Raw genomic sequence first — 135,498 nt, forward strand, 5'->3', positions numbered from 1 at the left:
TACCGTTAGCTTTTATTTCTTGGTTAGAAAATTGTCATCCATGATTTGTAGAAATTCCAGAGGAGTTACTACTGCCAGCAGGAGATTTTGATATATATCATCCTGAGTCAATTTTCCCATGACAGTCCTGCACCCATGGTAGATAAATGGCTTTGGAGCTGCCCCACCTAATTTTGAGGGTGGTTTAGCATTGAGGCAGGCAGCTATTATAACCTCATTTTGTGCTTTACTCATCTGGACGTGATCAACAAGCAGTCAAAATCATTTGCTCCTGAGCTATCACTGCTACAGAAGAAATTAATGCCAGCCGTGGTCTCTTTTGCACACCTGATGCTGCTCTGGAAGGCTGCAGTCACTGCCTCCACCTCACTCAAAAAAGTAGATAATTTCACTGGCTCTCATTAGCAGGAATTAAAAACAACAGTTTGACAAAGAATTTTGAGAAATAAATCATAAATGTTGATGATCATTTTCAATTGTTCTTCCAAGGTTATACTTTTGCACATGAAACCTGTGCTTCCCTACCCTCTCACTAACTTTAGCTATAACACCTATAAAATGCTTTAACTTTTAATAAAAGTTGTGTTTGAGAAGCTGTGAATGAGGGAGATACAAGCCAATTGCTTTCACAAGGCTTCTTTCTGAACTGTGCCATTAAAACATGGTAAGGATGGGAGCAGTGACAACTTCAGAGGCTGAGCTCCAGTTGGTGTGATGATTGTGTTCATCAGCAAAGGCAAGAAGAAACTCTGTAATCAGAAAAAACCGAAGGAATTAAAGTGATCCAGAGCAGGACCCTTTGCACTCAGTGCCTGCCTATTGCTAAGGCCAGGCTCTCAGCACCTGTGGGTCAGCAGACCACACGTGGGAGAATTCACAGCATTCAGTGTCAGCTTTCAGCATTTGGAGCCGCTGGTCCAGGAGGGCGGCACAGGACAGGGCTGGCACCTCTGGAGCAGGAGCGCCCAGGGGGACACTGCTGTCCCAGGCCCAGGGGCTGCATGTCACTGAAAGGCAAATATTGACTTCTGACAGAGTTTGGAGAAATTCATGCGGGTATTTCCAGGAGTTTATGAATTAACCAGAAATGGAGATAAGTCCTAGGCTATCTATTTCATCAGCTAAGAAACTGTTGACTGAAGCCTAGCATGAGCCAAGTACCTACATGCACTGTGTTTCAAAGAATTAATCATATCTTCAGATGTGGAGCTTGCTAGTTAGTTTAATTACTGTCCTTTTTTTTTTCCTTTCCTTCTTTAGCTAAATGGATCTGATGACAATTCATTTTTTTTTAATAGATGAAAGAGAAGCAGGCTTCAAAACAGATAATGAATTTCTTCTAACTCGTCTGGAGACTGAAGAGCCATAATTCTGATTGATCAGATATGGTCTGCTTCAGAGAGGCACCAGATGTGGTCCAGATTTTAAATAGATGCTGCTACTGTCAAAATGCATTCGCTCCCTCCTGGTGTAACAAAGTGAAGTCCATCTGTCTGGAGTTGTGCACTTTTTTTAGTGGTAATAACAGTTAACATCAACAATAAGCTTTGTCTCATTAGTATCACATAATCCCCACTACCAAGTCCCCAGTTTGTGGTCTCCATATTATCTGCCGTGGAAAAAATAAAGACCACAGCAGGAGCTAAGAAGGTCAGTGCATTCTCAGGGTAATCAGCTGTAGTAAATTCAATTCTGACAAGACAAGGCTTGCAAATGTCTGGGGAATTAAGGGATCATCTATAATTTCATATGTTGAGTGGGAAAGTGTCCTTCCAAACATTTATTAATTACAGATGAGGGTGCAGTATGGTGACCATCCTTGGAGAAATTTCTACTGAAGCAAAGCAAGAAAAATAGATTTAGCTGTTTGCTGCTATTTCTAAAGAATAAATACAGATCTTCTCACTTGGCCTTGCAATGGTTTCAGCCAGTGTTCTTTCTCTCCCAGTGTTCATTGCTCTGTTTTAACAACAGGTGCTTGCCACCCCTTATGAAGCCTTTTGCACAAAGGGTTCCCCTGCAGTCAACGGAGGAACCTCCTTGGCTTTAGCCTGGCTCAGTGCCCTCACTGCAGGGCTTGCACTGCTTCGGCGGTAACACGTGAAGAACAGCACACCAAAGAGCTTCACATGCAAACTGAACTTTTCACTTGAAGGTCTTGGAGCACTCTGGAAAACTTAGTCACTCCCCTTTGAGGTCTGTGTTGTTCTTTCTGTTTTACAGGTGAGGAAATTAAAGCACAGGGAGGTCAGAAGCTAACATTTTCCAACTTGGGCAGCTGAAGGTAAGTGCTTACATCCACACCTTCCTTCCCTGAGAGGAAGTCCTCAACGCTTTCACACTCTTTTTGCATCTGTTTTTTGAAAGTGTGGGCTGTATCTTAGCCAAGAGCTCTCTGAAAGCCACCAGAATTGCTGAAAAGGCCATTAAATTGTATTAAAAATAAGAGATGTAAAGTGTGTAGCTCATTTCCCTTAGTGCAAACAAGACTGAGGAGGAGCAATGTAAACAAAATACATTGGGGACTAAATATCCAGGGAGGAAAAGAACTTTTTAAGTAAAAAATAAACTTGCCATGAGAACAGATTGATCCCAGCCAAACACAAAGCATGTGTTTAAGCACAGATTGAAAATTAGGAGATTTTAATAATCAGAGGAGTGAGGTCTGAGGACAAATGGGGCCCTTGGAGGAGAATAATGTCACTCAGGTTGAGATGAAGTTGGATCAGAATGTAAAAGGGAAGAAAGGATGCTGTACCAGCATTTCCAAGGGACTGGACTTGATGGTCCAGCATGTGGTTCCATGCTGTGCTCACAGTATTGCAAACCAGGCTCTTAACCCACACCTCAACCCCAGGGCAAACCAGTCTTCCTCCCTGCAGGGGCCCCTGGGTGCTTCTCCTTTAGGACTGAGGTCCTTTGGGTAGGAAAATGCTATTGGTGCCACAGGAAAAAAATGGGTACCTGGTGACATCCAACACTGCTCTCCCTTCAGACCTGCCGTGCCTCGTATGCCAGATTGCAGCTATTGTATGAAGAATTTTCAGTTCCTTTTTGTGCCTGGCAGCTGATTGAAAGTTCATATTATTTATGGCAGAAACCAGCAGTGTACTTTTGAGCCTGAGGAAGCTGGGAAAGTGCAGTGGGTGTCAATCAATTAAGCTATTCAACTTATTTATGAAACAGGACAAAACAATGTCTAGGATATGAATTCCCATCTCAATGGGATCCCCCCTGATATAAAATGTCAGAGCTGAAAAAGGGTCAGCTCATGACCCCTGAATATTCTTTTAAACTATTTGCAAATCAATACCTCTTCTCTGGGTTTGTGCAGGGACCATCATTCCCTTTTATTTTAAGTCACAGGGCATAGACTGCTTATCGGGGAGTATGGAGACAGATCACTGCGCTAAAGCAGCAGCTGGCTTTGGAGACTGGGCCTGACTCTCATTTCTGGGGGGGGGGCTCCATTCACTCTACTCTGCTAGAGCAAAAGATTTTAAAGTGAGCATAATTATGGGTTTTGCTGACTCTCAGACTCTTTAATATCTGCTGGAAGAGCAAAGAAGTTCTTTGCCATGCATGCAGCGGGGCTTGCGTCCCTCTTTCTAGTGCCTATATCAGACAGGAGCATCATCTGCCGTTTTCTCTTCCAAGTTTTTGTGTCAGGAGGATGCTGTGTCCCTGGGTTTTGGGGCTGCAGTCCCAAATTGTCACCCTCCCTCTCTCAGCAATAACCTGCTGCACAGGTAGGGCTGGAACGGACAGATGGCCTGATCCTCAGCTGAGCATCTGGCCTATTAAGCTCTCTAAAAAGGCGTCATCTTTACAAATCCCAGTCCTAATCTCCTTGGCCACTGTGTGACCCACGGGGGTTTCAGAGCAGTGCCAGAGAGGGGAAGAGGAGGAGGAGGAGGAGCTGCAGGGTCTGTGGCTCGGGGCAGGGAGGTGCCTGCAGGGCAGGGCTCTGGGCTGGTGCTGGGATGTGACCATTCCCGCCATGAGGAGCTGGACAAGGTCAGCAGTGCTGGCTGCCTCGAGCTCTCCTGCAAGGAGAACGTGCACAAAATGAATCCTTGAATAGTGCCCCTGGCATTTGGACAGGTTTGTCTAAGGGGCCTCCCACTGCATCTTCTCATGGCATCTTCTTTTTCCATGCAAAACCATGGCACCGTCCCAGTGCCTTCCAGCAGCCCTGGGCCAGCTCAGGCTGACACAGGTGAGCTGAGGATAGCGCAGAGGGAATGCCCAGGTGCCTGCTGAGGTTTACCAATGAGAGCTTTTTGCCAAAGAGATGTGAAGAAGACAGCAATTTGCAGGGAAGTTCGTGCCGATGATCCCATCTCCCACCAGCATGCCATTCCTCATGGGTGATCAGTGTACTCAGCTCTCGTCTAGAAGGAGCAGTGGGGCATATCCTCTGAAAAAGGGGCTCTTCTTTCACTTTGCCTGTTAAAGAACAAACCTTGAGGTAAAGATTTGATAGTGTTAATAGCACGTGAAAAAGGGAAGAATTTCCAAATTGAACCTGCATAGCACTGAGTGACCTGAAAACGGTCAGCTATGGACTGCTTTCGAGGTAGATCAGGTCCAAATAGAAAATAATTTAGAGCAGACTTGGATTACATTCTATTAGAATTAAAGACATTAAATTTACCATTTGAGTTCCCTGAGATTTTCCCCTCAAAAAAATCAGAATGAATTCCTTAAGAAATGAATAGCCATAGATGCATTAAGTGCTTTATGGTAACTAAGCATAGACATGGTCCCCTTCTGTTTTTCAAATCTAAAATAATTTAATGTATTTTTGAAAGACCAATGTAGCAATCTTTTTTTTAAATTCAACCCACTTTAATACCTGAAAAAGTGAATAATTCTGATATTTTGAGTTTGTGCTGCTGGAAAAAATGTATCAGTGAAAGTCTCCCCTACATCTGTAAAAGAAAATTTGGACACTACTCCATCTGCAGCTTTGTTTGCAGTAACTCTGGTGCAGGCCTGTAATGATGGATGGTAGGAAATGTTAAACAAAAACCCCCAAAGAATCTGAATCTCTCGTTGTTTGGATTTTTTTAAACAGGATTTTCCTTTAATTAGTGAATCCTGGAGAAATCACTATTCACTTGGGTCTAAGACATGCAGTGAAATCCTACATCAACCCAAAAGGAAAATGAACCTCTAGGCATGAGCAGGAATGTAATACAAGTTTTTTCCATTTATTGCACACAGCCACTCTTCAAATTTAAGTCAATCATTCTAAATCTTTGTTTCAGACTTTGATCTAGACACGTTATTTTTGGGCAATCTTAACTTTAAATGCATATAGAGTTTTCTAAAATACTATTCAAAAGGACAATTCACAGATACAACTTAACTCTGATATGCCTAGGAAGGAGATACAAGCATATTTCCCCCAAAAAATCCATCAAAACTGTTCATTATCAAAATAAGAAACAAGGAGTTCATTAGCTATTAATTCCCAATTAAGAGAAAGAAAGCAAGTCCAAGAATAAGAAAGAAATATCTATGTTCTATTTATAGGCATGTAAGCAATGTCTTTAATATGACATTCACTGGAAAAGTTTCTGGATAGTTCTTTCACTGAAAAGTGAAACAAAATTGGGTGAAAACGTCTCAGAAACTGGAATATGAATAGAAAAAAGGAAATTTCCAGTCAGCCCAAGGTTTGTTATTAATAGACACTTGCCACACAATACTCCTTAGAAATAGATCAGGAGTTGAAAGTTCACCATGATGTAGCTATAATTTAAAAAAAAGCAAAAGCTGATGAATCGCAGTTGTTTCCATCTAAATAAAGAGTAACTAACCAAGGAACCATCTGTCAGTGTATGATTCCCAACTTTCTTTTTGTCTTTCAAAGCAGCCTGAGCAATGAAGGGCGCTGGGAGTGGAGGGGAGCACACACAGGCTGCAGCCTGCCAGCAGCCAGCCCAGAGGGTCTGAGCTGGTCCTGGCCTTTTTCTCCGGGTGCACTGGTGATTTCACACTGCTGGTTTTCATCTGGCACGCCTCTATATTTCAAATACATGCTACGCACACTGACAGCGCTATTCTGCACTAAATGTGGGTAATTTTGGTGCAGTTGAGAGCTGAAAAGTAAAACTTTTCTAAGAGAGGAAAACCTCAAAGTTCCTTCTCTCAGTTTGTGAATCCAAGAGAATAATATTAATTCATTTTTTCCCTGTTATTGAACAGCAAAAAGCCTCAGATACCCTGAGAAAGCATGTCCTTAATGGGTTTCTTAAGCCTGAATGCCCTACTAGCAGTAAGAAAGACAAAGCAAGAAGATCTAAGGCCTTTTAGTCTCTAAAAACTGTGTAGGTTTTCATGCTGGAAAAATGAGGGATTTATTCCTTTTTTTTTGAGTCACATGAATTCAGGGTCAATGTACAATTTCTCTTTTTGTTTCTATTCCAATGACCACCTCTTTTGGGGTGCTTTATTCCCCCACACCCCATCTGACTCTGATCAAACTCGCTGCATCTGGCTCTTTGTTGCTTTGCAGCGCCTGCAGCCACAGCCTGCACAAAACCCAGCACCCACAAACCACTCTTCCTTTGTGAAGGAGGAGAGATGGACACCCAGAGATTTGCCAATGAAAGCCTGCTTCCATCCTACCCCAAATGAAATTTTTTATGTATGTTTTTACCAATCCCCTGCCCATGGCTCCATGCCTTGCCCTCCCTCAACTGCTCCAGCCGTTCTCACGCCCCAGGCACCCTTTCCTCAACTCAGCCCCCTCAGCTTCTCTCCCTGCTGCATCTCCCCTCGTCCCCAGCCCTAATCCATGCCTCCCACCTCTGACCCAGTGGCTGGGAGCAGGTGGAAAGGCAGGTGATTATATAAATATTTATGTCAGGGAGTCTGCACTTGGAAATGTTTCCTGGTGGAGTCGTCACACTTAGAAAAAAAATATAGGAAAAATAAATCCAGTCCCAAAATACATGTACAAATGCACAAAGAGGGCACATTTCCTTTGCATGGCCACCAAAACAAAGAGTCCCTCTGAATAATCAATAGTAAAGCTCAGGAGCATGAAATCCAACAGACCTGAAGTTGCCAGGATCAGCTACTCAGTGAATTTCTACAATAGGAAGCCAGACAGCAATTACTATCCTACAACTACACAAGCAAAGCAGCTATTTACATGCACATCTTGTCAGTTCAATATGTTGGTTTCTGACTCTTGTCAAGTGGAAATGGAAACAGCCCTACCAAAATCTCTATTTCTTTACATAGTACACTAATTTGCATGTTTGTATTGCACCAGCCAGTCCAGCATCTAGGTGCCAATGAATATCCCATGACCACAGATTTAAGCAAGTAAAACAATTTGCAAGCAGCTCTAATAAGCACCATCCCACTGCCTGCCTGGAAAATCTTTCAGACTCATTAAGCAGTCAGCAAATAAGACACATTTGTCTCCCATTAAAGAGTAAATTGGAAATACTGAAAGGAAACCTATGCATGGCTGTGATTTGTTAGAGAGTGTATCAGCAGGAGAAGCCACAGTATGTTTAGCAGTGGGGTATGAGTTAAAGCGGGAATTGGAGTGAGAGGAACTATTTTAAATAGTCTCTATTAATAATCTGAAAGTACATTTAAAACCAGCAGCAGTCACAGCCATCTTTGACTCTTCCAAGAGGAAGTTGCCATTTGTTGCAGAGCCGCTGTTGCTTTTATTCGACACTCAATATGTGTTTTCCCCACAGTATTAGATATCTTGGGCTCTATCCAGGACACATTTGGAAAGGAACTGATCCCTGTAGTTCCTATGCAACCATGAGATTTACTACTTAGGTCGATGCGTATCTTCGGTGAGTCAAATAAACACAAGGAACATTCATTAGGGCTGCTTGCTGAATTTAGATTGCATTCACACAACCCGATAGGGTGGCTGGTGGGGCCAGGCTGGTTCAACCAAGGTCTCGCTGGGTGAGACAGGCAGCAGCCAGGGCCTGGATCAGCTGTGGGCTGAAAAATAACCAGCCCTGTTGATCCTCCCCCAGGCTCACGGCTGACTTTGGGAAACTCCTTGGAGTTACCTGAATTTAAGGAATTAAGGCACCAAACCCCAACCTTTTCTGGATAAATGAGATCATTTAGGGACATGTCAGTAGTAGAGTGGTGCTGTGATATTAAAACTGATGCTTCAACACACCACTGTACTCAGACATATATGTGATAAGTGAGTGTTATAAAAACTCATCTTCAAAATATTTTACAATCAGGTTTTCATCTAGAAAGGCTGGAAAAGGGGTCCATGAGTGTTGTTGATTTCTGTTCTCAGCCCTGCATTAACTGCGGTCTCTAATGACAGAGACAGGGCTCTCTGGAGCTATTTGCCTCTGGGTGCCCTGAAATAGAACACCCTGTTCCAGAAATCACAACAGCTTTCCTTTCCCTTCCCTTCTGAGTCCTGAGTCCCTGCAGTCTCAGAGAGGAAAAGTTTTGAGGAAGCACTTCCCAAAGAAAGGCACGGCCAGTACAGCCAGCATGTATCAATGCAATCACAAACATTTTGCAAATCATTTGACACCTTATATTGTGGAGGAAAACTACATAGAGAGACTAAGTCTTAGCAGAACCACTGTGGTTTTCACCAAGCCCAGACTGGACAGAGCAAGTCTTTGGTGTCCTACCTAGAGGGCTGTAATTGTAAATGTAAAGGGTTTTTTTGTGTCCTGCTTGTACTGGGGCTGCGATCAGTTCTTTATCTGCTTGTTTTTAATTTTTTTTAATTATTCCCTTACCAGTGTTTCTAAGGGCCGCCCCCGCTGAGGTTGCAGGAAATACCCTAAGGCATTTCAGCTGCTGCTGGGTAAAGCAGAGCACTGCAGGGACTCCAGCGTGAGAGCTGCTGAGCCCTGGGAGGGAACAGGTAAGGCTACAACCCCCTCATGTCTTCAGCAAGTCAAATATGGGGGAGACTCCCTTGCCCCAGCATCCCCCTCCTGCAGCACACACTGACCGGACACACTGTTTGAGTCATTGTACCACGGGGCTTTCTATGTCAGATGATGTTGCCAGAGGAAATATCTATTTTAACATTTTAAACATTGTTTTTTACAGCCTCACTTCTGCCAGTGCCGTGTTAACTCGCTGCAGGCTTTACAGAGGTGGCTTTGGGAAGCGTTGGTTCCTGTGTGAGTGGGGAGGAGGAGTGGAGCAAGGCAGATCTGCATCCCTTTAACTTTGCTGCAGAGCATCTGCACAGGCAAACGCTCATCTCGGCTGCAGAACAGAACCAAGTATTTAGCTGACATTAAAGTATCCATCAGACATGACAACTGGAGGGCAAATGAGGCTTTTCCTCACTGATCGGGGGCAGAGACTTTTTTGTAATGCCCTGATCACCTCTCTCTGGATGCTCCCTTGTCCTTTGCTGGTGGCATTGAGGTCCACCATTCCCCACCCTTGGCTGTCACAACATGTCAGCAGCATGGGATACCGAGGATCTCCTTTGGAATGTGCCTGATATATAGAATCATAGAAACATTAGGGTTGGAAAAGACCTTAAGTTCACTGAGTCCAGCTGTTAACCCAACACCACCATGATCACCACTAAACCATGTCCCCAGCTGCCCCATCCACACACATCTGAGTACTTCCAGGAATGGTGATTTCACCACTGCCCTAGGCAGCCTATTCCAATGCCTGACCACCCTTGCAGTAAAGAAATTTTTACTAATATTCCATCTAAACTTCCCCTGGTGCAACCTGAGGACATTTGCTTTTGTCCTGTCACTTGTTATGTGGCAGGAGAGCCTGAGCCCCACCTCACTACAACCTCCTTTCAGGGAGTTGTAGAGAGTGAGAAGTTCCTGAGCCTCCTTTTGCCCATGCCAAACCTCCAGTCCACTCAGCTCCTTCTTGTAAAATCTGTGCTCCACACCATCCCCAGCTCATTTCCCTTCTCTGGACTTACTCCAGCACCTCAATACCCTTTTTGTTGTTAGGGGCTCAAAACTGAATCCAGGATTCAAGGTGTGACCTGCCAGCACTGAGTGCAGGGGACAATCATTGCTCTCATCCTCTGTCTGGGGCACATCCCCTTCCTGAGGGTGCTGGGAGGATTTGGAACAACCTAAGTGCTGGATAAAGCCTTGCTGTTTGAGTGAGATCCCACATCTTCACAAGGGTTTCTCAGCAGGGCCAGGGGCGAGGAGCTGTCCTCACAGGCAGCAAGCATCTGAGCCAGGGGACATTGTTCACTGTAGGGGGATAGAATATCAGTAAATGAAGGTGGTATAGAATGTAATCTTATCCCCTAAAGAGTTGCAGCTGGGTTAATCACTAAAGACTAGGAGCAGGCCTGATTTGAACAGGCCACACCTGCAGCCAACAAGAAGAGTGTTATAAAAGAGTGGATTGGTTGGCTGAGGGGAACTGGGGTCAGTTGGCTGCTGTGAGGACAAGGAAGAGTCAGTGCCTGGAGGAGCTGCCTACAAGAAACATCAAGGAGGTACAAAACTCCAGCAATATGGAACTTTTACAATACAGTGATATAGAACTCTTGCAATATAATGACAACAGCTCACCAATCCACCTCTACCCACTGTGGATAGCCAGAGGGTAGGGTAAGGATAGGAGAGTCCCAGAAGAATCATTTTAAAAAGAAGAATGAGGTCACATTACTGAGGATGAGATCAAGGAATAAAATAAGCATGTAGGGCACAAAGGTTTCAGTGCTAAATGAATTACAACCAGTGTGGAGTGTTAGGATACAAGGAGAAAGGTGCTATAAATATAGTAAAGTAAGAGAAGGACAGCAGCAGGCATCAGCCCATTACCTAATGAGGAACAGGAGTGGCACAGATGACCTAGAGAAGTAAAACATATTTAATGTTGTTTGCTTCACTTTTCTCCAACAAAAACCCCCAAATGTTCACAGTGATATAAAACTGGCAAGACATGAGACAGAAGAGAAAAAGAGCAGAAAGGGACACTGTGATTAAACTGAATACATTCACCAGAGGGTACAAAGGAGAGATACCAGATGAGGGAGGGGGTTCTGCTCCTCTTCTCTGGTGAAACCCCACCTGCAGAGCTGCATCCAGCTCTGGGATCCCCAGCATAAGAAGGACATGGACCGGCTGAAGTGAGTCCAGAAGAGGCCACGAGAATGCTCACAGGGCTGTAGCACCTCTGCAGTGAAAATAGGCTGAAGGAGTTGGAGAAGAGAAGAGAGAAGGCTTCAGGGAGACCTTAGAGCAGCCTGCCAGTACCTAAAGGGCCACAAGAGAACTGAAGAGAGACTTTACAAGTGTTTGTGTGGATAGGACAAGGGAGAATGGCTTTAAATTGAAGGATGGTAGACACAGATTTAGTTTAGCTGTTAGAAAGAAATTCTTTAATGTTAATGTGGTGAGGCACAGACTGCCCTGAGATGTCTTGGATGCTTCTTCCCTGAAGATACTCAGGGCCGGGTTGGGTGGGGCTTTTAACAACCTGGTGCAGTGAAAGGTGCTCCTGCTCAAAGCAGGGAGGTTGGAATAATATTTAATGTCCCTTCCACCCCCAAAAATGTAGAGTAATTTGCATCCCATACTACATGGGAGAACAATAAAATTTTGTTTGCTCTGACCATAAACTGTTTGGGTTTGCAAACAGGACCATCACAGGATATTTAAATGCCCCCAAGGGTATTTAAATGCAATTAATAGGGATGGGGAGGCCCCACACATGAGCTGCTGGATGCTGCACTGATGTGGAGGGTGTTATGGGATGCCTCCAGTCTGACACTGTGAGCTGTACAGGGAAGGAGAGGAGGACGAGCCAGATAGATTTACCTTGCTTTTATGCATGGTAGGTGTTTCAAAACAACAAATCAGTGTGTAATTAATTAAAGTAATACATAACAACATTAAAGAACTTGTTCGTTTTGCCATGGTCAGTTATGACCTTACATGGGACCTGTGACCAAACTGCCAGGACTTTCTTGTGTCTGGTCCCAAGGTGCTGGGATTTGGTTTTTATTAAATAACTCTGCTCAGTGTGCATGTGCTCTCCACACAAAACCAAGGCTGTGAGCACTCAGTGCCACTGAGCACATTCCCCCTGATGTGCCCAACAGCTCCCAAACACACACCTGGCCCAATCCCTTCCCCAGAGATGACATGAGGACTCATCAGTTTTAGGTAGTTACATTTAAAAATAAAGAGGATACTTGTTTTTCATAACTTCCTTTTAGAGTACACATAGTCTCATAAACAACAATGGTGGGCTCTGGGAAGATTTTAAAAAATCTCCTCCTGCTTTGGAAGTCAGAAGTGAGACTCTGACACTACACAGGCAGGTGTGCAGAGAATCACTCTGATAGCTGGACCCAACCTCTTCTGCATTTCTACTTAGCTGAAAATAATCAGCTAAATAATTACTGATTAATGCTGGTTAATGCTGAACCACTCTGTGTCAACGTACAAATGATCTACAGGAGCTACACAAGACACATGACCAAAGCCTTCACCCTGGAATAATCTGGAAGAGGGCTCATATTTCTCATTCAATATCTGTTTTTGCCACAGAGGATAAATTATTTCTGCAATACAGACTTGGAGACAGCTCTGCTGATGATAACTTGTCAACAGGGCAGCAGAAAGGCAAAGGCATTAGCCTTTCAGTCCCTGTGTATGGAAATTTGGATGGATTTCTGGGCTGCTGCTCAAGCCCAAATACCAGCTCTGCACTGTGTTTGGAGCAGCAGATAAATAAAGCCACCTACATCACTTATGAATAGCCAGAAATGGTGGAGAGCAGGGAGCGCCTCCTCAGGCCTTCAGGCAATGGCCACAGCTGAGCTGAGGGCAGGGGCTGCTCCCTGACGCGTGGCTGAGAGCACTGCCACAGCACTGAGTCATGCCAGGACAGGGAATCCACCCTGGTGCCTCCAGCATGGCAGGTGGCCCGGGGGAGCATCCCCTGGCCCATCCCTGCGCAGCACTCGGCACCCCAGAGCAGCAGGGCCGAGACCCCAGCCCTGTCTGAGCTGGAGCCCAGAGCAGGCCCCGGCCGTGCCCTGCAGGGCCAGGCCTGCCCACCAAGGACACCTCACACACGTTTATTTCAAATACAGGGAGGTGATGCTCTCCGCCGTGCAGCTCAGTGATGCTCAGCCAGTTAGATTGATCCGAGAGTCCTCAGTGGGATAGAGTCAGCATTTAAGTAGATCATTGACAGAAATAGAAAATCAGGAGGACCTAGGAGCTATTTTGGTCTAGCCTTTGACTGTAAATGGTGTGGCTGATAGCTGAGATGACTGGCTCCATTACAAGTAAAAGACCCATCTAGAGTAAACAGATGAACTGACTCAAACAGACCAGCTTCTGTTTTTACATTTCTAAAAGCCTTTTCCTATGAGAAGTACTCTTAACAAGGTCTGCAGTGCCTTATCCCAAGGTCCCTTACAAGTGAAACAATTAACCCCTGCTCTCACCAAATACCTTCTCTTTTTCAAGTGTATGCAGTTATTGATGTACACAACCATTTTTAGATGACCCCTTTTCATGCAGAACAACAATATCCATATATGAAAATATAGCTCATATCTCCTAGTGCTATCAGAGAATTTAGTTTCTAGTAGATAAGATTGCTGCACTAAACCATGTTTGGGAATGCAATATCCAGCCTCTGATCTTTGACTGCTTTAATATTGGCTTCCCTCTGTAGCATTTGAGAAATGTTAATGGTCTCTTTTTTTGAACAGCCAACACCTGTGAGAGGGAGGGAAGTGGAATTATCTGTTTTACAGAGGATCACCATTAGCAGAAACAAGCAAAGGTCAAGGTTATCTGCAATGTCTACAGCCCAGGCACAAATAGTTCTTCTGGATTCTATGGAGGGTATTAGAAAGGTGAGAAAGTTAGTCAAAATATTTCTTGGAAACCAAACTTACCCTGGCAATAGAAGAATGCTTAATCCAGAAAGAAATAAAACAAAACAAAACCCAGCAAATGAAAACAAGCCCCCAACACAAACCTAGAGGGTGGAAGCCCAATTAAAGCACTGAAATAGAGAGTATTTTTCCCAGCTGTGAGGATCTCCCAGAAATTAGGTCCTTCAGTCCTTCATTTAAGAGTTTTAACACAAATTCATTTGGAATACCTGAGCTTGATAGAAAATGATGTGTGGTTGAACATGGGGGAGGTCAGACTGAAAGAACATCACAGTCCCTTGCAGCCTGAAAGTCTGTGACAGATCAGTGTCTTTCATATGGACAGCTCTTGCTCCAAGCAGATGTTGAATTATTTCAGCATTTCAGTGTTTTGCTGCTGGCTCTGATAGGATTCTGTGCTCCTCCATGCTGCTTCCCAGCTCTTTATCTCCAGGAGAATGCCCTGCTGGTAAGGGCTGACATGAGCCTTGTCTTCCAGACACTATGTTATTATAAAAAGTACCAGATCCAGAAATGGAGTGGCAATCCAAGATAAGAGAGTGGCAAAATATCAATTTACAGCTTCTTGCTCAAGACAGGCACGTCCCAGAAACACGGACAGCACACATGGACGGGCTGCCTGTTTGCATTGCTCCACCATGCCAAGGATCCTCAAGGCTACGTGCCTGGAAGATTTCCAACAGTACCTGGGATGCCAGAACTGTGCTTCAGAAGATGACACCTCCCAGTATGTCACCTTGGACTGATGTCTCTTGTGGAGGAACCTATTAGAGTTCAGCCTAATTGCAAAATCATGAAATAATTTAGGATGCAAGGCACCTCTGGAGACTCCTATGCCAACCCTTGTTTGAAATAGTGTCACCTTCAGAGCTGCCTGCTCCACTTTTAAGTCTCTTCAAGGATGGAAAATCCAAAAACTGAAACTACTGAAAGAAAAGCCATAAGTAATGGAAACAAACTCTTCTTGCCAGTGGAAGAGGGTAGAGCAAGAGGCAGCAATAAAGGGGAGCACAGCAGGTTCCAGCTGCAGCTCAAGGCTCAGCCTGGCAGCTTTGGAACCTGCAGCTGGAGATGGGGTGTGAACTCCACCCCTGGAGGTTTTCCAGAGCAGGTGGCACAAAGGCTGTGCTGACCTCACCTCTTGTGGCCAGCTTTGGATGGAGGCTGGATTAGGGATCACCAGAGGTCCCTCCCAACCAGTGTGTCTGTGATTCTGTCAACAAATTGTTCAATGGATCAATCAATCAATGGAAACAAACATAGTTTTTGCAAAGTTGTACCTCAAAATTCTATCAGATATTTTGGAATGATTGCCAACCATCAGAGACAGAGCAGCTGGGTTGATTCACTGCACCTGGGTTTTGAAAAACACTGATTATTGGTAAAATCTCCAAATAATTTATTGTCATGGGCTATAAAAAACTCTTACCTTAAAACATAGGAAGTTAAAAGAAGAATGGTATGAATGCACACATACACATATGGCTCCATATTTTTGCATCTATTTGTACATTCTGACACATATAACAGAAGAAGAGTTCTTGGAAAGTCCCCCAACACCTTGTAACCTGTGCTGGAATTTCAGGTGATTAGTGCAATCACAGTCATCTGGAAAGAGAATGAGTGAGGGGGGAAATGACCAATGATCAATTATTTAAAGTTATTCAAGATTTTCTGATCTAAGCCTAAATGTGAGTTATGGTGGAAAGATGACAATGAATAGCCAGGCAATGAAGCCACAGTTAAAAGTCAGTATCAATAAACACAGATTAATGTATGTGGGAGAAATCATCCTAGCCATACACAGAAAAAGAACTGAATAATTGTGAATAATTGTCTGGAAATTGTAGGCCAGAGGCTTTGAAACAAAGAGTGATAGCATTTATCAGGAGAGGGCAGAGAACAAAATTAAAAGTCCATTGCACACCCTCAAATTGTGCGGAGAGAAATGCTGATCAGAGACCTGGAGTGGCATTTGTGTGCCAAGTGACTGCATGAGCTCTGCAGCCTGCAAAGAGCTGATGGTGGGGTGTGTCCCCACATGCAGTGACACCAGAAGCTGGCTGCTCCATCCGTGGGTTGGCTTTCCCCTGACCCTGGCACGGGTTACTTGCAAAAAGCATAACTATGCACAATTCATACCCAGGTGCACCCAGGTGCCACCCATAACATGTGCAGGAGACAGGACAACTAGCAGCCTGACACCACTTAAATATTTCATTCTGCATGGCCAAATTTCAAACATGACAAGTCCACCCAAAAACCCCCCAATTTCAGCCTGCAGAGGGAGAGTGAGAGAAGGGAAGAAAGCAAGAGACAGACCTCTGACTCACAAGTGCTCAAGTGTGATAAGAATAAAAGAGAAATGGCTCAACAAAAGTGGCTCAACATCTTTCACACCCACAGGCTCCATGACAGGACTGTAACAACCATGTAGTCTTCCAGTGGCATCAGGAACAGCAGGGATTCCAGTTCAAGGCCACTACTGTCTACTTATTAATAGTATCAGTGGGTGGAAACTCCTATTTCCAGTTTTGTAAGAGAGCTAATTGCTCTACAAATCTCTGCTCTGTGCAGGAAAAATAGTGTCAGGGGCTGTGGCAGGTTCAACAGCCTGGAGGACAAGGCCTGGGCACACTGCATTCCATGGGCCAAATCAGGCCTGGGGCACAAAATCTGACTCACCTGTAACTGTTCCCAGGTAATGAGTCCAGTGAAAGAAAAGCTGTGAAGCTGTCTGCCTCTTGGATCATGAAGAACTTTCTCCATCTCTGGGCAACATGTTGCCCTAAGAGGCAGAGACCTGAACTGCCAAGTGTTTTTCTGAAGAAATTTATGTCTGATGGACAACCCTTTCTAGAAAGATTTTCATACAAAGTGCTTAAATATACTGGAAGTTTTACAATGTAGGTTATTAAGAGCTAGGATGTCAAAATGACATCCTAGAGCTCCCACCCATTCTCAAATCTGGATTTCCAGACACTTTGTACAGACCCTTGAGCTCTTGGTATGACAACCATCTTCCAGATGGATTTGGGCTTCTGCTCCTAGTATAACCAGTGTGTAATCATGGATGCAGTACTATTTTTGGCAGTGGTATTTCGACTTGTACTTCTTACAGAATGTTGTTACAGAGTCCTGCAAACCCAAGCAATGCCACTTCTGCGTTTTAGTTGTGCCTGACAGGTTTCAGAAACCAAAACTCAACCCCACAAAGTTTTGCAAGCAGAGAGTGTGATAGGAAAGTTGGCTGGCACCCAAGCCCATCCTGACAGGGGAAACTGGCTCAGCTGTTTCTGAAAACACCTACTCAGGTTCACCCATGCAGCGAGCGGTTTTACAAGTTAGTCATTAACCACCTCACCCCCACTGAGTAAAACAGCCTTGGCTCTCTGCAGCCAAGTGTCTTGCAGATGTGTAATGGATCCAAACCCTCACACACTCTTTTGGAGTCTTGGGCAGGAGGAAAAGGGGTCTGGGAAGGAAGCTCCCTTTGTGGTTTCAGTGGGACTCCAGCTGACAAAGGGGAGTCAGGAGTCTCTGTGGGTGCAGAGCCAAGTGCTGGAGGTGACTTACAGAAAGGCAGCTGAAGCCTTAGAGAACCTGAGGAGCTGGAATCTGCATTGTGTGGCACTGCTTGCTGGCAGGAGCTTACCTAGGCCATGAGAAAAGAGCTCTTCTTCCCCCTGGAAAAGGCTCAAAGCCCCATGGGTGCCTGAAGATGTCTCAGACACAGGGGATCAGGGCATGTACCCTCACAGGAAGGAGTTGTGGGGATAGAAGAGGCCAGGTGGAGAGAAATGAGACCTGGTAATTCAGGCATGCAGCAGAGCTCTCACTCCCACTTCTTGTTCACAACTTAGGGATACACGAGTTGGGTGTCCTTATGACTGTACCATGCCTCCAGTCTCCAGGACAAATTCTGTATCACTGAATTTTCTCATACATTCATATTTTCAGAGGCCAGTTAAATCTGAAAGGAATGGAATAGCTCACACAGAAGAGGACCAGCCCTTTTTGCTCAACTTTGAAGAGATCTACTTTGAGAGAGCTGATTCCTGCCATGGCTCTTTGTCCCCTCAGAGCAGGACAAGCCTTATTAGCACAGGGGAAGATTTCCTGACCACTTTCTGGTGCTCTGGGAGACTGCAGTGAAATGCTGGAGAGAACATTTCATTATAAAAGCCTTCCCTCCCCTTCACATCAGCAACATTACGGAAGGAAACGAAACAAAAAGTGACAGTGGGCTGAGATAAGGCCCCGCACCCTTGTACCCCAAAACCCCACAATGGCTGTGGGGTACTGGCAGTCTGTCCTCCTCTGAGTGTGCCATGGGTGTGGCTGCAGGAGGCATGTCCTGTGTCCCCAGATGGAAATGGGGCCCAGCTCAGCCATGCAGGGAGCTGAGCCCCCCAATCCTCCCTGCTCACCTCAGGCCTTGCTGCGCCCCACCACAGGCCCTGAAGGAAGGAGGAGTTCCACTTCCATCACTTCCATCTGGCAGCTCTCGGAGCAACAAATCAAGCGACACCTTGTTAGTTTGGAGACAAAAGGGGAGGGGAAGAACAAAAGGTAAGAGCAGGCTCAATTTCCATCTTGTGGGCCCTGAGGGTCTTTCCTGTCTACTATTTATTTCTGAGGGCTGTGGGTGAGCCTCCAGTGCAACCTCTGCTCCAGAGAGCCTCGAGCACTCGGGAGAAGAAAATGGCTCCGAACTTGGCAGCACAAGGCCCAGGTTTGCTGCAGTGTCCTGCCCCTCTCTGGGGCACAGAAAGGCAAACGCCTCAGAGGATGCTTTCAGGGCACAGCTTTTTGCCACAGGCCTCCAAGCAAAGGCAAACACCCACTGAAACTGTGGCTCTTAAAAGGATGCAGGCGGCTCCTGCGTCCAGCAGAGTCATGGCTGTCAAGGAGCCAAAGGCACGTTTAGAAATGAGACCCTGCTGCCATGGGATCACACAGGGTTTCTCATGAAAGTGACTCAAAGGGAATGAAGATCTCACCCCTCAAGGCTGCTGAGTTTGCTTGTCATGCTCATCTGTGAACACTTTTAGCCTACAAACCTCAGGCATGTGGCCAAATAGTTATGGAAAGACATTGCCCTGTCCAGATTGCATTGGCAAGGAGAGGCAGCATTTGTTGTGGCACTTGCAGAGCCCTTGTTCCTGCACTAACGCTTGCATGGCTCTTGTTTAGGATTATTTCTTTTTAAATAGGAGCCAAACCTCAGTTTGCAAACACAAGGGCCATTTTTCCCTTGAAACAGGCAAATGTAGTTGTGAGGCCTAGCTTAGAAGCGCAAGTGCAGATCCTACAAAGATAAGAGAAATAATCAGAGGAGACCCTGCAGGGTCCAAGTGCTGTGTGCCCAAAGCATCCTGCAAAGGTAGGAGCTCATCCTTGCTGGTCTCACAGGTACACAGAGATTCCTCTCAAAATGGGGCAGAGTTACAGCTGCCCTGCATGAAAGGTGTCCTTTCCCTAATCAGCTTTTCAGGCTAATTCCTCCTTTAACTGAACCTCTTCCCCACTCCTGGGCATTCAGGGGCTGTTGCCTTGTGGGGCTCTTCCCTCCCATGGTCAGGTCCCTCTCTGGCCAGAGGAGCAGCCTCCAGAGCTGCTGAGAGCTGGCACCTCATGGGCAGTGAGGCTCCCCTGGCACAGCCCAGGGAGGTGACACAGCCACAGAAGGGCAGGGTGTCCTTGTTCCCCAAAAAGGCAAACCCCAAAGGTGTCCCCTGTGGGCAGGTCGGTGCCAAGGGACCCTCTTGAGCTGGGCTGACACGTCCCACATGGGCAGTGGCCTCCAGTCCTGCCAATGTGCTACAGGTGGCCACAGCAACTGCAAGCTGTCCTGAAACCGGAGCCTTTACAACAAGTTAAATAACAGATATGGTCCATTAGTTTGGCAGGCCGACAGGCCCCCGTGCCAAAAAGCCCATCTCTACTCAAAAGGGACACTGTTAACAGTAACTCAAGAGGATGCAACAGAAGAAAATAAACAACAGTTGAGGCAGTTGGTGTAATTGGCCAGCAGATGAAAATAAATTTATGCCAGCTTGTGAATACAGCTGCTGAGCATGTTTCAGTGAGTAAATCGTGTGGCACAGAGCACAGGGCAGGCAGGAATAAAATTAAGTAAGAGACAAAAGCCAGGCTGCCTCTTGGAGAATATCACTCCTCCAAGCACCCAGCTTTTCCCATTTCTGCCCATTTCACTCTCATGTGTCCCCTCATGTTATTAATGTATGGGTTTCCCAGCCAGCCATAACGTTTTTCAGGAGGGACATATGCTTGAACCACTGCTAAAACAAATACCCCACAAAACCCAAGCAGAATTTGTAAAAAAAGAAAATGTTCAGCAGAAAATCCCAACCATTTCAAGTGCTCTTTGAGCACCATACATGAATAACAAAGAGTGAGCCTGCCATTTATTCCTTTGCGGATCACTTTTAAGATCAGCTTTTGTTCTGTGCTTTTTAGAGCAGCTCAAGTCCAATGGACAAAAATTCCATTCCCAGGAGCACACAAGAAAGAACTGGGAGCCCTGGGCTGCACATTTCACCTTTACTTTTTCATTCTATGCTATAAATGTTCAGCATGGTCTTAACAAACTGAGCCAGCGCCTTCCTTTATGCAGTGGGGCTGACAGCTTGGAAACTGGAATTCTGCAAGCTGGAGAGGAGGATGGAGGCTGTGGATGATGTGAATCACCTAGAAAAAAGGAGACCTCAGCCAGAGTGGATGGGACCCTACCAAACATTAACATAACTTCTACTTTGCAGATGTTGCTTCCTGATTTTACAGTCAGCAGAGAAAAGAGCTCCCCTTTTCTCATCCTGGCCTGGATACACAGAAGGCATTTTAAGACACCTGTTTATCTCCACTTGCTCTTATCAGCTCTCTCTGTGAAACACCAGCCTGAATTTTTTGGGTTTTTTTTGCAGAGAAGCTCCAGCTCTCTCTGGCACAAAGATGGCTTCAAAGGCAGCAGAACCCCAACGCTCATGCTGTCTTCCACCTTCAAATCTTGTTGCCAGCTCAAGCCCGTTCTTTGCAGACAGCTAAAGGTTCTCCTTTTTACAGAAACAAGCTCCTAGAAAGAATTTCTCTTGTCGTTTTCCTCAAACTGATGGGCTGCTTGTTTCCCCCTGGTTTATTCACTCTATCTTTTTCAAAACAGCCAACCAAATCACAGTGAAAGCAATGAGGTCACTATAAGCCCCACAGAAGATGTTATCACTGCTATCCTACGATTCGCTCAGTCTTTGCTTTGACTGCCTTGTTTTCCTGAGCCATATGGGAGGATAGTGCCTCTCAGCAAAATATAGACGTGAGAAGTCTCAAGGGCTCTGCCTCAGATAACAAAGACACCAGCATTTCCTTGACAATTATAACTCCAAGAAATACAATTTTTCCTCTTTTTAGTTATGGAATAAATATTTGGGCCATATTTTCAAAGTGTATTTCAAATCCCAGGCAGGCACAGCAAATAAACAGCCTGGATTTTTCCCTAGATCCAAGAGGTTCTTTGAGAAATCAGGTCATAAAAGTGAGAGTGGGAGCAGCTGAAGGCAAAGACCTTCTACCAAACCTTGCCCTAAACATCTTCCTGTGCCTACAGTCACTTCACTGTTCTGCCTCCCATGGAGCTTGGGAAATAATGTCACACTGGCAGCATCAAACAACTGCAGGGACAGGGACCTCTGAAGTTAATGTTGTTAGGTACAGGTGACACATTTGAGCAGATATATTTTTGTGCTCTGATAGGATGAAACCAAGGCCAGGAAGACCCACAGCAGATATCAAGCCTGGATTTGTATGCCCAGTGCAAAAACCATTTCCTTCTTTTCATATGCCAAACACATCTGTAGGGTGGGCACTGTAGGGTGAGGTTCAGTAATTAGCAGTGGGCTGTGTTTGGTGCACGTTTGGAACCACAACATTCCTTTGGGAAAGCTGTTGGTGGGTACGTGGGGCTGTGCACAGACACGTGGAGGCCCTGGCTGCTGCTCCTTGCTGACGAGGCTCTAGAGCCTGTCTTTGTACTGCACAGTCACTCATCCAAAGTCCTCCAACCGCCTTGCAAACACTCATTGTGGACTCCTGTGCTGGGGATGCAGGTAAGTATCAACTGCCCTGTTTCACAGACAGGTCGACCGTTGCATAATCTCAGCTGATGTCATTCAGAAACTAAAACCAAAAGGTCATTTTCTGTTTTAAGGACTATATCCCTTTCCCTGCATTGTGCAATATTTCTTCATGTTATATAACCACTTTTTCCTGGTATTTTACATGTGTGTCTATTCTAAATTCTGCTGCCTTCCATGATTGTCTGTTCTGCAACCACAGATAAGTGTTGTGCTTATTTATTGAAGATATCCCTTATCTGCAGGCTTTCATCACATGTTGGAGTCCCCAGCAGCTCCCAGCCCCATGGGCAGGAACCCAGGGGGCTGTTTGGACCCAAACCCTGACAGGTCTCATTGAGGCAGCCTGTGAACCAGACACTCAAACAGCTAATGGCTGTCTGGACACATCTGGAAATCTGAAATCCTGAGTCCAGCCTTGGTGGGAGGCACATCTGCCCAAGTAACAACTGGCAAATTTAAGCTGTCTCTGGAGGCTAATTTTCAGGGTTTGGCACACAAATTCCCCCTTTATTTGGAGAAATGCCAGAGCGATCAGAGGATTTTCAACTGCCCAGACCTCCCTAGGGTGGTGGGTGTGCTAAACCACACCTCATAAAGGGAGAAGTTGTGATTTCAGGACAGACAGCTACTGCAGAGTGACACAATCACAGGGAGGCATACCTCAGTTGTGGGGCAGCCAGCCTCAGAATAACCTTGTTTGCAACAGGTGCAGCTCCAGATTTCATATCTCCAAGTTCATATTTTGTTTACTTTTCTCTTGTTGGCCAAACTTCTGGTAGAGCTCTGCTCAGGGTGACAGCACCCAGTTACAAAAGCTGCGTAGATAAGGACCAGGAAATGACTTTCTCTAATGGATGCAAAATTCCACATCCAGATATCAAGGTCAAGCAGAAAATGAGATTTTTTTCCCCCTCCATTTTATTTAAACAGGGTGAAACAAGAGTGATATTCTTGTCACAACTGCAATGTAGCTGGTGATGAGAGGCTGTACTTGACTCTCCAGTGTCCCATGGAGGATGGCCACAGGAAAAGAACTACCTTAGAGAAGACTCTGACAAAATATGCAGCCCGGGATGATCACTATGGAGCAGCAAAAAGAATGATTTCCCAAGGAAAGCTGTGGTCTGACATAACTCACCCATCCACCTCTGCCATTGTCTTGTTCCCCTTGGACCTGGGGCAAGCAGCCCTCACATTTCCTCTGCCCCCACACAGCACAAAGTTATTTTATCACTCAAAATAACCAGGCAAGGCACCCTGCAGCCTTTGCATCTTCTCAGCATTCATTGTGGAAGTTCCATTTTCATCCCACCATAGTGGTGGATCAGGGATTTGGACTCATATCTACCAACCCAATATATGGTGCCTGGGGCTAAACCATCATCTTTTGGGCAAATTAACTTCAGCTTTAAACTGATTCCTCTCTCATAAGGACAACATGATGTTTCTGTTAAACTGTTTCCTCTCCCATAAGGACAACATGATGCTCTGATGACAATGACCTAGGAATGACCACAGCTCAGCACGAGTAAGAAAGATGAAGAGTTGGTATCACTTAGGAAAGGTGCCCTCCCTGCCCAGCAGCAGCTAGTTACACAACACCTTCTAGGTTTCCCAAAGGACCCTTTTACTCTTAGACAGGCCCTTGAACTTTTTCTTTTATGCTGCGCAGAAGGAAAAACACTAGCCTTGCTGATTGAAAACTGTATTTCAAGCAATAAAAGCTGGCAATTCTGAGAAGAAACATAAGCTCAAGGAGGAACTGTGCTCCAACGAGTGCCCTGTTGTGAGATAAGTTTTTCTTTTTCATGATGAATCAACATAATAATCCATCTGTAACACTAGATGTGTCTGCCTCTATCACAGCAAAGGGCCATCTGCCCATCTGCATATATGTTCAAAATGCTGCTGGGACAGCCACGATGGTCTCTTAATGAAAGGCACTTGGCAATTAGTACTTCAGTGAAATCGTGTCTGGGTGGCTCTAAACCCTCATTTGTCCTGCCCACTCCAACGCAACAAGTGTCTGTAACTTTTCTCTTTGTTTCTATTCCAGCAATTTCTCTTTAAAGCCCGGTGGGGAGGGGTGGACACGTTCTGATGCCTGCAGCAGCAGGAGCTGAGGCGAGCTGTAATCAGCATATGTCCTGTGTGAGCCGCGTGGCCGCGAATTAGCGGGACGAGCCGCTCCTGGTTTCCAAAATACCCACCTGCTCGGGGCCAGGCTCAGCACAGCCCTCCACGGCGGGGCTCCATCTGTCTGACAAACAGCCTGCGCATTTGCTGAAAACCGAATCATTTTGCCTCTATTTGCTTCCTTTCTTTTCCCTCCCTCTTCTCTCCCCCGCTCTTCTAATTGGGGCCGGTTTGAAAGGTGCAGACACCCACAAAAACAATGCGGCACAATGACGCCAGGGCTGGCGTTCGTTAAACTGCTCCTACTGAAATCCGCTGGGGCTGAGCGGGCAGAAAGGAGACAGACCCTGCCAGCCTCCAGCCAGAGCGGGAAAATCAAAAATTAAAATAGTCAGGCTACAAAACGGGGCAGGAAATCCATCAGGGAAGCTTTGAGTTACAGTTAGAGAAAGTGGCTGCAGCCAGGATGCCGAGGGCGCTGCGGGTCCTGCTGGGCGAACCAGGGCAGAGAAGATGTCAGGTGTTCAAAGCCCTGAGCACCAGCTCTCCAGGGGACACTGAAGCAGCCTTGGGTCTGCCCCCAGCTCTGCTGCAGGCTCTGTCAGCAGCGCACAGCCCCAGAGTGTACAAGAAAATACCGAAAATTGTGTGCACCGGCATTGCAGTGTCCAAGCAGGCACAACCAGGAAAGCACAGCCTCTTGGAGGAGATCTTCCCTTGTGTGACAGCCAAGAATCATCCTGACAGTCCTGTGGTCAGTGAAATAAGCATATTTCTATCCCAGCTGCAAAAGCACAAATGATGGCCAGGAGGCTGAATTGGTCCCAGCCTGGAAAGCACAGACTGCTGCATGGAGCTTGTAGGCCAGGACATACTGTGGTCATGAATTTCCTTCATCTAATCACTTAACCTCATTAGGGAAATTACTGATTTCTCCACTAATCAGACCTTCCATTTCACTTACAAAGGAAAGACTAAAAAAGGGAACTAATTGTGATTCTGAAAGACCTTTTACTAAAAACTTTTACTAAAAACTAAAAAGACCTTTACTAAAAACTTACTTTCAGCAATCTACCAGGCAGTAAAGACACATAATTTTCCCAGTAGTCTGGATGATCTCCATAGTAATCTGTTGTGTTTTCAGATGGACTACTCACAAAATGCATTAAAATTAGACTGTAAAAGGTATTTGCAAGGATTATCACTGGTAGAAGCACCAACTTTCTGGTGAGAAAGTGACACATGGAGAATGAGTCTGGTTTCAAACAAGGTTTTGACAAGTCAAAAAGGGTGTTTCTGGAGAAAGCGCCTACCCTTTACAAATGGTGGTGAGATTTTTCTTCATTCTTTTCCATCACCTCATTGGATTTCTCCTTAGCATGGCAGAGCAAGGATCTGAAAGATGCATGCAGTTAATATTTAGGATAGGAAGACTGTGGGAGAACAAGGTTCACTACACACCTGAAAGTGTTGATAGATGCAGCTGATATTGCTGCCAAATCCAGTAAATTCTCTGTGGCTTGCACTGCTCAAACCTGGCTCAATGTCTTTAGAGGTGGAACTCTTCCATTCTTTCTGTCTATGATTCACCCTTTTCCTGTGGCTTTGGAAACCCACATACTGACCCATGCAATACAACCTTCCTTCCCCACAGACATCTTACCACGATGAGCAGGTTTGCCCCAGCCCCCATGAGCCCCCCTGTCTGTCTGTCTGTCTGTCCCTCCTGATTCCCCCTCTCCAAGCAATGCCATTTATCATTCAAGAACCCAACAATTTACACGCCAAATCCAGTTCAAAGTTTGCAGGGCTGGATTTCAACACCTGAAGCGGTGCTTGGCCTTCAGCCAGGTGAATTGTTGATCCTATTTTCTCTGCCCAGAAGGAGGGAGCTGAATTCCCTGCACCCATGTGCCCGCTGCCCTGGCTGCACTGAGCGCAGAGCATCCCTGCCCCTGCCATCCACTGAACCCTGAGGGGGGTTTTGATGCCACTGTTGGACTCATGGAGGGCTTTCCAGGAACAATTCTGCAGGGGCGTGTGCTGTGCAGCCACTCATGTGCAATGGCAAAGGGAGAGGTGCAGCTGCAGCTCTGGGGAGATTCTGTTTTATGGCTCCAGTGGGGAGAGATCCCAGGCACTGAGGTGTGTTTGCCAAGGGATGAGAAACACAGCGACTGACAGGGAGCCACGAGGCAGGGACAAGGGAAGGGCCCAGCCCTTTGTAAAGGGTCTGTGAGGGATCCTGGCCCTGCTTCAGCCCAGCCCAAGGGCACCAGCCCCATGCCAGTGGTGCTGTAGGGTGCCAGAGCACAGCTCCTCACCAGGGACACGGAGCAGGACAGCCGTGCAGGCTGGTGTCCGTGCCCGGGCTGTGGCTCCCTGGCTGGGCCCACCCAGCCCTTGTCCCCAGCACTGATGTCCAGCCTGGCCCCACTCCCCAGCCCAGCAGGGGGATGCAGCTGCCCCCATGCTGCAACCCCACACACCCCATGGCAGCTGGGCTCAGATGGCACAACCCACCCACCCTGCTGTCTCCCAAGCCTGGAGCTTCCCACCTCACTGCAGAGCAAATCTGACACCAGGGCAAGGAGGAGAGGTGGGAACAGCACCCCAGGAACCTCAGCACATGATCAGAGGGATTAAAACAGGGGCAAGGTTATGGATGGGTAATGAGATGATTGGCTCTCGCAATTAAAAGATAACTATTGTGTGAGTAGTAATAAAAGCTTTAGTGATGTATGGTTATGTTATTGTAGTTTAGATGTCCTCTGTTCCCTTTTCCCCTGTATTGTTGCCATCACACAGCCTGGGCTGTCCAGGACAGGTACAAAGAGGCTGCACAGGTGTCCCTTACCTGGGGCAGGTGGGAATGGAAAAGCTTGGGGGTGCTCAGGGGGTGAGGCATGGTGACCCCTGATCTCCAATCCAGGTACAAGAAGGCAGTTTGCACTGATAAATGGCACAGAAGAGCTGACTGACAGACTTTGGGAAGGGCCAGGGCTGGCTGATGCAGCCCCCAGGGGTATAAAACACTGAGCATCCAGCTTGAATAGGAACCAGCCATGTGGTATGCACAAGGGGCAGTTCCCAGCACTGCAGCTTTTTCCTTATGTAGTCCTTAGTTGTATCTTTGTTAAGGTTTAATAAACCTCTTTAAATTTTCAAAGTGAGCAGTTGTTTCTCACAGGTAATAACAACACAGGACAAGCCAACTCGCTGTGGATGTTTGCTGAAACATCACAATTTTTCACAGCCCTGTGCCCAGTTTCAAACAAAACTTTTCTCATGAAAGAAAAAAACCCTTTTTCATGGAAGAGATGAGGCTGGGAGGGAGGAGCAGGGGGAGTCACCCACTGCTCTACCAAAGCAGGGAATCCAGCCCTGGGAATCCAGCATTCCTCCCCTAAACAACAGGAGTTTGGGGCATGCTGGAGGGAAACTCTGAGCAGGCAAACGGAAAAGCTCATCCTAAAGCACAGGAACGGCCTGGCTGAGGGGAGGCTCAGGATACAAATCCCAGCTCCAGCCCCAGCCTGGTCCAGCTGCCTCCTGTCCCTCTCCATCTGCATGACTGTCCATGGAGGAGCGGGCAGCCCGCAGCCCAACAGCTGGCCATTGGCAAAATGGATTATTTCACCCTTTTGTCCCCGTGTCTGGCTCTCCCCGTTTGCATATTCAGGCTTTTTCCCCAGCCCGGCATCTCCTGTGCCCCGAGCGCTCCCGGCTGTGCAGCAATTCATTTGTTCGGGAATACAAACGCCCCAGTGAGGAGGGTGGAAACACCCACTGGGACAGAGCCCTCGCTGGGAGCTGGGAGCATGGAATGAGCTTGGATGCATCCCTTTGCAAGTGGATTTAGGAACAGGTGTAACCCTGAACACTGGAATCTGTGAAAACACAGCACCACACAAATTAGACAAAAAGGTACATTTTGAAGTTGCTCTTTTCCTGAGAGTCACTGCTACCATTCTGAACAGCTCGAGCTGTGCAAGATACAGGTGTCTTCAGGAGTTCAAGGTCTCAACAGCTTTGTGTATGCACAAATAAAATTAACAGTCCCAGTGCTTTCCTGCCTATGGGCTGAATTCACATTCTTTTTCTCAAGGGCAATAGTTTTAGGAAACTTCTCTTGGCAAGAACTCAAAGAAATTGGTGCCTAAAGACTATCCCAGCCATTCCCACTAGCCCTGAGTAAGGCTGACTTAAACAAATTCCTTCCTTTAGAATGAATGTGTGTTTCAGACCAAAAATATACTGGGTAGAAAAACTTGCATTTGTTGCAGTTCAAATATTGTGCCACAACCCTTTTGGTTTAAATTATGACTGTCTATATTAGACTTTTTTCCTATTGAAATTTTACTATTTCTGTTGAATTTTGTGTGTTTTCCCTCTTTGTTTCTGTCACCATTTTCTCATCTGCCTAGACAGATTCCAGTATAATGACATTTGAAAGCAGAACATCCACATCAGACAGGCAAGTCAGACACACCGTGCCCTAGATGGTGGAGAGGAGCTCCCAGACCAACAACATTTTTATTACAAGATCCTGATTTTAGAGTTGTTTCCAATGGTTTAAGAATGTTCAGGCTGAAATTCTTCCTTGACAGGTATTTGCTTTGGATTAATTTCTTCCATTTTTTGGAAAAAAGTTAAACTGGTTCAGTTTGGTTCACCAAAACCAAAACAAACCACCAACCATTGAGATGAGAAGCCTTGGAATCTATAGGGACCCACATTCCTGTGATCATCACAACACTCATGTCACAAATCAGCATTTGTGATTCCTATAAAGTTTCGTCCAATTCTGACCTTACCTTTAAGGTATAGAAACACAGAAGTGTGCAAACTCTTATTTGAGACTGGAAATTTCAGCATCTCAGCTCTCTGAATATTTCCCATGGGATGGGCACACACCTGCTGTCCCAGCTCTCTCACTGCCCAGGGAGCCCACATAGCACCCAAATCCACCCAACAAACCAGCTCTGGACACAATTTTCCAAACTGAGAGAGGATAATGGATGTAACTGAGCAGTCCAGAGGACAGAATAGACTGATGGGGATGGGGAGGCACTAGGGATGCTTGTGAGTCAGAGGGGAAAACCAGAACTAGATCATCTTGTAATAGCCAGACTAAATTCCAGAGTAAATCCTGAGCTCCCTAGGCATGGACATTGCTGTCTTGGCAAGCAAAAAGCTATGAAGACATCTGCAAAACATGTCTCTTATTTCCTCTCTGGTGGATCCATTCTGTCTGACAATAAACTCAGTAATCTTGGGCTGTATGCTTGCACAGGGACTGACTCTGATGTGACACAGAATGACACAGGGTCATTTGGGCTGGAGAAAACCTCCAAGGCCACTGAGTGCAACCCTCTGGCCAAGCACCCCCTTGTCAGCTGGACACAGCACTGCCTGCCTTGGGCAGTCATTTCTCAGGCACCTCCAGGACAGTGACTCCACCACCTCCCTGGGCAGTCTGTTCCAAGCCTTAGCAACTCCTTTTATGAATAAATTTTTCCTGATGTCTAAGCTGAACCTCCCCTGGAGCAGCTTGAGGCTCTGTCCTCTCATCCTCTCACGGCTGGCTGGGAGAAGAGCGTGGTCCCCACCTGGCTCTGAGCTCCTCTCAGGGAGTTGGAGAGTGCAAAGTCTCTCTTCAGCCCCTTTGTCTCCAGGCTTTGTCTCTCCAGCTCCCTCAGCTGCTCCTCAGAGGACTTACAAAGGTCATGACAATGCTGATGACCAAATCTGCACAATTAGCATATCTTCCTGTCTTGTTTCAGTGGAGGATTTATGTCACATAATGTTTTCAAAACTGTGCTAGAGGTGGATGAACATTGAAAAGTCCCCCAGAATTAGCAAACCGCAGAGTCAAGGCTGCCTACAGACCCACAGTTTGCTCTCATGCACCTTTCTGCATTATGCAAGATTGTCCATTCCTGTAACAACATGCTCCATTTTCCATGGGAACACATCTCAGGGCGTGGAAAGAGCTTTGGGAGAGCAGAGCAGAGTCACGCAGCAAAATCACAGGCAAGGGCTGCAGCAGTGACCATTCCCTTGGTGTTCCCACCTCACCATGAGCTCTGACACTACCAGAAGCCTGTTCAGACAGTGTCCCAAAGCCTCACCTGATGGACAGTAGCTGTGAGATGAAGCAAGGAAGAGAAAAAAAGAGGAAAAAAATTTTAAAAACCAAACCTAACAAAAAAATGTGGAGCTGTGGCAGCTGAACACCATTCCAGGCCATGCCTGAGTGCTCTGGGATACATCCTCACTCCATGCTGCTGCAGGGAGTTCAGCCAAGTCAGTTTGGGAAAGTGGGACACAAGTTTTGAGTCCTCTACAGGATAGCCCTCACTTCCAATTCACATCACTGCTCACATCACACAGCTTACCTGAATGAGGAGACCACAGCTCTTCATCCAAACTGAGCATCATGAAACATTTAAACTTATGGTTTGAGTTTTAAAGAGTTTAAGAAATGAAATGCTGTTCTAAGGAAGTTTTAGACTTGTTTCCATGGAGTTCATGCCATACTTCCCTGGCTCAAAGCACTCACAGAGTAGATCTCAAAGGCATTTTATAGCCACAAAAATCCATAAAAGCAGTGCTGCTGATGGGTCCAAGAAGCTGCAGAGAGTGAAAGCAGCCTCGTTTTCTCCTGGTAAATACCCAGCCTTTCAGCATGCCAGTGACTGTTGTGATGGCCAGATGGTGGTGGGAGCAGTAAGCTGGATGATGTTAGCTACACACAAACTCCAAAACAACTGATGTCCAAACTCATTTTCAAAACACACCTGATTGGGCTGCTCAGCATATGGCAGCAACGCTCCACTGGAACTGCATTTTGTGGCCTTTAAACAACTAACATGACTAACAAGGGTTCCAAGGATGAGCAAGCAGGGCCCCAGATCCCAACTATTTGATGCTCATCCCTTTATAATGGTGATGAAAAGGTGCAGAGATGTGGTGGAAGTGCCAGCCTGCAGCTCCTGGACCAGGTCCAGGTAAGAAGAGCACGTGTCACACATGCCACCAGCACAGCAGTGCCACATCTTCTAATGAGGAAACATCCCAGGTGATCTGCTGAGCAGCACTGGATGATTCCTAATGAAAGGATGAGCCCTGCTGTGACAGCCCAATTGCAAGCACACAGATCTTGGGTACTTTTGAAAACAAACAGTGCAAAATAAACACAGTGAACAGATTGAGAAAAATTATTCTGGCATCTGCCAACCTCCACTAAGGGCTTTCCAACAAACCTGTGGGTTTCCAGAGGAATGGCAGAGGCCATCTCTACACCAACAGGTAAGCAGCAACCTCACCTGTGATTTGAAAGCAAAGGTAAATTCACTAGGCACCACCCGTCAGAATGGACCTGCACACACAAAAGTAAATGTTTATTTTTTTCTGAGATGATTTAACCCAACTTTACACCACAAAGACCTATATTCTAAGTGTCAGCACTGAGCAAGATCCATAGATCCCACTCCATGCATGGCAGCTCCTTCCTTTCTGCTCCAGTGCTCTCCTTGCCCACCTTATTTTCAGGTGCTCTTCCTCCAGCAGTTATTTACCTTGAAACATCAAGGTTTGCTTGGAGATGCAAACTGCACAGGTCCAGAGAAAATAGGACAGGATCCAGAGGAAAAGGACCATGGAAAGTCAGCCAGCCATGTCCCCTGCCCCAAAGCAAGCTGTAGCACAGCCATTGCTGCTGGCAGATGCTTGCTCTCAACAGATCTCCATTTGTGGAACAGCTACTGCGGGCTCCCCACACATCTGTTCAATCTGTTCAGTGACTCCCTACTCTTTTTTTTTATACTTAGCCTTAGAAGAAACTGCCACTCATCCTAGCTACAATTCAAGCCCCATCTACCATATGATTCCAAGCCCAGTCCTTCCACTGCGTCCTCACAAGTGCCTTTTCCCACATTTTCAAGGTCTCAGTCACACCACTCTCCACTGCCACTTCCTGCCCTGTGTGCAGTGTCTCAAGTTGCACCTCTAAAGTACAGGATTATCTTGGATCTCCCGAAATGCACTTTTGTGAACCATTTGTGAACCCCAGCCTGAAGCTTTTCCAGCACCAGTAGGACCAGCTTTATCTGAAACAGTGCTTGCAAGCTGTCACAACTCTGAATTTGTGCAGCTGTTTTACCCTGCCTAAATTTAGTGCCTTGCTAAAAAGGATCTTGTCTTTCCCCACCATCTCCTCCCTGCTGCAACCATTTCTACAAGATTATTTTGAATTCTAATGCTATCTTATCTTTCACATCTGTCCAGTTTCCTGTTGACTGTAGGTTTAACGTGCATGCTACTTTGTTATCCAGGTTGTAATAAAAATGAAAGATAAGTGACCTAGAGCTACTCCCTGAGCCCCACGCAACACAGCCTTCCGTTCTGACACTGGTGCAAGATGGAAGGAAACCACTCCCAGAGCAGAGCTGCTTACAGCCCCCTCAGCTGCTCCAAGCACAACTCAGCCTCTGAAACCACTTTTCCTTCTTGCAAACCATCCTCTGTTTGCCCAACAGCCTCCACACCATCCTATAAGCAAGAGCAAAGGGGCCATGTTCATCATCTGTGGTTTTGTTTTAGAGAGGGGCTTCTGACCTCATGGACCTTCTGCCCCATCTGAAGGAAGTTGCAACCAACAATTCCTTTTGCTGCTGGTTCTCATGGGGGATTACACTGGAATCTGCAAAGTGCACAGATCCCTCCCAGCAGATTTCTTCATTTGCCAGTGTCACTGCACAGCTGTTCAACTGCTTATTTTCCTGTCACCGACTAACACAAGCCTAAACTAGATAATTACTACTTCCTACTGTCATGAAGTTCATTCTTCAGTATCCAAATCCACTCCTTTCTGTTTGCTCCCATGAAAGGGCTATTTAGAGTTTTAACAGCTGGCTTAGCAGGAGACTGAGTCCTGTGCTACCATGAGCAAATGGATCCGTAACTTCCCTTGGGAAACCCCTTCCTGCTCCAAGGACGGGGCAGGAATGTGGCTTTGTGTGGACTGAAAACAGCACACCTACAAAAGCAATTCATCAACACCACAGGCAGGCTGTATTTCAAAGCTAGAACAAAAATTATCTGGTTGTCTACCCTTGCCTTCGCTTTATCACCATCTTATTGATAGCTTCAGCTTTTGTTATTTTTGCATTGACAGTGCACATCTTAACCTCCTTCTATCTGTGTCCTCTGAGGGATTTTCTTCTTTTACTTCTTCCAGAAGCTTGTCTTCCTTGGGGGAGGAAGAACTAAAAGGATTGCCACATTAGCTTTCTCATTCCATGCCATTACACTTTTAACTAGAGCTTTCAAATAGGTAAATTAGCTTTTAAGTGATCCCAGTTGTACCATTGGCCTTTGCTACAATGCTGCATTAAAGCTGATTCACTTTTACTTACTTCTATTGCTCAATTAAGAGCACTGAGAGAGGAAAAGCAGTTCTGCAGCCCAGGAGTGAGCTGGGCTGTTCCCTTACCCACAGCCTCACCACTCACTGCAGCATTTTCCCATCTACAGTGAGGTTCTGGCTGCACCTCACTCACTGTTTCTGGAGGAAAAGCACCAAGAACAGTGATCCTCCATCACACAGGATTATTCCAAACGGCTGCTCTGTGCTGCCCCACAGCAAGCATCTGCAGGGTGAGACATTCCCACCAGGAGCTCCTGAAGGAACTCAAGTCTTGGCTCCAACAGCAACTCCTTTATTTACTCATCTAGAAAAAGGAGAATGATTTTCATCACCAGAGAGGCTTCACTGCTCCCACACAATTTGCAGGAACACACCAAGAACCTGGCAAGGCTCTGCAGTGTTCCTGCACCTCACTATGCACACATGCCAGTATCAATAGCACAGACCATTGCCACTTCAATGGGAGCTGTAAAAGAAAAAAGTTTAGAGCGCCTCCCTCAAAATTTTGTTTAGATTCTGAGTTATGTGCACTTGTTCAGTAATTAAGGGCCAATCCCTTTATGATAAAACGCTGACCCTAACCTCACGGCTGGATCCTGTATCATACCTTGCCACACACTTTAACACATCCCTCAAGAAATTTCTTCATATTTTAATCATATTCCATTAGCTGGCTGGTTGCTGTATTTTGGTTTTATGGCATAAGTTCCAGTAGGAGTTGGCTCATTTAGGCACAATAACATGATAAACTCAAAAGCCATTATCTGAGTTTCCTACCCCATTAAACCATTTGGAGATTAATCTCCCCCTTACTGAGGAAGTTCCTTATTGTAGCTGAACTAAAAAGTATGTGTTGCAATAGTCTGCAATGAGTGCATTATGACATTTGAGATTATTCCAGTGTATGTAATCATGAAGACACTTGTGGGATCCAGCATGAGTTATTTCACAGAGCTCCAGACAAACCTGACATCACTTCTGTTTCAGATGACCAGAAATCTGCCCTTCCCCTCCACCAAATTCCAGGCATAAATACCCCATTACAGAATTTACCACATTTTTCACCAGTAAAATCCATGAACAGACACACAAGTGCAAAGCAAAATGTCATTTTATTTAATTCAAGGACTATTTTCCTTCTAGTATTGCTGAAGGGATCACCTCCTGGGGAATTGATCATTACAAAGTCCCTGTCTAAAAGTTCAAGTGCTCTTGTTGTACATTCTTTTGAAACACAGAAAACATAATGACCAAGTAGGTGGGCAGCTACTTGCAGTTTTGGCCCACCTAAATTAGCATTGCTTCAGGCTAGAAAACAATTCAAGTAGTAAAATAATGAAAAATGTTAACCTTTAAGGTCACTACCATATTTTGATCAAAAAAGTCCTGAATGTATGAAAAGAACATTTGTACATGTTATGAAGTTGTTTTTTAACCAGACACTGTCAAAGATGGCAGTTAAATATTTTGGACCAGTTGTCAACCAGATATTTAAGAGTTCTATCTGACGGTTTATTACCAATTTCATTACGCAATTCACTTTTCACATTAAGCTCTTTAACAAAAGCAACATAGACCCGCACCAGAATCACTGTAGACAGATTTAGTTTTATAGAATGCCCTTCTGAAAATTCGTTTCAAAATAGAGATGCTTTTCTCCAGAACTGTAAAAGCCATAAAAATGCAAAATATTTGTTAGGAAATTTTTAATCAAAATTATTCCTTAATGTTCAAAATAACATTTAACCTCCTACATTTTTTGTTGTTGTTGTTGTCATCCACATATTGACCAATAGAGACTAAACAGGTAACAATGGTTCACGTTTTTCCCCCACCTGAAACATTTCTTCTAACACAGCCCCAAAGATAGGCAATACAGAGATTCAGGGACATGGATTATGCATGGCAAAGGTAATCCTCTATCGCTTTAATTTAGAACAATTCTGATTCTAGCACCCGGCTTGCAGGAGTCTCAGTTGTTCTCAATCTGCTCCAGGTCCAAGTCCCCGCAGTCCAGGGGGAAGATCCCCTCCTCGTGGCTCTCGCAGTCGCTCGTGTCCTCGTCGCTCTCGCCCGCGGGCTGGCACTGCCCGCCCTGGCAGCCGCCCTGGCACGGGCGCCGCTCCTGCACCGGGCTGCAGCCGGGCGTCACCGCGCCCATGAGGTCATTTGAGTCACAGGGCGAGGACACGATCGTCTTCATTTGCGTGTCATCGTCGTCATCTTCATAGTCAAGGGAGCAAAGACTTTTGGAATTTTTTAAAGTCTGCAATTAAAAAAAAAAAGAGAAACCATGACTATTCTGAACATGACTGGACAGGAGGAACAGAATAAATTCTTGACATTCTTGAACGGTTTGAGTCTATGTACTCAAGAGTGCCACGTGTTTAAAGTAATCCTCAAAATGAGAGGCATGAAGGAAGAGGAAGAATGGTATTTACTTACTCCACAGTCAGGCTTTGCATGGATATTTTGCCTAGATTCCCATCTGTGAGAAAAACAGTCCCCTTTTTTATGCAAGAAGAGCCAAAAACCTACCCTTGGTTCAACTACATGAGGAAAGAGAGACACCCACCCAGTTTGCTGTATTGGGTTTCTGGCAAGTCCAGAGCAGAGCATTTGGTGACACCAGCATTTAGGTCAGACAGCTGCCTTGCAGCCTGGTCAACAATTAATTTCCCCTGCAGACAATGAGCCCTCAGGCGTCCCCTCAGAGACTGCCAGGACAACTGGCACATTTGGGTAATCTCAAACAGAAGAAACCCAAGCCTCTACTGGGAGCATCTTGCTTGGTTAGTCTTTCAGCTGGGTACGGTCTGAACAGGAGCTCAGGAGCAATTCTGTTTCAATTCAAAGGACATTAAAACTAGAGGGGCACTCATCCTTATTTGTACAATGGCAAAAGAAAAGAAACACTCAGCAAATGTGCTACCTCTATACCAGAGATAAAGGAAAATACCCAAGCTCCTCATGGAGCTGTAAGGGATCCTTGGCTAGAATCCAGGGAGAGCATTTAAGAAAAAAAACAAATATACAGAGAGCAGAACTTAAACTTTAACAAGTGAAAACCTTCCAAATTGTGCCTCATGCAAGCACCCAGTGAGAGGAGGGTGAAACAGCCAGGGCTCCTCTGAGAAGTGGTGCAAGACAGAATAATGTCACACTCATTTTCAGTCTCTCACTGGTTAAGTGACTCCAGCCTCACAGACAGCAATCATTGTATTACAAGGAGATCCACAGGGAACAGGACCAACTTTCACACCCATTTCCAGCTTCCTCCCCCAATTTCTCATTTCTTAAGTATTTCGTATTTGTTTATTTGAAATGGGAACATTGCAACATTCCTAGTATGCTGTATTCCAGATGCTCTTCCAGACATGAGTGTAATGGTTCCTGCTCCACCAATGCACACCAGCACCCACATAAGGGGGCTTACCAGCATCTTTGGGCATTTTTTTAAACAAAACTTCACAATTCCAGAAGAAATTTGAATTAGCCTTGTCTGTAAACAGCTGGTTAAGCAAGGAAAGCTCACCAGGGGGAGAGGACTAGCCTGATCCCTTAGGCTGATGTAACATGTGGAACGCCTTGCAGACAATCCCACTGCCATGCTGCAAGGTCAGAGTTCTTGGACATCCCTACATCCAATCTGCATGGAAAGCTCATGGAGGGAAAGCTCAGGTCAAGGTGCAAAGCAGAGCACTCGAGGGCTGGAGCTCAGTCACAGCACAGGCGGGATGGGATGGGACAATGGGATGGGACAATGGGATGGGACAATGGGATGGGACAATGGGATGGGACAATGGGATGGGACAATGGGATGGGACAATGGGATGGGACAATGGGATGGGACAATGGGATAATGGGATGGGACAATGGGATAATGGGATGGGATAATGGGATAATGGGATGGGATGGGATAATGGGATGGGATGGGTAGCACTGGGATGGGATGGGTAGCACGGGGATGGGATGATGGGATGGTGGCCCCATCACTGGTGCCCCTCCACAGCAAAGGCACTGCAGCACCATTCCCTGAGCCTGCACCACATTTAACACACCAGTGCAACACATTTCTCCACTGATCAGAGGTTTGATCTGCTCTTCCCCTACTCAGCTTCCATATCTCACAACACACATTAGATGGCTGGTTAACAAGTGATACATTTCCAAGCAAAAAGAGCAATAAGGGATAACCTAATTTGTTTGAACAGACAAACAAGACCTCATCTAGGAGCTGATTTATGTAACTCCAAGGCCTGCATCTGAAGATGAGCCCTCAGAAAAAAAATACTGCTAGTCATAGTTCTGCCAGGAGGAATTAGAAGTCTTTGTTAGCCATGGTTAAAGCCCTTATCCAGTTTTGCATGTGACTAACACCAGTAAGATAAACAACCTTGCATCATCAAAAATATTTGTATTTTCAAATTTCACTCTCCTGTGAAAACAGCTTCAGTATAATATTCATTCCTGCTTTCAAAATGCTTCCATATAGCTCACTTACATTTTATTCAAGTAGAAACATTTGAGTTTCTCTCTATGACTAACAGGTACAAATTTCTCTCCTATTTATTTAAAAGCAAACCAGTATATTTTTAAAGTAAAAAACATTAAAGTATATTTTAATCTTAAGTCTATCTCACTGCTTTGAAAAACAAAAGATGTGTTCTATCTCCATACAGAGACAATATTTTCAGTTCTTTAAACTTATAGTAGGAACTGTGAAGAAAAGGAACGAAATAAAGAGAAGCTTTGAAAGTTCTGCTTTCACTGTCTTAGAAAGGAATTCCTCAGTCCCCCTTCAAAATATCTTTTATTCAATTTACTGCAAGAAATTAATCCAGCCACACAGCTGTCCTTCTAGAAGGTTTGTGTACATAAATGGAAAATTGCCTGTTAGCTGTACTGTGCTGAAACCACTTGAATGGGAACTTTTAGCTGGTTTCAACACAACAGCAAGTGCATTCAACTGGTTCTTTGTTCACCCACTTGTCACAACCTCACCAAACTAAAAATAGGTGGATTTATTATCTCGCAGCACAATCCAGCTCCTTTCACAAAGCAAAAGGTAGGAATTGCAATGCATTCAGGCCCTCTGAACTGCAGCTTTCCATGCTGCACTGGTACAGTACCACACCTTTCAAGAACAATTGTGCCCAGTGGGGAGCCTGCGAGTACTTGCTCAATGGTCCTCGTTTCATAAAGGATGCTGGACTAGCAAGACAAAAGAGTCCACAGTTGGCAATGGATAGAACTCAATCAGCTAGAAGCATTCTTTTGTGTGATGGCAAAAAAGGAAAAAAAAAACCCTCAGAGTTTTAAAAGAAGTGAGGCGATAAAATGTCTGAATATTAAGGAAAAAACCCCAACTTTGTACCAAAAACAATGGTGAAGAAGGAAATAAAAGAAAACTCTCTAGACCCTTGCCATACAAAGCAAACAAGAAAGGCCCAGAGCAGCCTGAAAGGAAGCTAATGTCTGTACTCTTTATTAAACCTTCACTTCAGAAACCCATAATACATCACTTTCCAAATATAAAAAGCAATAAAAAGGTTGTTTTTGTTTTACTAACAAAACTAGAGCATTTGCTACAGTAGTCAAGGGAAAAAATAAGACATTTATGAGCATGAAAACCTAGTGTATAATGGGAGCAGCAGTTCTCATGCTTCTCCCCCAGTCCACCCTTGGCTCTGAGTGGGTGAGGATCCAGCTGCTCTGAGGAGGGGCAGCTGCAGCAGCTGGCACTCCCTGAGGAGCAGAGGAGGCCTCAGCCCATCCTGCTGCCTTCTCAGCACCAGTTACCCCTGATGGCACAGGCCTGGGCAGACAGGGAATTCATCAGACTGGTTATTTGGTTTGCTTCCTGTCCCATCCTGAGACCTCTGCCTGCAGTGGCACAGGAGATGCTGCTTTCACACCGGCACACAGCACTTCTCCACTGCTGAGGTCTCTCTACCAGCAATATGAAATACATGGATGGTGCAGTGGTCCTCATGAGGAGGAGATTCTGGAACTTCCCAGAGCATCAGCATCTAATCCAAGAGCAAAACACTGAAGTAGCAGAAGCCAAGCATGGAGCAACATGTGGCTTTTTTGTTCCTTCCCTGTATCTAGCCACTTGATGGAGATGGGGCAAGTCAGATGGGCTGCACTTCTCCCTTTGAGAGCTTCATGGGTCCTTACTTCACTTCCTTGAATTAGGTTTCCTGTAGATTAGTGAGACTGGCTCCAAAAATGCCTTTACTGATGGTAACCCATAGCTAAAGTTCAGATCAGAAGCACCACAAACAGCACAATGCATTTGTGTCTCAAACCTGTCCCCAAGGAGGTCACAGCTGAGTCTCAGCAACAACAAAACACAACCAGGGAACAATTTTTTTTTAAGAGATTCCATGAAGTGAAGCTAAGGGGGAGGCTTAAGGAAGGACTTTGTCAGAACTGACACAAAAGCCTGGTGCTGAGCAGGGCTCAGTCACAAAGAACAAACCATCACCTGGCTGACATCACACCCACCACACACTGATGTGAAAACTGAAAACTCAATTTTCACTTCAGGCACATTAGTACTTTCACCTGTGACAATTCAAGTTGGAGATATGTACAGAGTCTACTGTAAACAATTAGAAATGTCAACGTGTTGTACAGATTAAAAAATATCCCATCACACTCCTAATCCCTGCATCTTCTACTATGCATGAAGTGAAAAACAGTAATAAAAATGCTGTGTTTATGTAACAAACTAATAATCTTTCTGTAGAATAAATCTCTTGACATTTGACTCTGACTTTTCTGTCTTGAATTGCACTGAGCATTTTGTGAACACCCCCAGTGTTTGCAGATAACCTTTGCTTTCAAGAAATTTGCAGCTGAGTAGAAATGCTGCTTCATTGGTACAAAGTGGTGCTGACAGGAGGAAAACAATATAGTATTCTCCATGTTATGTGCCTGAGGCTTGCTAATGCACTAGAAGTTAAACCCTTAAGTGGGAAAGAATCTCCCCCTGTTCAAACAAGAAATTAAAAGGTGTAGAAATAAATTAGATTTTATAATTCAAGTGTCTAGGAAAAGACTTCAGAACCAAAACCACTGCAGATTTTTAAGTTATGCATTTGAAGTAAATCAAAAGACCCATAATTAATTTTCTTGCACCAGGTTAAAAAACCAAATAGTGAACAAAACTATTTCTTATGTACTTATTTATGTATTATGTGGAAACCATCAAATCCCAAGAAAATTCCTGACACCTTCATGGGCAAAATCAAGTCTCTGTTCAAATTGATTTGGGAACCAAAGATGCTGTTCCTTTTTTTTTTTTTAGCTCTGCAGTTATCCCTCATTTTCCTGGAAATCTGACATGTACTTTATATATGAAAAAGGCAATGTTTATGTCATCATCTACAGCTAGTGATCAGAAAAGAACTGGAATAGTGAATATGAATGAGAAAGAGCAAACAGCCTCTAACATTCTGCCATGTAAATAGACACTGAACTATAATAACCATTCTCCCAGCACAGAAAGAATTACTGCTGCAATTCTTGTAGTCAAATAAGGTAAAACTCTATTTGCAATGCCAAAGACCCAGTTAAAACTCAGTACAAGATGACAGCAGCACACAGCAATATGGCTATGACTTGAAATGACAACTGTTCAGTGCTTTGTCTCTGCTCTATCTTCAAAGACGATTTCAATTTTTTTAGATGTAGGTGCCCAGGGAGGGAAGGAAACTGCCATCAACTCCTTTCACATCAGATGCTGAACAGCATCACGATGTAACGGGCTTTCATCTCTCACTAGCCAGACTGTTCTAGATTTAAGTGTGCAGTTTTCTGGTGTAGTCTACCATGAAAGTTGATCTATTTATTGGCCTAGATATTTATGCTCATATTCTAAATTGCGCCACAGTGTCCTTATAAGTTTTGTTGATAAGCTGCAAGGACCTGTGATTTAATTTGGCTTTCTATTCAGTGCCATTAATTGAAAAAGAATAGTATGTCTTAAATAAATATTTAAGTGAATAAATATTTAAGTGAAATGGTGAATTACCTAATTATGCTCAGATATGCCAGAATACAAGGCTGCTCATTGTGTAAACTGAGAGAAACCACTGGAACAGGTTAAGTCTCCAAGTGCAAAATGATAAAATGCACCAAGCCTGGGGGGCAGGAGGGGAAATCGGGGCGCAGTTCCCCCAGTGCACCCACACAGGGCCCCAGCTGGAGAGGGGATCTCACACTCAGGCACTGCAGCCCCCAGAGCTGCAGAGCAGCCACTCACCCAGCCAGCATCACTGCTACCACACCCAGTCCACACAGCCACGCTGGAGGCATGGCAGATCCCAAACACATCAGGGATTACAAACAGCACCAAACACCTACTGCCCCCTGCCCAAACTCAGACCTGAAAATCATCCATCATGGGCACTGCACATACAACAGTAAATTTCACACTCTAAATATGCCCTCCAACAAAGCATCTTTTCCTTTCAGTGGTTTGCAAAGATGATCTGAAAACCGAGAGCATCCCCAGCCCCCTCAGAGCTACCAGCTCACCCCTTCCATGGGTTACATGCACTCAGGGAAGTCTCAACATCAAGTAACATAAACTAAGGAATTTAAGCAGATTAAAGAAAAGTTTGTCAGTCTAAAATTGTTTAAAAACTGAATTTAAGCAGCCAAACTAGTACTGCAACTTTAAAAATTAAATTTTGGTCAGATGGGGCAATTTAGTGCAGGAAACTTTGTGCTGGGTTTCAGCAGCTTCTACAAGTTCAGGACCATTCATCTCAGGGGTTAACTTCTGTTTGTTTTTAAAGGCAAATTGAAAGCTAAGCAAGTTAATGCAGTACTTAATGTAATCCAGTCAAGAATATGATTCAACACTAGTGTTAACATGGAGAGGGTGAACATATATAGCAATTTTCCTTTTTATAAAGCCCAAACCAACATTAAACCACATTTTTAAAACTTTACAGTACGGAGTTTTAATCAAGATGTTAGATTTTCTAATTCAGTGGATTTGTGAACTGCAACCTTTTACCTTCCCTGTCTGAGTATAAATCATGCAAGCTTTTATTAGTGTGAGAATGTGGAATTGCACTCTACAAACATCAGGCCTACCTATTTCACCTGCATGTAATTAAGCAGAGAAAGTTTCAGCTATTCTTAGGAGCAGTCCAGCAGGCACCTACAGATGCTATGAATTATGCCATTAGCTACAACAGAGGGGCGCACACAGAGGATTTAACTCCTCTGAAGTGACCAATAACAAATACAGTGCCAAAGTGGAACACAGGGCCATTGCTTTGTTCAGTGCACAGTACAGCACAAGGCTTGGCCAGGGAGGAGCAGGTTTAACCCAAACAGGACAATTCCTGGATACAGCAGCAGTGTTCATCTGAAATGCACCCATGCATTAAAACAGAGCTTTCTTCAAAGGCAAAGAAGCACCACAGGAAAAGTTATTCCAAAAGTTATTCCAAAGGGCACTGAAAGAGCAGGGAAAGATTCTTGCTCTGGTCTTGCTTCAACAACAGCTGCAGTCAGGGGTCCCTGCAGCACCACAGAAACTCTTCTGCCCTAAGGTAAACCACTGTCTCTGCACACCTTTACCCAGGTTTTTACTACTCACTGCTTGACCCTAAGCACATCTCTATTATGGATAGTGAATTTATTTACCTGATGGACAGACTGAAGAGCTGGACAATATGGAATTGGGCCTTACTGTGCTTGAGCTGCATAAGGTCAAGAGGCTTTGGTCTGGCAAATCCAATCAGCCAACAGCACTAATGAGCAATGGTGTGATGAACAAACAGCTGCACCACTTGTGTGCTCACAGGGATGATAAACACATCTGGTTTTGTAGAAGGACACAGAGGGAAACAATGCAAGCACATGCTCTCCCAGCAGAAGTGATTCATGCTTTGCCAGAGTTGTTCCCTTGTTTCCTATTCAAGAACTATTACCTTTCCTTTCAGAAAGAAAACAGGCTGCAGAAGCAAGAAACAACTTAAACTGTGTATTACCATCTTCTGTAGTAATATGATAAAATAATTTTATGAATACTTAGTTAAACCAAATCTAATTAATACAGATGAAAGACGCATCTATTTTTCCACATTTCAGACTGGGAAATAAGAAGGCACACACACATCATTAACATGAGCTACACACACATCCCCAAACAGAAACACAGGCACAAAAGGAGCAGCACAAGAAAACTGCTTAACAAGACTGTGATTGCTTGCAGCACCATCTCTCAGTGTTCAGCATTCAGGATCCAAAAACAAAGACCACCCTGGGTAGTCAAAGCCTTCTGATGTATTATTCCTCTGACAGAAGAATTAACAGACTACAATCAGCTCTGAAATGACAAAAACAAAAAAGTTACCTCTAACCCCAGGAGTTTTAATAAGTTTCTCAGTTTCTAACTAGGCACATTTAGACAAGAAGAGAAAGAGCTCTACCTGTGCTTCCACAAAACTCCAAATAAAAAGTGACATTTCAAAGTTTGCTTTGCCATGCCAAACTCGGCTCTCAAGCAACAAGGTTTAAGTTGACTGATTATGCACTGGGGTAACACAGGACAGGATTTGACCCTTGTGGCTTCAAAACATGACCATATTGGCTTCATTTCCTGCCATTTATGTGTCATCTATTTTTATAGAGAAGTTCTATTCCTGAGAAGTTTAGCCAAGGTCTTATTCCTTCATGACTTTGCTATGAGCTGCAAACAATTACTTTAACAACTGAATCACATATGCACCAATTGCTGCAGCGTACATCCACGCACCAACTTCTCTTCAAATTCCTGCATGCTCTCTTTTAACTTCATTTTTCTCCTCAGGTCCAATATGAAGTTGATGTGATGGGTCAAACTTAGGAGAAATTAGAGATGTAAACCCCAAATCCTGATTGCAATGCTGCCCTCATTAGTTACTGACAGATGTCACACTCACCTATGTTATTGCGTTATGCTGGAGCCCCATCATAACCAGCATTTTAAGGGATTCCATAATTGGGCCATAAAGTTCACTTCTGCCAGGGGAGGGGCATGGAGAGAAAAGGGAAAACTACCCCATCAGCTTGGGAACAGTTCCCCTTCCTCAAACCAATTTTCCAAAACAAAGCCCTAAGATCTTGCTGTGCAAGTGCACAGAGGGACACACAGACAAAGCACAAGTGCTGCTATCAATCTCTTGCTCAGCTCAATGCAAAACCCACAATTTAACAATAAATCCTTCAGGAGTATTAATTCAAACTGTAGGTGGACCTTGACCACTAATTATTTCCAGGGACAAGTTAAATTGAACACAATGAGTTTGCTTAAGAATTAGTACCAGAGATTGAATGCGAATGGTGCAAGGACTGCATTTTTCTAGCTCAGTATCTGATTTTGGACTATTTGAACTTTTTTGAAATAATATGGTTCAGGAAGTGATCCTGATATTAAGTGACAAGACTGTTATATATTTTTAATACTTAGGCAACTTGTACCAAAACTTCTATATGCTAAATAAAATTCAGACAAGTTGTTTATTGGCTCAAATACCAAAGCTGACAGCATGTCAGCAGTTGATGCTCAGTATGTTTTTTTTAAGTCAGGAAACCATATATGTGGTCCTTTATCCTTCAGTGCAATACTTGTTTTAAAACACATCGTGCCAAGTCAGAGGAGAAGCAAAGTATACACAACTTGTGTAAGGCAGAGTCAACACTCACATTCCCAAAACACTGAGGTAACACTAAAACTGAGCTCAACCTCTCACTGCACGGCCTCAGTTTTCCTCTGTTGTGTAGTAAACCCAGAGTTTGCATGAAAGCTGCAACATTCAAAAAAACTGTACATTCAATTACTACATGTGCCTTGTTTTAGAGATGAGGATCTGTTGATGCTATCCCAGCTTGCAAACTTCCTAGCATTCCTTTTGAGTGTTAGTCACATGGTTACTAATACAATGAAAACTGAAATCAGGAAACTCATCACAAGTCTCATCTATTTAAAACTCCTTTTCTGCTAATACTTAAGCTTCATTGCAAAGCACATCAGAATAAAACCAAATGAGTACTTTCAAATATAGAAACAGATGAGCTATTAGATTATCTGCAGCTCACCTCAACACTAAACCATCACCTTCCAGACCACTTATGCAGAAAACATGCCTTATTAACTATATCCCATTAGAAGTTGCATCTAACAGCAACTTCAGGACAGAACAAACTTCCCTTCAATTTTTATGTACTTGAAAAAACATGTAAACAAGTCAATATTTCCCATCCTCGTGGAAAAGCTGACATCACTAAGTGATGCAGAGAAATGCCCATCAGTTCATTTTCACAGGATTGAGGTATCTGTTCTGCTTTTATCACACCTATGCACCAGTGCATACATGCAGCAGGAATTGATCAGTGCAATGCAAGTCTAGCAAAAGACCAAGTGACAGCTGGGTTTGAGACTTTTCCAAGGGATTTTAAGAAACTCCTCTGCAGAGAAAAGCCTCAGATGGATCAACTTGGTTTAAGGTCTCTTTTAGATGATGATGCATTGAGTCAAAGTGACTGTCAAAAAGCAAGGGAAGCTTCTCAACAGATAACAGAGTATGGAAGAACAGTCTAGTTTCATAGTTAAGTCCTTGCATTCAAGTACCACAACAATGTACTAATCTATTAATTTGATTAACATGTTATTACAACAATATAGAATATTTAAAGAGCCCTCTCCCTGAATTAACCTGACTTAAATTCCAAGATGTACAACTTCTTTTCTAATACATTTTAGAAATTGCACAGGGATTTCATTTGTTGCCGAAAAATCTGGAAAAAGTTCCCATATCGATGATGAAACACTACTCAACACTTCTGCTAGCCATCATCTCTTGCAATTTAGAGCACGGGGGGAAAAAAAATAACTTAATCCTCTGCCACCTGCCAAAACCCAGATGGTAAAACCTGAGAAAAGTGCTCTCACATCTCTTTAAACCCTCTGGTGCAGCTTAGGCACATTAACTATAAGTGCCCTACATTTAACACTGAACCATAGCTCTTAACTCAGTATTGCATTGTTTTCCAAACACCATCACCAATAATTTTACATAATCCAATTTTCTGATGGCATAAGTAATAATTAAAAATGAAATATCCACAGCTGGCTGAAACCTGGCATGGGAGTGAATACATGGCCCCTTTCTTTTCTCATAATGTTAAATGCAGCTGGTCTGGTACTCATTAGCTCTTTCAGCAACAAATACTTATTGTACACACAAGAACTTGCAAAGAAGGAAAAGCAACTCTGCAGCAGATACTGAGCTGCCTCCTCTTCTTCTCAGCACGTTGCTTACAGGAAAGTACCATGAACATCCATACAGAGCTGACTGCAGGTATGGCAAAGCAGCTCAGTGATGAGCAGCTCTGGGGATCTGCAAGACATTTGTTACAGAATCCATTCACTAAACAGGGGGAAAACCTCCATCCTTAATGAGATTTCCTTTCTTCACTCTCCTCAGGGCTTACACTCCCTCACTGTCCGAGCACAGGGAACCTCCAGCACAAGGGCTCACTTCATTAAATGCCATTTTGGGCCTAATTTCACATTGAGAGCCACTGTGCCGAGGCAAAGAAAGCAAAACGCCAGCTGCTCTCTGTGCCTGCCACCTCAGCAGCGTTTCATTCGCTGCTCCAAAACACTTCCAGGCATCCATTCAGAACCAAGCACCCCCAGCCTGCTCTGTCCTGTCACAGCACAAAGTGCTGGCTTGTCTTCAGCTCACTTTTGATGCTTGCCTATCATCTCCCAGCCCAGCCTACTCCTATCTCCTTTCCTTCTTCCCAAGCCTGCTGGAATTTGAACTTTAAATGGATGCCCTCCATGGCAACAATAGATAAAAAAGGAGCCTTTGATTGTTCATGCGTTGCAGAAAAGAAAGGAGGAGATTCATCCTGGCTGTGACCTAGCAGAAACTCATCAAGCACAGCTCCCCTTCCATTGCAATGGGATGCCTGAGCCTGGAGCCACCCATTCAAGCTCCCTGTGTCTATGTTGCCATTCAAAGAGGATCAATTCTTCAGGTTTCCCCTGTTAAGGAATTAAATGTTGATCCTCAGAATGAAGGGCAACACCAAGCTTGGAAAGCTGCCAAAAGGTTCTGTAACACTCAGCAGTTTGGAGTTAATTCAATACTTATTGATACCTAGGCAGGATTTATAGCTGCATTATTTATAAGGGGGGAATCACAGAGCCATATTTAGACCTTGGTAATAAACTATTTTTAGCAGCATCTGTTTTTCTAGCTTGTTCCCTTGCTTAGGCAAGAGCATTCTTTTATCCAGCTCCCTCTTCCTTGCCCATTTAAAAGAATCCACAGAGTCTAAACTGAAACATGAGTTAGGATCATTCAGAATATTTACTGTGCAGAAATCCTCCTAATCACATTCTGGAAATCAAACCTGCTGACTAAGGACAGTCTTGGGCTGATGTAACACTATATATGTTGTCTTCACAGAAGAGAGCAGATTGTTTTAATGTAAGGGGCAATGTGTTTCACACAAAGGAGGTTACTATCTGGAAAGAAACAACTGATCATTGACTGCATTAAGCCATCTGAAAAGTGGCTCACAACTCCTGGCAGTGCTTTTCTGGGACGTGGTTGCCAAGTTTCACCCTCATTAAACACACAGATTTTTCTTTTTGGTCACAAGTACATTCTGCCAGGCCAGGCTGGTGTTAGAGGGAGAGAGAAATCATAAGCAGCTGCTGCAAGCACCTTGTTTCAGAGATGAGTTTCAAGCTGCAGCTGTTACCCACTCAAAAACTCCCCCAAACCTCAAATTACCTCTTTGAGTTTACATTGATATTCTGCTTTTAGCATGTGACACAACACTGGTGGCCTCTGCAGCATGACAAGGGACAGAATGAAGGCATTGCTGGTTCCTTGAACTCTGAGGGAAGCAAGGCTTTGGGTACTTCATGCAGATTAAATTCTCAGAAATGCACTTGATAGCAGCAATATATTCATCTTAATCTCTTGGCTCATAAAAGTTTTTACCCAAACAGCAGCACAAATATTCAAAAGTTTTGCTGTTGTGTCAGATTAAGAAATTTTCCTGTAGAGCAAAGCAGAAAGCTCATGTAAAATATGAGCTCATAGGGTTCTTATTTGTTCCAAAGGGCAGCAGCCATAAGGGTTGCAAGCTGGCTTCCTAGACCTTGCAGCACAGGTCAGGCATTCCTAGGAAGCAGACTGTGTGCAGCAGAAAAACTAAAAACATTCCCAACATGTAGCACACAGGTCAAAATTAAATTCTACAAATGCACAACAGAAACATGCAGCCACTATAAGGGATTCCAACAAAGTCTTGAGGGCTTTGAAACTTCAAGCAATCAGTGTTATTAATAGAACTTTCATTGGCACTGGCATTATGCAACAATAATTTCAGTGTGGAGGAAACACAGCAGTGCTGCCCACCCAGCAGCCCCTGGGATGTCTCCTTCCACCTCACTGCCTGTGTTTCTCCCCGAGTGGAGGGAAGAGGACAGCACCCTGCCAGGCGCACGGACAGGCTCCTTGGCAGCACAACACACCGACAGCCCATTGCCAGGCCCAGGGCCAGCGTGGAGAGGGCTGCACTGCTGGGAAGCATCTCCACACGCCCCAGCAGCGGCCGCCGCGTCCCACGGGCTCTGCCCCTCGGCAGGGCTGCTCCGAGAGCACAGCTCGCACAGGACAGCCTGCCTCAGCTGGGAGAGCTCAATAAAAGCCACGCCAAGGACAGAATCAGGCTGCAGCACTTGGAGTGGCCACACAAAGCACATGGACAAAAGCCAGCACATACAGTAACTGCCGCAATAAATTTAAGATTTATTGCCAAGTATGTTTAAGAGTAAAAACTAAGATTACAACTTGTAGTTCAATTCCCTAAGGCTGTTGCATAACCTGCAAATATATTACAATGTGAGAGCAAGCTAATACTGGTGATTAACCAGGAATATAATCAGAGGATCTGGAAATCTTCAAAAATGCAGCTTGTTGCAAGCCTTACAGCAAAGCATCCTACTCTCATGGGGGCAAGGATGCTTGCTTGCACATAAACAGACACTTTTGTGAAGATGTGGAATGTGTAACCTCCCTGATTCCTTTAACAAAGCTGAGGCCTTATTAGCCAGTACATATGCACATTTAGTGTGATTCTGCATTCAGACAGTACTACAGGGACAGATGAATCACAGTCTCAGAAAGCAGCTGGAGAAGATGATGCCAAAAAGATCCAGGATCAGGCTCACCAGGATCTGCCCATCCACCCTTCCCTTCCACACCAGATGGCTCTGGAAAGGCAACAGTTATCTGTCCTTAAAAATCAGTGATCACAAAGAAAAGGCTTGGTGATTAACTCTCAAGTCCATACGCATCTGAGGGGTGGCTGTGTGCCAGTGAAAGAACTGTGGCAGGCCAGAAGAATCTGTACAAACTCCATTTCCATCCTGGTCCATTTAGGGATCTCTCCCCTCCACCCCAGTGACTAAGGGATCCACAGCTCCAACACTGAAACCCTCCCTCAGCCAATATTCTTGCATATCCAGCCTATGTGAAATGGATCTGCAGCTGGTTCTAACTGCATCAAGTTATATACTGGCAAAAACCAGGAACCAACAGGAGATTCATATTTTACCCTACTATAAGCAAAGTCTGATCTTACAAGTCTTGAACTTCTAATTTTAAAATAATGCTCAAAAAGCACTGAGGTAGTTTGAACAAAATGTGACTTTTTAAAAAAGTCATACAGTACATGTCTTTTTTAAACCTCAATAAGTTTTTTACCACTACTTAGCATTTTGAACAGTATTACTTCAGTCCTCACGATGATCATTATTCAGCAACATGTTTCCATGTCAAGGTCTCCAATGGCAGAGCACAGTGAAAAAAGTACAGAAAGGGCTTTTAATATATAAATGAATTGTGTATGTGCCCTGTAAGCAGCCACAAACAGATCTTTGTCTCCTGACACTAGTCAGAATAAACACATCAATGCCAGCCTGCAAGGTCACCAACATTAACTTATTCAGTGTTAACTCCTCCTGATTTGGAGTGGTAACACCCTTGTTCCTCGCAGTAGAAACATTTTATCCTGACAGGTACAGACAATTCCCTGACAATACCCAAGAGTTCCCCATTTTCTACAGTACTTAGTACTTGGCTGTACTTACACAGGCACACACTGGCTGGCGTCCCCTACCAATGCCTGCAGGGCACCTGAACCAGGGTGTGCTACACTTCCCTCAAACCAAAGGTGGGAATCCAGCTCTTTAGCTGTTAAGATTTAAGAACCGGATACACACTTCAGGTACTGCAAGTATGCATTACAAGGGACTCCTCCTTCCCCCATCAAACAGAGAATAACATATTTACCAGATTAACCACAGCCTAAAGTTTAATCTAACTGTTTTTGAATCAGACTGTATCACTACAAGGTGCAACAAAAGCACTACGCTTGACACGCAGGCACCCCACAGACTGGAGGACCCATTTCTCTAAAAACTGAATTCTTTCTGCTGCCCACTCTTGCAGGGAGAGGACACCTCCTGCAGAGCTCAACCACCACAGAACAGAGGTGAAATAAGCTGAATTTAAACCAGGGTTCTGTCCAAAGGATATGAAAACAACCAGACAGTTTGGATGTCCAAGAGTTTATTGGTGTCTCGAAAGATGGGAATCAATTAAGTTCTTTCAGTATACTGAGGCCATTCAAGATTATCAATTACCACCTAACTACTCAGATTATTAATTACCACCTAACATACTCATGCCTTCTGCTGTTAAAGGACCTTAGGCTCAGTAACAGAAAATACAGAAAATTCTCATTTCTTCTTATGGTTATCCAAACTCTCCATGTGGTGTCCTCTCCCCAGGAGAGCAGAAAGAATTCAGTTCTTTTAGAATATGAATACCAGAGAATAGTATTTTTCAACATGGAGCACATATATACTTTAGTTATAAGTCTGAGGTGAGTCTGGAAGTGAAACACACTCCACTGCAAAGTATTTCTGTTCATAATAAATTCCATTATTACACTCCTACTTCACCTGACAAAGTATTTCTACTTAACAAGCTTAAGGGCCATTTACCAACCCAACTGCACACTTGCATGCCCTGAAAACACACCTTACTGTGCCAACTATGTGAGCTTTTCAAAATTGAAAAAAGCAAGCTTATTGCTCTGGGACATGCAATTTTAACAAGCCTTGGAAATTCAACTAAAAAAGTTTTTGGTTCTATAGTAACACAGGCTCAAGTTACAAGAGTTACACAAGCAAAATAATATTAAGTGTTTTGCACAATGGCCTGTGCATTGTACTTCAGGACTGTACACTGAAATCCCTGGAACCTTCAGGTCCATATTTTAAATCAGGAAAGTATTCTTAAAACAGGATCCTTAAATGAAGAATAAGATTCTCAAAAACAAAAACCTGCTAGGCAAGCTATTATGCAAAAGTAAACTTTGAAGTAAATGCTGAAAGGAAAGTGGAAAAAACCCCCCACACTAAGTTTATATTTGAGGGGTTTGGAGCACATCAAGAGTCTGAGACTCTGGATCAATTCTGGCTTTGTGCACTAATGAAGAATTTCAGTGAGGCTCTGTGTTGATTATGCTTCAAGCACATCTGATTTCTGCCACTCTCACGCATACTACAGCAGTTACAAGTAACCTTGGAGCTCTACAAAATAGGACATGACAGTTAAGCCACAAGCACCTGTCATATTTGTTTTAAGATCTTTCATACTATTTGTACTTCATAACACTACTTCAATCACTTATTTTAACCTACCAGTTCAAACTTAAATACCCTTTTCTAAAAGGGACAGTTTTCAACACACTGGCTGGGATGGAGTTACCCAGCATTAGCTGAAGTTCAGAAAACTTTCAGTCCTGCTAAGCAATTTATATCACATTACTCTTGTTCCAACACTGCCAAGACCACAAAGTCCTCCTGCTCTTTACTGGTCATGTGAATTAGTCTAGAAGACAAGCAAAGCACACACTGATCAACGTAAAACAGAACTGAAAACTGAGATAGTTAAAATATAACTAGACAAATGAAAAAAGTCTCATAGAGTATCAAAAGCCACACCTGAAGAACACTGGGAATATGCAAAACCCTTTCCCAGAAGGACAGTATCTTTGCAGAGCTTAAATTGCTCAACCTCTGGTCTTAAAGGCCCTTTTAAACTCTGCATTTGTAAAACCTTTGGAGGCCCAAGCAATCATATACAGAGTTTTTGAGTTGTGACAAACTAGTCTACCTCTTGCCTGAAAAAAGGACCCATAGGCTACATTCTTTTGGGTTTTACTATTCAGGCTTGGCTGAGGGAAGGCAGAGCCAGAAATGTTACTGAGGGCTGTACTACAGCCCCTGCTAATGCATCCCTCCTGGGTAAGGCGGAAGGAGCAGAAACTCGACCCACAGCAGGCACCAGGACCCCGACGGGGCACACCGGGCCAGGCCCCGGTCTAAGGCAGGCCAAAGACCTACCAAGAGTGACATCTGCCACTTCTCCTTCCCCTGGCAGCACAGGATGTTGTTCTCCTCTTGCATGAGAACATTGCGTCCTTTTGAAAATGAAATAGTTACATTTAAAAAAAAACCTGCAAGTAGAATTTCAACACTTTGATATTTCTGATCAAGGCACACTGTGCAGTGATGCCCAGAACACTAGAGTACTGCAAATAGTGAATGTTAATTTTCAACAGGCCTCCAAAATATAGCTCAATATTTTATCCCTCTGAAACACACCATGGAAACACTTTTTTGTGCTGGAGATACTTGTTCAAAAAATTCTACTGACTCAGAGGGCCCGCTTTTGCAACCCCCAAAATACCAAGATATGCCTCTTCTTTTTTTATGGGAAAACTGAAATTAGGAAGGGTTGGCATTTACAAAGAATGAACGGGCACTACACTAAGAGAAGAGTGTCTGCATTCAGCTATTCTACAATTGTCACTGTCCTTCACACCTCACACCCTTCTCACTCGGTAACTGCTACATAGCAAGCCTCAGCTCATACATGGGGCCTTCCTACAACTTGTCCCCTCAAAGCAACAAGTTGTCAAATTGGTGCTATGATTAGGAAAAAAAATTAAGTCCAGGCTTCCTTTGGTAATACTGCAAAATAATTAATGTGAAAAAATATTAGTGCTGTTTTCAAATTAAAACCAGAGAGTGTTTCCCTACCACAGGAGAAGCATGTTTGACAGAATGAAAATAACCCTTGTCAAATCACCCTGTACACCTTGCATTCATAAAGCACAGTTGAATTAAACAGAAGTACAGTTCAGATGAGTACAGTGCATTTCATGCAGCTGGAAGCAACGGTATTTGGTCAGAGAAAGACAAATTTGTACAAACACCTGCAAAAAAAAGTTCAGTGAGTTGATCCTCTCTCCTTTCCCAGTTTCAAAAGTACTCTGCATTTTTGTTTCCCCAAACATTCTTCTTCTTTATAATGCCTATAAGAAAGAATATTCTTTTGGATAAAAAAAAAAACCATACCGCCAAGACTAGCTGTAAAAATGTTTCAGTTACACTTGACAAAGTAGTTGTTGAAATTGTTTTAGTTGACATCATTTGCTCAGTTTCTATATCTAATTTGAGTACTTGAGTACTTAGTCACTTGGTTGAAGTTTAAGAGGTTGCCACATGAATAACTGAGTTATCAGCGCCCTGCTGGCTGCCCAGGCTCAGCAAGCAGAAACAGTTGCATTTAAGAAGTGAGGATGCATTCGCTGTTTTCTCAAAAGCAAAGGAAGACAGTTAAAATGGAAATGCTTTAAGCAAACATCCGGATCGATGGAACAGTCATTTCACAGAGCACTCAATGAACCAAGTTATTTTTTAACTACTGCAAGTTCAAGATTCTTAAAAAAGGCAGTTGGGCGGATGAAGTGTGTCACAGCAGTATTGCAACAAGAACAACTAATGGAAAACTACCCAGGCTCCTGTTCCACACAGGCTGCTGCAGCTCAGACTCCAAAGGTTTGGAGCAAGACAAGCTCTTCACATTGCTACCATTTTATCGTTCAGGCCAGAGCATTTTAGCCACTCCACGTTTTTAAAAACACCCTGTCAGCAAGATACATCTGTTGACATAGCAAAATTAAGTTTAACACAAAGGGACCTATACTTATCCAATTGATGACTTACACTAGAAATTTTATTTAATCCCTTTTTACCTTCTATTGCATGTCAAAGTTAAGAACTCCTGTTCAGGAGCTTCATTTTGTTCTCTATAGTTTCATTATTACAACAGACCTAATCTCCAAGGTACCACCTCAGTTCCCAGCTAATGCAAATATTTACTTGAACTATTTAATTGCATTTTTAAAGCAGACAGGTGATGTCTGATCAAAGTATTTTCCTAAAAGTCAGATACACAACACAGCAGATGTGTTCACGTGGCAAAGCAACCTCAAAATCTGTGGGGGGATCTCCGACGCTGGGAACAGTGCAGAGAAACTATAACCATGACAACAGCAAATCACCTACAGGAAAAGGCTGCAACACCTCGATATCAAAACAGCACGAGTCCTAACTTCATCCTGCATTGCCCACATACAGGCAGCGTTCTTCACTCCAAACTGACACTTTCAGTCTTGATCTCAGGAGCAACTGTGAAACCAGCTCCTTCTGCTACACATAAACGAGTAACTTATATAAATAAAAGTGAATCAATCTAGAGAATTATTCAAAATCAAAGAAAACCATGTTAAAATAACTCATTTTTTCATCTTTGCTTGCATGGAAAGTTGGACAACTCCAAACATCTGGATACAATGAAACTAGCAAGATTTGAAAGAAAATTAGTCTCATTTAGTCTTGATTTTCTTTAGACTCACCTGAAAGTAACTGTACTAACTTCTGCCATAAATAATTTTTGTCATTCAACAAAAAATTCTTTAATCTTTTGCTTCAAAATGCACAGTAAAAACCTTCTACACATGACCACTTGAATGCTGGTAAATCCCCACAAAGACTGCAAAACCACTCCAAATCCACACCAGAGGAGTGCCCACCAGTACTGAGTGACCTCCCTGTGGCTCCCTCCCTTCAGCCACACCAAAAAGGTCCCCAGATTTTAGAGGCTTCTGGACACTGCCTATTCCTGGGTGATTCTTCTAAAAAGACAAGGTCCCTCTTGCTTTTTGCAAACTTAAAACCATTCTCATTTCAAAATGGAAGTTCTCTCCTACACACGTGCACACAAGTTCTCAGCCTTTGTATTTTTGCAACAAAAGCTCATTTCACATCAGGATTGCAGCTGCATTTGTTGGAAGCCAATTTTCTTCCTTCACTGAAAATCCCCAGCAGTCATTACACTCAAGTAATCTTACAGCTAGAAGTTTGAAGCAAGTTATTTTCCTTAATATGTTTATATACCACACTGAATTTAAGAAGTCTTTTTGAATATCAAAAACCCCACAGAAGATGAGTCTTCTGCAGTAATTCAGTTTAAACCTAGTACTTTATCTTCTTGTGTGCACTGATCTCACAGGAAGTTTCTTGGGTGGAGACTTGAGAAAGTTTCCAAAAGCCTCTGAACTGTATCTGAATTACTGGTTTGGTTTTATTCCACATGCCCGCTTTCTACCATCCAAACAGACCTTAAACCAGAATATAGTTCTAGAGAAAAACCTCTGCCCTGGCATATCTTCATGCCCTTAGAGCTCAGATCACACACCCCACTCAGCAGAGCAATCAATGTCATATTCTACTTGCCCTTACTGGCATAATCAAAGCAGGTTAAAAGACTTTTCCACAAATGAGACAAGTAAGGGAGCTGAGTGACCAGAATCCAGTCCAAGGGAGCCCAGAACAGCAGCATGACACAGCTGCTCCTGGAAGTTACACCTTGTCCCAAAAGGAGAAGGTTGAGTTATTCAAAACCATGCTATGACACGGCCCTTGGAATAAAAAGTCAAGTTATAGTCTGTACTAAAGGTCCTAAGAGCAGCAAACCTGCACTGCCTACAAAAAAAATAAACTAACACTGAACCTCAGTTGCTTACTCCAGCAAAGTACACAGAAAGACAAGCCCAGAAGAGAATAATTGTTACTTCTTCATCATGACCAGACAGTTTGCTAAGAACTTTATCTCTTCCAGCTTTATGTACTTAAGGGCACTGGTATATTTATCTCAAGTGTGGCACACAAACCTGCTCCCAACTCTAATGCTGTCCTCCATGACCAGCTAAATCATCATTTGTGAGTTCTGCAAGACAGAGCAGCAATACTGAGACCCTCATACAGAGCAGAAATTTAATCAACAAACAGAACAACTGCTCAAAGATGGAGGTGCCAATACAGTTTTGTGACAATGCATCTGAAGACTGCTTAGAAAAAGGGAAATAATATGCCTCAAAGAGCACATTATATTAACATACTTCAGGAGCTCAAGCTGAGTGACATCAGCCACAAGGGAAGGCTGGAATATTCATGAACTTGACTGAAATGATATCATGGGCACATTTATAGAAAAGCACAAGGTCACACCATCAAACTGCATCACGAGGAATTAATCAGTTGGAAGGGTCAGAGCAGGACAAGAAAAACAAGTGACTGCAGCCACCAACACAAAAGAGCTCTAAAGGAGAGAGAATAAAAGCAAATAGAAAAAAATACTAGTCAGAGGTAGGCAAGGTTCACAGTCTGCTTCAGCAGAGCCTGGTTTAACACTTAGCATGGCAAAAGAGACAATCAGCAATAACTTTCTCTAAGCAGGCACTGTGCAGAGGGATCAGCTGGAAGGAAGAGCTTGAGAACCAGCTCCAGGGCACCAACACACTTGATAAGGACATGTGATATCATCAGCCATGAGTAAAAGAAATCACTCACAACCTTCTTCTTCATGGCAGTTTTCCAACACAAACCAACCATGTTGGGAATCAACAATAAAATCCAGCTCCAATTAAAATCCATGTTAGATGGTGCTCATGTGCTAATCCTAAAGTAAAATGAAACAAACCACAGCAACTTCTGCAATATTCACTTGATTTTTACAGGATATTGAAGCCCAGGAACCTGTGCAATCTCTTTCAACAAGAGACTTCAGCTTGGCCATACATCTGACAGTTGGTACTTCTTGGAAATTGATGCTCCCACAGTATATAAGCCTAACGAAGAAGGTTAAGGAAGAGAAACTAGCAGGGTGGGGAGTGTTACACAAGAACAAATTTATCATAAATCTCAGGACATTTAAATAGATCACAGAAAAATATTTTGACCACAAGCTGGCCAGTGAAGTGTGAAACTAGCATTATTCTGTGTACACAAAACCTTTTCAGAGAAGAAAAGAGAGAGAAGAAAAAACGTGAAGTAGGTAGGAGTCACATCAAAAAATTTAAATATGACTGCTTTGGAATTGACATGTAGAAGGGGAAGGAGGTTGAAAGCAGAGGGAGTTAACAGCAGCACTCATAGTTCACTAACAGTTCCACTGAGGTTTGCTCTTACAGATTAGAGGTTATTACAAGTACGACAGTTCACTAAAAATGCATTTCAACATCCTGCCCCTCCTTCATTTCCTCTCTGTAATCCTTTGGTTTACAGTTTCCAAACATGAACTTCAAGGATGAAGTTATTTCTGCAGTAACCCAAAGGTAAAACCACTAAGATGCATTACAAACCATATTACCATTACAAAACTGGACTTGACCCTCAGTGTGAATGAATATAGATCAAATGATCCCCCATGGAAGACACAAAGTCTGTTTCACAGCAAGGGAAAGGCTTCACCACAACAGAAGAAAACCCACCCCAGTATGACAGCAGCTAAATCAGCCAAGCAGTACTGCTTGCAACATCTCCTGTAAGATATCAAAGCAAAAAAAGGTTGTTTTGTTTTGTTTTTAGATAAACAGAGGAGAAACTCAAAGTGTCCCAAACCTGTCACTTGTTACACTCTGCAGACAATATGTTGTAGCACTAGCTTGAATCTCCTTTCTATTTAGGTCACAGCTCCTGCTACTCCCACAAGTTACACTGCAGGACAGAGAAACACCTCATATTGCTGCTATTACTTGCAGTGAACGTGGCAGTATATTGATTTTTGCTTTGTGTAACTGGCACTTGGTTTCATCACTACACAGGAGAACAGGAATCATAACTGATGTTATTTCACAGGCGCATGAGAAACTCCTTAAGTAGAAGATCCAGCGTGTATCAGTAGACTCATACCTGAAGAAAAAAACAGCATTTATGCCTAAACAGACATTTGAAGCCAAAGGCCATCTCAAGAACACCAGCTTTACAAACAGTGCTGCTCAGGGAATTAATAATTGGAAGAGACAGGCATTGAGAGCTATTCATAGACCTACAAAGGTTGCAGAGGACACTCCTTCCTTCCCCCTCAAACTCTGGCATCCCCTCCTCAAGTACACTAGCATGCTTTTTTTAACCCATAGCTTTAAGGCACCAACTTCCAGACTATCAAACTGCTGACAGTGGCAATGAAAAAAAGAAAGATATTCCCCAAATTCTGCTTAGAAACAGACGTTTTGGGCAGTTTCACCCTTTTGCCACCATCCTCTCACTGCTGATTGCCACACATTCAACTTGTCTCATGGTTCCCCAGAGGTCTTCATATTTTTCAGGGTATGTATTAAGACAGAAAAAGCCAGAACTATGCTAAGAGGATTTCAATTTAATATGGTAATGTTAAAGACTCAAAACCACAGTCATTGATTGCAGAAGCAGATTCACTAAAAAAAAAATACAAGTGCAAGCCATAAAAAGAGTTGATCACATTAGCAGAAGGATGCCCTGTGTGTCTGAGAGCAAAGAGGGGACAGGGACAGGTTTGAGTGAGCTCACAGGGCTTCACAGATGCTGGGTACTCTCAGATTTGCCATGGCTACAACATCCAGCACACATCAGGGTCACCAGATCCCAAGCCTACCTAGTCAGGGAATGTTTTGTATAAGGCAGCAGCCTAAGAATAGCTCAGTGTATTTATATAGGACTGTGGGTCATGCCACCACACAAGAGGATCAGCACAACTCCGTTCCACTGGATCCTTCTGCTACAAGTCACAGAATACTCCTCACTGCCATAAGGAAAGTGGAGCAGGACTTACTGATGCTCAGCACCAAGAAGGACAGCTGGTTTTCTGGACAGTTATTCTCCACAAGGATCTAAACAGGATTTTGACATCAGACCAAAGAACTTTGGGAAAAAAAAATCCCTAAACAGAAAGCAGCAGAGCAGAGCTGCAAAAATAACTCAGAACAAAGCCAAAGGGACGCACAGAACAGCAATGTACATGAAGCAGAACCTGAGGAATGGCAAGCTGTGTAAACTATTTAATTCTGCACATGTCCTGTTCTCACACAGCAATAGACAAAGAATCGCTGTCACTTCCAACATTCAGTTCTGCTGTCCTTCCTCCAAAAGAAAGAGCTTACAGCAGCAAGCAATAGTCCATAACATCCTTATAAAACACGCACACGCAGGAACACACAGACACAGTAACAGGGAAAGAAGCTGGCAACATTTAGGAGAAAAAAGTTTTTAGACCATGTGAAATCAGGCAGCAGACATCATGCTGGGTTGCCAATTCCCAGTAAACACAAACATGCATTTTGTAAAGATGCTTAAATGCCATCTGAAAAAAAATATTGACTCCTGGTAGAACAGTTCCACACTTTAGGTTTGTACCATGTAAGAGTCATCCCAGAGGAAAAAGCCTGATGTGCAGACAAAGGTTTCCTTTTTCAAGGCCTGTTACTGAAGGAGCTTTTCAAGTTCAAGAACCTTACTTTTTTTCAAGAACACAGCTGGGCAGAATAGCATCCAAATTCAACAGTATCAGAGGCAGGGACTAGAGGTTCTCCAAACTGTGTCAAACCAGACTAACCCCTTCAGGCAACAATGTTTAAGGTAAGAAAAACAGTCATCTGTCTTTGAAAAATAACTAGGTCAAGAAAACACTCTGCTGTGGCTGGAAAAAACCCACAAGGCCATTTCTTGACAAACTTTATGACCCATGTAACTCCAGTTTGGAATGTAGTTATCAGTCATGTTTCAGCACAGGAAACTTAAATCTGTTTGTGACAGCAAGATCATTTTAAGGAACAAGACTGGAAAAAAGATGGTCCCCCTCTAACACTGCTCAAACTAAAACAGTTTTTTCTAACAAATTAAGGACTCCATTAATTAGAAGTTACAGCTGTAAGTAAAGGACCTTTCTCATCATAATGAAGGGGGGAATTACCCAAGATCTGGATTAGCCAAGCTCAGATGCATCTGAAATGGAGACCTAGATGGACAGCAATTCCTGACCCCCTTCCCTCCCCTTATTTAAGCTACCTAGATATTAATCTTGTTCATGGCAGGAAGAGGGAAAAGCATCAAATTTAACTCTGACATTATCTCCAACAACTTAGCAAACTGCAGATTAATCCTCAGGTACTTACACTGATGCCAGAGTACATCAAGTCTCAGTTAACTGGGCCTACTTACTAAAATAGGACTGGAAAAATTAAAAACATGTTTAAACTCAAGCCTTGTAGAAGCTGAAGGTATTGGGACAGGACCTGCTGGTCCTGCCTGAAGGATCTGTCATCAATATGAACAGTTCCTCCCAACAAATGTGAGACTATACAAGAAGCCTCAGACGTGCCCTGGAGCTCTTAGGACAAGTTTCCTGTTCTACAAAACCTGTTTTGAAAGGCTTTCCTCCTAAAAAATGGCTGTTCCTTGGACAAGGTACAAAGACTAACAGCTCTGTGTCAAAAACCATCAATAACCAAAGGAACTTTGCTAGTTTTGCACCAGGCACAGAGCTATAGATGAACACCATCAGATGCACTGCAATAGCAGGGATTTGGAGACCACTGATGCTCAGCAGATACCAAACGCTATGGGCAGGACTCTCCCACAAGTGTGAGCTCTGATGATTAAGTGCCCCAGGCTACTCTCAGAAGCAGCCAAATACAACTGCAAACTTCTAGCTCACTGAAGTAATTATTTGTAGCACTTTGAACTAAGCTAAAAATACATTGTCTTTGATATATCAAGGATTCTTCTTCTCATCTAAATCAGTATGAAGCTAGCACTACATGCACACCAATACAGGCAAAATATATCACTTGTCCCTCTCACTATAACAATAATTACTTTTTAATAGACTACAGTTTCATTTTTCACAGATTATAGCTTAATCTGTGAGGCCCTAAAATATACCCAAAAAACTAGGCAAATAAAACCCCCAAAAGGTAATCCTGTGATATCAATTCATATTGGTTTGGTACCATGATATAAAAAGCTAGCATTTAAAGGTTTCACATATCAGATCAAATCAAACTGGGTAGAGAATGTTTCTCTAAACCACCCCAGTGAAAGTAAAAATACCTGTCAGGTGCTAAAGCTTAGCAGGACCAGGACACTAATTATCCATGATTCATTAGCCATCCCACAAATCTGTTACTGCTTCCTCATATGGAAAGTTCTCAAGGACTGTCATATTCTGAAGCCTGGCAGTCCAGAAGATGACTCACTCACTTTGAGACAAAACATTATTACCAAAATATAATGCCTGTTTCATACAGACACTGTAATCACCATTGTATTTGAAAGAGGAAAACAAGGAAAAGGAATTCAGCTTCCCTTCCTCTGAGTCCTCCTCATACAAAACTCAAACCACAGGGGTGGCAAGGGGAGGGGAGTGAGGAAGGGAAAAACAAATGCTAAAATGGTTTCCATAACCAAACCCTCCATAATTTCAAATCATGTATGACATGAACATGCTGCAGAGAGACCACAGGAAAGCACAGCTTCAGGGAAGATAATGCCTTACACCAGTGCCTTGCATGCTGCCATTTGCTTAAGGACATCCTCAAACAACAAAAGCTCAAGTGGTTGGAGAGCCCAGACTTAAAATTACACAATAGAGGTTGTGAAAAGAAGTGTTTCACAGTTAGCGTATCTTCATCTACATAAAATAAAACACAAGAAAACTAAAGCAGCAAGTGATGAAGGTCTCTAATACAGAGCAAAAAAGGATACAGTTTAAGTTACTTTTTATTCCATATACAGAACTTACCTGAAAAAATTCATTCAAGTTCCCAATAAACACTTTATTGGATGGGGCAGGGGCAGTCTCAATTACATCCCAGATTCAAAAAGAAATGGGAAGTTGAGAAGCAGTAGCTTCAACATCTCATTTCATATTTAATTACTCATGCCCTTTTCTCTAGTTTCATTCAATTGTAAAATTATCTGAACTGTTAAGTTCAAGAAATTACTAGAGCAAACATTAATTCCTATCAGAGATGCTTCTACTTGAGTTAAAAAGTTGTATTTCTTTAAGGAAAATCAAAAATACTGAAAACCTTGAAATTCAAGCATCCCTCTCAGCTTAACTGATGCTTAGGGCACCCAAACATCTCCTTCCTGCAATAACCACACTCTAAAGGCAGCCCTGCTCAGGCTTGCACCCTCTGCACAGGTACTCCAGCCATAAAGGTGCACACAGACTGCGCAAAGGCAAAGGGAATTCCCAGGGCAGTGTCTCTGACAAGGAAATCCACTCTGAGCTGAGCTGCATGTCCTTGGATGGAGCCCACAAGTTCTACATGAAAAGCTCACACGAGTCAGTTCAGCAGCTACACACCATTGACACCATCTGGGATCTTGAGTCCTGCAAGATTCATGGTTAAATTAAGTTATGACCTGTCCTGCCTTTCTTATAGGCAGACAGTGGAAGGTTTATACAATGTTTGTCTCCTTCTGAAAAAAATCCATTAGATTTTTTCCATTCTTCATTTTAAGAAACTGTTATTCTTGCTTCCACAAAAATTTGTCACAACACATTAAAGAACTAAAAATCACACTTAAAACTCTGCACCTACCCAGCAGCAGAGAAAGCTCCTCATTATTGCTCCCCCAAAAGGCCCTTTAAAGTCAGTCATGGCACAAGTATTGTCCTTAGGCACTGCTGCTACACACATTTTGGTGGAAATTCTCAGCTCTTTGTACAAGAGTTCTTCTGTTTTCACCTGGTACACTGCCTGAACTTATTTAAAAAATTAAAGCTTAGTTTTGCTGTGTTGCTTTGCTGGCTATTAAGAATAATACCCAGCTTTAAAAATAAAGATTTTAACACGCTTCACATTAAAAACCATCTGAGAAAGGATGGAAAATGAACATCAGTTTTGCAACACCACAGTGTTAATAGGAACTGTGTAATTATAGATAAGCCTTTTAACTGATGTTAACAAAGTCACTCTTGAAATAGAAAAATTCAGAGACCTCCTACGTTACTTTCACACAACAGATGTGCAGTTCATCTATTTAGGATTAGAAGGATGAAAGAGCCATACAACTATGCCTGAAATGACAAAATCCAACTCAAAACTGATTGTCAGATAGTAACATAACGCCCAGCGGAAAATAGAGATTTTGACAAGGTTAAAAAGCTGTCTTTAAGCTTAAGTCAACTATTTATGCCACAAATGCATACTCTAAAAATAGTTCTCATACCCCCCTGAAAATACTACTGTTATTTAAGCAAGTTCCTGCTCAAACAATGGACACAGCAAAGAGACAAGTACTAGCTGCTACATATGATTAAGAAGTTTAGAAGAATGCTATACTGATTTACAATGGCATAAAATAAAATTGTGGTGGGGAATGTTGTTTTGGTTGTTTGGGGTTTCTTTTAAATATTTGGAGCTGGAGCCCACTTACAGGCTTTTTACTCTGATGCAATACATGTTAAAGAACTTTTTTTTAGTTCTTGAAACCAGCCATTGAGTATTTCTAACGTAAGTACTCCAACATAGGAAGCAGCACCTGTATAACACCTTATATAAGTAGGCTAAATAAAGCTGAAAAAAGTTCATCAGTTTCTACACAATATTCATTTCATTGACCTATTTTACTGGAGTACTTTGAAGGAGTTTAAATCAAGAGACCTAACTATTAGGGAAAGGAATAGTGTAAATGTTTGACTGGAAATGGAGATCTAGCTGAACCTCACCTGGCCCTACTCAAGTCCTTGAAGCTCTGCAAGAAGCTCTCATCCCTGGCTATTATTTCTCATAGCAAAAACTCTTGCTCATGTGTAATTCTCCAACTCTTGAAAAAAAAAATATTCCAGGCCAAAAAAATCAGAGTCATTCATAAATTTTTCACAAAGCAGAGAAGTGTAGCTGGATACAGGCTCCCAGGCTCTAGGTAGCACAGTTAATATCTGCTATTCCTCCTCTTGCTCCTGCAGAAGTTGTTTTCAAATGGCGACTGAGACATCTCACATGTTTTTATTAACTAGAGGATCAGGAAGATTAAAGCTCTATTTCCATGAAATATTATCATGACAGTAGGAAAGAGATCCAAAAATACATGACACTATCTTCAGTGAGCCTGAATAACTTTTACAGCTTAGGCAAAACTGCCCCTGCTTCCCACAAAAGAGTCTTTTATCTGCTAAGGAAACCACATCCCTGGAAGCATTTAAAAGGCTACAGTGGACCAAATATTAGAAAAATATATATTGTGGGAAGTAAGCATGGGACAAGATAATGTAGGACATCTTTCCTCAGCCATGATTTCCACAATTGTTTTTTACAGATTGATAGCCAAATGTAAATAGCTACTCACATAGAATTTGATTTAAACTGATGTACACAATTTTTTATTTAATTTGACATTATGGGAGGTTTCATCACAGTACATAGCAGATGCATATTGCTTAACTTCAGAGAGGCAAGTTTAACACACAGTCTAAGCCAAAAATACTTGGAAATTTATTAGACATGTGTTGTGCAGAGAGGGGCAGAGCTCAGGAATGAATACCTGTGCTCTTCCAGCAGTCACTGGTGCTGGGACTGCCCCCGGCCATCAGTGAAGTTTGCTCAAGCAGTAAATGCCACAGGAGGAGGCACCTCAAGAAACTGCTCCCACCTCGCTCTCCAAGGAGAATTGCTTCCTGATCTTAGCAATTCTCTGGCCTCTTCACTGATTTAAGTCAAACAAATATAGCTTGACCGACCTCTAGCAGATTGAGGCCAACTTCCACTTCATTGTCCAAACTCCTGCAGACATAGCAGGAGTTGATCTTAGCTCTACTGAAGCTCAGAGGAACTGTACTCATTTTCATTCAGACATTTGTTCTCCAAGACTAAATTACTCTAAGAGAAAAACTACACTGAAATATTGAAGTTTTTAGCCTCTTGCACATAGGGGGATGCTGCATGGGCAAGGAGTAGAAAATTCTCCTTGAGGTTCACTGCTCACAATTTATTTCCAGCTATAAATTATGCTTATGCCTAGAATTACACAAAATGGATTTGAAACACTGTTTTACTTAGCTGGGCAATTTTGATAACATGATTTGTATTTCAAATATCAACATTGTATCTTTTGCTTTCTTGGTTTATGATCACTTACAGAAATTACCACCACAGGAAGAAAAAAAAAAAAACCCAAAAACCAACAAGTCCCCAAAGTGTTTTTCAAAGCAAAGGTAGGCCAGGATTAGTTCTATTTTTCAAATGTGAGGTTAAAGGCTCCCCTGGTAATAGGCATTTAATTTTAAAAAGAACTAGAATTCTGTTCCTGGCTCAATTACTTCATTCATAGCTGTTCTTTTTGGTCTCAATCTTATACAAGAGGAAACTACTACTGTTGTACATCTATATTTGCCACCATTTTATTGATCCCAATCAAGCCCAGCCCAATCCTTCTGTACATATTACTCATCTGTACTGCATTTTCCACAAAGCATATTCCAAAACCCAAGGGCAGGCACTGAGGGTGCCCTGCAGCATAAGATACCCATGTGTAGTGCAAGGACACGTAGCACCTACTCCATCTGAGCAGGGCTGCACCATCCCTGCACCACTGAACTGCACCACGTCAGACACAGAAAAGCCAGACCTCCATGCTGACCATGAGGTGCTGCGGCACACCTTGCAGTGAACCTCAAGGGCTGCAGTGACTGAAGTGATGACGCGCTGCAGTTGTAATGAAAGACCCTCCCCAGTCGCACTGCACTCGTGGGCAGGGCGCAGAGCAGCCCTTGCTGACTCCACGAGCAGAATGACATCCACCCCAAATAACCTGTTTGCTCCCATTCAGACAGGAGGCTACGAGAGACAAGCTTTACACAAGCATCTCAAGCTATTTAAAGCAACATGTTTACTATTTCCAGAACACAATCTGAATGAACTTCATGAGCCAGCACTTAACCTACTTCAGCCGGTGCAGCCCTGACTCACAGGGCAGGCACCCGGTGAGCTTAGTGAGGGACTTGATATCACTTCTTTATCTTGTACATGTTAAAACAGCAACCTGGGAGAGAGCTTAACTAAGGGAGCAGCTCCTTCCCTACACTAATCACAACAAGAATTCAAAGAATTAAGAAGAATGCTTCTACAGTTACTTAAACTTAGTGAGGTTACAGTATGGCTAATACATAAACCTGTCCCCATACTAACCATTACAGTAACCTCAAAGGTCAAAACCCAGCCATTGCCTGGTAGTTCTCAGACTGCAACAACACATTTTGTTACCCTGGCTTATATAACTAAATAAAATAATTAGTATTACAGCTCACCCTTGTAGCTATTCACAACAGCTTCTACAAACTGGCCCACACAAAGTGAAACAAGTAAGTGGATGTAGAGATTGCACAACAGAGATCAGGAGTTACCAGGAAAGTCTCTGTAATAAAAGCAGCAGCAATCTCACCCACGTTCAGCTGCAACACTGCTGATGTGCTCTGCCCTTTATTAAGTACTGCCTTCTCCTCCCATCCTTCACATACCCACCCCCAAAATTCACCTCTGCTTTTGTATATGTTTTTAAACTGCTGTTTCTACCCACTGCTGTTGGTTGAAATCACTCCCAACTAGTCCTGCTGCTCATTCTCACATGTAAGTGATACTAATCTGGCTGTTTTGGTCAAAGTTGATGTATTTGACTCATTTGTTCACACTCACCCTGTGAGAAACCCTCATTCCTATACAGAGCCATTACACTACTATCTGCAGCATAAAGGCAGTAGTCATAAAGCAATTTTAACTCAATTTACTTTAAGGATCAAAGTTATCCAAATGTTTTGCCTGCTGTCGAGCTGAAGCTTCAAGAAAGACTAAATCAAGCATTCAGGTGTTGCAGGTGATGAAGAACTGCTTACAAAAATTAAATTGTTGCCTAACACCACGGAGGTCCAAGACATAGGATTAAAAAAACTGATTATCAATAGAAAATAGCTCTATCAGCAGTTGTCAGAGTTTGAACCACTGATGCACACTCAGAAAGCCCCAAGATGCACATTGGCAGGAGCCAGGCCATGCTGGAGGAAGTATCACATTGCACATTCATTGTTCCTGCATCCCTCAAAGCAGCTGCTCTGGCTGGGCAGGGTGCCAGCTGCAGCTTTGACCTGACCTGGTGTGGCATTTAGGCGCTCTCAGTACCAAGAAAACCCAGTAGTAGAAAATCCAGATGACTTTCAAGCATTTCTAAGAAAAGAAGCACCCTGTACTAGGAAAGTACAACTTCAGTCCCTGAGTTGACTGTTTAAAGACGCTTAGAACTCTTCATTGTGTTGTCTTATCAGTCTAATGTTAATTAATGCATGAGATGCCCCAGGATTCAATAGTTGAAACTATTACTGATGTGGATAAAGCCAGGTATTTGGTGTTAACTATTTAAACAGACCAAGCACCACTTCACAGAAAACACAAACAGTTTGGGATTTTAAAGCATGCTACCAGGATTATTACTTTCTGGAACCCCACACCACCACACTAGGGGAGGAGTAACACAGGAATGTTGAACACCAGAAAGACTTCAAACTACAGTGTGGTGTTTGATCTAAAACAGAATTAAATCTCACTGTCACAGTAAAACTTGCTTACACACCAAAAAACACGTGCAACCTCTTGGCTGCTCTTGCCTTGTCGCACCTCAGGATCAACTGACATAACTCACGAAGCAGAACACTGGAAAAAGCTCAGCAGTTTCCACTTCAGCCAAGAAGCATTTCTGTGCTCGAGCTGCAGTCGGCAGCCTGCGGCAGCCCCGAGACAGAGCGGGTTTGCTGCAGGGAGCCCAGAGGGGCTGCCGGCCACGCTCAGCAGTGACCCTGCCTGCTGCCAGCCAGGGGCTGGCTCTGCCCCTGCCCCAGCCCTCGCCCCGTTCCTCCGGTCTGCTCGTGAGCAAACGCTCCCAGGGCACAGACACCGCGTCCTGCCGCGCTGCAGCGCCCACAGCTCTCCCTGCACACAACACTGAATGCACAAAGTCATCCTGGGCCTTCGGGGCTGGAAACACCTAATGCTTTTGTTATCTTTTCCTACAGTCTTTTCCACTTGTTTTTACAGCTGTCTTCGTGTCCTAGAAGGTCTGATGTTTCACAAGTTTGAATTTTCAGCTTCTAGTGCAGAAAAAGATCCTTCCCAAATTTAGCACTACGTGAGAGCAAAGCAGGCCTGTACAGCAATCTGCCTGAACGCTTCAATCTCTTTCTGCATACATGAATCACTCACTTTACTGGATATTAATGCAGCATTTTCCATGAGAACCGAAGGTATGGCATATTCCTTCCCAAGAGAGCATGAAAACCTAAACCAGAGGGGGAGTGCAGTGAAGTGTGAAGGTCTGTGGAAGAATACAACAAAGTCAAAGTACGTAGAAATAAATAGTTTACGGTATTCAGAGCTGCCTGCCCGACTTCTTTTACCTCTTCTAAATAAAGGTGGAAATCAGAATATTAAAGATGCAACAGTGGAAGGAGCAAGCCAGGAACAAGGACAGAAATTAAGAACAGGCATGGATAAATTAATAATCTGAATTTTCTCATCAATGAATTCTGAACTTTAAAAGCAATGACAATGGAAACTTTACTGTCAGAATTAGACTTTTGATTTTCTAGCACTAATATTTATCAAATAGGGACTGAAGCAACAACCAACAAGTACATTTTCAGAACTCAACTAGCAAAAAAACCAGTTCTGTAATGGAAAAAGCCCAAAACAAAAAACCAACACCAAAACAAAGAAAATAAAACACATCAAACCAAAACACACCTTTCATCCCCTTCTGCCTCTAAAGCTTCACCCAACCACAGCTATTCAAGATCTTCATTCAGATGTAAGAACCCTTGCTTCAAGCTGAAGTAAATAAATCCTTTAGTGCTGAAAAATACTGATTTGAGAGAATTCCTTGCTGAGAAGCCTTCTGTAACTTCAGCAGGTGTTTGTGTAAACCTCTCAGGACACCAGAGCAGTGGCAGAAATGTCTGGAACCCCAAAACTTTCATCTTCAAGCAGCTGTGGCTCCCATATACCACCTTCAGATCTATCATAAATCATATCTGCCCCATGTTAACTTCTCCACAAGCACTATTATCTAACTGCTGACCGGGTTTTGAGCAACCACTTGGTAAGTTGAGCTTTTTAGGAAGATTTGAGAACATCAAAATATTTGCAGTAAAGCTTAAAACAAAAATCCTTAAAAGCACTTGTTTTCAACAGAGGTCTTCCATAAACTGACTTGGAAGTGAATTTGAAATCACAGAAAAAGTATTTTTGGAAGCAATAAGGAGCCACCAAGACACATGAAAGGAAGGTCTGACTGAACTTGCCCTAACGGTAGCCCTGATCGTCACTGAGCTCTATGCAGATGTAGCCCATCTTGTATGACACTTCCAAGCAAGCTTTCTGTAGTATTAGCTCAGGACATTGTGCACAGCAGTCATTTTGCTTAAGACCACAATGTAAATTTCAAAGCATATACATCTGCTAGGATTTGGGGCATGCAGAGAAGGTAAGATAAGAAGACTTCTAAAATAAAATGGGTAAGCAAGCTGACATTCTAAAAAACCCTGATATTCCTTGGAAACTTAATTACATTTTTGCTTCAAATGTTTCCAATACTTGCCTCATTTTTCAACAGATGCTTTCATTAAGGTTTAGAATGTTTGGAAATTGATGTATTTCCAAGCTATAGTTTGTGCCTTACATTAAAACACACAGTACCTTAATAGGAAGATTCTACTGAAATAGCTGGAAAGAAAGCATCAGGTCTTGACACTGCAGAATAAACTACTCATCATGAAATCATCACTTCAAAATAGTCTTACAGGAAAAAACAGTCAAGACTGGCTAAATATTAGTGCATATACAATTCTGCAGCAATTCTAAACAGCCAAAAAACTTCCTATAGACATGGGCTGTAACAGGTTTCCTCCATACACCCTGCTGTATGGATTATTTAAAAGGTGTAAGATCTGAGCAACTGAAGCTATTCAGTGGCCTGAAATACTGCATCTCCCCTCCAGAGCTTGAAGAATGCAAGCACTGAACCTAGCCAAAAAAGGGGCAGGTTTTCAATTTTACATAAAGAAACCTGCACCAGACCACACAGGCAGTTGAAAGGCAAATCCAGTAATACTTCTGGTCTAGATTAGCAAACTAATCCCAGCAGTGATTAACACAGAGAAACAGGTAAGATCTGATTAGCTAACTAGCAAACTTGCATCTTAGCCAAAACTCAGAACACTGTCTAGTCATACCTAGAACAGAACTGATTATCAACCTTATCAGTAACTACACAGACTGCTTTACCCCCACAGCTCCACCAAAAACGTTATATTTTTAAAGAGGAAAATCCTTTAAGATATAAGGAAGTTGTTTCACAAACGTACAAGGGAAGGACAGTTGCCATCATAGAGACTTTTACCCAAGTGGATATAAATCAGTTAGCATCAGACAGTTCCAGTATCTACCTGACTGGTATTTTGATATAAAGCCTACTAATACTGGGGTACCACAAACTGCATGTTTTAGCCAACACTGTGTCCTATTCAGCTTTTCTTTTGCACAGTGCATCACATAAGGGACACTGGTGCACAACTATGTCCCTTCCTTACAATTTTACTGCTGCTTTTGCAAACTGCCTCCTCACCACTGGTCATAACAGAACTATCACACAAACCTTCCAAGCCTGCTATCTACTGAAGGCAGTAGGGTTATATTCACAAGCACAAAGTGTTCTCAGACCATAATGTTACATTCAGTTTGACATTTTTAACTGTAGCACTCAACTCTGCTGACCAAGAAATTCCAAAGAAGTGAGTTCTGCTACATGCATTTGTATTACATACAAAGTATAGGCATGAACTGAAGTTTTCTAGCCCTTGAATCAGCACCTCTAATGAAGAGGGAAGTAGAACTCTAAATAAAATTCTGGAGTAAAACATCCCTCCATTGAGCTAGAGCACCTGTAGTTGCCATATTAGAATACTACCTCTTTCCAACTGCTTATTTGAAGCTTCTTTAGTCAATCCATTTATACAGGGGTTTGCTTGCTCTTACTTAGCTTCATAGAATTACTCAAACCAAGGGAAGTAAGATTACTCAGAAATCATTGCATGGGGGAAGACAGTGGTATCAACTTTTTGCTACCATGTGTACTCCATTCCTCATGGCATCCTTGCTTTTCAAAAAGCAGGCCATTTTTCTGTGGTCTCTGCTTTTAAACATCTTTCCAGAGCTCTCAGCATTCTATATACTTCAGAATACATTCTGTATGCTTCAGAACATCAGAATATATTCTATATGCTACAGAACTTGAAGAACTGGGTTTCACAGGCAGAACCTAAGTGGCATTAGGGTATAGCGCAAGCATCCTGCTCTCCTGCCAAAGGTGACAGACCCAGGGCACAAGCACACCTACAACAACTACACATTAGCACCGCTGATCTAGAAACACCCTTTCTGCAAGAGCTCCCTTCCCACAGTGAGCAAAGCAAAATCTCACCCGTGTCATTTTAAAAAAGTCTAAGGATGGCCTGTTCCATCGTACATCCTCCTCCCGTCTGCGCTTCAGCCGGCTTTTCTTCTCGTTCAGCACGCAGGGCTGCGAGCGGCACCTGAGCAGGCCCTGCCGCCGGCTGAGCTCGGGCGTGGAGGTGGGAGTGCTGCTGGCTGAAGGCAAGAGGTTCCCCGTCTCGGTGATGTGCTCCTGCGAGAGGGACAGGCGGCGCCTCGGGTTAAAGTCACAAGGGCCTCCGGAATTCCAGCGGGTGCTGGAGCTCGTGCTGCCCTCGCTGCTGTCCACAAACCCGCTGCTGGCAGAGGAAGGTCTGGGTACTGGAGAGGTGTTGAAGCTGGTGACAGTGAAGACGTTGTTTAGGGACAGGATGTTCTGCGGCAGGCTGATGCTTGTGCTTCTCTGCAAGGTGGCACTTCCGTGGCTGTTGCAGCGCTGCAAGGTAGCGCTGCCGCCGCTGTTACAGCGTCTCTTGGACACAGGAGTCCACACCTTGGAGCCGCCGGGCTTCCAGGGGGAGCGGCAGCGCGCCAGCTCGTCGGGCTCCGACAGCGAGCGGCAGTGGCGCTTGGTGGGCGGCGCCAGCGGCTGGCCCGCATTCTCGTTGAGGTTCAGCTCGCTGATCCACCCCGACACCATGGACGCGCTCGACGCCTCCTGCTGCCACGGCAGGCTGCCATGGCCAGCGGCGCTGAACGGGCACACTGCGAAGGGGTACGCCGAGCTCCTGCTGCTGTCAGGCTGCGCTGGGTAACCCCCATTTAAAGCTTTCCAAGGACTGTCTTCTGAAAGCAAGACAAGATACAGGTCAGAGGTGACAGGAGAAAGAACCATTTGTGTTAAGCCTTGTTTAATGTAAAGCCATCGAAACATCTTTAGAAGGATGAACTATAAACACTCAGCTCCTAATCAAAATTTCACACTATAAAAATAAGTAGAAAATTCAAAAACACAAAGACCAAAGTATTTAATCAGGAACCAATGAGGCATTCCAATATATACGTACCTTGCTAATACATTTTCCTTTACAATGAATAACTACAATGGTTTTTTTTTCAGTGAGCAACACGACAGTTTCCTACTGCACAGCACACACTACAATTAAATCAGACTAGTGAACAAGCTCAGGTACAAACAAAACAGATTAACAACACAAGACGCTGTTGAGAACACAGATTCTTGCAAGAAGCCATCAGGGAACTTTTCATTTTTTATGCAAGAGCTGGATAATCACTTCAAACTGCCATTCTTCATTTAGCTCTTATGCTTTTCTATCAAAAACACCTTAGAAAAGTTCCAAAGGATGTTCACATTCACTGCTCTGAAAAGCTTTACTTTAAATTAAAACAGTATAATGTTAAATCAGACTGAAGACTGTTGCTTCCCCCCTTACATTCTGACTATAAGAAAAAAACCCAAATCTTAATTTAATGCAATGCATAAAATAAAGTATCCCTTAAGAACCTCCTGCAAGTCTTGCTGTGAACGCAGACACAGTGCACAACTTCTCATCTGGAGTGACAAGGCTGGGTTAAAAGCAGTCTGTCAGTGCAGCCTCTCACTCTTTTGTGAAGCATTTCTTTGAGAACATTCTGCACATTTTACAGCTGTTCCTCCACATTATACAATGAAGTGTAAGAAGAACTACAGCAGACTTCGGATTTGCAAATTGAAAAGCAGCAAAACTGTTGGCCAGCTAACAGTGCTTCATGCTTGGTTAGAAAATTTGCTAATTTAAACCAATTAGCCAAATAAGTTTCACTTATCCTGGCTTTAAAGAAAGAACATTTAAAATACCCATTTTTTCCCATACATCTACTTTAAGAACCTAGATAGAACCTAAACTCTGAATGCTAGTATATTCTTATGCTTGATTTTCTAAACTAAGTTTTAGAGTAATAAACAGCTAAAAGACTTGCTGAGTAGCTTTAAAAGTTGCAAACCCAAATAGTTGTACATGTTCCATGCCCAAAGTATGTCATGGATTATCCTGTTTATTTGGATCTTATTTAAAGAACACCCTATTGTCTCAAAATCATTTAACTGTGCAGACAGCTGGCCTATTCAAACATGTTTTATTAGAATTCCTCTGTCCTTCCTCCTCCATTCTTTCAGATGGGTACAACCACATACTGTGCTTTGCCTTAAGCATGCAAGCTCTTCAAGGCAGGGACCATCCATAATTCAATGCAAGTAAAGGGCCAACACAATGGGGTCCAGCTAATGTATGAAACTCCTGGCATCTACTGCAGGAGAATTTCCTAGCTGGAACTCACCTGATTTTTTTTTTTTTTTAATCCTTAGGAAGCTTTCTTCCAGGCTAGGAGACTTATTTAAAAGTTTAATGTAAAAATAAAAAAGTCAAGAATCTGTGTTTTAATTGTTTACATGGCAGAAGCACCTAATAATTTAGGAAAACAGCTCTAAGGTCAGAGTCCAATCATTAACTTAAATCTACCAAGTCCACCATTAAACCATGTTCCAAGTGCCACATCTACATGTATTTTAAATACCTGCAGGGATGGTGACTCCACCACTGCCCTGGGCACCCAGTTTCCATACTTGACAACCCTTCCAGTGAAGAAATTTCTCCTGACATGCAATCTAGGCCTCCCCTGGTGCAATTTGAGGCTGTTACCTCTTGTCCTGTCACCCGCTATTCAGGAGAAGCCTTTCCCTCATGCACAAGACAGGTCACCTTGTTAGAGAAGACTGGGTTGGTCCAGCAGGACCTGCCTTTCACAAAGCCCAGACTGACAGCTTGTAGCTCCCAGATCCCCCTCCAGGCCCTGCTGGCAGATGAGTGTCACATCTGGTGACCTCCGGGCCCTGGGACCTCCCCAGAGAACCAGGAGTGCTGGTAAATGCCAGAGTGGCTCAGTGAGCCCATCCATCCATGGCTCCCTCAGTCCTCCTGGGTGGGTCCCATCCAGCCCCACAGCCCTGTGTGGGTCTGAGTGATGCAGCAGATCTCTGACCATTTCCCCTTGGATTATGGGGGCCTCATTCTGCTCCCCATCCCTGTCTTCCACCTCAAGGGGCTGAGCACCCAGAGAACAACTGGTCTTACTGTTAAAGACTCTGGCAAAGAAGGCACTAAATACCTCAGCTTACATCATCCCTTGTCCCTATATCCTCCTTGCATCCAGTAAAGGATGGACATTTTCCTTAGCCCTCCTTCTGTTGCTGAAGCATTTACAGAAACATTTTAATTGTGTTTTATGGCAGTAGCCAGATCAGCTTCTTGTTGAACTCTGGCCCTTCTCATTGTCTCCCTGCATAAGCTGACAACATCCTCATAGTCCTCCTGAGTTGCCTTCCTCTCCCTCCAAAGGTCACCTCTCCTGGCTTTTTTTCCTTAGCCTTGAGCTCCAGCCAAAGCTCTCTGTTCAAACAGACCAACCATGCTCCCCACTGGCTCATCTTTCAACAGCCTGCTCCTGCACCTTTAACATTTCCTTCTTAAATCACATCCAGCCTTCCTGGACTCCTCTGCCATTCAGGACTGCCTCCCAAGGGACTCTGCCCACCAGCCCCCTACTTCTGCCCTCCACCAGTCCCAGGTGGCAGTTCTCCTAATCCCTGCCTCCTCCCTTCTCCAAGGATCAAACCCCAGGCAGCCCCTGATCACCACCTCACCACCAGTCCTTCCCTGTTTAAAACCAGCAGGGTCTCTCCCCTGGCTGAGCTCACTCATCAGCTGCATCAGGGAGTTTTCTTCCACAAAGTCCAGGAGCCTCCTGGACTGCTTCCTCCCTGCTGTATTGTATTTCCAGCACACATCTGGTAAGTTGAAGTCCCCCATGACAGGACCAGCAATTGTGAGGCTTCTCCCAGCTGCTTACAGAGTCTGCTTCTCTTCATCCTGGTTGGGTGGTCTGTGACAGACTCCCACCAGGATACCTGCCTAGTTGGTAATGCTGTTTGGACAAAGCACCATTTGAAACTTCTCACAAACCAAGATTCACATTTTATGAGGAATCCCACTGCGCAAATAAAAGTTCTCCTTGCTCAGAGAAAACATAACATGCAAAATTTCAAGTCCATGCCTTAATAAGGCAGTACAAAGTTCACATATCAATAACTGGAACTCTTCTTTTTGCTAGATGGAGCTTATTCTAACAGGACCAAGGAGGAATGAAGGCAAATAACACTTCTATGAGGGCACTGGACTTCAGCTTCAGGTTTGCATCATGCTGGATGGTCTGTGTGGCAAAGAATATAATAAGGTGTGCAAAGATTTCTACTAGCTGAAGAATCTGAAGATGTTTAACATGAAAAACAGCATTAGTGTGCTTCTGCACACCAAGGCAGATATTGAACAAAAAAAAAAGTGTTACACGGGCTTTTTACTATGCAAAGCAGATCACAAGTACAAAACTAACAACCAGCTATTCCCAGTATTGTTCAAAGACCAGCTTAAACCAGCAGGCTCTACAGCAGCATGCTCCATCCCCCTCACCTTATTTACAAAAGAAAGGCTGCTTGCTATACCAATTACCTCAGTAAAACACAGCTAAGGCTCCTGAAGAACTTACCATTGATTTCGAAAGGGAACAAGCTGCCACTTTTGTTCAGCTTCTCAGATGAGTACTGAAATCAATCAGAGAAAAATAAGTTTTAACTGTGGAAAGAGTCAGCATTCACTTCAAGGAAACTGCATGCAGATTTTAGTTTCCCTATATGTGCAGTTAACAATGCCTTTAAAAGATGGGGTTCTCCAATGTAACTTGAAGAAATTCCTGAACAGCTGATCTTTATAAATAAGCCTCTGGCACCTAATTATTTGTAATGTTTTCTGATATATTGCTAAGTATCAAACTGTTTCAAGAGTTACAACATTAGCCCATGCAAATAAACTGGAAAATTAAGAGTGATAATTCATCCTTAATGAAAGAGCTTTGATCCAATTCTCATTTCAGCAGAGAGGAAATTACAATCTGGCAGTTGGGTTTCCATTTTCAGTCTTAAGGCTAGAAGGCAAAACACTTCATCTTCAACTAAGGGACAGGAATAGCTTTATCTAAATTAAATATACAAGGTCTTGAAGTTCACCACCATGAACACTGTTCCAATCAGGCTTTATTAGTATTTTACATTTTCTTATAATCAATGCAGCAAATTTATTTTTTTTACTTCTTCAAAGTAGAAAAGCCATTGAAAAATATCTTTCTTATCATCAAAACATCTTTAGCAGGCTGACTGCTTTTTAAATCTCAGCTTATTGGTGGAAAATAACATAACAGGCATGCTTAAAACAAGCTCTGTGTGTAAAGGCCTTCAATTAAGCCTCATCAGTAGCATCTACACAGTAAGACAAGTTTGTAGCTAATTTACCTAAAAAAATATTACTACAAAGGCATTCTTAATGGTCTAGATTTCTCAGACAAAGCACAGACCTTGCAAATCCAGCATCCTATAAAAGAGCTATAAATAAGTGGCTCATAGCTCCATCAAGCCAAGGCTCATTATTCACTCCCCCACCACCACCTCAGGATGGAGAGGAAGATTGCTTTAAAAAACAGCAACACACTTTATGTGAACATTGTTCTTTGTGTATAGCCAGAGAAGATAGCATTGTACATACACTTCCTTTCCAGATACAAAGTCAATTTTTAAACAAACATCCTTGGGCTACAAAGCCTTTTCTTTTTGTTTTTCTGTAGAGCAGCACATAGCACTAGTGACAACTTTATATCCTTGAGCCCCACAGAGACAAACACTGAGCTGTGGTAATATTCCCTTGGTGTTACTGTTTCACAGGTAGGAAATAACAGCACAGATTAAAGCATACAAGAGCAATGAGATTTTTAATCAGCATCTGCACATGTGTCAAAGCATTTCATTTTTACTTTGTAAATACATCTACAGATGCATTTATAACCTCTTTTTAAAGAAGCTACTCTGAGTAAACAGCAGAACCCCAAGTTTAAATCTCCATTGGATCTGCTGTTAATTACTCCAATTCAAACCATTTGAAGTCTGCAACTTGCCAGTTCCATAGAATTCACATTTAAAAAGCCAGTACCCATCGTTTACTTTAATCAGGTACCAGCTTCATGTGAAACACTGGAGCACATTAAGGTAACAGTGGTTACATTTCAGCCGTCCCTAAAGGAAAAATGGACAAATTAGACTTAAAGATAAGGTCTTCCACCAAATTCTTCCTTTCCATCGTTCCCCTAATAAAAGACAATACCAACCTACTCAAATATCAGACAGTAGCTACAGAAAACGTTTTCATAACAAAATTCTGTGTCAAAAAGTCTAAGAGCTGATTTATCCTGAGCCAGATGAAGAGAGTAAGATGAGTTAATACAGGCATAATAGTTGGGGCTGTTTAAAAGACTATTTATTCACACAGGCCAAGATATTCAATACCCATAAGGAAAAGCACCTCAAGGACAATCCTACATGGCAGTTGATACTTAGTTTTTACAGTTTTCAGCCAAATGCATCTTTAAAAAGGTTCTCTTCATGACGTCCAGGTTATTTGATTACCTGTACTTTTACCACCTTAAAAAGCCTTGTCCATCAGTTAGAGACTGAACTCCTTTATCTTCGACAACTGCAGAGCACTGAAACCATTTGTCAGGGGGACCGTGGAAAAGGCAGGATCACATGCACACAGACTATCTGTCCTCCAGAGAGCTGCAGTGCTCTCTAACTCGGAGAGAGCAACCTTGTCCTGCCAGCTATTTCTGACCAGGCTCTGGAGAAGTCAGTGCTCAGTTCCATGACAAAGCAGACACTTCTCCTCTGCCACTTGGGATCTCTTACACAGACTCCTCCTAAGTCACAAAAAAATTCTTTGCTAATTCTTTGGAGATTCAGACCAAAAACTCTAAGAACATGACATGTGACATCACATGCTGAAAGGGAGAGTATTTGCTGCACTATTTCCAGCAAAAGCTCAAGGCACTGAAATAAGGGCTGAGTGGCTAAGAGGACAGTAAGTAACAAATCTCCTTTACAATATATGCTTGGCTGTCTATAACTGAAACAAAACTACTTGGAAACAGTGTCTGCTGGTGTATTTTAACTACCTCTGGAAGCCTAAACTTGAGAAGACCCTGTCAGGCTGTAAATTTTTATAGGAGAGAGGATTTTCTTTATCTATACAGCACATGGCACAAGTCCCACTAGATATTACTGTAACAGGGCACTGAACCGGTTTATCAGCTCTCCTGGGCTGGCCACACTCTACCCTCCCCCAGACATTGCCTTTGTGCTAGGAGCTACCTGAAGCTTCCTCAATTAATACTTTATTTTGTGATTATGCCTGAAAAGTGCTTGCAATTGCTGAGAACCTTGACAGGGAAGTCTGCTACCCTCTGTGTGAAGGAAATTTTCCTTAGAATAAGGCCAAATTATTCAACAAGGTCACTTTCCTGAAGAGGAAACACATCCATCTTGCAACTACTGCTTTTTGAATAGATGTTAAAACATCCAGAGAGATCTCATGCCTCTGGAGAATTTATTAGGGAAATAATGGCATATTCTAAGATAAACACATAAAACAATGAAGCTACAAGTTTCACCTGAGGTTAGAATTGTTTGCTTCATGCCAAGAAGTGGATCTACTTTGAAATGCCTGTTCATAAATAAAATCTCTTTTGTGCAGCTGGACAGACTGTGTCCAAAAGGAAAGGAAAGGTGTGGTACAACATTTAGGACAGTGCTGCAAGTTTCAGTTGGATTTCTGAATCTTAACAGCTGTTCTTTCATTAAAATACTCACTCAAAAAGACACCTAGTCTGAACTGAATAAGTGCAAGAGCTGTGCAAGTGAAGACGACAATGAATTATAATTTACATCACTAATTTTAAATGTTCTTTGCTAGCAGAAGCCAACTGTAACAAAAATAATTCTTGCTATTCTTCTACACTCCAGTGTACTGCATTAAGGACTTCACAGCCTGTGCTATCCCTCATTATACTCAGAATGACAACTTCATCTTCATACTTTTAAAATTAATGGCTATAATTTCAAGGCTTTTTTTTTTCCAGTTTCCAAGTACATTTGAGTTCCTCCAATTTATCAGCATCCTTTCCAAACCACAGGGAAGCCACTGTTTATCATTCAAATACTAATTTAACCACCACCATACAGATGTGACTCAGTCTGAATAAGCCATGCCAGACCTCTGTTTCTCTACCAAATATCCTCCAAATATGACTGGATATGAAATAGTGAGGAGGAACACTTTGACCTTTTCTCAGGATGCAAAGAAGTGATTAAGTCAAGTAGTCTGACCAGTGGCTTTTCCTCTGAGGAAGAGAGTTTAATTCTACATCTTTTAACATATATAAGACTCAAAAATTAAAAATAACAAAACCCTACATGACTGCAAGGGGTTTTACTGTAAAACTTGTTCCTTTTACAAATCCTTGACTGGCAGTGCTCATGCTTCCTTACTACCACACCTTGAAGTCTTACAGCTGTCACTTCACAAAACAACATGAGATTCTATACAGCAATATGAAAAATATACAAGTTTAGTCAGAATACAGACAAATCCAAGACTTCTGAATTCTATAAAAGTTCTGAGAGTTCAAGGGACCAGAGACCAACTATCTGATTTAGGGCTGCTGTCAACTCATGAAAGTCACAATGTGCTCCCAGAACTTCTCTTTTGTGAGGTAGAGTTGAGCAACCAGGGACACTACTTTGTGAGCTACAATATCCAAATTGAGGAAAAAAGCTTGGGACAGGCTCCCCGCTTCTACAGCAAGTCACTCAGTCATTTTCCTGAAGGCAGGTGCAGGACAAGGCTGTACAACATCACTGAGCGTGCACTGGCTGAATTACACCAGCTTGGAAAATTAGCATGCCATTTGAGAGAGCAGTAAAAAGCTGCAGCCAGTATTTTACAACATAAAAGAGAGGTACTTGGTCACCACACAGCTTACATAAATGAAAAAGTGTACTCTGTCCTATGCATGTTGTCTTTGTGCCCAGTTCGGCTGCACAGTACATGGCTTTGAAAGAGCCATTCTTTCTTCTTTTATAACCCTCATTCATGAGCTGTATAACAGAATAGCTTTTCCCCAGCTATTTTATCTACTTGTGCCCAGACACTTGTGCAGATGCACAGTAAAAGGTATCACAAAACTGATAAGGTTTAACTACATTAACCCAGGCAAAAAAAGTTGGTCTTAATCCTCAATCAGCTCACAATGAGGTTCACCACATGGTGTCACAGAACTTTGTGCCAGCACAACTAACAAAAGGTGCAGCCAAGATCACTTCAGAATTGCTCCAAACTGCTGCTATTAGAAGAAATTACAGCATTAACCTGAACTTCTTGCCAAAAAGCCTAAATGTGCTAGCAGTGATACCAGACTATCACCAGCAGTCTTTTTCTCTTAGTGACATTTAGCAATTGCCTTCACCAGTGGAAAAAGCACACTTTTTTAATCATCTCAGGTTCTCATTTTAGTCAGGGAGCCATTATTTGCTTCCATGAATCCTTTTTAGTAGGGAGCAACCTACTTGCACACTTTTATTCACGCTTGCTTCTCTACTTCCACACCTCACTCTGCAATTTCCACACTTTTTCAGGGTGCCATTGTGTACAAACCGAACCTGTTCCTGTCCTCAGAACCTATTTTCTGTAAGAACTAAAGCACTTACAAAACCAATTACTTGACAGATAAAAGGAGGAGAGGAACAGGAGAAGGCTGAGGACGAAGCAACTGATGAGACATCATGTGCCATTTTCCGCTCTACTTGTTCTTTTTCATGCTTTATTATAAGTCCAGATAAGGAGAGGAATAAAAAACAACCAACCTACAACACATTACAGCTAACACACTCCTGCGCAGACTCCACACAGCGTAAAAGCAGTAATATGGCCTTCTCTGCTATTAGAGGTCTGTGGTCCAAAACTTTCAGTGACTTTTGGTAAAAAGACTGGAAATTGCAAGGTGCTGCACCATGTTTGTCACTAAACACTGCTATTGGCTGTAAGTCATTATTGGCTCACAATTAGGCCCCGGAGTTTAGTTACAAATTATGACTTTGCCAGTTCACAGACACAGCAGATTCTCCTACAAACTGCATGGCCCAAATGCTTCATCAAACCAGAAAAAATAAATGCAAGCTAAGCATGCACTTCTCCTGAGAGTGAACAAAACTTCAACACCTTTAATCTGCCTTTCAAGAATAGCACATATTTAAGGGGAAGGTGAAATTAAAGTAAAATAAATTACTGGAAGAACTCTAAATGGACCTGCTACAGTTTTGAAAATGAAGCTGCTTGATAAATGTCTACTGTTACATATCCTTACTGGACAAGGAACTGCATATATGAGAACTGCAGGTGCTTGTGCACAAATTCCACCACATGCAAGGTATACTCCACCTGCTTTGGGCTCTTGAAATCAATAAGGAAGCAGTTCGGTTGTTTAAGTAAGTTACAACACAGAATCCAAAAGTAACTGACATACTTCAGGTCCAATATTTGATTATTTTAAAAAGTATCAAGACTTGAGTTGAGCAACACCTTGACATTTAGTTAAGTTCTCTTGTGTCCCGCTGGAACACTGAAGTTTGACTTACAGAAGGGTGCCACTGTAACCAAAGTTAGTAAAACAAAATTAGTGCATTCCATACAGAACATGGTTTCAGGGTTCTCAGGTAGGCACCTGGAACTGACAAGAGACTTTTCTGCATTACTCACTCTGGAGTAGCTATTTCATTCACAAGAGAGATGTGAAGAGAATAGATTCCCTCATGCCTAAATTGCATGTTTGAGTCACACAATGCAACCAGAGATTAAACCAGCAAGAATAACACTATAAACTACAAAGTTTTTCAGAGCACCAGGCATCTGAGACACTGAAAAAGCCAGGATCCACTCTACCATGAACAACAACAGTCTGGTAGCAACCTGACTTTTGGTTTAACTGTATTTACTTGATGATCTGTTTTCCTTCTGCCCAGTGGTGATAGCTACCTACATGGCAGTCAAGGATTGTTATAAGTAAATACTCTTGTCAGATATAAAGCTATCAATCACCTGGTCAGTATGGAGTGAAGCACACATTTTTATGGGTTTACACACATTTCTATGGGTTGAAGTTTTCATTTTGCTAGCAAAAAAGGAATCCTGAGAAGCTTGGATAATCCTTGTCAGTCATTAGATGAGAACACTATTTCATGAAGAGAAATGGCTTTTGCTATTTAAAATGAAGTAGCAAGGTTAAAAAGATCATTAAACTAAAAAAGCAGCACTTCAAAAATGGACTAAACACTAAAGATCCACTTTTCCTTCCTATTACAACTCTCACCCGACCTTGCAAACCAGTTCTAACTCAAATAGCTGAATTCTGGCTGATCTGCATTGTTGAATAGGTTATGCAGTTGTGAGTTACTCAGCATTTCACATTTATTTCATGTTGTTTTGGTAGATCCTTACCAGATTAATATTGTATGTTTTACAGGTCAGGTCATCCAAGCTCTGGTTCTGCAGCTTTTCTGTTATTAGTGTTACCATGGTAGTTGCTCCTTTTCCACTGCTCACTCAAGTGTTGGAGGCTCTTCAGTCTCTTCTTTCAATACTCATGAGCCATTTCTGTTTTGGTCTAGAATCTTGAGATTTATGCTTCCATCTTACTGCCAAAGTTTATTTCCAAATGCTGTCAGTGTATCATGTCTGCTTTCCTGTAAAATTCAATTAGAAAAAAGGGAAAAGTCAGAAAAATTCTCACATATATAATAATTAGTATTGTAATAACACAACTCTGATTTGGACTGTTCCCTCATGCAAATATATCACTTTGTGACCAGTGCTGATGGCCTGGCATTGCAGACTACACATCTCTACTCATGAAAGAATACTCCTATTTGAGATTTCACTGATTAAAATTTCAGAAAGGAGATGAGACTCATTAATGATGCAGATCAGAGTATATGTTTGGCTGTTTCCTGCTTCCACCTAAGAGTTCAACCCAAGGCAGAGGGAAAGCTTTCCCTCATGCAAACTACTGAAGCCTAGGCCAGGTATACTGGAACAGCACATGACACAGGCACTTACCCACCCTACTGTTCTGCATGTTTAACACTATTTGGCATGTTAAAGCATTCTACTGTATTCTTTCACCACTAAGCCCCTCTTAAAAAGAAAAGTGAAGCACTGGGTAACAAACACCATACACACGTCCCAAACCCTCAGCTACTTTTAATATCTTGCCCTGTGTTTTTCTCAGCTTCTTCTTTAAAGGTTACATAATTGTTACCTGTCAGCAAACACCAGATCTGGTAACCAGGACAGATTCCCATACACACAAAAGTATCGCAGACAACAGCTTTGATATCTTTATTCTCTGAGCAGCCATCTAAATCAAAAGCATTGGGTTCATCAGCTCTCTCTTTTTATCTTAAATACCCTCTACATATTTCCTCTCTCTAGTGGCCTGTATTAACCATTCTTGATGATTTAAGCTGGCCAAGCATGTTCAGGGACCACTTATGGGATATGAAGTGGGACGAGATCTTCATAGAGGTATTTCCAAATTTAAACATGAGGCTTTGGGAAGGAACATTGATGCTACCAGGATTGTAAGTTTACTTACACTTCCTAGTTTTAGTATCTACTGTTTAAAAAAGGCAATAAATTATTTTCAAATAACATTTCCATAAAATATTGTCTCTTCTACACTACTAATTAGCTGTTTAAATAACCAGTACTAGCAAGCAAAAAAAGCAACTTGAGGCTGTGAGTCAAGTTAAACCAACTTAAATCTAGGATATTAACATTAGTAATGGTGATGCTAGACTACCTTTTAAACCTGTTGCCTTTAAGTACATCCTCAAATATGCTTTTCATATGCTAACCATGCACTATTTCACCTTCACAGCAGTCTGCTACACAGCAGCCTCCCTCAGCCTAAAAGTTATCCCATAAATGTAACTTCTGCCCAACTTTTGGCCTTGTTACTATATTTATCTACATCTTTTTTTTTTTTTGCTGTAAGATAGAATGCTTAGAAATGCTCTTCCACCACAAATGCTACCCAGATAGCTGGAAATTCAGCTGGTCTGTTTTTACTTCATGTACTCTATCTTTCAGAAAGGCACACAACATGAAATATTTACATCTTGTTCTGAAATTACAGGTAAAATATCTTAAAACCCTCAAGTTCACACACTCACCGGTAAAGGTGGCACTTACACTGTTCAATGTGAGCAGTCAAAGCAAAGTGTGGCTCACGAAATACCGAAGCCAAGTTTGAGGGCAAGCATGTGAACACAGCAGTATCTAGAGCAGCACAATCAAACATTGCTGTGCCCCTTTTAAACCTGGTGGAGTTTAAAGTAAATCTGGAAATCCAGAACACAAGTCACAAGAAAGGCTGCCTGGAGGTCAGATGTTGCTCCTTTACAGGCTGAAAACATACTGAAGAGCTTCATAACTGGTGCAAAGACTTCCAGATCCATGTTCAGGATGAATGTCTCCATTAGTGAGAGGCTACTATTAAGAACCAGCTGAAAAGTTCAGCACATGTTTAGTTACTTCTATTAAGAAGGGCCATAGAAGAATTTGTGGGTTTTTATTTCCCTCAAGCAAAAAAATCAAAATCCAGTAAAGCTACTCAAGATGGGAGAAAAACTAATCTGTTATCAGTTAATCATATTTTGCTTAGTACTTCAAATCTTTAAATGTTTCAGTGCAATTTTCAGTCAGTTTAATATAAGCTAAAATAAGGAGAGACTAGACAGAATGACATTAGACTTTAGTTAATGAACCAATTGAATCCAAGGATAAAGGGAAAGCAAATGAAATCACAGAAGCACAGCACTTTCAGAATCATGCTGAACGGTATTAGCCACATTCATAAATTCTACCAGCTACTGAAATTAGTATTTGGGCACTGCAACCATTCAGGCCCCTTCTGACATCAAGGGACCCAATCAGCTCTGAAACACAGGTAATGTGGAAACCCCCCCAAAAGGTTTCAGTTTAGCAGCTCACACAATAATTTTTCAAATGGAGACATACTCCACTGAAAAAGTTTGATTTTTAAGCATGGGGCAGGGACAAAAAGGTGCTAATAGCCTGAAAAGCTTTCATCTATCTGCTCCCCATCACAAGTAAATTCCATTTCTCAATATGAAGCACATCCCTGACAGCAGGGCTTGTAGTTCACATCAGAAGCACACTTCACAAGTGAATTCCCTTCTCACCCTTCTTAAACGTGCTTGATCAGCACATTGGTATTAACTGTTTTACACCAGAAATCTGTTCTTACTGGGCACTCCTTGTTAAGGGTGACACAACAAATGTTTCAAGTGGTCAAAATGTCACCAACACACTCCTAGCAGTGCAATGTCACCATCACACTCCTACCACTGAAAGCCATTCTAGGTTGCAGTTGGATGTGCCTCAGCTGCCATCACAACTGCCAACACATTCTCTTCCCTGGCTATTTGTGGCCCACAGCAGAGTGCCAGCACAAGTGTTTCTGCTCATCACAGAGAACTAGATCAAGGAATTTTTATAGCTGGATGAAACCAAAACACTTCCTTTTGTTACTGGGAAATGTTGTTTTCCAGCTGGATCAGCTCCCCAGCGTGGTTTGCCATGAACTGGACACAAACATTTGTGTGGAAGCATTGTGGGATGCTGACACTGCCTGTCCAAGTACCTGCCCAACCAGTGTCAGAAAGAAAAGAAATCCCCCACAAAACAAAGCCAGTTGACATCAGCATTTCCTACACTGAGGCACACAGATTCTTCTTTAATTAGAAATTAGATACCTCCTCCTGAAGCATGGTTTGAACGTGTTTTGCTCCCATCTTCCTTTCCCAATCTGTACTCCTTTGACTGGTCAAACTTTCCAGCTCCAAGGGGTCTGAAATCCTCCCGGCAGCCTCAGCACCTTCACTCAGTGACAAACTCCTGGCTCACTCTGGTTGAGCTATGTATTCTCTACAAGGAATGGTTTCCCTCATCTTTGCTAATTAATATTGGCTGCCAGGAGACAAGAGATTCATCAGAATGAATTATGTGTGGTCATTTTAAATCTTTGTTTTTATGTATTTATAAGCTTTTTGTCCCTCAGTACCTCCTAGAGGGAAGTTCCTCACTTAATTTTCCTATTTTTGAGGGTTTCGTTTATTTATTTCAAGACTCTCTGCTATGGTATGTGTTTAATGGATCCACAGAGAGAGTAGAGCAACATGTTTACTTTATGCACTTTTTCCACCATGCTATTTTTCTAGAGCTGCTTAGAGGCAGCCAACTTTATTTTTCAGTCTCTCCTTATCATACTCTTTATACTTATCAGGCTGAATCCCTCTCAAACTGCTCAGCACCTCACACTAATTGGATTCTCAGTAATATGAGCCATTTGACCATCCCTGTTAGGGCAATGAGGATGCTGCTGGGTTTACATGTTTTCAGCTGCCTCGTGGCAGAGATCCTGGCACAATCCAGAGAGCCTGGAAGCACAGCCCACAGGTGGCACACGGCTGCCAGCTCCAACAGGAACATCCTCCAAGCCTTGAGCTGGCAACAACAGGCCTCAGAGCTCCAAGGTGCATGGAGCCCTACACAACTGTGGTCATCTTTCCCTGAGCACTCCATCCTTTGTGGAGCCTGATTAGGTACGATAGTGAGCAAGCTGAGACCTCCAAGATAAACACACACAACAAAAGATGTTACTCAGTCTCTGTCCTGGGACAGCCTTAATCTTCCTACAATCTCCTTGAGCTGGGGAGGAAGGGAAGATTTTTTTGTTGCTGTTGAAAGGCAGACTAATCAAAAGGAATAAATGGAATATAAAAATCAAACTCCAAATGCAAGCCAAAGCTAACATTCCCCAAAGCTGGAGAATGAGATGTGATGGAAGCAGTATCACCACTGTCTCTGATTTAAAGTTCTTTTCTATTCATTCTGAAGGCTGAGAAAGGTGAAGATTCATTATTATATCTCTATAGTACTACTAAAGGAGAGAGGGTTTATTTCTTTAAAGTCGTAATAACTTGCAAAATCTCTGCCAAAATTAACAGTGGAGATAGAACAGAAGTGCTCATGTCACAAATTCTGTATCTTCTCAGTGACATCACTAGTGTCTTTTTTGGGGAAGACTACTAAAAATACAGATTATCCAACCTCCCAGTCAATTAAAGGATGTCAGAAGCTCATTCAGTTTGACAAGCTACTTTCAAAGAGATGAAGAGTCCTGATGAAGAACACAAAGCCACCACAAAAAAAATCTCCCCTTGGCTCTAAGAAAGCAAGGCAGCCAGACTCATTTCCAACCCACTCCTCCTCCTCCTCTGCATCCTGCAGGACAAAATGTTCCAGCAACAGTTCATCTCAATGGGAAAATTTACATTTGTTTGAAACACTTCTAACAATTTCTTCTCTGTATCTGGAAGTTCTATCTTGGATAAAGAAGACGAGATCACAAGATTTTTAGATGATTTCCCCATAACACAAATGTAGGTGTTTCTTGGTGATCACTGCTCCATTCTTTTTCTGCCCGTGGCATTAAAATGACCTGTGAGAACACAGGGTTGCTCCCTCTGTGACTTCACATTATTCCCCACTCTTTGTTCTGAGTGCTGCATGGAACCTTTATTACCAACAATCCCATACATGCATTTAGCTTACTCCCAGCAGAAGAAAAGGATTAGCAGGAGTCAAAATTCCAACTCGGATAAGCAGGTCCTTTACAATATTATCTCTGCTTCAGCAAGCCAAAGGAGCTAATCACTGCAGCACTACTAACTCCAGATCTAGGTGATCCTGCTACTAGACTCTAGATGAAAGGGGATGTGATTTTTTGCCTCCTGGCACTTTCTGCAGCACCCAAGAAGCACGTCAGAATTGAAACACAAGATAAAACTGATCAAGTTTTAACAGAGCATCATCTGTCCCATCCCACTTATGCTGGAAGACCAGCTTTTCAGAAACTGCTAAGCTAATACTTTATGCCATCTGACAAAAAGCTACAAAATGTCTAAGTTTCCTGCAATGCAAAATTCCAACTTCCAAAAGGGAAGAGAATATTCTATTTCTAAAAATACATATTTACTACAGTGCTAAGAAGTTCATAGAGAGGCTAAGCATTCCTTACAACATAAGTCTATTATTAATAACTTTTAGCCCAGAAAAGTTGTTGAGAGCAGGCACTTAAAAGAGAATTATTTGGATTCTATCCTTTCCAGCATTAATCTGCAGTGTGGTTATTCTGCAAACCTTCCAAAATTCCACATCAAGTAAAAAAAAAAAATCAGTTTTAATTAGAAAGCTTCCTACAGCTATAAAGTTATCAATCAACATTTTGGGGGATTGGTACCAAAAGGAGACACCTCCATTTCCAACCTATTATACTTCAGGAATCCTCTCAATGCCATTAACTAGCAGCCCTTTATTTTCTGAGGTTCTTTATGAAGAGGTTTTTAACAGTGCATTAAAATAAGAGTTTCTGATCAAAAGGGACAAAGAGAAGGGAGTTTATCATCCTAGTTTGTGTTCTGTAGAAACTGTTTCAGTCTCTAAAAAATTCTGTTTAAACTGTAGTTGTTCTCCCTGAAGGGCCCAGAAGTGACAAAATAAAGCCTTAACACCCCACTCTACACATTCTAGAACTCTGAACAAATAAACCAAAGAACCCAGTTTGCAATTTAGAGTTTCTCTAAAAGGACTAAAGACAGATTTCATGAGTTACAGAACCTCTTCTCTTTCTCCATGCAGTGCTTTAATAAACCAGTTTTTATTAGAAGGAAACTTCAATATTGAAGTGTTCAAGCTTGGATTCAGGTTGACACAACTCCAGCACAGAACACCAACAAGGGACAAGAAAAATAGGATAGAAGACATCCTTTACATCAACTTATGGCCACTGGAGACAAATTTCAGATATTCCACAGGCTCCGGAAGCACAAGGAATATCAAGAGCTCAAAACTGTCTGCTGAAGAATGTACACCATTAACGTGCAAGGCAGGACTAGAGACCAACACTCTGAGGTTAAAATTAGGGTTTGGGTTGTTAATGCCTCCAGAGACAGATGAGACTAAATATTAGGTCCACTTATCTCAAATGCAGAAAAATCACTGCTGGGCCCAGAATTTCACTATTTTTAAAGCATCCCTAAGACCAACTGGACACTGAGGCAGTTGAGACAAGATATAAACTGCTACTAAAATAAAGCTGCATCCTACACGCTCACTTCTACTCCATCTCCCACACTTCAGATCCAAGAGCTCCAATGAGAAGGAAGGGAAGCCTCAACCATCACCCACAGCCTCTGGATTCCACTTTACTTCAAAAAGACAGGTGATATGCTGGAAAGCAGTTAAAGGTATTACCTTACTTTGGTATTACCTTTGATGGTCTGGTTTCCCATCCTTAGCTGTACAATTCACCCAGCTTGGCTGAGGAACACATACAAACAAAGACCTAAAATAATTTAATACATTTTGAATTAGAACCAAAATATTTTACATGATGAACTGTTGTCTGTAATAAATACACCCCTTTTACTTCTCAAGTTGCTGTCAGTAGTTTGGGTTTGGCTTTAAAGCAAGATGAGAGTCACCTTCCAGAATGGAAAAAAAAGGGTGGAGATGGGCAAAGTTAAACCTTTGTCACACTTTATAAAGTACACTTCTCAAAGCAACAGAAGTGGTGAAGGAAGCTCAAGAGACCTTTTCCAGGTCATACCTAATTAAAGCAGGGAACATATCACTACAGAAAACTAGGGCCAAGAACTCAACTCAGCCAGAGGTGAAAGCATTTCTTATTGCTAACTCATATCAGTAAGTCAGTCTCTCAGGTTTAAACCTGTCTTTCAGACCCGATGAAGACCAAATACTCCTATCACAGTCAAGTCATCCTGCATCTTTTAAAGTATCTTTGTCAGACAGGACAACAGATGAGCTGTGCCTTGTGTCTGATGCTGTACAAAGATGCTGTTCCAAGATGCTTATGTTACTTACGCTCTTTCCTAAAATAATCCGCCACAATGACAAGGCAAGGATTTCATTTGTTTTGCTGAAGAGTATTTACATCTACTCTGTTGGGAGTTCCATCTGAATGAGCCATCAGCTCTGGCCCATGACCAGTCACCTCCCTGCAATGTGAGATTTGGACTCTCTCTCCTCAGCCCTACTGCAGAAAGCCCCAGGCTACAATGCAATGTTGAGGAACAGAATCTGATCTACTGGGGCTTGAACACATGAGCACCAAGCCCTTGGCTTTTGTGGTAATTATGAACTAAATGAACTAACAGTCATTATTTCAAGACTGCACTACTCAAACCAAGAGCTACTGCCTGCTTCAGCAATTCAGAACAGAACCTAGTGGGCAATCTCCACCTTTTTTACTGTAATGTTCAGTGAATTCTACTAAAAGCTCAAGTCCTACACAAATTACTTTCACCTCCACATCCTGCTTCTACAAATATGCTGTTTAAAACCAATGGAAGTATTTACTTCATATATTAAGCCTCCAATAAGATACAAAATTCAGACTCAAAGAGTAATTTATACTGATAATATTAGTGTTTGGAGAAATCTACCAGGCTTCCACTAAAGCAAGTGATCCAGACTGTACAAGACCCATAAACTTGTTTTTCCAAGGCTTCAAGAATGAAAAAATAGATCAACTGGCCCTACTACCAAGACAGTTGCTTCACTTCACCAGTTAGAAAGCCAGAGAGGAAAACAAAAATAATAATGAGTAGTATCACCTACTTTTGCTTAGTATTTGCCCTTAAAACTGAGAAGTAAAAAAGACACATATGCATACTTCAAAGATACCCAGGGCTGAATAAAACAAAGCACTGACCCTTCACTTGTATGGCAGTGACAATGCTTACCCCACACACATCCTGCTTCCCTGCGACAGAATGGAATAACACCAGCGCTGAAGGACTGCTCTGCTACCAAAGCCTATGGGCTCGGAGCTGAGGGATTACACAAATCTCTTCCATACATCCTGCTCCCAAAACACACACAGCTAATAAACCTCCTCCTGTTTGCCTTCAGGTTCATTCTGAGGAGTTTCAGACATCTGGTTGGCTTGTTTAAAATAAAAAGCCCAACTAGTAGGTTTGTTTTTATGATCCCAAGTGTGAAATGTTCTTGCTGGAGGCCTCAGGCCAGGTGAAAAACACTTATGTTGAGATGCTACTTCATGGCATTTCAGGGATCTAATGAGCTATATAATCTGCACACAGGGAAGTCTCCCTTCATTAGCTTGCATACAACTATGGAAATTAAAAATGAGGAGCCTATGGTAGTCCAAATATTCTTCAGTAAATAGTACAGCTGGTGAACTGCAGAGAGCACTAAATTTAGAACTCAAGGTCTGAGCAGTATTCTGTAAATATCCATACATCTCAATGCTTACAGCAACATGAAGCACATTTCTCCAAGCCTCACTGTACTTATTTTTCATACTATGAGTAATATTTCCTTCTCATGACAAAGGATTATGCCCAATTTAGCAGCTTAAGAAAAGTGTCTTTGTCTCAAAATTGGAACTCTCCAGAAGATCACTGTGCAACTATACTAAATGAGCATATGGATGTGTGTACCCTTATTTTAGCAGTTCGCTGTTTACATATTTTCATATAAAACCCTAAAGAAAGCAAATTACATGAAGAGTTTACACAACAGTAAAGTCTATGGAGGCTTGCATACAAATAATTAAAGCTTGCTGCTACATTATCTGTGTGGAAAGACAGGGAAATGCATTGAACAGATATGAAATATGGTGTGCAGCTGACAACCAAGTTCCATCTCATGGCCCAAATTTGCTCTCTATCAGGGCTCACCATCTGCAATTTGCCACTGAAGAAACCCCAGGTCATGTGGCAGGAGATAGCACCTCAAGAGGTGGCACACAAAGATCCAAGTTCTACAACACCCATCCAATCACCAGGTCCATTAGAATCCAGAAAGTAGAACCCAAGTACCACACAGCCTTCAAATAGCAAAAATTTTCTTTTAAATAAAGAGGTATTGGTATCACACTACAAATAGTAAAACCGCGTGGTAGTTTAAAGAATTTCTTGTTGCTTTGCTAAACTATGGCTCCTATCAACTTAGTAGTTGGTTTCCAACTTGTGTTTTGCACATACCACAAGCTTCTGAATGGGGAAGTCTCTGAAGGGATCTGCACTACATGCAATGTGCTCTACATGTGAGCTCTCAGTCCACAAATGACCCAAGTATGAGCAGACCACAAATTAAAGCTCATTAAAATAATGGAATGAAATACAAAGGCAGTACACATCAATACTGTGTGTGCTTTCAGCATTCAATTCAGACATTACTTCAAGTGTCACCAGGGACATCCCTCTTGCCCGACCTATTAAAGGTACTTCAGTAAAAATTAGTTCAGTTGAGCTGCGCAGCTCTTACTAGCTCACTAGAATATTTGAAAAGCAGATAACTACTTTGTCTCAATGCAGTCAGCCTTGAGCAGTACTCTGAGCAGCTGGATCCAGGAAATGCTACAGTAGAGGTCAAGACAAACCAAGGGCTACACACTGAAGTAGGTATTTAGAAAAAGCATTTGTAGCAATTACATCAACTGGTGAAATTTCATGAGACAAAGTTACACCATGTCAGAGAAGGAAAAGAAAGTGAACTATTTTAGCTACATTATTATGATTGTTTTTTCTTTAAATACTGCACAAAACCTTTGCTTGATGGAACAGCTCAGTATTTTCTGTGTACTACCTCAACACTACCTGATGTTCAATGAACAGCTCATTACTTCTAGCAGCAAATTCTATGGAAAAAATTACTTGTCAAAGGAGGTTCACAGAAGCCACCAAAACTCCAAATTACAAAGTTCACTCACAGAGGATGGGCTACAAAGCCTAAATGTAAAACCATGCCCCTGGTACAGGAAGCAAACAGGCACAAGGTGCCAGTTAGTACACAAATACTACAGACCACACTTAGGTCAGTATAAACCAAAATAACTATTTCATTTGAGCACAAAAATGCCAGCAGAAAAATGAGAGTTGAGGAAGGCCTTCACTTTTAATCTTTCCTGAGTGGGACAGAAATGTAGCAGCCTTGAAGGGCAGAAGTTAGGTCACCTGCCAAGTCCAGCACTCAACATCCACAGACAGCAACTGAGCAAAGCAGGACAGGACCAAGAGGGTTGGAGGAGAAATGAGACCTCCCACTCGGGCAGGTACCTTTACAGATGACAGCATTCTGACCAGATCAACTCTGGTAACCAAGCTGAAGCACAAAACAGTAAAGACTTATCTGATGGAGTCAACAGTAAGAGAGATGTGGTCTTTCAAATGATCTTTCAAAGCTGACAAAAAGTGTACCCATCTAAGCTTCCTTTAAAATAAACCTCTGAAATTACAGCTGAAATTACAGATACAGATTACCTGGTATCTTCACACATGCAAAGGTTAAGCACACTATAATCTGCACAAAGCAGAGACATCTTTTCTGCTGAAGATCTGAAACAAACAACTGTGTTAGGGGAATGTCACTGGCTGAGCACCTGGACTCAAGAAGAACTGAAGTGATAAACAAGGTTCTGACAGCTGCAGCCTTTTCTGCAGGTGCAACAGGCATTCACTTCATGGCAGCTTGGCTCAGTTCAACAGCCAGGTCAGAACTCAGAAACAGGTTTGGTATTATTTGATCAGCTTGTGCTCCAGTGAGAAAAAAAGGAAAAGTCCCCCCAACCTAGTTCCAAAGTTTAAAACTGTATATTTAACAGGACTATAAAGTTAAATCTCAAGAACACATGGAATTTTGCAGCCAGCTATGTTAGTAAAGTGGGAGTATCACACTTTATACAGAAAAACCTGCCACAGCCATGAACACACCTGAAAAGAGTTTTTCTGAACACAGCTTCCTCATAATCCTGTTTAAGGATCCATTTCTATGCAGCGCAAGATTTATTATGTGCATCAAGTCTGACAGGGGAGAAAATATGAGAACCAAGATTTCAAAAAGAGAAAATTGCACCTATAGAGACATCAAGAAATACTTACAAATACAATCCAAGAAAAATACTTTAAAGAAAAGTTCTTCCAAAAAGTGGAGCTTATCCTTTGACACATAGCTTGCAATGAAAGAGCAATTTCATCTCAAGAATGGACAGCTTCCAAGAACTCTACAGATGACTTCAGTCACTCTGCAACACCTGGAATTATTTGCAAGGTACTAGATTCAGGCTGTTACGTGATACATTTAAATACAGACAGAAACAGGACATGGTTGGGGCTTTCTTAAAACAAACGAGGGTTTGGACATCAGTTTGAGGTTAGGCCTGTCTTCATTCTATGTATGTATTAAGAAAAAGGTCAAAATTCACACAATGAGTCTTTAATTGTCCCACATTTAAGCAGAACCTCTGGGAAGCTTTAGTGAGCACTGCAGGTGTGCAGCACCCACCTGGCTCACTGGGACAGGGAGGAGCCTGTGAGCCCACACACCACATGGTACAGCCTCGTGCTGCTGGGGGTGAGCAAAGGCATCCTTGGGGGACAGTCACAGCCAGAGAGCAGCTGCCAGCGTGTGTGCGAGCACCCGGAGCAGCAGCCCAGCCCAGCCCCACTGCTGCGCTGCCGGCACAGGAGCCCTGCTCTATGGAGAACAGCAGCAAGGACTGCAAGACAGCCTCAAAACCCTGCACAACTCTGACAAGTTTGAAAACTGCTCTGCAAGTAATAATAGGATACAAGCCAGTTCTGAGAGGCACACTCAGGCAGGATTAAATGAACAAACAGGAAGGCAAGTTCTTCAGAAGAAGGCTGTGAGCTAGGTGAGATCGACAGGCTGACCTTGAAAGGAGTGCTAAGCTGGTGTAAAAAAATCCAGTGTATGGGGATGCATAAACAGGAATACCAGCTCCAGGGCACATGGAGCCATTTTCCACTCAGCACAGAAAGTCTCAGCTGCAGTACAAACTTGGGTTTTGAGCGCCACACTTGAAGCCCAATGTGAACCAACTTGAGCTGAAAAATCATGATGTCCCAGGAAGGTCTGAATGCATTCATTTTATCAAGGACAAAAGTATCACGAGGGCAGAGGGCAAGACAGAAGGAAACAGGAACATTGCAAATAACAGTTCAAATATTTTTAAAGATTACTTACTACAGGGGAAGGAATAGCTGTCCATTAGGTCCAGGGAATTAGGCAATAAGCTTGACCTGCAGTAAGGAAGATGTCTGGTTTCATATTCAGAACAAGTTTTAATACTGAGGACAGCAAAGCACTGGACTTCAGAGAAAGAAGAGCTGCTCAGGCTTCTGTTACCAATCACTTTAGATGTGCAATACCAGTGTGGGGCAGGAGACTCACTACCAGCCTACACCATTCACAGCCCTACTTCATTTTTTAACGACAAGCTCAGTTTCAAGCCCCTATAATGTTTTTGCTTATGCTCCCACCATGTTTTTGAGTTTCAATGAACTAAAAGTTACTTTTCTGATTTTTCAAAATAAAACTTCAGGATCTGCACAATCAGGTTATTGTATTATTACCAAAGAAAGTGTGGGGCAGGTGTGACTTTCTCCACACAGAAATCAACCGCATCATGTGGCAGCATGCAAGTTTCAGCAATATTGCAGTATCCTGCTGCACCTTTCTTGTGACCAAGAGAAGCCAGAAGCCCATTTCTTCAGAAAGGCAGGCGTGTTTTGCCTTCTGACAGCTCAGCAGGGTGATGTAATGGCTCTCACTGATGTGGTGGCAAGGCACTGTCACACAAACGTGTGAGCACCTTTTACTGCACTGCCTCAGGCTGGCTTAGGACTTCCTGAGCATGGAAAACGCTGCCCATAGCAGCCAAATACTCCAAAACAAAAATTAAGATATGCAGCATTTTACAGATGGGGAGTTGGAGCAAAGAGCATTAGTTACAGCCAGAGGTCACATTTAAACTGCAAAATCCAAAGTCACTAAAGCACAGAGGAATTAACTCTTAAGACTTGAGAATAAATAGGCCACCTAAAAAGCATAAAACAAAGCAAAACACTATCCTTTTTCATCCTCTGTAATAGTTCCAGGTACTTTCCTGCTTTATTAAAAGACATTCTTCTGACTCGTGAAGCATGAAAGCAGAAGAGCAGCAGTCCACCTTACCCTCCCACAGTTCAGTTTCTTACCCAAATATTGAAGCAGAAAAGTCTGGTCAGGATGGAGTGCTAATGGCAGAGAAGGATGAAGTCAGCAGGCACATATGCAGCCAAGTTCAAGCAGACTGCTGTGCATCCTGAGAGGGGAACAGGCCAAGCACCAGGCTGGCACTGGAACATGCCGGCTCACATCCCAGGGCCAGCACCACCTCCAATCCAGCAACACCCCTGCTGCTGTCTCTGCACCTTTGGGAGCCTCTGACAACGGGCAGCAGCACTTCAGCTAGCCTCCAAGTTACCCACAGTCTCAAATTCATCACGGTTCAACTCTGTTCTTTCATTTCATGTTTCATTTTAAGAAATGAAACATGAAGTGCTGGGTACTTGTTCCTTGCCCCCTTCCCACTACAAGAAATACATGATGTACTTTAGTCAATTCATGTGAGTAGTTCTTGAATGCTGTTTTCATTGCCCCTCTCATTCACTAAACACTGCATCAGATGCCACTCTACCACTAGCAGTCTGGAGGCAGGCTCACACACCAGTACCCTCCATTCTAACTGATAGCAAGGAATCACTCGCCACTCCTATCACACTGGGAGAGTTAGGCAAAGAGGCTCCCTGTTTTTTTCTTTAAACCAGGATTGCAATTTTAACTGTCAGTTCATTAAAAACATTGTACAAACATACAAACAGGTCTCAGGTATCTAATGGAGACCGGCACTTAAAAAAATCCATAAATCACACCCTCAAACAATCCACAGAGCAGAAGTTTGCTGTTATAAAAACATAACATGGTACAAAAACCACCTGGAACCTCAATGGTCATTTACATATTGATTAAGAAATGCTGAGCTGCAGAAGGCAGAACCCCAGTTCCAGACCCATCATCCTGCCCCAGCTGTGTTCCCACAACTCTGTTTCATAACCTGCATAACACCTGAGGCTCCAAACTTTAACCTCTTCCATATTCTGTGTACTACTTTTGGCAAGTGGCAGCTGATAATGCCACAGGGTTTAACACACAGCTTTTGTCACTTTTCCCCTTCCTTAAACACAATAAACTTTCACCCCTCTAAAACCAAAGGAGGTCAAATCAACAGAAACCTTGAAGGAAGACAGAGAAGTGCATTTTTCAATGGGGAGTTAAAGGAAAAAGAATCTTTAAAAGAAGAATTTTCATTCTGAACAAACTTTTGAGGGCAGAATAAAGAACAAAAACATCATAGGGTATCTAGTAGCAAGTGCATGAGATGGATGAATACCAAGACAAAATGTAAAGCCACAATTAAGAAGGTGAAACATGACACATGTGCACAGCACTGAAGGAATGATTTAGAGCCACTGACATCAACACAAGCTGTGCAGAGCAAAAATTAAACACTGCAATAATAATCTGAAGTGCCCAATTAGGTTAAAAAACACATTTACCCTACAAATTAAAAAACCTCCCAAACCCCTCGAAGGCATTAATGCTGTTCACAATGTTATTTGAGATGCAAATTAGGGACCTAAAGTTAATATAACACCAACAGAAGTTTCTACTATTCCTATTAATGGCTAAAGGAGAGGTGACAGTACAAGAAAAGCCACAGCCCTTTTACATGAAGTCTTATTAGGACAGCACACATTTTTCTTAATTTTCAATACCTTCACTTTAATGCAGAACTGGGCAAGTTAAAAATGTGATCTTTCATAACTCAAGAAAACTGGAGTGAATTAAATAAACACCAAGTTGGTTGACAAGGGTGGCTGGATGAAGGGAGTATTAAGGAGAAACAGGCATTCCTTTAAAAAAACTGAATTCAGATCCTGTTTTCCAGCACCACAGACCTCAGGCTAAAGCACAAAAGTAAAGGTACAGACAGTGATGCTGCAGCTGTTTCTTCAACTATTTCCTGTACCAGCTGGGTGCTCCAATTCTGAAGCTCAGCAAATGCAGGAACAGCTTTCCTGCAGCTCAAATACAATGATGTGTAGGTCTTGGTACACTGAGTCAGTTTTGCTAATGACACTTGCAATGAAAGCTCCAGGCCAAACAAAAAGCTGCAGTTTGATTTCACAGCCTTGGCTCTGTGTGCACCGACAGACCCACACGCTGAAGGGCAGCTGCCATCACTGGCACTGGGTGTCCCAAGCTCTGGGGACATCCCTGACAACTCTGCCAGAGCTTTCCTACACTTTAATTCTCACAGGAACCCAAAACAATGTTGGCATACCAGGCTCAGAGCAATGATGTGAACACCAGCCCTTGATTTTACTGTTAACACCCAACTTGCAAAGCATAGCTGCATTTTACCAGAATACACTCAAGTTCAAACAGAAGAAATCCAATTATATTAATTTTGTTTTCTAACTCAGTAAATATCCTAATTGAAACACTCCCTATTACCTTAAAGCATAATATTCAACTGCTTGCTTTAAAAAGTGCTGTCAGTAAACTGAGAGCCATAACCCAGATAATGTATTTAGTAACAACCCTGCCTACTTCCTCCCCTCAACCTAAAAATTAGCAGCAACACGGCCTTCAGAAGTTATTTACACCCACTGCAAAGCATTAGCAGTTGGCTGAGCAGCTTCTTGCCAGCTTGCTATAATGATATTATTCCCCAAAATGACCAAAAAAGACAAGACAGCACCAAATGTAGAAAGGGCTATGTTAAGAGTTGACAGTTACCTTGATTTCAGGTTTCTCTACACTTAACAGTACCAAAATATCCAGCTGGATCATCAGAAGAAAACTGTAGAGCAGCCTAGAAAGGAGTTTAAAAATATGCCACACCCCTCCCTTTCTTTTTTACAGGCCTTCTCTTGAGTGAGAAGAAAGGCCTTAAAGAAAACCATTTTCTGGAAATATGACTGCCTCGACTCCCCTAACAGTGTTTATAATTAAGAGAAATCAAAGTGAAGGTGGTGGTTTTCTTTAAGACTCCTCACAGGATTGCAGCTCTTCAGCGCTAAGATCTCTTTAAGGACACAAACTCTGTAACAACCAAAAGCAGATTGTCCATGTAAAGGGCTCCCTCACAGGTGTGCAGAGTCAGGAGATGAAACTATCAGACACTGGACCTGCATTTCTATGGATTTCATGAATTCTGCTCATGAACAGGGCTTCCCTGTGCTGACGAACCCCTCCTTCAGGAGTGCTCAAAAGCCCTCCACACATTTTTGGGAGTAGTTTCACCCCCCATAAGGTTATGTTACAATATCTAAAGTAAAAGTTGGAGATAATCCCACAATGGACAGAAATCTCTCACAGTTAAAAACAGAGTACCTGCAACATCTGGTAACTACCAGCTCTCAAGAATGTAGTGATAAAAAAGTCCAAGAAGTTTATTTAACAAAAATAAAAATTACAGTTTAAAGCAAGCAAAGTTTTGTCTGAAAAGAAAGCACAGAACTTATAAACTTGCAGAGGAGAGAGAAGCTCCCTGTTGCCAAAATACAAAACTCCTGTTTATATTTTGACTATCAACATACACAAAAAGAAATGTAAATCATAACATAAATACTAATATTTTCCACTAAAGGCTTAAGGAGACTTCTCACTAGTTTTTAAGACAACTCAAAGCAGGACCGCAGAGGACAAATTTTTAGAACAAAACTCAAAGCCAGCATCAAAAAAGTGGAGGAGCAAGGAAAGAATTGTGTTTGGAAAGGTTTAAGTACACCATGATTCCAAAGGGAATAATCTATCAAACCACAGGAGGTGACTAGAACTGCCATCATCACTGCTAACACAAAGGAATGTAGATTGGGGGGAGGCTACAGAGGAAGGGGGAGAAAGCATAGAGAAGGGAAAAGAAGGAACTAAAAAAAGGGAGCCACAGTAATGGCTACCAGACTCTCAAGGAATTCCTAAAGGAAAGAATAAATCCTTCAAGGTTTTGTTTTAAATAAAGCAATCCACGCAATAAATTGCAGTCTTCTCAGCACAGTCAGACTTTCAGTCTATCTGCCCACCATATTTTCATAAATATACTTTTACACCTCTACTAAACTTCCAAAGCTTAACACAATGGTTGCAAATATAAATATTTCTTCTTTCAGCCTCCTCATTCTTCTGAATCATAGTACCCTGCAGAAAAATGGCTTTTTGAAAGGAAGTAGGGAAGTTCAACCAGCCTGAACTTAAAATAACCCTTTACAATCATTTAACCAACTTTAATTCCCCAGTCAGAGAGACAATAACCATGGGTTAGGCACTGGCAGGTAAAGGCCACTAGAGGCCTGCCAGATTACCACAGCAACATCCCAAAAAGGCATCATATCATTAGGGGGCTGATCTTGCAGATCACTGTTTGGAGTTTGTGTCCAACAGGGAGCATTTACTTCCATAGGGTGAAGAGTAGCACCATGCTACTGATGCAAAAAAATAGGGCTCATTAAAAATAGCAGACATGTTCATATGAACAGCATTGCAAGGAAATTCGAAGTGAGTGAGTAGTGAACGCATTTTCTAGTTCAGAGTTACACCCGTTTATGTAGAGCTACTTAAAATGTATGGTTTTTTTTGTCTGAGAGCAATTCTTCCAGACATTTTTGGAAGCTCAGTAACTGTACGGATACAAGCTCTTTGGGCTTGAACAAGTACACTGCACCTCCAATAAAACCAGACCAAGTAACATGCTTCACCAGGAAAGTTTTTGCTATTCAGCAAGCATTGTGCTCCACATTTCATAAGCCCCACTAGAAGCAAGCAGACCATTCACAATTAAAACACACCCAGAACCATTTCAGCTTGCCACAAGAGATACAAACTTACTGGCTCTTGCCAAAAATGGCAAATTTTTCTGACAAAAATATTTGCTATCAGTCAGGGAGGCAATGCAACAGCATTGGCTCTGATAACTGTTCTCAGGAGCTAATTTTAAGGTAGGCACAGCAAACCAGAAAACGGATTTGACCAGCTGGCTCAACCCATTCCCAGGCAGAGGACTTGGTGAAAGCCAGGGACAGAATCACCCAGTCCCTCTCAATCCTGCAACCCCAAAGCTGGGGTGCTGCTCCAAATCTTCTGAATGCTGGCATGGGAATGTCTTTCCCTAAAGGGGAAAAGGCCTGAACTTGTCCATCCCACCCCAGGAGTTCAGATCCCTGAACACCAATCCTGAGAAGCCGCCACAGCGGGTGCCTGCTCTATTTCATAGGACCTAAAGCGACCTCCTGAAACAGCACCCAAACTTCAACCACACATTTCTATCCAGCCTTCCAGCAGGCCAGAAGACATTTAATAAGCCAAATAACCACAACAAAGCCATGTTACTGCCCTTAGAAAAGCTAGGATAACACAAAGAGCCCATTCACTCTCCCATTGAGCCCAACTGGTCCTTAAAACTTCGGGGCCATAAACTAGAAATCAACTTTCCCATTGCTGTGGGGAGGGGAAGGAAGAAAATAGCCACCGTTTCCACCCTGGAATCATTATGGAAGGCAGCTATTGTGGAAAAACAGGCACCTCCACAGAGGTAACTCTATCCTTGAGCACACAGGGGGGAATCGCCTCAAAATCGCCGGGGTACGTGCCTGCAGACATGCGTTTCCAGGGCAGCGGCACAAAGGAATGTCCGAGCCGGCTGCGGCCAGGCACCGTCCCTTCCCTTCCCCGCACGGCCGGGCCGGGCCAGGCCCGGGAGGCACGGCAGGGCCGCGCAGCCGGCCCGGAAGGCGCTCAGCAGGGCCGGCAACGCCGAGAACTTCACCGGGGGCTCCGGGCTCGCTGCTCCCGGCGGGGCGGCCGCTCCAGCTCCCGGCGGGCCAACACGGCCCCGGCGGTGCGGGGGGGAGCGCGGCCCGGGCCGAGCGCGGACAATGACAGCACAGCGCACGATCCGATGCGCGCACCGCTCTACCTGTGTGCCGAGGTAAGCGGAGCGATGAGTAGCCCGCAGCCCTGCGGCAGCGGGAGGTGCCGCTGCGGGAAGCGCAGCCTCGGGGTGACACCCCCGCCCCGCAGGGTCCCCCGGGCCGCGCTCGCCGCCCCGCCCGCCCGGAGCTGCGCGGTGCGCTCGGCCTCCCGGGCTCCGCCAAGGGCTGCGAGGATGGCCGGGCCGCCTCCCCTGTGCCCCGCACTGCCTGCGGGCCGACAGCGGGGCTGCTGCCTGTGCGGCTGCTGCCTGCAGGGCTGTTATTACCTGCCCGGCTGCTGCCTACACGGCTGTTACCTGCTACCCGCACGACTGCTGTTACCTGCCGGCCGCGCTCGCTGCCCCCCCCGCCCCGCTGTCCGCCCACCACGGCAGCCGCCGGTACCTGAGCGGCCGCGCCGCCTCCCCCGTGCGTATGGACCGGGCTGCTCAATGGCAACCGAACAAAACACCGCCGGCCACGCCCCCTCCACCGCCCGCCCGCGCCCATTGGCCGCACCGCCCGGCCGGTGAACCTTGACCCGCTCTGCCATTGGTCGGCGGGGCTGTCTGGCCCCGCCCACAAAGGGGCGGGGGGCGGGCGCTGCCCCGGTCGCGGCAGGGACGCGCAGCTGTGGTGCCGGGTGGAGTGGGGGATGCGCACTGGACTACAGCCCCCAGGAGGCCTTGCGGCGCCGCGCCGCTGTCATTGGCCGGGCAGCGCGCGTGCGGAAGGGCGAGGGGCGCACGGAGGGGAAGACGCGCTTCGCGCGCGGGGGTGATGATGTCATAGCGTGCCCGGATAGAGCCGCAAGGGGGATGCGCACCCCCCTCCTCCTCCTTTTCCTTTTCCTCATCTTCCTTCTCTTCTTCCTCCTTTTCCTCCTCCTATTTCTCTTCCTCTTCCTCCTCTTCCGATTGCTCTTCCCCCTCCTTGTGGCTCTTGGCATCCTTTCTGCCCGTGCTCACTTATCTCTGGCCCAGCTGTGGGCTCTGGTGCATGGGAAGTTGTAGCTTCTCTGCTTCCACCGATCCTTGTCCGTATCCTTGGCAGGGATTTGGCTCCATCCTTGTTATCACTTTTTTGTTCGCAGAATTCCCCATTGAAAACAACTCACCCCCTGAAGCATTTCATTGCTAAATCCTATCCAAATTTAGATTGATTTTTTTTTTTTTTTTTTTAATAATAGTGAAGTCGTGACGTTGTGTTTGCCTGTCACAAGCAGGCCGAGGTGCGGCGGGAGCCCCGGTGCCCCCGACCCAAGCTGCTCCCGCTGTCGCTGCGGCCGCGCCTGAGGCCGGCGCTGCCGGCGCTGTGTCCGTGTGCCTACACTGCCCTCTGCTTGCCCGCTCCCTGCTCTCGCCCTCACCGCCGGGAATTCTGCCCCAGAGCGGGGGCTGAACGCCGCCCCAGAGAGAGCGGGGAACAGAACGCTGCCCCAGAGAGAGCGGGGGGCTGAACGCTGCTCCAGAGCGAGGACAGATCGCTGCCCCAGACAGAGCGGGGGGCAGAACGCCACCCCAGACAGAGCGGGGGGCTGAAGGCCGCCCCACAGAGAACGGGGGCCTGATCGCCGCCCCAGAGCCCGGACAGAACGCTGCCTCACACCTGCCGCCCGCCCCACAGAGCCGCTCCGATGGGAGCTTCTCCGTGAGTCAGGCGGAGCGAGGAAGTGGGATGTGTTTGGACAACACTTGCGCCGTGCGCTTGTCGGGGCAGAGGCTGCTTTATGTGGGTGCATAATCCTTAACGTCATGAGAAACCAAACCCTGATTTAGTGCTGCCCACAGGCCCGACATTACCGCGGTGCAGGTATTTCTTACCCACGGTAACTGCTATCTAGCTCTTCTTGTGCCTGTGACAACCATCTGTTATTTCAGCCTTCTGCAACCTGTTTTCCTGAGTTTGCACATGGAGTTGTGTTTCTCTCACCTTTCCTTCGACCCACGAGTTTTTCAGCTGAATTTACCTTATTTCCCTGAGGGATTTTGGTGAATTACAGGACAATGCTGCAAGAGATATCCAAGTTAATGTCGCAATGAAGAATTCAAACCAAAACTGTCTTTCTGGGAAATGCTTACTTTGGCTAGCTTGCTTTCAAACCTTGGAACCTTAAGAGACCAATAAATTAAACCCAATTTTATTTTAAACGACATTACCAGGTTTTACTGCTGGTCCTCATCACTCTCCTTCCATCTTTTACACTCTGTACAACCCCACAGTACTTTTTTCACACCGTTTTCCAAGATTCTTTCCCCTGATTATACAATGAATATATAAATCAGTGTTCTAGTTCTCTGTAAGATCAACACATACCTCTCTTCAGAAAGATCTTGCAAGTGATTACAGGTACACAGAAGAAAGCACACAGCATTCTCCCATTGCTCAGTCCTGGCTCTTGAAATGCTTTGTGATTGTGCTCATTTTGCTCCTGGCCCAATTGTGGATTCTGGTGCATGGGAAATTGTAGCTCATCTGCTTCCATGATCCTGTTCGTATCCTTGGCAGGCATTTGGCTCCATCCTGTAATCAGTTTTGTTTTCAGAATTCCCCGTTGAAAACAAGTTATCCCTGAAGCATTTAGTTGCTAAATCCATATCCAAATTTAGAATTAACATTTTTTTTTGAGTTTGTTTTTAAATGAAGTCATGATCTGATTTGTCTTTCACAACCATTATAAGTATTCCACTGGAACAGAGCAGCTCAGGTGTGAGATTTTGACGTAACCCTGGTTTTCCTTTTCCTATGACTTTAACCATTTCCACAGTCTGCAAACATTTGTGTTTCCATGATACTTTCCTCCAGACTCCTATTCTGTTTCTGTTTCAAAACCAGAGTGAACTCTGTGTATCTGAAATTGAAGTTTCTTGATTGCAACTGTTGAGTCACAGCCGTGGCTGCAGCATGGGGGAGGCAGGTGAAAGGGGCACAGCTGCACTTCCCCAGCAGCCAGGGCTGCTGCTCTCAGCTTCCACAGGCTGGATATTCCCATCTAGGGCAAAACTTTGCAGGAATTAAACTGTCTTATGCATTAGATCAATCCCCGAACTTCTTTCTGTAATGCTCCACTGTGATTTCTCCCCTGATTTATCACTTTCCATTCTCCTCTCCAACTTTATCTGCTTCTTTCCCAATGTGACAATGGCTCTGTACTGGCTTCTATTGGGATGGAACTGCTTTTACCTCTCTGTAGTCCAAAACCACGTGGGAAGATGAGCCTTTAACAAGAGATGTTACAGAAGTGGTACCTCCTATGATCCCAAAACTTATCAGATGGGGAAGCCAGGTACAATGGTCAACAAAAACTACAGGATGGGGTGGGAGAGAGGAGTGAGTGATCATGTCTGAGACAGGGCAGGTGGTAGCTCTAATCAATGTCACTCAGTATTCCACCAGAGCCTTCTTTCATTTTATACCCAAGAGTAAAGCCCTGGCAGGGATCCAGTTTATAATTCAGATCTTGGTAAACACAGACCTAAATTTCCCTCATGACAAGGTTTGATAGTAATTGTCTAGCACTTGAAATATCTAATTACAAACATGCTACCACATGGTAAAGTGGTCCGTGTCTGTTCGCTCAACTGTGTGTCTTCAGCAAGGGCCATCTGTTTCCAGCAAAACAGGAGACACGAATGTAGGCAGGTTTCTAAATTAAAAATTGAAAAAAATAGGGGGAAGAAAACAAACTAAAGAGAGACACAAAGCTGTCTTTACAACAAAGCACAAGCTGAAATAGGTGCAATCAGAGTGAAGCTGGGGAGGCAGTTTTCACCTAGGGAACCAATGGGTGGCATGGCTTCTTTAAGATGTCCTTCTGAGCATTATTTTATTCACCTAAACTGCTGCATTAAGAATATGGAAGTCTTCACTACAGGATGAGTTTGGTCCATCTTGACCCCCATGTTCCATAAAGAATTAGCAGCTCCTCTAACCTCCTGTCTCCACATCCAGGTAATGGATCCAAGTATTCAAAAAGGGAATGTTTTCCTTTTCCCCTCCTTAGAGCATGGCACATAGACATGAGTGACACTTTGGCATTGCTTCTTGGGCAAAAACAACAGACAGACCTGAATGCTCTGTGTGTGTGTCACAAGGAAGCTGCTGCCTATCTAGGCAAATTACCACCTAAAATCAGCAAGGGAACCAGAGGAGACTGTGCAGCTCAGTTCTTTTTTTGTTATTATTTTCATACTGTTTGTAGACAAGGAGCCCAGCAGCTATTTGATGTAAGGTCATGAAGTGCAAAAATAGCTGCGACACTCTGTAACGTGTACAACTGCTCTTAAAGGCCAGATGAGCATTTCCAACACTGTTTCAAACTGAATGCAAAGTGTTTGCTGTGGACACTGATTAGGTCAACATTAGTATGCCAAAACTTAGTGTATTTACTGCATACAGTGTTCTTTCAACAGTGAATTACAAAAGCAAGACAAGCAGGTTGGCATAGCAAGTCTCAGGTAAATTTCCCCCAAATCATGCTATTTCTCTTCTTGCAGCAATCACTGGTTGGCCATTCATCTGCTTCTCCATAAAATATATATAGTGGCAAAGGGGCCTTCACATTTATGAAGGCTTGTCAGAAAGAGTCCATATCCAATAAAATCCTTCACTGATCCTGTTTCCCTCAGGGTCACTTTGCACTCCCCTGAGGAGCCAGAGGGCAATGTGGATTCCATCTCCCAGCCCAGGCAGTCCCCACACAGAGCGTGGGGAAAGACATTGGATGATTCTGGGGTCTGACACAGAGCAGGTACAGGAAACACTGCCTGGCTGTTGAGCTCACTGTGATGTTCTTCCTGTTTTGAGGGGATGTTTGAGCATGGCTGAGCCCCATCAAAGCTGCTTTTCACACTTCTCCATTCTCTGTTGAGTGGTTTCACAGATTCTGGGCACAAGAGGAAGTTCTGCCACTACTTGTATGTATCAGTTGGTGGGTTTAATGCAGACCTTGCTCAGACTGCTCAAACAGATGAAGTTCTTGTATAAGGTACTTTTCCTTAATTATGTTCACAAACTTGCTATAAATCAGATAAAGCAATAAGAATGCTGAATAAATAAACTGGAACTGAGAAGCAGAGCAGTGTTCAGCATCAAAATCTGAAACAAGCAGAGGGGTGACATCCAGGGACATTAGAGTTAGGCGTCTCTCACATACCACTGTGAGCTGGCTAGATATTATGTTCCTTGGGAACTCTTAGAAGGATTTTGAAAATGTTGAGTTAATGATGATCAGATCAGTTTTTATTAGATTTCATGGACGGGTGACTCCACCCCGTGCCCCCTGCACACTTTTCCTACACCCAGCCTTTCACCTCCATTACCTGTTATTCCAGCTACACACTTGCCTGTTTCTTAAATTGAGCCAACTGGCCAGGATATACTTCCTTTTTCAGGGTATGAATTAGCCACCAGCTTTCCAAAAGGGCCAAGCAGGCTCCATGTGCTGAGCCAATACACCATTGCTCAGTTTTCACTGCAGTCCCTGAGGAGCAGCCCCACTCCTGAGAACTCTGAACCACTACGAGTTCAGCCAAAGCCTCTTCTGCCTCCTCAGGTTTCTAGTCCTTCCTACAAACATTTCCAAATGCCTTGTTCTTTGCTGTGTACAGCACTTTCCCACACTTGTCTGCTTTTCCAAATGGCTTGTTCATCTCTTGACTGAACTTTATCTCAGCCCAGAACTTTTCCCTAGTTTGTGTTTCCTTGGAAAAAACAGGTGCAGCACAGGTAGATCAGGTACCTGCATCTTGCTGCTGGAGTTCTCAGATTTGCAGTTTTTCCTCTAGGACAGGGCTTGCAGAGGTCCTGCAAACTCCTCCAGTGATTTCCAATACAAGGCATAGGGAAGGCATAGAACTAACAAAGAAATTTGGTTAATCAGCCCTGTTACTTAAAGCCCACTCTGCACAAGATATCACATTAGTTATGGTTCACCATCCTTAATATAGAATTAGTGTATGAGCCATTTCATCTGCTTCTCGTTTTAATGAACTGAGGTTGGGGTTTTTTTGTTTGGTTTGGGCTGGTTTTGGTTGGTTTTGTTTCATTTTGGGTTTTTAGGGTTTTTGTTGGTTTTTTTTGGTTTTTGTGGGTTTTTTTCTGTTTTGTTGTTGTTGTTGTTGGGCAGTTTGTTTGTTTTGTTTCATTTTGTTTTTTGTTTCAAGGAGATGGTAGTTAGCACTGTTCTGATAGTTTTTTGCTTTTACTTACCCAGGAAGCTGACAGAGCAATTAGCAAATTAATTTTCCTGTGGAAACACACTGGATAAATATTTGGTTAATGTTAGAATTGTTTATACCTGCATGGGTATTACTTTGTTTTATTCTGCCTCAGCTTTGGTTGTGAAGTGGTAGAAGATGTGCAGTGTCACAGTGTCACAGTGTCAGGCCTTAATATCTTTTACCATTTCTCAGAAACAAAGATCTTTCAAACGTGCAACTTCACTGGAGACCAAAGTGATTGCAAGCCAATAATATCTGTGTGTCATTTCATCTCATTCCTAAACTGTCTGTGCTTAGATAAAGCAGGGACTATTTTAATCCTCAAATCAAGACAGGAGTATAGGGATGAATTTTCCTTGTGTTTCAGCCAAGCAGAGTGAAATGTACCCAAGATTTTAACCATGAATTCTTCACATAGATTTGTGCATACTCATCATGGGGGATATTCAAGTATTGAAGGGTTTTCTCTTACATCTTATATTTCTGGATAATTTCCCATGCAGACAGCAGTTCAAACACCACATTTCTACTCATCTCTACTCATTTCTACTCATGCTCCCAGACCTGCCTGCTCTGCTCCAGCTGAAATCCCAGCCTGTGAGAAATCCTGTCCCTGACACATGGGAGATTGATCCCACTGTGTCTCAAACAGAACTTTCCATTTTCTCTCACTTTTCCCCTCAACCAACACAATCTCATTGCCCCCAGACCCACTCCCTGCTGCTGCAGTGGCTGTCTGGCCATGTCCTTCAGCCACATGAGCCTCCTCCTCCTCCTGACTCTGGTGGCTCTGTTTTTATGCTCTGTTTTAGTTTTACCAACCACAAGCTCCCCATCTTTTCATTCAAAGCCCTCCACAGCCTGTTTCACTATGTTTCACTAAAGCAAAGGCTGTTCTGCCTCTCGAGCCCCCAGACACTGAAGTGCACCAGGGTGACCTCTGCTTACCTCAGGCCTTTCCATTTAACAAAGGTACTCATATATTAAGCCCAAAGGTTTCAATTAAACTAAAGCATTTTCCTTCTCAGGAGAGTAACCTGTGTTTCACAAGCAGAAAACAAGAGTGATCACCATGACCTGAGGCTTTTTTATGATGACCTGAGTGATTCAGGAGGTCAGCCAGTCAGCTGGCTGTAGAGGAAAGGGATAAAAAAAGACAAATGAATCTTCACGTCCCTCCTTCCCTGACTGGGAGGGAAATGTCTTCCTGACCCCCAATCAACCCTGTGCAAGGGAGCAAGAGACATCCATCAGTCCTGCAGCAAGAGGGGTTTCCTCCTCCCCTCCAAGCACCCACATAAACTGTTCTGTGTTTCGAACTATGGGACATCTAGGATGTTCCTGAAGAAGGGAGGAGATAATACTGCTAGTAAACTAGTACATTTTAAAATCTGTTTTAGTGAAACTTGGTGTCTTTTGAATGTGTTTCAAGGCTGACTGACTAAGATGCAAGTCCTGGCTGAAACTTTTTCTGCACTTGGGGTAGGAGAAAGCCTCGCACATTTAGAGTTTTCTTTTCAGTGTTCTCTGTTGTCTGAGACCACAGGAGCTGATTAAAAGGCCTTGTCTTCAGCGGAAACATTTGTGAGGTGTTTTCTGTTCAGTTGAGTATTTCCATGAATTTTGTGCAATCTCCAGAAGGTCTCTAAACCTCTACCAAATTCAGTTGAAGTTGCCCAACTGGTTTTAAATCTGTTACATCGTGTACAGATGTGTACAGACAGGCAGAGATGACACGCAACAGTGCCTGTGTGTTATCACAGAGGCACAGGGTGGCTTGGCTAGGAAGGGACCCCTACAGGCCATCTAGTTCAACCCCCCTGCAATGATCAGGGATGTCTTCAGCTTGCTCAGATTGCTCAGAGCTCCAGCCCACCTGGCCTTGAATGTGTCCAGGGATGGGGCATCCCCCTCTGGGTAACCTGTGCTCCAGCAGCCTCATCATAAAAAATTCTTATTTATATCTAGTATAAATCTACTTGTGGAAACCCACAGCACCAGGAATATTTCTCTGTCTGCTCTGGGATGTCCTGACCCCCAGGAGAGCACTGACTCTGACCCTCATCCATGGAGAAAGTTTCCCAGACTTCAAGATAGACTGGAATCTACAAAAGTGTGAAATAGATTATAGAGAGTAGTGTAGGTGTATCGCTTGGTAAGAAATTTATGTTTTGGGATTTTTAGTATGTTGTGGATGGCAGCAAGATGGAGGGCACAGGGTCTCATTTCTTCATGCTTCTTCTTCTTCATGGGTTTGGGTGGCATTTTGTAATTGGGCAGAAAAGTCTGCATTGTGGGCTCTGTGGGATCAGTTATTGGGTTAAAAGGGAAATAATCCAGGTGTCAGTTCTTAACTGGATAGTTTAGTCTTAAAAGACCTTATAACAAGAGATTGTTGGCCATTTTGTGCCTTCTAATGAAAGGCTGCAGAACTCAACAGCAGTGAGACTGTTTTACTGATCAGAAATAATAAACACCTGAGTCTGAACATGAACTATTGTCTCAAGTGCCTTCAATCCAGACCCAGAGAAACCCACAACTGATACCCCCACATCTATTCTTTTTTCCTCCCTCATCTCTAATACTGTTGGTTAGAAGTAGAAGATTCAATTATAGTTGTTATCTGAATACTGAACAGGAGTTGTTACAAGCCCAGCAAAGGCTGCCCACAAAGACTTACTCTGAGAAGGAGGGAACTGAGCAGGAAGAGTGAGGCACAGGTACTGGGCTCAGAAAGCAGCACTGAAACCCTCCAGCTCCAAACCTGTTACCCACAGGGCGAGGCTCCATGGTTTCCTCTTGAAGCTAATGAAACATCCCATGGCTTCGTTTAAATCAAAGGCAAGCGCACTGCATTGCTGTGTAAGCAGCAAGAATTATTTTAAATCACCAGAAAATGTCTGATTTCAAACTCCAGTAGATCAACAGAGTGAGGACCACCAGAATTATAATAAAGATCAGCCGTGGTACCTCTGTCTTCTTTTTAAACTACAAAAAGGCACCTCTCAGCTTCTGTGTGCCTCTTGGCAAGGATTCTGCACTTATTCTGCGTTGGTGCACTGCCCAGCACAACAGGGACCTGCACCATCACAGGAGTTCCTAGGTACTTTGGGTAGGTAAATAATAATGGTAACCTGCAAACAAGAAATTGTTTTGAGGGTTCAGGGCAGTGGAGTGCTTTCTATGAAGCAAAAACTGTGGTTTGTCCTCTCAGAAAAATCACTTAAAATACTCTGCATGCAGATCTGTTGATCCCAAATGCAGGGAGGCACTGTAAGCAGCTAAAAGAATTCTGCTCTCCTCACCCCAAGAGCTATCATCAAATGTGTGTTTTGAGGAAGAAGAATCATCTTTGAGTGTATTTTTTCTGTTTCAGTTCTTTTTTAACGTTCTAAAGACAGTGGGTACTTATTTAAAATAAGCATCTCAAACTTTGTCATTAAAATAGCTGTTCTGATTTTTTTACATTTTTAAACTCATTATGTATGTCTGTATGCTGAGGCCTTCTGTGAAAAAAATTAAAGGCAAGCTTCATGAGAGCAATGTATTTTTTTCCTGGTTACCAACCTTGTGCAAATTAAAAGCACATTAGCCACTTTGAAAATAAATCCAACTGCAGTTCAACCTCTTTGCAGTTTTAGTTTGAAGATAGCAGTGACATTCCACTGACTAAGCCACTTGAGTGAATTTCCTGATTTTGCTTAGTTGCCTAATTTCCTGTTGGGCTCACATTTTGCCTAATTCAAGACAAAAAGACCCCTATAAATGGGATAAATGATTGAAATTGCAGAGCTGGACATAGCAATTTGATTGCAGTTCAGCATGTGCCTCTGAACAGAGGTAGAATTTCTGAGACATGCATATAAGTAACTTTAAAAATGCCTTTAATTCAGCATTTTCTCCCCTTATTGAATTACCCATTTCTGTATCTGAATATCTGTTATCAAAGGTCTTCTCCTTGTGTCCAGGGTTTAATGTGTGTCCATGACAAGTTTCCCCCTGTTATGACATCACTCTTGAGGCTCTAAAACAGGACAAAATGTAAAACAATAGGAAGTGCTGTGGTCTGGTCTTCATAAAAGCTCTCTAGCAGTAATTAGGAGTACATTTAAAGCAGATCTCCTTCTCTGCCTCATTTTTGCAGCCATAGGCTTTAACTTTTAAATGCTCAGGACTGTGAATGGGACTAAATAATGCCTTAGCCATAGCTTATAAATCATGGCTATGTAATACATAGAATTTACTTCTCTAACCTGATGGTTCCACACACCTTTCCTTTATGTATTTCCTACATGCTGTACAAAATTACTGGGCTATAAAAATATAAAGGAAAACTGTTGGCTTTTTTCCTTGTTTCCTTCCTCAGTGGGGAGCACTGCCAGTGTGTGTTTATGCATCAGTTTGATCAGGGGAAGACTTTGTGAATTTCAAAATGCACTTTGCACCTTTCCCTGAGCACCATCAGCCTGGGCTAAGGTGGATGGTTTCTGGGAAGGCTTTCCAGGCTGCTCTCCTGGGAACACATCTTCCCACAGCATAGTCCAGGAGCTCCCAGCTTGTCACCTGTGTGGGGCTGCAAGCTTCAGGGATTTCAACCCTTTATCGACTGAGACCAAACCGAAATAATTGCAGCACCCCATTACAAGGTCAGTTTATGTAATATCTGTATTCAGTATTCACGTACCTTTTAGGTCAAGAACTTGGTGGTGGATTGAGTGCCAAATTAAATAGAGTTGAACTGAACTCTTATATTTGTTAAACTAAAATATTAGCTTGGCTTTGGATCCTTGAGCCTGATGATTCTGAAAAAGATGGTTCTGCAATGTGAACCACACTTCCAGCAGCCTGATTTGCTCCAAAGGTGACAGACAAATCCTTCAGGAAATGAAAATGCTGTGTCTTCTTTGTGTCTTCTTTCCTGAAAATAATAGTAGTAGTAGTAGTAGTAGTAGTAATAATAATAATAATAATAATAATAATAATAATAATAATAATAGTTCTTGTATCTGTCTTCTTTATCAGATGGTCTGGTGCAGGGATCTTCTCACTATGTTAAACATCTGGTTAATGGCCTAGGACTTCATCACTGTTTACGGATATTTCCAACAGGAACTATCAAAGATCAAAGATCAAGTTAATGGAAGAAAGAACAGTGAAAGATGAGAGCCAGGACTCTTTTAGGAGGGACCAGATTCTGCCCTTGTAGAGCTTTGTCTGATAGGTGTTTTTCCATCTCTGATGACTGGAAGCCAGGTCCTGTGATCTTTATATTGACCAGCTTTGTGTTTTAAAACTACATCAATAAGACTGCATTTAATTTGGGCACATTTTTAATGCACTTTCACTTCTGAAAAATCCATTTTACCTAGCAAGAGGTATGCAATTCTGCTTCTAAAAATACTGTGCCTGGACATCCTTATGGCCACGAACCAAGGGTGCTGGTTTTTTTGTGGTTGTGGAATTGGTCTGAAGGTTGCATTACCTTCTGGGTTCTTGCAAATAGAAGAATGTAGGTTGAGACAGGGAAATAATTTCTCAAAAGAACCAACTACACATGGATCCAATAACCTCTTGAAACTTTACAAACTAGGTAGCTCTGAGAGTGGGCTCAGGTTTCCATTTATACAGGAGCAAATTTAACAATATATATATAACAAAACATGACCAAGATACTATGACTGATTTGGGTAGTTCTGTTTTTATGTCATTTTATTTTTAAGCTTGGTGGGAGCAGACATGGTTTAAATTAAACTCAACACTTCCACATAGTTGAAGAGGGATTTACAGAAGATGCAGACGTTTTTCATGCCAAAGGCTGTGCACGTACAGAACGAGAACCAAGGCTTACAGTAAATTTCTGAGCCCATGTTGCGTATGCAAGGAGCAGCAACGTGCCTCCTTAGCACAACAACTGCATGGGGGAAGGGGTTTTATAGGGGGTTATGCATTTTTTCAGCGCTGTTGTGAAATGCCTGGGATTTCTTTCCCCGCGTTTGTCCAGGCTGGCAGGAAGGTGTGCAGGCTGGGACAGCCAAGGGCCCGGCAGCATCCGAGGGCTCGCAGTGCAAGTCACGGCAGACAAAGCAGCACCTGCCGCGTCCCACCTGCTGTCTGCCTTCCCCCTCCAGCCCCGGCAAGCCCCGGCAGCGCCCCGGTAACACTCGGCCCGAGAGCTGCTCCTGCCCGGTTATCGATACAGGCACGACAGCGAATACCTGCAGGGAGCGAGGCCAGGCTTTCAGTTTGCCTAATTTATGGGCCAGGTCTCGCCTGGTACAATGGGAGTCCCGCTGTCGGTGCTTTCACCGGCTTTTACAGGATGTCATTTTAGGACGTGAAAGGAGGTTTGAAGAACACTTTGCAGTGATGGTGGCTGACCTACTGCATTTCTGGTTACAATTAACAGCACATTCTCACCCACTCTCTCTGATTCTGCTTGTTCACAGGCCCAGGGGCAACCGGAATATCTTTCTTTTGTCCCACACTCCTTCATCACCATGGCAACAAATGGGCAAATATTATAGTGGTTTTTTTTAATTTGCAGTAGACTGGTGAGTTTTGGAGACCACACACACAGACACACACTACGTGTAGCTCAAACTCGGGGATTAGCGCATTAAAACCATGGGTTTAACCAGTAACTCGGGCTGTGGTCTGGCTCCCGGCCAATGCCCACTGGAAAACGTCCTCACAAAGTCACACAGCACGGTGGTGACAACGCAAGAATGTGGGCCACGTCCAGGCTGGCCTGTGGTTGTTGTCACCAGCAATTACAGGGAGGCTGAGGTCTCCCCAGGACCACCCTGAGTCCACCCTAATTGTGCCAGTGGTGGAAACAAAGGGCAGCTCCTGTGCGGGGGTTTAAAGGCTGAATTTGCAGCCCCAAGGGGACACTGTAGCCCAGAGCCCGCGGGGACAACGCAGTCACTGATCACTGCGGCCTGGGAACCAAAGCCACCATCTGCTTTGGTAAGGGCTGTCCCCAAATGAAGGGGCAAAAGGGGTGACACCAGGAGTTCATCTCCCCTGGGAACTGAGGGAGGGGATTCAGCTCTGCCTCCGTGCCCACCCAAACCCCTGTGTCACCAGGATCCCCCCGGCAATGCTCCTCCATGCAGCAGTGAATTACAGCTGGGGCTAAAGGCACACGGGGAGTTCCAGTTTCTGGTTTGGAGTCTGGGAAGAGATCCTTGCCAGCTGCTGGAAGATGCCATGTCTTGGCATGGTCTTTGGGCTGATGGATCATCTGGCATCCGACCCGAGCGAGCTGGAATGCTCTCATCTGCAGCCTCTGGATGCAGGAGCCAGCCAGAAGCGCTGAGTCTTTCCCTAACCCGCGGTTCCTTAAGCACCCTGCAACATCTGTATCACTCGGATATTTCATGGGAAAGTTTCCTTTTTGTTGGTTACGTGTTGCTGCTTGCACATGTTTTTTTCCCCATGTATCTAGACCATCTATTCTTTTCAAGTGACAGATACTAAAAGTAGTAAGCTGTAAAAACATGTACCACCAGAGCTATAAAGAAAATCTCTTGGGAGATGGTAAAACAAACCCAGTCCCAAACACCCTCCCCTGGCCCACGTTGCCAAACCACGTCCTTTTCTACCGCCCTGCCAACAACTCAATTCTTCCACAATACCTACAGGGAGGGAGGCGATAGCAGATTAAAAAGCCAGGTTCCTCCCTCGCTGAGCTTTCCCAGCACGTATGTCCAGCCTGGGGAATTCGGGGGAAGGGCAGAGGAAAGGCTGGCTCTGCCCAGCCCAGGGCAAAGCGAGTTTTCAGCCGTATGAAACGCACGGAGTGCGATGTTGAAGGATTTGAGCGAGGCCAGCCCTTGACCTGCGGCAGACAATGGCCCCGGCGCCAATTTAACAATATATATATTGGGAGCGCCCATTGCGGCCTCAGCTGCGCTGCGCGGGCGCGGCTCACGCGGGCTCCCCGAGCGCCCCGGTGGTTCCGCGGTGCCGCCTGCTGGCTCGGGGCCGGCGGCAGGCGCTGTACCGACAGCGCTTTCACGGAGCCCCGCTTTTAACTTGGGCGCTATTTATATTAATGGGATCATTCAGCGCGCTTCGCTCATGTCCTGATTTAGAGTCCAAGGACGGCCCCGAGTTACAAATCCCGAGTGAGCACCGTAAGATATATTGGACACCAACTATACTGGCTTTTTGTGCTTCAGCTGGGTTGTGACTACGAAATATAATGAGGAGGTGATTGAAAAGGTCCTGAAACTCAAAATATTAACGTGCCTGTTTATACCACACTGTGCTGGTAGGTGACTGAAGCAAGAACCAGCGTCTGTGTGCCAGCACTGCAATGTGTCTTCACCAAAGTGGTAGGAGGGGGCACACACAGGGGCTGTTTTGTCTGCGAGGCACAGATCTTGCTCCAGCTAAGGGAATCCACAGCGATTCCTGAAAGGACACACAGATTAAGGAGGCTCCCATCCAGAAAAGGGCTCTCTACCATGGGCTCTCTACCATCTACTTTTGCAAAGCCTGGGAAAGTGCAAACACAGACCTGGAGTGGATGAAAAACTGAACAAACTGAAAAATCATGGCCCTTTTATCTGACAAAATTTGCACTTCCTGAACTCATCTGATTATGCCAGTCCTTGTTCTTCACTTCTCTGTCACAAGAATGAATTTCACCTCCATTTTTGGGTGAATCCTTTTACTGGGGGATCACCTCCATTGTAGGGTGTATGTGCTCCCAGCACACTTCAGCTACTCCTGTGCTCTCCTTATCCCCTCATATCCATTCTGGTTCTCTTTCCCTAAGGTCTGGCTCTCCTTTTGCTTCTGGCACCAGCCTTATTTATCAGCTCCATAAATAACTGTTCGTCCAGGTCTCTCCCAGCACCTGCAGCAAATCCTTGCGTGTTTCTCATGAGCTCCCAGCTGACACTCTGTACAATTTTCAGAGGGCTTCTGACACGGCCAGCTTGGTGCTGCTCCCAGCACGGCAGAGACAGGCACTGCAAGGCTTTTGCACCACTCCCCTCCTTCTGGCGCCTTTTTGGGGTCTCATTTTTTGTGCTGGCCTCCCACACACTTGATAAAAGATGCACATTGAGGCAGGCTTTGTGCCCGGAGCGCAATTAAGCGTCCGAGTGTCCGATCTGTGTGGCCAAAGCCTGGCGTTCCGGGGCTCCTCAGGTGCAGGTTCACACTGGTTCATCAGGTTTCCATAGCGGGAGGAAATGTAATTTAGCTCTTTCAGTCTTAGTCGTTGAAAATAAAAGGGGAGTAAGTGAAGCTTGTCTCTGGCTATAGGAATGGCAAACAAGCCAGCCGTGATTCTTTATCTTAAAGTGAAATTTGCAAGTGAACAAGGCATTATAATTGATGCAGATTTAAAGATTTAAGGTGAGGCTATTCTGTGTTTCGTTTGAATGACAAACCTTATCTCACTTTTCCCATCCCCTCCCTTTTTCTTCCCTTCAACAGCAAAATGCTTAACAATAATTTCTTCAGGCCCAGTCCTCAGAATTGCCATGCCCTACAACTTCAGCAGTTTTTTGGAGCAGCTGGAGGTGTTGAGCAAGCCTGAAAAAAAATCCCTCCATGAAACCTCTCTTCCATCACAGGCTGACCACAGAAATGTCACAATACCTGTGATGAGCTGTATACTCTAGGTCAGTCTGTACCACTAACAAAACATTACATGTGATGAATTCACCCCAAAATCACATCACAGACAATAACTATCACCTCTACTGAGATAGATCAGGTGTGTTTAATTCCAGAATCAAATCAAACTTCAGCTCTGGACTATTAACTGTGCACCCTGCTAATCTGGCAGTGCCTTTCATCATAAAGCTGTGCCCTGTGCCCCTCCGAGAGAATGCCTGGCATGGCTGGGGAATAGCAGGAATTCCTGAAAGGCAGAATGGACAGAACAGGGCCAGCTCTGCTCCCTCCATGCTCCTCCTCCTGCCTGAGCAGCCTTTGCATCCTCAGGGACGTCAGGTCCCTCCCCATGCTGCACACCAGGGCTCACCAAACACACACCTGCAGTTCCACGCCGTGAAATGCCATCTGCATGGCATGCACGGCACAGACAGGCATTTTTGGACACTTTGTGTCTTAGGCCTAAAGGCCACACATGGGAAACCACAGCACCACAGACCTTCTGTACATGACTGGCTTTCTTTGGGGCTGAACATAGCTGTCACCTGGAAAGGAACATTTTCACCTCCTAGGATTTACCAGGGAGAAAAGTCTGAATTTGAAACACTAAAAAATCACAGTGTAAGAGTTGGTCTCTTCTGTTGGTTGAGGCAGAGAGAACAGGGAGGTTAGAAGATGGATGGGAATGGCTGATGGCACAAAAGTAGTCTTAGATGAATAGAAAAGTAAAAAAAAAAATATTTTATAATGCTGCTACTAAATGGCAGAGAGCCATTAGCCTACTAATGCCTTGTGTGGTTACTGTGTGAGGGATGTCCTCATCCATCCAGAGCTGGATTGCTCTGGAGATGGATTGTAACCTTTACCTCTGTCACACCTGCTCCTTTGCATGCACTTGGGCACTGCGTTGCCTTTGCCCCTCAGCTGTAACCAGGCAAGGAAAAACAAAGTGTGTAAAGGAATAAAAGCTGCAAAACCACTCAGACTTCAATCAAAGCAGGAGATCACGGGACCTCCAGGTCCTCCCATTTTGATTTGCATTTTCCAACCCGCTGCAGAGGAAAATGAGATCTCACCTGACCAACACTGACCACTGCAACAGAGACACCGATGAGCCTTTGAAGGATTAGCTCAGGTTTGAAAGAGGTGCACAAAGAGGGAAACAGCACATTGGAGAACAAATGGAAGAGAAGTACAACTTGAACTGAGCTTGAGGGGGTTTTTCTTATTACTAGGAATTATTGAAGTTTCTCTGAAAATGCTCTGTTGTATATAACAAAAGGACAATTTCACTAACTGAGTGGGCCAACCTTACTAGGTTATACACCTTCAGAGTAAGAAGAGTAAGAAGGGCCCAGATCACAAGATTTAAAACAATCCATCCAGGAAACGTCCTTACTTTTGGTCAGTGCATTCAGTGAAAAACAATTCCTATTGCACAAGAGCAGGAGGAGGTGGAAGTGAAGAACAGGCAATGAGGAAAGCATGTTTCCCATTTTTTAAAAGCTGCCAGCCTCTGCAAGGATGCCCAGGAGCTGAACCCAGTTCCTCACTGTTTCTCCAGCTTGCAGTTTGCCAAATGACTGACATCTTCCTCCTTGCTCTGCCCTCCATGGCTGTTGGAAGCCCATTCTGTCTCATTTTTCTACCCCCTTAAATGTCCCTTTTGCCCTCTCATTTACCCAGAAATATCATCAGCAGGTCTTTTCTCCACTGCTCTACATCCTTAATACTGCCAAGTAAACCACATCAGCCAAGAGCAGCATCCTCACTGTCAGAAGCTCTGAAACACCAGGCCTGGGAGTCTGAAGTGTTATAGGACAGTAATACCACAGAAACAAAGAAAATAAATACCAGACTGCAAAGATTTTAAGTAATTCCAATGTAAAAACTAAAATTTTTAAACTCTGGCACACTTCTGTACAGCTGTTTAGTATTAACTGTTAAACTGTGTGATACAAAATGCAAACATTAATTTGGTTTAGTGGGCAGATCTCTTCTGAGTAAATCAGAAGGTTTTAGACTTAATAAAGAGTCAGTTTTAAATTATACTTTCTATTTTCTTTGTTATATATTTATTATGTTTTCAATGCTTGAAATGAGAGTGAGAGAGGACATGAGAAAAACCTGGTCTGGGTGTTTATCTGAAGAACCAAAAGTTTGAAAACACACTTTGAACTAACATTTGCAGAAGTTCTGCCCAATCTTTCAGCTGCTGAGATTATTCATGCAAATTAAAGCAATACTGGTATTTTAATTCCAGTTTGAAAATAAAGGCTGGATGAGGAGTCCCATTAGAGACCAAAAATAGCCACCTACTGTTTGCAGCAAGCACTGGATGGGATGTTTTTGTGAGAAAAGGGGAAGCAGCAGTACAGGACAGCTTGCTCATGGTCTGGTTTGGAGCAATCTCAAGCCTTTGCACGCTGGTAATCTTCCCAACTCCACTCCAGATGTTAAGGCGGGCTGGCTGGAGGGAGGAAGGGAAGATATGGAGAAGAACATGCACCAGATATCCAAGATTAGAAGTTATGCAGTCTCAGGCATTCATAGAAGATGGGAGCCTGCCAGCTCCTCCACATTTGGGATGGAGGTTGGAGAGGGGGAGCAGCTGCTCTGTGCTGTGCTGCCCCCCAGGCCATGGATTCGTGCCATGGATTGGATTCGTGCCATGGGCCCACACAGCCGGGGATGGACACAGAGCCCAGTGCAGGAGCCCAGCTGGATGGTGGAGCTGGGGCACAATGGAGGGAGGGCAATCTCATCCAGGGGAACCACCCCGACCACCAGACCGCCCCTGACCCCTGCCAGAGGAATCTGGGCTCCTGTCACTCCTCTGGGGGATCTCAGCCTTCCTGGGGAAGCACCGGTACGTAAAACCCGGTGTGGCTGTCACACTGTCGCCTTCCTTACAGCGAGGGTTCCCTGAATCCCCCTGTAGGACTGGTCGGGTTTTACATTTCCCCATCTCCAGAGGGAACCTCTGTCCTGCTGAGTGCCATCTCCCAGCTCATTTCCCAGGCAGCTCAGGCTGTTCCTGTCTGCCTGCCCGGGATGCTGGAATCCTGCAGCACTCTGCCCTTTGATGTGGCATTGGCAAAGGGAGGCTGAAACCCTCCGGCCAGGAGCAGAGTGAAACCCTGCCGTGAAATGCCGAGTCCAGGCAGGGTCAGGACAGATTCCACGGCTTTTGTGCTGCCTCCTCCTCACTTTTCCCTTCCTGTAGCAATTATTGCTCATCAGCACAGAGCAGCAATTGCACAAGAAACCCTCAGAACAAATGGAATCAGGGCTGAGGGCCAATCTTAGTCAGTGGAGCTCTGCCACTGACTCTAAATGGGATTGGGATTTAGCCCTGCAGCCTTTCCCCGTTTCCTCTTTTTCCCATTCATGTGCTGCACATGTGCGGCTCTCTGGCAGCCCCTTGGCTTTGTTTGGGACGAGGCACTCACCGGCAGGAGCTCCGCAAGTTGCCCCCGTAACTCCCTGGCCCCGGCTGTCTGCTGAGAGCTGTTCCAGCCATCTTATGATGTCTTTTAAAAGGTAGGAGAATAAAGACAAAAATAGCTCTCAGTCCATTCGTACGGGTTTCTGCCGGGCTGTGAATAATTTAAAGGTCTTCTCACCTCATCTCTTGTTTATCTCGTAGCCTCAGGCCTCATCTACATGAAAGAGTTGCGCCCATTCAAGCAGATGTTAATTTAAACCAATTCATTACACTAATAAAAACCCCGGAGCAGAGGGAGGGAAGCTCCCGTGCTAAACCCAGGGCTCCTATCGGTTTGCTTTAATCTGGTGAGAAACTGAAGCAAAGGCAGGAGCGCCCATGGACAGGTTTGCTCTGGTTTCACAGAGCAATGCAAATGATGCCAGGCAGTTCTCACCGAGAGCCCTGCAGGGACAAGCTCAGGCATTCTGCAGAGATTGGAACCACCAAAAAAAACCCCAAAATCGTCACGAGCCTCCAACGTGCACCCAGGGCCATGAGCTGGGCCGTGTTCTGGGGTTCCACACCTCTCACTGCGCTTTCTGGCCAGTGTCCCTGCAGGAGCTAACAGAGCCACGCCAGTGCTTTCATACCATGCTTTCATGGTTAACAGGGGCTATCTAAGGAGCCAGGTAAAGTGTAGCTCACCTGAAAAAACTGCAATGTCAGCAGGAGCCAAAAAATGAAAGAATTGCAAGGAACACCAGGCCAAAGTCACACAGAAAATCAGTGTTCAATGAAAACAAGCCCAAAAAGAAGAGAAGGGAGGGATGGGACTGGAATATTTTTGTTTCATGGCTCTGCCCTCTTTTCAGTGAGTGGAAAGGACTAAATCACCAGTTGTCAGTCTTGATGAGGACTACAAAGAACATGGAGCAGATTCCTCTCACGTGTGCCTGGGGGAGGATGAGAGGCAGCAGATCCCATCTCCATCAGTAAAATTCCAGTCAATATGGAGATGTTACTTAATGATGAGAGCAGTTAAACTAGAGGAGGCCAGAGAGATGCTGGTTCTCCATCCATGGAGGTAATCAAAACTAAAACATACAAGACACCAAACAGCCTGATCTAATGTAGAAGGTATCTGCCTTCTCACTAGGGTGAAGGTTTGATCTGGTGGCTTCAAGTCCCTGTCAACTTATTCTGATTCATTCAAGTAAAATACAGCAGAAATTTCTTTTCTGAAGCCAGCTTTCCTGATGTTCCAAAGTCACACAGCTGGTAAATTCACCTGGCCATTACCCAGTTGTTCACTCTCCCTGAAGAGAGAAGGCAGAAAGAAAATATTAAGAGACCTGTGTGTGTGCAAAATGGTGCAGTTGGTGCTGTACAATGCCATGGGCCACACAGAGGATTTTCCATCAGGAAAGTGCAAGTGGGGCACTGGAAGCCTACAGAAATTCTCAGCATCCAGCTCCTTGCTGGGTGGGTCCTAGGCTTGGGAAGTTTCTGGAAGTTTTGCTGATGGTGATGATACAATTTGGCTTTTCCCTGCCTTGGGGTGTAGGTGCTGCTGGCTGCTTCTGACACTTCAAAGCTGCACCTGTAGCACCCCACCAAGGTACCTGCACCCCTAGCAGAGCCACAGCTCCTGAATTTCCATCACTGCGAGTGCTCACAGAGGGAAGAGAGACAGAGTCACTGTTAATATGGGCAGAACCCCCTAGGCCATGTAGGGGCAGCATAAATAGAACAAAATCCTGATTATCCTGAAGAGAAAAGCAGAGGAATGATTCTGCAAGAGGTATATAGATTTTACCAATACTTGAATATTTTTTGATTTGTTTTATTTATATATATATACACATATTCTAGAAAAACCATTTGTGTTGTTTACATTAATTTTTCGTCATACTGGAGAAATCCTTCAAGATCTGTTTTTTTGTCACTGTGGTTCTTTTCATCCAAGGATCTTTTATCAATTATCATGCTGAAGCTTTCATGGGTTTAAAGATATGAAAAATAAATTTCCAGGAGGAAGGCAAGCCAAGGGCCATGAAACACAAAAGCATGATGTCTAAGTCAGGAGGCCTTTAAGCCATGGATAGCTGGGAAGTGGGGTTGTGAAATCCCAGAGAAATCCCAGCCTTAGGGCTGTCCTTGTGTTCTGTTCCCGCACCCAGCACTGAAGGGACACAGCTCTGTGCTGCCCTCGTGCTCTCAGCCTGATCCTCCCTGATCTGACAACTACAAGGGGTGGCACAAAAACAGCAGGGCCCTGGCGCTGTCTTGAGGTCTCCTCCAGCCTTTAATGATGTTGGGCATTACTCAGACCTTGCTGCAGCTGTTGAATTTGACTCTTCCACCCGACTCCCCAAACCAGATGTGGTGGTAAATCATAGCCAGAGTACAGGGATCAGTGAAGACCACAAGGATGCCAGAGCAAATATCAGGTTGTAAATTCTGCTGGGTTGTGATTATGTGAGCAGTTTTCAGGTGGCTCTGACCTTCAGCACAGCACAGTCCTGAGTGTGCAACATGGACAGAGCAGGAACCTGCTCTGCTGCACTTACTGGCAATCCAAGGCGAAGGATGAAGGAGCAAGTGATGCCCACGGATCTCACAGGGCTTCCCACAGGTCTGCTGAGCACTGCTGGGAATGCAGCACAGCCATCCCCACCTCACCCATGGCTGTCCATGGAGATGCTAAAGCAAATCAGGTCACAACCACAAATCCAAGAATTCAAATGTCAGCCCCCAGATGGGCCAGGGGGTGCCTGGCGAAGCCCTGTGTTCAGAAACCACACTCAGTAAGTCCTCAGAAAAGCAGCCCAGCTCAGTTACACACTGCTGTAGCCCAGAGGGAGAAGTCAGACAGAGGCAGGAAACCTGGCACAGATCACCTGAATTACCTGTGTCCCAGGTGGTGCTTGTGGCCTTCCCAAACACCTAATCTGGGAGCCACCTGAGGTCAGTGGGGGTTTCCATTCACGGCAGATCTCACACCAGAACAGTTATTTAAAAAGCATTGGGATACCAATCAGTGTCTTTCAGTTCTTGAAGTCCGTAGAACTTGCTGCCCTGGTCAAATTTGTACAGATGTTATGCTGATTTCCAGTTTGATGTCTAGGCATAGTTGAGGGGAGAGAGTGCTTAGAGAAGGAATCTTAATAAAATTACTTTTAAAAGTATAAAAGTGATTCTCCTATAGCCAGGAAAATCATAACTTTTTGTACTCCATTGGTCTGAAGAGCAGTTTTTATTTTCTGAGAAAGTGCTGCAGAAAGTTGACAGAGGCTTTAAGAAATTATACTGAAACAGGTAGTGTAGTTGTCACTGGCTTGTCTTTCGTTTGGTTAAAGATCAGAGCTCAGGCAGTGTAAGCTTTGTATGGCAAAGAGACACTTCAGATTTCCAGTCACAAGAGACCCCTCTGTATTTCATTCATGTATTAAATATGCCCACCCCAATACAATTGATTAAATTCTTGGACACAGAAGATAAAATATATTTTATTTGTATTTAATATATGGTGAAGCTATCGCATACTCACAGCTGTAAAATAAAGAAAATAAGTGAGAATATAAAAAGTTTCTTCATCACGTGCTGACAAAACAAGAACCTGCATCTCATCTTGTTTGGAGAGCAGGGGAAAGATGAGAGGGGGAAGCCAGAGCAGCTGCAAATAACTATGTCTGTTTCAAATTCAGAACCAACCATCTTCTTGGTGTAATTTCTGACTAATAATTTTCTTGTCCAACAATTTTTAGGTTGATCCTGCAGGACTGCTGGGATAATCATCCTGACACTGCAGATAACAGGATTGTGATCATAAATCTTAAGATTCAACTACATTCACCATGGTTGAGGGACCCCCAGCATTTTGAGGGGATCAGAATATTTTTGCCCCGAAAAGATGATGGCATGAAGAGCACATATGCAGAAAGTGAATCCTCAGAAATGCAGAACAATGCATCGTTTTTATTTCAATTTGCCATGCTCTCCTTATCATTTCACCCACATTCTGCCCACTAATCAAGGGGAAGAGGCTTGGCTGGCGCAACTGGTTCTGGATAGATCTATTTGTGGCTGTTGCCATTGCAGCAGCAGCAAAAGTGTGTTTCTATAGAAGAATCTAGGCTCTGCCACAGAACATAAGTGACTTATTCTGAGAACAATTATTTTTATCTACAGAGTGGAAAAACCTTTACACCAGGCTGGTGTTGTGTGGGGTTATTCCAGTTGTGCACATGTAAGTGATGAAGGGAAATTCACTTCTTTTCATTGTTTGGCCCTGCTTGGTACAAGTGTGCCTTTTCTGCATGAAAGAGGATAAATCAGGTATTTAAGTAATATTAATATTGCAGAGCTATGGAGCTGGGGTTCTTTGCCTTTTAAAGATAGTTTGTCTTCTGCAAGCAAAATGAGAAAAAAGTACAAAACAGCACCGAGTTGTTTATCAATATAAAACACTCAGCTGATGAGATGCACTAATCCCCAGCCAAACCCTGGGTAAAGGCCCAGCTGACTCCTATTTAAGCCACCACCTCACTCCACAACTTTTCTATGTCAAAACCCTGACAGTACCTACAATTGGAGCCAATCCCACAGTTAACCACAGCCCTGCACATCCATGGTGATCAAACAAATGCTCACCTTCCAAATTGTGAGGAATGTGACGTTAATAAAGGCACACTGCTCCCTGCTAGGCAGTGCATGATCCTCCAGACGTGCCACATTACATCCCACAGGGCAGGAGTGTTCACTGGGACACTGCTGTGAGGAGGGCATGTCTGGATTTACTTTCCTCCCCAAGGACCCTTCCAGCAGCCAGCATCTTCTCCATTGCACATCATTCTCTTTTACCAGAAACACCTGTAGGTGTGGTAATTCCCATCCTCGTGTTGCAGCATGCTCTCCCCTCTCACCTCGCTGTCCTCAGGCCACACAAGGCACCCCCTTTAAAAGAAGGCAGAAAGAACCAGAGAGGTGGAAGCAGGTGACTCCCCAAAAGCCAGAGCAAGGCCATAAGTTGTGTTGCAGCCTCAGCCAGCTCCTTACAAGGAGTCCCCCTTTGCTTCCGTTTCCCCTGGGCTGCAGGCAAAGCAAACAGACCCTGCAAACAAAGCACTGCTGCTGCCAGGATGCCCAAGTTTCTCTGGAAGACGTTGGTCAAGTCAGTGAGTTAACAATTTGTTCCAATTCCAAGAGCAGTGCCCTGGAGTACAGCAAGAGCTTCTCACCTTCCTCTCTGCAACTGCACAGCTCATGCACAGGAGCCCCATACCCTTGCTGCATGGTTTATATGTTCTGTGTGTGTGGGAGTGAGAGCCCAGGGATTTGGGAGGGGAGGGAGGAAGGGGGAAGAGTCCAAACAGAACATTTAAATGTAATTCCTTTGGTAGAGCAGCTGTGAGAGGGCAACTGAGATGATTTTGCTCTATTTCAGAAGCTGCATAGTTTTCCTATCCTTTATTAATTAGAAATCAAGTTTCCATGGTCAGGCTCTTCTCAAGCCAATCTCTCCTGCCTGCACAGCAGAACTCAATTCTAAATACCCACACAACAACTGATGCTTCATTTTCCCCTTTCTTATGACCCCATCTCCCACCTTCTTTCCCAAACATGGCACACCAGGAACATTCCCTAACCAGTGCAAACAGAACACCACAAATGAACCCCATTTGCTTTGTGAGAAAACAGCAGAATAGCACCCAGATGGGAACAATGAGTGGAAGTGATGCCAAGACTTTTTTTTCCTTTTCTTTTATATACCTTTTATATAACTTTTATGTATCCTCAGTATTCTTAGCATGCATACTTGTAATTCTTTAACTCTGGTAACTTAGTATTTTGTTACACCATGAGACCAAACATCCTAAGGGCCTCATAGTAGGAGGCTGGAAAACCCCACGCTATCTTGGGAAACCAAGGTCCTCTCTGGAACACATCCTGTAAACTAGAGATTTGGCCCATCCGGGGGAGGATTCCTTGAATGGAGAATATCATGCCATTCATCCTCATCCCATTGGGGCATCCTTGTTAGATAAGCTAATTTATAAGGTCTATAAATTGTATAGGCGATCTATGGTGTGTGTGCATTGTGGCGCATCCCACCTTGGCAAAGCGGTGCACCAATAAGGATCCTTATTAACATACCAAGGTAAAAACCCCTCATCCCTTAACTCTCAGTTTTTAAGACCAGGAAAAGGCATCAGAAGGGCTAAACCTTTCAGAAAGAGCAAAGAAAGGAGAGGCTGCAGACAAGCAGTGGCCTGACAGGCCTGACATGATTACGGAGCACAAGCTGGATGCTCTCCCTCCCAAACCATTGATCCTCACCTTCCCAGTCCAGCACCTGGCTGAGCTCCCCAGCACCTCTGTCATTTGCTTTGTTATTTGGTTGCTCTCCCGTCGGTGGAAACCAGAAACTCTGTCACACAGAGCTGGGAGCATCCCGAGGCGGGGGCAGGGAGGGACAGTGTTACCTAGGAGCTCCGGGATTTTCTCCCAGCCTTGGTTCATTTTCTCTGAAGCCTCTGTGTTCTCTTTTTTCCCCTCTCGCCCCACTTCTCTCAATGGTCTGGTGCCCTCGCAGAGCCCAGGAGCAGACACCAGCTGGCCCCAGCAAAGGCCACATCCCCCACTGCCTGTGTTGTTCTCCCCAGCTCGCCTGTGTGGATCCCTTAATTGCATGCATGTCTTTCAGGCTATTCTCCATGCATGAGCTGTCAGCAAAACCTCGCTGGAAACACTGGAATTTCACATTTTTCATGGAGATTTTCCATATCAAACGGGCAGTTTCACATTTTCCATGAAATTCCTAATGACTACAAGAAAAATACAGCCCCAGTGTTCGGAAGGGCTTGCTCAGCTTGCCTTCGGGCACCATTTGCGTGTTAAATGCATGTGTGTGAATTTACTTAGCATATCATTTCAGGGATGGGATTGGAATATTTTTTTTGTTGTTGCAGATGACAGGAGACAAGCATGCATTCATCCATTCATTCATAAACCCAACTTGTGGCATGGCACGCTGGGGAAGGGATCTTTCGCATCATTTTTAAAACAGAGAGAGTGCAAAGCCCTGTCAACTGACGATATCCATCCAAGCTGTCATTGCCAATCACTTCAATGGACTGCAGCAGAGAGTATTTTCCACAATGAGATACCAATGGGGGCGACCATTAGGTCAGGAATCTTATTTTCTCAGCTCACCAACTCCTGCAAATAAATTCTCACCAAAAGGAGAGAAAAGCCTCATTGATTTGACAAGCGATCAGACACTGCAGTTGTCATTTTCCCAGCAGTTGCTGGCATATTTTTTTGCCTGATGTGTGAGATATGAATTTTGTGACTTAACCTATCAAACTCTTAAAGGGATCATCCCTTTTTCATCTGCATCCTCATGAAAAGCAGAACCCACAGCAGCAAGGCTCTGAAAGCAAAATACTGTTCTCAGCTTTAATATATTTTAAGTTGATTTACAGCAAAGTTCACGCAGGGGCTCTACTTTGTTATTTAGTCAGACATACTTACTTGACCAGCAAGAATGTGGATTTTTTTTTCCCCCTCATCAATACCCATTTTAATTTGTAAAACACATTTTTCCAAAGCTGCTGGTATTGTTCCCTTATGAATGCATCACAGCCAAACCAAGAAAGGCTATGAAAGCAAGAGAAACCACATTCTTCAATGAAAGAAGTCCCATTTTCTTGGTGTTCTTAGAGACACGAGTTTTCATAACTTTTTAAAATACTGCATTAATATAAAACAAACAAACAACTTTATGCTGAATTCCAGCAAACGGCCTAACTTCTAACTGTGGATCCAGTGAAGCAGATTTGTGCTGGCAGCCAAAGTGCATCTTCTTCCATGCTACTCGAATCTACTTCACCTCCTCAAATTGGAGCTTGAAAATTTATCTCACATTTGTGGTGGAATTCTTCTGAGGGAATATCTTAGCAGAAATAATTTATCAACTGATGTATAAACATAGACTTTGTGATGCTTTTACAGACAGGTAATTTACAGGCTTTGGGAATGTTTTCTGACCATGAGGAGATCCTGGTCCCCAGCTAAGAACTTATCTGATTTCCCACAGCAGGCACATCAAGGATCTGAATCCAACTTCCCTAGTGACAGTTTTGCTTTTTTCATTAAAATCAGAAGTTTTGTCTGTAGATATTTTTTACACCATGAGAAGGTTGTCCCTGCCCAGCTGTAAGACACGTTCTGAGGAGCTCACCATCTGCTTGAATATAACTACTTCAACCACACTGGATTATGATTTGCAAAACTTGCAATTCCATCCATCCGGCCCCTCAGTTCCCAACAGCAAAACTGCACTGGGTCTCACTTGGTCCGTGGCATTATTAAAATTCAGAGAAATAATGGGATCCACTCATACTGGAAACACTTCTGCCAACAATTCAGAAGATTTTTTAAACATTACATATATCTATATCTTTTATATATATATATATATATATATATATATATATATATATATATAAATTTTTATTCCAATAATTGATGTATCTAAATTTACTATTGGGAGGACAACACGACCAGATCAGAATGTTTCTTTACAAGTATTCTAAGGAATGGTCAGAATCCATTACAAATAGATTAAGGATCAGGTTAAGCCTCACCCCTGTGCCTTACACATGGTCCAGCATCAAGGTTGTTGCTGCCAGTTTAGTTTCTCCAGTAAGAATGAGAGGAAGGAGTTTTATTCTCAAATGTCAGAAAAAAATAATTATTTTGGTAAATTGACAGGTCACTAAGTATCAAATTCTTCTAGGCACTATCAGACTATCAGGCCATTTTTTGTTAATCAATACTGCACATTTCTTACTAGTCTTATCATTGGAGTACATTGTTCCAGAAATTTTAGCAGCATATTGAGGCCTGAGTCTGCTTCCAGATAAGCCTGGCTGTCTTAATTTTTTGTCTTTTTCTTTTCAAGATAAGTGCTGTAGTGCAGAGGGCCACCAAAACGACATTTTATTCCTGATACACCTGTCAATTCTAGCTTTCTATTCCTAATACACCTGTCAATTCTAGCTTCTTATTCCTAATACACCTATCAATTCTAGCTTTCTATTCCTGATACACCTATCAATTCTAGCTTCTTATTCCTGATACACCTATCAATTCTAGCTTTTTATTCCTGATACACCTGTCAATTCTAGCTTTGCCATATCCTTGAATGCAATTCAGCATTCAGCTGCTCAGCTATGAGCAGTCTCCAGGAGGGACTGACTCTCTCTCTGTTCCTTTTTCTGATGTTCTTTCCTGTGCACACACGAGGTAACCTCACCAACAGCTCCTTTCATTGCTGCTAATTCCCTGCTATGATTTCACATCCAACACTCCAACTGCAAGGGGGAATTTTAGCTCAGACAGCAACAGTTTCAGAGCAGTGAGGGCTTGGTAGATGTGTGAGACAAACTCTTTGTAACACATGTCAAGGAATGGACTCAATACCCTGGAATATTCTGAAACTAGTCAGCTGTGGATAAAATCCTGAAATTAATTTTCCCTGGGAAATCTTAACTCCTCAGGAAAAAACAGTTTTCTGTTCTTCACAAAAGTGAAGTTCAAACAACTTAATTAAGCATTTTCAGATAGTTCCACTGTAGATCACTGAGGATTTTAAATGCAAGCAGACTCGTACTGTCAGGAGAACTTTTTCTCCACCCCTGAAGTCCATTTTTCCTCTGTCTGCTGTTAAGTTACTATTATCTTCCATTCTTTGTAATAATGGGCTTAAGATCAAGTGAAACTGGAAATGGAAAGAACAGTGAAAGATGACAGACTTGAAGGGGCTTTATTGGGACTATGGGTTGCTCCTGAGGTCAGAATCAGTAAGTATAATTAGATTCCTGGCATTTACAACAAATGTAAAGCAACTCAGAGCTCCCTTTTGTGTGCCTGTAATTAAACATGCACTTTTACTGCCCTCTGCAGTGCTCCAAAGTATCTTTGATTCCAGCACATGAAAGTGGAATGAAAGAGCAGGCCCAAATCTTCATCTTTATATGGCACTCATATTTCTGAAAACAAAGTATTTCTCAGCAGAAATGGAACAGCCCCTTTCTAAATAAACACAAAAGGGAACGTTGTTTTTGCTAATAATGAGAGGCACTCCTGTACCTCCCAGAAAATTTCTCAATAGACAGAAAGGTCCCAACACAGACAGCTGGGCCCCACTCTAACCCACAAAACAAGTTCTAAATTTCCACACAAAGTGGAAATGAATCAGCATTTTTTGGATAAATTACTTTCCTCTCATGCTTGAACACAATCCAAGGGGTAAGTGACAAGCTCAGAGTGAACAGGACTGGTAATCAAAAAATACAGTGGGGGCCAGCAGTGGCAGTTGCTAAATCTTGGTTCCTTGCATGTTTTGCTTTTAGGTATTACCCCAATGCCACAAAACTAAACAGTGCACAACTGGAGTAAATTCTGCTCAGCATTATCACTTTATCTAACTAAAGTGTAGATATTACATTCTAACTACACTGTTTTCCTTGAAAGTGAAATGGATTTTTGACACTTCACAAAGTAACTTCAATCTCTTAACTATTTATATAATATTTTGGCAAATTTATCCCTAGTTGTCAGGAAGCACTCAAACTCAGTATTCAACAGCTAGCAACCAATCTTCTCACATTATGAGAAACCATACAGAAGAAAATAGAAGAGCAAGAACTTCTAGTAAGGTCAAAATTCTTTTAAAAGGGGTCCTTTACTAGCCCAGTTTTGATGAAGTGCCTGATCCCCCTGGTTTCCATACAGATCCATCCTCAGATATATGCAGTTACTCTTATTTACACTAGGAACACCATAAAACAGATATCCTGAAAATAACTCCAGTAAATACCTGCACAAACAGAAGTTGTTTGAATGGTATTTTGGACTTTAAAAAAATGGGATACATGGAAGAAAGCTGGTTTTAGCTTGGCTTCCTTAGAGCATTAAACTGTTGTACTGGGAAGTCTTTCCCAAAATCTCTGTCCTGTCACTTGTAATTTTTGAACTGGCTGTCCAGGTACTGAACAGAAAGGTAAATATGTTCCCTTATGGTTTATGTGCCAACAGCTGAGTGATGAAGGAAGGCCCAGTTAATGCCCAAGGAAGGACAAGCTGGGGCAGCTCAGCTCTTCAATGCCACCCTCCCCACGCTCGAGCACCAATGGCCCAGCCCAAACAGACGGAGTTTAAATCAGCCACAGCCACGGCTGCTCTCAGCCAGGCATGCCATGAGAGGGGACAGGCCTTGGTGTGAAGGGAGTAAGAGAAACACAAACCAGAAGGCACAGCTCTATAAAAAGCAGGGTTGACAGGTTTTGCTGCCTACAGAACAACCTGCTCGGTTTTATTTTTAGAGAAATTTAACCTAATAAGGCTAAAATTTGACAGCAGTACTTGCTTGTTCTTCATCTGAAGCAAACTCCACGGCATGCAACTATGCACAACTGAACATATGGACATTGTTTTTCCATAAGATTCCTCTAATACAGATACTGCCCTAAATGGATGGGTTAGCCCACATTTAACCACTAGAGGGCTTAATTCTACTGCAAAAACTCTGGGGTTTTTCCAATTTGGTGCTCAGGACCTTTGGAAAAACATCCAAACCGAGTGCTCTCTTTAAATACCAACCATAAAAACTAAGAGTTTTAAGTAATGAGACAAAAGGGAGTTGTTGTAGTGAAGATATTGCTGTGGGTGGCCAGCTCCTTCAGGACAAAGTAACAAATCTGAGCCTGATTCACAAACAGCTACTGAACACAGACCAGCTACATTTCTAGACTGGATCATACCGACCTGGTTCCTGGGTGAGTGTGCTGCACAGAGCTGAAAGCTGAACAGCACCTCAGATTGTTTTTAATGAGATCAACAGAATTTAGATATCTGTAAGCAAGCTGGAGCATCCCACAGGAAAACAAGGGATAAACTAGCCAAAAAAACCCCTAAAAATAGTGACATAGAATGTTACAGTCTGAAGCAGAAGCGACAGAGCACACTGAAAGGTGACAGAACAGAGCAGAGATGGAACAGAGTGGGCACAGTGAGGGGCAGCACCCACCTCAGCAGGGCAGGGTCATGTACAGGAGGGCACAGGCAGTGCAGGAGGGTCATTTCCCAAGGCCTGTGCTGGGAACCTTGTCTGAGTAGTAGCAGGTTAGCTGGACTAATCTCAAATTATATACCACATTATGGACTAACCACTGAGAAGTTACTCTGCAGAAATTTAAAAGCACCTCAAGCCATTTGCCAAAGGAGAATTATTTGTTGTGTGCTCCATTATAACAGAGAAGTGCATCCCAGGTGTTTGCCTGAGCCCTGCCCAGGGTTTGGTGTTCTTCACAAGATTTTCCCCACATTCCAGCCCAGAGCTGGATGCAGCACTCAAGGAGGGGTCTCACAGAGGGCAGGGTCCCCTCCCTTGCCCTGGTGGCCACGCTGCTCTTGGTGCCCAGGACACAGCTGCCTTTCTGAGCTGTGAGTGCCCATGGCTGAGTCACTTCAAGTTTCTCATCCACCCACCAACAGCCCCAGGTCCTTCCCCTCAGGGCTGCTCTCCATCTGCTCATCCCCCAGCCTGCATTTGAGCTCCAGAGATTGTCCCAACCCATGTCCTTCCTTATTTCAAAAGCAGGTGTAAGTAACCTTACCCCTCAGAAGCCTCTAAACACTCTCTGAATATCCCACTGATCCAACTCGTGTGGGTAGCTACAGTAGGACAGAAAAACTTATTTTAAATAAACCAATTCTAGTGGCAGTTCTGACATTCAGCTACAGACTG

The 135,498-nt window shown here is 43.6% G+C and overlaps 1 protein-coding gene across 2 annotated transcripts; it reads right to left on the reverse strand.

The window, feature by feature from the left end:
* Positions 1-34,749: 34,749 nt before the first annotated feature.
* Positions 34,750-103,845, reverse strand: FAM53A (family with sequence similarity 53 member A). 2 transcript variants are annotated; one of them, XM_058803528.1, is made up of 5 exons: positions 103,797-103,845; positions 83,881-84,125; positions 76,997-77,051; positions 72,447-73,243; positions 34,750-35,903 (listed from the first exon to the last, which is right to left on the reverse strand). In XM_058803528.1, exons 2-5 carry the CDS (start codon positions 83,956-83,958, stop codon positions 35,610-35,612), a joined length of 1,224 nt encoding a protein of 407 aa, XP_058659511.1. In that variant the 5' UTR covers positions 83,959-84,125; positions 103,797-103,845; the 3' UTR covers positions 34,750-35,609. The 2 variants fall into 2 exon arrangements, with proteins under 2 accessions (XP_058659511.1, XP_058659513.1); XM_058803530.1 differs by lacking the exon at positions 103,797-103,845 and adding an exon at positions 90,800-90,871.
* Positions 103,846-135,498: the final 31,653 nt, after the last annotated feature.

Source organism: Ammospiza caudacuta, chromosome 4, assembly GCF_027887145.1.
Source record: "Ammospiza caudacuta isolate bAmmCau1 chromosome 4, bAmmCau1.pri, whole genome shotgun sequence".
Taxonomy (NCBI): domain Eukaryota; kingdom Metazoa; phylum Chordata; class Aves; order Passeriformes; family Passerellidae; genus Ammospiza; species Ammospiza caudacuta.

Coding starts and splice junctions, on each gene's coding strand:
- FAM53A (XM_058803528.1), bottom strand. CDS start 83,958: ATGGTAACACTAATAACAGAAAAGCTGCAGAACCAGAGCTTGGATGAC. Junction 77,052..83,880: donor AAACATACAATATTAATCTG/GTAAGGATCTAC, acceptor GATTGATTTCAG/TACTCATCTGAGAAGCTGAA. Junction 73,244..76,996: donor GTTCCCTTTCGAAATCAATG/GTAAGTTCTTCA, acceptor TCTTGCTTTCAG/AAGACAGTCCTTGGAAAGCT.